The following is a 130,964-nucleotide window of genomic DNA, read 5'->3' on the forward strand; positions in this document are numbered from 1 at the left end:
AACGACATTTTGGGCTGTAAAAGTAGGGGCATTGCCAGCAGATCGAGGGACATGATCATTCCCCTCTATTCGACATTGGTGAGGCCTCATCTGGAGTACTGTGTCCAGTTTTTGGCCCCACACTACAAGAAGGATGTAGAAAAATTGGAAAGAGTCTAGCGGAGGGCAACAAAAATGATTAGTGGGCTGGAGCGCATGACTTATGAGGAGAGGCTGAGGGACCTGGGATAGTTTAGTTTGCAGAAGAGAAGAATGAGGCGGGATTTGATAGCAGCTTTCAACTACCTGAAAGGGGGTTCCAAAGAGGATTGATCTAGACCAATGGCTCCCAAACTGGGGTTCGTGAACCCCTGGGGGTTTGCAAAATATTACAGGGAGTTCTTGGGGAAAAAAATCCCTAATAGCGGACAGAGTTGTCCCTGGGGACCCCGGGCAGCACAGGACCAGCAGCCTGGAGCCCCTGGACTTCCAAGAGCTAAGCAGGTCAAATCAAACATGTCTATCACACTGAGGAGATTTAAACTTCAAGACTCCTTATAAGAAATGGAAAGGGAGGTGGATATTTTTTGCTGTTTTTAAAATGAAATAGGCAGCTAGTATTGTTTTTAAAATTATTATGAAGAACAAGTATAAGCTTTGTTTTGTAATGTGCGTTGTTTGCCTGGACTGCTTAAGACCTGAATGCTTGTGTAGGAGGAACTCTTTGAGTTGGTTTCTTAAATACTTTCATGCTGTTTCACATCTGATACTCCTTGATGAAACACAGGAGCCTTGTCTCATAACAGGCTTATTCAAAGTGCTACAAGCTACAAAAGTGAGGTCTTGGGAAAAATGCTGTAATGATAAATAAATAGTGTGTAATAACCATGTCATAAAAACCAATTTTATATTTCCAAGATCACTGCTTTTATAATTTATATGCAGGTAAAGGAGCAAAACCCTGGAAATATTCACTTTGAGGAGGGGGTTCACGAGACTTGACATTTTAGTGAAAGGGGTTCACAGGTTGTTAAAGTTTAGGAACCACTGATCTAGACTGTTCTCAGTGCTACCAGATGACAGAACAAGGAGTAATGGTCTCAAGTTGCAGTGGGGGAGATTTAAGTTGAATACTAGGAAAAACTTTTTCTCTAGGAGGGTGGTGAAGCACTGGAATGGGTTACCTAGGGAAGTGGTGGAATCTCCTTCTTTAGAGGTTTTTAAGGTCAGGCTTGACAAAGCCCTGTCTGGGATGATTTAGTTGGGAATTGGTCCTGCTTTGAGCTGGGGTTTGGACTAGATGACCTGCTGAGGTCCCTTCCAACCCTGATATTCTATGATTCTATGATCCGTCCCACATGAACAGAATGACAGTGTTAAGTAGTAACTGTTTTTCTTGTATTATAATATTGTAATGTTCTTTTCTATGTATATGTAAGGGTTTTTATTGCATTGTATCAAGTATAATACTGTATTATAACATCAGGTTAACATTGTAGCAGCCATAGGGCCTTTGTTTATTTTACTAGGCTGCTCTCATGTATGATCTTTAAATGTATAGTGTAATGCTGTAATGCTTTTTCTTGCTTAATGAAGTACACCGTAACTGTTCATTTCTTTTTCAGTAAATAATTATTTTCTCTTTGAAGAATTGTTGCTTGTGCATCCATCCTTGAGTGAAAGGCTGTATCCGTATCCTTTCATGAGTTAGCAAGATTAGCTTGATCTGGGGAGCCCTCTGCGGGTTGGAGACAAGCCCCCTGGTAACATCCTGGCAATTCCTATAAGGCAGACCACTACCTCATTACCCCTTTGAATAAAGCAAATTGCATAGTCTTAGGCAAGCCATTATTGGAATGCCGGTGTTATGTGTTCTTCGGTATCAGGGCCAGGTTCTTGGACTGGCAAACCAGTATCTCTATCACCTGGGGAGTAAGTAACCAATAATCCTCCCACAGCCCACCAGGTATGTAACAGAAGGCTAGACAGAATGATCTACTTTGAAAACAAAACTAGGGTTTATTGAGGGAATGTTAACAATATAAGGGAGGGGGTGGGAAAGCAGATAAATTGTAAAACAACTTTGTGATTGCCCCAAAATGGGCCTGAAGCCCAGTCCCCAAACAACCCTTGGCAAATACAAAATAAAACCCTAAAAGTGTACTAGTAGGTTTCCTCTGGACCCTTGCGAGATGAACGGATTAACTGGATATGAACACAGCTGCTGATGGTAGGTAACTGTCTGTCCTTTTGCTGCTAGGGTGCATTGGATCCTGGACCTGCAACTGCCTTCCAGTGGCTGCTGGGGACAACAGGAACACAGGACCTTCACGGATGGAACCAGGAACCGATGATATAGGCAAGTCACTGGAACCAGGAACTGGTAAGTAGACTCAGGTGTTAGATGTCTCAATTGATGATATGGATCAGGTGGCTGGTGAAGGGATCCTCCGACGCCCGCACAAAGTGCCTCTCTGATGGACAGCCTGACTGGCAGGGTGCACAATCCTTTTGTAGCCTCTGTGGTGTGAAAGTTCCAATTCCAACTGGTTTGCACCAGTCTCCTCAGAGGCAGTCTCTGCTTCCCGCCAAAGGAAAAAAAAGGGTGCGAAAGTCTGTGAAGGAGGGTAGCAAAGATGGAGTCTATGTTGTTGTTCACGCTTTCAGGACAGACACCGTCTTGGAAAATGAAGTCCATTAACCACAACATATTACAACCAACTATATTATTGCAAACACAACACTACAAAACACAGTAAATTCAATGTAAGCCAAGACACAAACATGAATAGGCATACATATAGGGAAAACTTCCCTACACTGGAGGTCCAAATTTTGAGGTAACACTGGGAGAAAGATTTTGGGTGAGACAGAAGACTGTCTCGTTAGTAAAGTCTAGGTTCTCGAAGGTGTATTGTGATTTTGTTTTAGATATAACCAGTGTTTCCAATACTTCTGCCTACTTGCTATTATTTGAATCTTTGATTTTAGTGACAAGTATCAGAGGGGTAGCCGTGTTAGTCTGGATCTGTAAAAGCAGCAAAGAGTCTTGTGGCACCTTATAGACTAACAGACATTTTGGAGCATGAGCTTTTGTGGGTGAATACCCACTTCGTCGGATGCATGTCATGCATGTCATGCATCCGACGAAGTGGGTATTCACCCACGAAAGCTCATGCTCCAAAACGTCTGTTAGTCTATAAGATGCCACAAGACTCTTTGCTGCTTTGATTTTAGTGAATAAACTTAGGCCTGGTCTACACTAAGAAGGGGGGTCAAACTAGGGGACGCAAATTCAGCTATGTGAATAGCGTAGCTGATTTCGAAGTACCCTAGTTCGACCTACTCACCCATCCAGACGCGGCAGGGTCGAACTCCACGGCTCCCCCGTCGACTCCGCCACCGCCGTTTGCAGTGGTGGAGTACCGGAGTCGACCGCAGCGCTTCCGGAGTTCGAACTATCGCGTCTAGATCAGACGCGATAGTTTGAACTCTGAGAAGTCGAACTCACCACGTCGACCCAGAAGGTAAGTGTAAACCTACCCTTAGATTTGTTTATAGTGAAAACAGGGCTAAGTGCTATGTGTTAAGCACAGCAGTGGTCTGAAATGAAACTGGTAAGCTGGAGTACTTCTCCTTTGGGAGCAACAGATCTGTGCATACAGTGGACACTTCAGAGGGACACTCGGTGGGCTCAGGAGTTGGACTGTGCCTATCACTGACCTGCGGAGGTGCGGCAGAGGCTATATAGGCTGGGGGGAAGTGCTTGTGTTGCCTGTGCCTGGTGGAATCAGAAAGGGAACCCAGGCAGGCATGGACAATGCCCCCTTATGGTAAGGGCAGATGTTAGTGAGGGGTCTCAGAACCCTGGGTACTGCCAGAAGTGTCATGTCCACCCTGTCCAGCTACTGGGCACAATCACAGCCCATGAGGGGCAAGACACACCCAAGAGAGAACAAAAGGGGAGGATGGCGATAAAACCATGCCCCTCCTCACCCACAAGCATTTGCAGGAGGGCTATGCTGCCTTGTCTAATTGGGTGTTGCTGTGGGTCCCGTGTGCTTGGGAGCTGCAGGAGGAGACCTACCCCCATGAATCAGTTTCACAAGTTAGTTGTATTTGGAAAGGAATTGTGAAATATTTGCCCCTTTAAATTCTGTTTCATATGGGCTAGACTGTCCTCTGCTCACAGTGCTTGGTAAGAGATGGCGCGGAGCTGCAGTAGCTCTCTGGAAGCACCCAGATGAATTCTGTCTGAGAGCTCCTGCCCGCACAGCCTATGTCTGCCTGCTATGACATTGCTCTGTGGGTTACAGCATGCCCTGCACAGCAGGCCAGCCCTGCTTACTGGGGCAGAGCTATGGCCCAGCCTCCTCCTGATCCCATGGGATGCCATGCTGCCTGAAGAAAGGAAGAAGAGAGGTAACCGTACACTCCCTAGAACACAGCACTGTGCATTTTCTGGCTCTTGGGGAAGAGGAGCATTTCCATATGCCATCTTTCACCACTGTCCATCCATGTAAGGCCAAGCAATCTGCCTTTCTATTTTTCAACCTGTATTTTATATACACTGTTGAGGAAATTCAACCTGTTGAAATCAAGGCACTCACTTATACCAACGCTGAGTTTGTCTTCAGGACACTCTGAAAAATGATAATGCAGATAAAATCCTTCCTCGCCACACACTTCCGTAGCTCTGATGTATTTTTATGCCTGCTCTATTGTAAAAAGCTGAATACCTAATTGTGACTAATATGCTTTCAATTGTTCTCCTGTATCAGAGATGGTCTGTTAACCAAAGTACGTGAAATGAAAAAGCATGCATTAAGAAATGTTCTTTTATGCAGTTTAGAATGTAAGTGAAAGGACAATAACTGTCAGAAATATTTGAAAGCCCTTTTTGATCAGGAATGTTTTACGTTGTTAGTTCCTGGCTCCCAGATGAAATGAGATTTACATGACCATAGTACAGAATGCAGTGTTTGCAAATTACTCTTCTCCTTCCAGAAGAAGACAACTAACAGACATAGGCCTGAACCAAAATCCTGGACGAGAAAACTGAAAATTGGGTGAGATCTGGGTCCAAATCCAGCTCCTGACCTTAACTGCTGGTCTCTCCCACCTGTATAATGGGCTGAGCCAAAATGCCTGATTTAAACACCTGTGGTGAAGTGCTGGCCCAATGAGAATTTTGCCATTGACCTTAACAGAGCCAAGATTTCACTCCATGACTTTGGAAAATTCATCATCAAAATTCAAGCTCTGTGTTTTGGACCTGTCTCTAATAATTAATAAATCGTGGTAATTCTAGCGATCAGGTTTCGGTGACTCTTAATCTCGAGAGTCTGTGCCTACAGCGCTATTTGAAATGACTATCCTAGCATAAGAATACTAACAAATCAGGACAAACTACCTAACCAAGACATAAAGGTCTAGCTCCCGGCACAGCCCAAATCAATTTCCATGGAAACAAAAAGCTTTGGTGTAGGATTGTTCCTCTTATTGCTGTTAGATGTGCCTCAAAGCTTCAAGACCATAAGCAACATGCATTTAACTCCCTGACATGTTTAGGGAAAAACAAATTACTTTTCTTCACACCAGATGGGGATTATGGACGTGAGAGTTGTGCACAATGCAACAACATCTATAAATCTAGTATTTTATTATCCTATTTTAGGCTATACAATTAAAAGATTAATCAGTTATAATACCACTCATGATACATACCTGCTGAAGTATCCCTTTGGGAAGATCAATGTGGTTAGCATAGCCTGAGACATACATAATAGAACATTACAGTACTATCAGGAGCTATAAGCTAGGTTGCCTGGCAGCAATTGTGTTGGAGCCTAACAAGATATCAAGATATTGAAATTATGTTAGGACACAGGGAGTCATCTATGACCTATGCATTACAGTGTCTGCAACCCACAGGTCTTAATGAGAAGATCTTCATCCTCATTTTTGTAAGGTTGGTTATTTGCAGTCCAATGGATAATATTTTTAAAGAACTGCACTTCCAATAGATTTTTCTGACACATCCTCTTCTCTCTATACTTAGTGATTTTTGACACTTTTTCCTTCATGGAAAAGAAAATTAATTTTCATTCCACTTCTCCCTTTGTTTGTTTATATTTAAATAACATTTGTTCTTATCTCAAATTATGTTTCTGAGCTACACAAAGATTTTATTAACATAAAAAACTTGTTTTAGCCACGTGTTTTGTTTTCAGTTTTGTTACGATTGTGCTACATGAACTAGATGCACTAGAATGAATGCGATGAACTAGATGCACTGGCTACAGTTAGGCAGAAGGGAGTGTGGTCAGCTGTCACATTACCTTCCCGTGTAACACTGCTAATGCACTGCTACACTGACCTTCAAAGCCCTACTCATGCTCCTTCTGAGCAGAAAATAAGAATTGTGCTACAGTGGTGAGTTGTGTCATGTTCAGAAATATCCCCAAAGTGAAATAACCAAAGCTTCCACATCAGGTGACAAATTAATGGAACCACCTAATACTAATTTTTCTAATTTATTTACTTAATCTTCTTTTTTAGTAATTCATCTATATTTATGTATGTAGATGAAATACTTGTTTCTCTTAACTGTAGCAAGGATCCCCATATCATGAAAGATAATAGTTGAGGGGAAGCATTGTTGTGGGGAATGATGCTGCTAGTGCACTGGAGAGACAATGTGGCAGAGGTAATATCTTTTATTGGACCAACTTCTGTTGCTGAGAGAGACAAGCTTTCAAGCCACACAGAGCTCATCTTCAGGTGTGCTAGTTAATGCATTGTGTAAAGTAGTGTTCTGAGCTGCAGGCTTGTACCAGCATATACTATCTGCTGAGAAGTATTCAGACTTTTGTGAAGTGATTTGGTTGATTTCTAACCTGGATACAAGTGAAAGAAAAGGCTATAAAGAGTTAACTGCTCAAACACTGCTATTCGTACAGTCACTGTTACTACAGACGCAAATTCCACTGTGTTTCTATGGGAAGCAAAATCTAGATGATATATGTGCCACTTTAAAATGATTTTTCAGAGATGGATGCTTCTGGCATTGTCATTTCTCAGTCTGAGAACACTACCAGCTTGCAGGAACTTTACAGATGTCTACCCCTCTTTGACAAACAGCCACTAAGGCAGGCACTGCTGACCAGGAGACATATTAAAAGTGCTGTCAACGTCTGGTATAGAATGGATTTTCTTTATCCATGATCTCATTGTATTAATTAGTAGTTGGCTTTAAAAGGCCGGAAGTAGATCCTTTAAAAAAATCACTGTAGTACTTTTATTTAAGGTTGCCAGACATGAAGGGATATATAATTATTTCTGATGTGACCCTCTATCCAGAATAAAATGGAAGGATTTTTATCTGGTTGTGCTTCACACTTGCCACCTAGTAGTATATCGGTCCTCTTCAATGAGCATAGAACTGTCATCTGCCCATTTTGATTAGTTTAGCTCCTTGAGATGCCGAGGGCAATGGATAAAAGTTTGGGGCACAGTTGCCAACTTTCACGTGGTAAATAAGCACCCTGACTTTCACAATAAGCCAAAAATCAAACTAATCCCATTTCAAAACAAGGCCAAAACAAGCCAATCCCTACGAACCCCAACACTCTATGTGACTAGATCCCCCTGGCGTGCAGTCTGGGACTGTGGTGGGCCCTCTGTGGACCTTTGACTCTCTCCCCCCCCCTTGCCCCTGCTTGCTTCTTGACCCTGCTTCCCCACCCCTTGCCACTGCTTGACCCCCACTTGCTTCTGCTTGCTAGGAGCTGATCAAAAAAAGAAGCAACAAGCTACAAAAAGCAACAAGCTACAAGCCAAAAACTAGCCAACAAGCAACACAAGCCAATTAAGCCAAAAACAAGCCCAATTTCTGTGTTTTTTCCACAGGTTTGGCATGTCTCATTTTGGGGTTGTGAGTTTAAATTAGTTCTCTTACTATTCTGCACTTCCCAAACAGGTAAGTGCAGAGTCTGAATTCAGCCAAATCTCCACACCCAATCCACCAGGCAGAGCATCGCAGCTAAGGCCTGATCCAAACTCCTTCCATTGACCCCACTGGGCTTTGGATTAGGCTGTGTGGATGGAAGAGGAACTAATCTGCACTAAGTATAGGACTGGAACGGATTACTTCTCTCCCACTGAAGCAAAGGGGGGAACCATTAATTATTAGTCATATTTATTATGGTGGTTCCTAGGGACCAACCAAGATCAGGGCCCCATTGTGGTAGACACTGTACAAACACAAGAGTAGATGGTCCCTGCCCTGAAGAACTTATAAACTAAATAGACAAGACAGACACAAACAAAAAAGATACAATATTCGAGCGGAACCTTCTGAGTCACCTGCTGATTCTTGCTCTGCTCCTGGGGCAGCACAGCTATGCAGTGACCCAATAACAGGGCTGCAGCAAAGCCACAATTGATCCCTTATTTAGAAACCTACCTTTGGCCTCCAAATTCTGAAACTCTCCTGATCGATTTAATTAAAACATTCCTGTTCTCAGATCTGTAATGTTTCACTTGGTGATTTGCACATTCTTGTCTTTATTGATTTCACATTGATTTACACATCATTCATTCCCTTCCAGTGGTCTGTATTTCAGATGAATAGGATACTAAACTGGACTGACACTATAACAAATTTCTAATATATATTCTAAGAACATTTGGCCAGATTTACTGATTTAAATGGAATTGCATAGCTGCAACACAACACAATTTGGTATATTATAGAAATATTTATGGCCCATTGTGTAAACCAACTGAATGAAACTGTTTGGTATGTTAGTTAAATAGACTAATATTCTACTTATTTTGCAGGTACATACTATACAGAAAAAAAATGCTTTTTCCCCCCCAGTATTTATGCGACAGACCAGAATCAGTTCAGTGGCCTTTACAAGCTCTAGGACAAATGAATATACATCTTTGAAAGCTGCCAGCATACTGAACAAATTCAGATAAATAATTGACTATTCAGAAATATTTTTGCTTTAAGTACATTTAAATACAAAATTTGTCTGCATTCAAAATGTTAATTAAGACTACAGTACAAATCTACAAGGAATTTTAAATCTTGCATCAGAGTCCAGCAAGCATAGAATGAATCTTTTCAAACTTTGGATACATCCATTCAAAACTGAGGCACTGAGTCTATCCAGTATGTGAAAGTCAGTCTTCTGCTACAGAATGCTTCATGACCAAAGGGAGCCTGGACTGGTAGTCTGCAAGTGATTGCTTCTGATTGCTTAATGCTTCAAGCCTACAACTCTGCATTATTGTTGTTTTAATATAATCAAATGTTTTTTACTTTTGTTTATATAATACTGAAAAATGGAATGAGTTGTGACATGTATTCCTTCCTTAAGAAAATACTGAACCAAAATATATACAGACATTCTGATGTCCAATATTATATTTACATATATTAGTATTATGGCCACTGTAGTTTTGCTTTGTATTTGTACTATCCGAAATTAATCTATGAATCTACTCCCTTATGCAACCAAAATTTGAATGTGTAACTTAAACTAAGAATAATGTGTGCATTAATAAAACAGTTTGTTTAAAACAGAAATTACTTTAAACGGGGACTAACTAGTTTTTCTCATGGGGGTAAAAGCCATGATATTACCTGGTAAATACCATGCCTCCCTGCACACGTGGGCATTAACAGCTGTCTTAGATGGGCCCAAGAGTGTGTTTACTGGCTGGAAATGAATACCCAACTCTGCTCTTTGACAGAAGGTCAGGACACCTGCCAGGCATGTGTAACTGTCAGCAGAAAGAGACTATTACCTCATGAGCGGCCCACCCAACCCTGGGAAAAGGTGGGAGTGGATTTATTTACCTTCAAGGAAAAGCAGTACTTGATTACAGTGGACAGCTACTAAACTGTTTGGGAGGTCAATGCCCTGCCTAATATAAGAAGCAAGTCAATGATTGTCACACTGAGGGTCCACTTTTCAAGATATGCCATTCCAGACACTGTGTTTACTGACAATGGACCCCCGTTTGCCTGGGAAGAATTCAAGAAATTTGAACTCAAATGGGAGTTTGTCCACCACATCTCCTCCCCAGCCTACCCACAGAGAAATGGCGAGGTGAAATCAGCTAAGAGGCTGTTACACATGGCTGTTTCTTCTGGTTCAGACCCCTTGGTAGCATTTTTGGCACACAGGAATACTCCACCCCAGTGGTGCCAAACCAGTCCAGCTCAGGCGCTGATGGGACGGACCAAAACCCTGTGACAATGAGGGGAGACCTGTTGCACCCAGAAAGATGGAGACATTACTGAGAGGAGAAGGCCAACAAACATGTCAGCCAAATACCCACTGGCCCTGGAGGGAGGCATTCCTGTAAAGATCCAGCCATTAGAGACACACCAGAAGGAGTGGATTAAAGGAGTCATGAGAGGTGCAGTGGCACCCAGGTTATATGAGTTGGCTACACAAGAGGGATGAGTGATCCAAAGTAACAGGAGGCACTTAAAGGCCAGCAGACACAACACCAGAGACTATAGAGATATAGAGCTCTTCACGGAATGGAGAGATAGAGGACTGTCTGGAGGCCAGTCCAACAGGGAGGGAGGAGACTCCACAAAAAGGTAGTTTGCTAGACTCTGAGACAGGTGACAGAGACACGTCACTCCTGATGTGGCACCTTTTGAGAAGACCAAACTGTCCCAAAGACTAGGTAACCAGCTGAGTGTATGGTAAAGGCAAGACTCCAGTTCAGCTATGTGCTAGCATATCCAAAGGGCATCTGGACATCAATTATTTGTTTTAAAATGTTTATATTAAAACATTTGTAAAATAGGGAAGATGTATCATGATCAGTGGACCTGGGGTCCATGTTCTGGAGAAGGACACCAGGAAAACAGGGAATGTAGGGAGTTTGGTTGGAAGCAACTGAGCCACATGGACAGAGCAATACACTGGGTTTAATAAAGTTCCATTTCTTCATCTTAACCTGCATTCATCCTTACTCTTTGCAAATGAAATAAAAGGTGAACTGTATGTCAAGTTCAGCCTGGCTTCATTGGGAACTATCACCAAAGGTAAATTGCATGCTCCCTGTATCCCTGATTGGCTGAACCTAATCCATATGATCAGAAAGGTCAATTTAGCAGAATCACTCTGCTCCAGCAAAGTTGGAAAAATAATCCCCTAGTCTGTCTGCAGCAGACACTTTGCAAAATTGGAGAGGATACCGGCGACCCTTTCCCCACTTGCACTCTCTCGGTTGCGGGACACAACCAGGATCCTTCATAGTGCTCATCCTGAGCAGAAGCAGAACTGAATTGAAGGGCAGCACCAGCAGTGGTGACAGACACCCAAAAGAAGGCAAGTGATAATGGTCTTATCCAGCCTCTGCACTTGGTGTCAATCCAAACTAGTGTTATGGGAACATGCCGTGCACCCTGTTAGAGAGACATAATCTGGGTTTATGTCTGGCTTTGGCAGGTGCCCTAATACATTAATTTACTACCCACTTAGCTACCAGCTATGACTCAGATAATTCATGCCTCACTCTCTTCTCTTCTTGCATGTTAGAAGGGCTTCTGTGTTTCCATAGCATTGGGTGGAAAAATAAATTGAAAAATCCTCCAAGATTTAAAAAAAAAATCATACATAAATGCAGATTTTAAAGACTGAGCCAAACTGTCAAAATAAGATCTTATAAGAAAAACACAGAGTCTATCATTAAACACCGCAAGAAAACTAGCTGTAAAAGGCACAAACAGAATTCATTTTTGCTTTGCAATTCCTGTACTCAGGCAGTGCCAGGGGCTAAGTGAGGTTGAGTAGTGGCAGCGCAAGAAGAGATATCATGTTAATGTCCATTTCCTGTTGCAGCACAATAGAACTGTATGAACTGGGAGAGGGTTGTGTTGCAGCTGCTGACAGAGAGCCCAGAGTAGCTGGTAAGGAGAGTGGGAGTGATGCTGTTACTGGCCCCTCACATGCTTCTCCTAGGCAGCTGGTAGCAGTAGTAGCCTGTGCTGTGGTAGGAGGTGGTGCATGGCCATAGCCCACTAGCAGTACATTGTTTAATTTAGCAAAGACAGAAAAGCATTGCACGTGGGAGCTGTTGTAGCTGACACCAGTGACATCGCCTACACAGTTTGTATCATACGTTGACAGAAAGCTAGCGGGGGAATTGATGCAAAAATGTCAGGGCATTTCGTCTCTACTGGCACTCAGTGAAAGCAAACAGCCTTAGCTATATTCATGATGCCCATGAATAGTCAGTAATTATAATTAAATTAAAGACCTGTAATTGATCCATCCAATGCACATTCACTGCCTCCGCATTCCTTCCCTAACTGTTAGCCCCACTCATCATGTCTCAGCTAAAATTAGATTGTTAGATCTTCAAAGCAGGGACCTTCTGTCACATGCTTCTGTGAGACTCAGTATTAATTCCATGGAAGTCAATGGTAATTACCCCTGGTATTACCCCTGGTAACGAGTGGAGTACGAGACTTCCTATTGTCTTTGTCCTATTATGCTGATTTTCTGTTGTCTTACAATTATCTTTCCCTATGTCCCGGAAAAGGGCAGAAATCCAGGAGTAGGAAGTGGGACGAGTACATGACTCAGCCACTTGGGGAAACTCTACTGAATGCTCCACTAAGTACCATCAGATCCATCCCAGTTTTGCTACTCTGTTACATGGTTGCAAGAATATTGGTCATTGTTATTTTTGTTTATGGAAGAAGATATGCTTCTGCATGTGGATGTTGGTTCCATTTCCTCAGCAACAGCTGCCAAAGCTACTCATCTTGCTCTGCTAAGTTCTGCTAAAGCTTTTCCAAACATGTCTGACAAGCGGGTCCATGCTTTTGGAGTGGAAAACAACTGAGAGATTATTTGATCAGCTTTGGAGAAGATATTAGCAGCTCCTGGCAGGATGACTCTCTGTGACTATGTGGTTTGGGTCTTTGTACAGTACACAATCTGTTGAACAAGCTGATTGATTGACTAGCTTCTTTCCGGGTTCACAAGAGAGCCAATAAGTGCATACAGAGAATGACAAGAGGTTTGTTCATCTTCTTTGTCTCACACACTGGCTGATATTAATTGTGGGGGTGTATCTGAGAAGCAACAATACAGTCAGGATACTCACAGTGGGACATAAGCTCTGCAGCCATTTTAGTTGTTCCTGGCACAAATCTTAAGGTATTGCAGGTGCAGAATGGTTCCCTTCCCTGCCACCAGAAACAACAAGAGGTATTCATGTGAATTCTACTCTGCACCTGCTGGAGTGGCTGCATGAGCAGCACACAGCAATCCCAACTTTTCACATATGTTCTAAAGTGAACACCAGCCTGCACTTGACAGCTGGAGAGTTTGCCAACTCGCTGTAATTTGAGGATGCCACCAATCTCCTGGGCTCCAGCTGAGTGCTTCAGCAATAGCAGTGGGGAGCAGGAAGATTTTCTGCCTCACTGATGTCAAATGCAAGAGGATTGAGGAACAGCAAGACATCCACCTCTGAAGACACTTTCAGGATCAGCAAGACAGCAGGCATATCAGGCAGCCTTCAAAAGACTGATGATAGGGGAGCAGGCAGCTGGTGGACTCCTGAAAATCCTGGGAAGAAGCAGCTTCTTGACTAACCTAAAGGACATGCAGAAAAATAGAGAGAAAATGTGCTCTAACATACCTTTATTCTGCTTGTAATGTTCTATTCAATTATAAACAAACAGAATTCTATAGCCCCTCCCAGCATTGTATATATTATTACTTGGTCACACTTTTTATTAAGGTTCTATTTATAAATGATTAATAGATATTATACGTGTGAACTGTATGTGTTAAAGATGGTGACAGCTACCTTAACAGGGCATGCCTGACTTGCAGCACCCCATTCTAGCCAAGCATAGCATTGTAGGCATTGCTTGTCTCAGTTTCTTCTCTCCCAAGGGTTCAAGTGGCTCAGCCCTCTGGTTGCGTCAGTCTCTTTTCAGGGTAGCAGAAGGCCAAACAAACAAAAAGTTCTTTCACTTCTCTTGGGCTCCTCAGTTCACACTCTGAACTCAATTCCCAGCCCCTTCTGGAGTACCTTTAAGTTTTTCTTCTCTGGTATAGAGCACTGACCCTCAGGCTGGTTCCCTGCAGTCTTGTCACAGCCTCAATCCTTCAGGGCTACCTCTCATTCTTCTGTGTTCTGGGATAGAGTGCTGACTCCCAGGCTGAGAGAGGAACTACAGGAAGCAAGCTGGTCTTCTGTGGAAGGCCCTTAACTATAGCCTAGAAGGATACCAGGAAAGCAGCCTGGGAGTCAGAACTCCATGAGCGCAAGGTCAAACTGCACAATCCTGGGTCTCATTTACCTTTACTCTCACTGGACACCGGTTGCTGGGATCACCAGTGATTAGCATGAGTGCACACTCACTATGCGTGGTACCCATCTCCTGCCTGACCCAATCCCCAAGGTCACAGAACCAAATGTCAGCCCCAACATCTTACAGATAAACTCCATCCTTCTTAAAGAGCACAGGCCCCCTGTATCAGTATCGCTATGTGCGATCACCTCTCCCCACCCCACCCCATATCTCAAAATTATGGTTTACATGCTTTCTTGTTCTGTTCATGCAGTGTAATTCAATGGCCCTGCACCAAACCCATCTTGTGAGCATCTCTGACCAAATCAATTGAGGGCAAGGCCACAGCTGTGTAACTAGATCACATCCCTCTGTATCCCTAGTCTCTACATTTAAACTAGTGCAGCCCCTACAGTCCCCAAGATAATTTTAGCTCAGGTGAATAATCAGGCCCTCAGGAGTGCTGGGACTGGCTCATGTCCAGTCTGCCAGACTATTAAAGGCAAATAGCTTCAACCTTGATGCTCAGCTGCTATCCACCTGTTGCCTGGCTGACATCTGGCTGCAATTGCTTAATCAACTTATCATCAATGAGCAGCATTAACAAGCACTGAGACCAGCTCATGATCTATCTGCCATGCCACCACAGGCAAATGGATTCAACCTTGAAGCTAAGCTGCAAACCACCTGTTGCCTGGCCAATGCCTGGCCACAATTAATTGTTAAATCAACCCAACATCAACAAGCTCCACCAGTGAGCTCTGGGACCAGCTCACAAGACCTCTGCTATGCCAAGAGCTGATCTCATAACATGCCTCTCCAGTGAACTCTTAAATGAATACAGCTTCGGCCTTGAAGCTCAGCCACGATTCATCTGCTGACCAAGGGGCATGGATCAGCGTTCATGTCATGCTCCCTGTCAGTACCTGACCCAGGTTGGGGAAGCTAATGATTCAACCAGAGGACCAAATTCGGTGATGAATCTTGGTTACGTGCCATCTGAGGCATGTTACGCATATGCTAAGAAGAAGACCTGGCCACCATTCTGTGGGCCAGATGTATTATAGAGTGCCCACAAATCCAAACATTGACTATGGCTTTGGAAATCCCCTGGAATCAGAAACAGACAGGTTTAGTTATACTTATTGCCAGTCACAGGAATCTTTCCCCCAGGGAAGACATAAGTCCTGTAATAATTTGATTTCTAGCTCTGAACCCTGTGAGATTCAAAACTCTCCGATGTTGCTGATGTCTCTGCCCAAATCCCACAAAAATGTGTACCAAAGTTCGCCAGGTTGAAACTGCAGAAGGCTAAAGCTTTTTTCAATACCACTGCAAACTGGTATTTTGTCAGGAAGCTGCCATCCCCATGTATAAACAAGCGAGTGCAGCTCCTGGTTCTGTTTGACTAGGAGAGCTTTAACTGCCCTTTCAGGGCACAGGTATTCATCTCTTTTACAGTATTTTAAGTGCAGAGATATTGCACCAAACAAATGGCTATGGGAGTGGATGCTCCACATGCCCCCTGCCACACCTATCAATCGCAGCAACCCCATGTATCTCTTGCCCCTCTTCCTCATGTGTAGAAAGATATGGGAGGGTATTTTTCTCTCAACTGTACAAAGTAAACAAACTGAAAAGGATCCTCTTTTTTCTATGTCTCTTTCAGTTATAGCAAGTTAATTGTTACTTGTAATAATTACAAGTAGAAGATGTCCAGAGAGAGAATGTTTTTTAATATTGCCAATGTCCCTTTAAAATTATATATATATATATATATATATATATATATACACACACACACACACACACACACACATTCTCTCATGCCTCAGCAGAAAGGGGCGAATTGTAAGGTAGCAGTTAAGGCCAAATACACAATCCATTTTGGTCTGGGCAAAGTAATAGCATATTTTGCTTTCAGTGTTTGTGATTTAAAATAAGACCATTACCATTGCTTTATAATTGATTTTTGTGGTTATTTAATCTTCACTTAAAAGAGCAAAGCAATATCACTCTCTCCCAAGCATGTGAGTCAGTCCCTCATAATGCACTCTGATTCTTAGTGTATGAGACACTTTGTTATGCTACAGTTCTTCTATTGAGATCTCAGTGGAAGTGCCTGACACAGCCCATTTCATTATGTTACAGTTTAATGGGTTGATTGTTCTATTTAAATAGTTAGTGTCAATATACTCATTTCAGACTAGTGGTTTCAACTGAGTCGAACCATTGACATAGCAAAACATTGTATACAGTGTACCTGTGTCAGCCCCAGGATATTAGAGAAACAAGGTGGGTGAGGTAATATCTTTTATTGGACCAACTTCTGTTTTGAGCTTTTGAGTTTACACAGAGCTATTCTTCGGGTCAAGAAGCAGCTCTGTGCAAGCTCCAAAGCTTGTCTCTTTCATAAACTGAAGTTGTTCCAATAAAAGATATTGCCTCACCCACCTTGTCTCTCTCATAGCAAAACATTATCAATCTTCCCGGTGCTTTATCTTGCAGTCTTTCCAAATATTTTTCTCCAAGTTGCAAGGGTCAAATTCAGACCTGAAGAGTAAATTGTGTGCAACTTCTGAATTAGGTTCTAAGAACAAATCTGTGAGAGAAGTTCATTTACAAGGTGAATATATTCAAAATCAGCCTGGGCTTGAATTTTATGAATTCATCTTTTAGGCTCTATCTATGCTACCAATAACTCAGTACTTGAACTGGGGCAAGTCACTTTACTTCTCATAGCTTCAGTTTACCCAGGTTTAACATAGAGATATAATTATTCACCTACTTCACAGAGCATCGAGGTTTAATTCATATTCAAAAGGTGCTTTCAGAGACTCAAATGAAAAGTGCTACGAAAGAGCCAAATACCATCATATTATTATTAACCTTTGAATTTTAATGATGTCTCTATACATATATTCAGGAATTTGGCTCACATCTATGCACATTTAATTAAACTTAACCCTACTTTACTAATCATTTCAATTTGCATTTTGTCAGTTTTTCTAGCCCGAGTTTGCTGAAACTCTCTACCCCATAATATTCAAGCAGTAACTGTTTGGGATGGTTTGAAAAGGCAGTTCAAGATTTTTTTGCCATTAACGTTTTGCTATTAACGTTCTGATGTCATTGTTTGATTTATTTGTGTTAGTGGATTAAAGCAAGGCAACTGAAAACATAAGCTAATAGTGAAAAATAAAATAGTTACAAACTTTGAGAATAAGGGTACATAAAAAAAGAATTGGATCTAGGAAGGAATAGGGGCTGTTTCTTCTCAAGTGCTTGTCCCTATTTGTATTCCACACATGGGCATGCATGCACACCCTGAGCCCAAGTCTGGAAATTCTTCAACGCAGTGTCTGTTGGCCCACACATGCGCAGTAGATCTCCTTGTGCTCCTGACCTAGGATATAAGTGGCAGTGAAGGTCAACACCTCTCCACTTCCTTCTTTCTTACGGCTGCATGGCCTGAGTCTGAGTTTTGCCCTCTGTCACTTAGTTGTATAACCTGCAAAGAAAGAAAATATTTGTAAATGGTTATATATTTTAGCTTAGTAGTTAAAGTTATAGTTAGCACAGAGAATTTCTTTCCCTCAGTTGAGGAACCCCTCCCCAGCTCCAGGACTATGCCCAGAGTCCCAGGATTCAATGATTTCATCTCCTGCCCTCGCTCCTTCTCCATCAGTGGCAAACATCAACAGTGCCTGTACTATCTGGGTGAGGCACATAGATTGTGCACTTTGCAGAAATGTCACTCCTTCCCACCCAGAACTCAAGCAGCCTGGGAGCTGTGCCTATGAAAGCATCTGATGGACAAGGCTATGAGGCCCCTCTCCAGTCCAGGCCAAGGAGACCTCCCTATACATCAGCCTCAGCTGACCAGCAATGCCCCTCCAAGCACATGTCTTGGAGCACAGCCTTCAACATCTAAGCCTAAGGACTCTTTTTCTATGGTCCTCATGAGAATAGAGGGCATTTTCAGGGGTGCAAGGATAGATCTCCTTCAAGAACTGTCCATAAGAAACATGCTTCCTCTCTGAGCCTATCCAGGTCAGGTGAGACATCACATATGGAATCTAAGGAGCCAGCTCTACTGAAGATCCCCAGACTAGAGGGCAAGGTACATGAAAAGAAAGATCTGCCAGTTCCGTCGGTCAGCTTGGTACTGAAACATAAGGACAGACATTCATTGGTTCCATCTACCTGTGCTGGTCTGGATCCATTGTCGGTACCGCCTCATTCAGCTAAAGAATGTCCAGCTGCCACAGATGTGCCAGGTCCTCCACATTTGACTGTTGGAACCCCTTGGACACCAGGGCATATAGAAATATACATAACACCAGAGGATATGTTTCTTCCTTATCCACAGTCTCTACTTCTTTCCAATGCTGCCTTCCTGAGGGATGTCCTTCCTCTGAAACAAGAGTCTATATCAATGTCCAGGAGCCATCCCATCTCCAGCCATTTGGCAGGAGTGTCCCAGTACCAACAGCCCCACTGCTACCACTGGAACAGTTTTCAGACTTGGATGAATTAGAGGAAATAGCTGCACCAGTATCTCCACGGAGACACTCTACCCCCAACAGACAGTCGAGGGGTTATGATTGCCATTTCTCTGTGTATGACCCCCCAGGGACCACTGGTACCGATTCTCTTGGGGACCCCAGCAACCGATTGATCCATCTTTCTGGCTTTATTAGGGTCTGTGAGATACTTGTGGCAAGAGTCCACACCCTTCTCAGGAGTTGTATCACTTCTCCTTCTCTCGATAACTGGTTCTGTTGGTGTATAAGGAGGAATAGCCAGAACCGGAGCCACAGGTACTGACAGATCCCTCTTCATCGTCCCCAGATGACGTGGTCAATCTTTCTTTGCCTGTTCCCCAGATCACCACCAGCAATACCAGGAGCTGGACCTTTGGCAACTCAACATTTTTATTCAAAAGCTGAAATTCTGGATGATTATGTTGGCATCAATAATCTCCTCCCTTCAGGAAGGGATGTGGTTTTGCAGCTCTTGACATGAAGGACATGTATTTCCATGTGGACATTCACCCATCATACAGGAAGTTCCTGTGTTTTACAGTTGGCCAAGAATATTTCCAATTTCAGGTCCTCCCCTTTGGGCTCACGACAGCACCCAGAGTATTTATGAAGGTTTTCTCTGTGGTAGCAGACAATAAACTTTATAGGGGCGAGGACAGACTTGGTTTCTGCCAGAGCATTCCTCTCTGCATATGGGTTTCATACAATGAGCAACCTGATTTCATGCATTACCCACAGACCATAAGCTACTTTCCACAGGTGTCTGTCACTGTAAGACCACATGGCTGCATGCACCTACGTTATGCCGTTTCCTATACACCACTTGCTGTGTCTGCAAGTTTGGCTCCAGTCAATCTGTCAGATGAACAAGGACCACATCAACTCCACAGTGTCAGTTCCCACCAGAGTTAACTCCTTCCTTGCTTGGTGGTCAAATCCAGAAAGGGTCATGGTGGGGGTTCCCTTCAGCCCTCCCATGCCCATGCCTCCCTCCTGTGGTGGGGTGGTCACCTGGACAATGACACTGCTCAGGATACCTGGACCCCATGAGAAGCCAGGCTACATATAAACATACTGGAACTAAGGGCCAACTGACTTGCTTGCAATGCCTTCCTTCCACTTATATGCTTACTCCATACACAGATAATGTCAGTCAATATCACCACGGTGGTCTATATAAACAAACAGGGAGGAGCAAGATCTCGCCCCCTCTGCCTCAAGCCCACAGACTTTGGAACTAGTGCATCAGGAATGGCATCACGACACAGGACGCACACTTCCCTGGTATTCCCAACTCCTTTGCAAACAAACTAAGCAGAAACTTCTTGGCAGACCATGAGTGGGAAATTACAGATACAGTCCTAAGTGAGATATTTACACAATAAGATTCTCCACTATGGGACCTCTTTGTGTTCCAAACAAACAGAAAGCTACCTCTATATTGTCCCAGGAGCCATGGGTCAGGACTCCCAGGGTGACGCTCTCCTGCTGTCATAAGAACATAAGAAAGGCCGTACCGGGTCAGACCAAAGGTCCATCTAGCCCAGTATCTGTCTACCGACAGTGGCCAATGCCAGGTGCCCCTGAGGGAGTGAACCTAACAGGCAATGATCAAGTGATCTCTCTCCTGCCATCCATCTCCATCCTCTGACGAACAGAGGATGGGGACACCATTCTTACCCATCCTGGCTAATAGCCATTTATGGACTTAGCCACCATGAATTTATCCAGTCCCCTTTTAAACATTGTTATAGTCCTAGCCTTCACAACCTCCTCAGGTAAGGAGTTCCACAAGTTGACTGTGCGCTGCGTGAAGAAGAACTTCCTTTTATTTGTTTTAAACCTGCTGCCTATTAATTTCATTTGGTGACCCCTAGTTCTTGTATTATGGGAATAAGTAAATAACTTCTCCTTATCCACTTTCTCAACATCACTCATGATTTTATATACCTCTATCATGTCCCCCCTTAGTCTCCTCTTTTCCAAACTGAAGAGTCCTAGCCTCTTTAATCTTTCCTCATATGGGACCCTCTCAACCCCTAATCATTTTAGTTGCTCTTTTCTGAACCTTTTCTAGTGCTAGAATATCTTTTTTGAGGCGAGGAGACCACATCTGTACACAGTATTCGAGATGTGGGCGTACCATGGATTTATATAAGGGCAATAATATATTCTCAGTCTTATTCTCTATCCCCTTTTTAATGATTCCTAACATCCTGTTTGCTTTTTTGACCGCCTCTGCACACTGTGTGGACATCTTCAGAGAACTATCCACGATAACGCCAAGATCTTTTTCCTGACTCGTTGTAGCTAAATTAGCCCCCATCATGTTGTATGTATAGTTGGGGTTATTTTTTCCAATGTGCATTACTTTACATTTATCCACATTAAATTTCATTTGCCATTTTGTTGCCCAATCACTTAGTTTTGTGAGATCTTTTTGAAGTTCTTCACAATCTGCTTTGGTCCTAACTATCTTGAGTAGTTTGGTGTCATCTGCAAACTTTGCCACCTCACTGTTTACCCCTTTCTCCAGATCATTTATGAATAAATTGAATAGGATTGGTCCTAGGACTGACCCTTGGGGAACACCACTAGTTACCCCTCTCCATTCTGAGAATTTACCATTAATTCCTACCCTTTGTTCCCTGTCCTTTAACCAGTTCTCAATCCATGAAAGGACCTTTCCTTTTATCCCATGACAGCTTAATTTACGTAAGAGCCTTTGGTGAGGGACCTTGTCAAAGGCTTTCTGGAAATCTAAGTACACTATGTCCACCAGATCCCCCTTGTCCACATGTTTGTTGACCCCTTCAAAGAACTCTAATAGATTAGTAAGACACGATTTCCCTTTACAGAAACCATGTTGACTATTGCTCAAGAGTTTATGTTTTTCTATGTGTCTGACAATTTTTTTCTTTACTATTGTTTCAACTAATTTGCCCGGTACCGACGTTAGACTTACCGGTCTGTAATTGCCAGGATCACCCCTAGAGCCCTTTTTAAATATTGGCGTTACATTAGCTAACTTCCAGTCATTGGGTGACTTGGATGAACGGCCTAAGATATGCCTTTCCTCCCATTCCCCTACTTCCGTAAGTCATGGGGAAGATACATTGAAACAGTGCCAACATCCTTCTCCTAGCACACTACTGGCCAAGACAGTTTTGCTTCATGGAACTTCTAATGATGTCTGCCCACCTACCAATCAGGATCCTCCCATTCCCAAATCTGCTAATCCAAGAAGGGGACAGGGGGTGGGAAATAAGGCATCCCAACCTGAGCTCACTCCACCTCACAGCCTGATGGATGTCGGAAGTAGAACACTCATGCTTGGCCCCACTTTGTAACAGACTTAACCAAAGTAGAAAGGACTCAAATAGAACCTGCTATCTGGCCAAATGGAGATTTTTTCAGACTGGCACAACTCCACCAACATTCTACAGAGTATCCCAATTGTTCTAGACTATCTCCTCTCCCTGAAGACATCAGGTCTTGCTATTAGTTTACTGCAAGTACAGCTAGCAACGCTAAGTGCCTTCCTCCCCCAGTGGAAGGATGTTCCATCTTTACTCACCATACCACCACATGGTTTATGAAAGATCAGATCAGGATCTTCCCACTTGTGCTTAAACCTACACCTCAATGGAACCTTAACCTCATCTTGTTGACACTCACAGGCCCACCTTTTGAACCCATGTCAACATGTGCCATGATGCACCAGTCCATGAAGGTGGTGTTCTTAGTGGCTATCACAGGAGGGTCAGTGAGCTTAGATCCGACATGGTGGATCCTCCTTATATAATGTTTCATAAAGAAAACATCCCAACTACACTTCAAATTTCTTCCCAAAATTGTATCTGAATTCCATATTAATCAAACAATGCCTGTATTTTTTTTCCCAAACCCCATGCTTCCTCTAAAGACAAAGACTTCATTCCCTCAAAGTTTAGCATGCCCAAGCATTCTACTCACAAAGAACCAAACCTATTAGAAAATCACCGAGACTGTTTATTGCCATAACAGAGAGATCGTGTGGGCTAGCTATATCTTCCCAGAGGATTTCTAAGTGGGTTTTGGGATGCATCTTAGAGTGCGATAAGATAGCAAAAGTTCCTCACCCCTGGGGGTGTCACAGCTCACTCCATGTGAGCACAAACTGCTTCCTCAGCATCCTTATCTGAGGTTCTGCTGCAGGACACCTGCAGGGCAGCCACTTGGAGTTTTAGCCACATGTTCATGACACAGTACACTCTAGTTCATGCCTTGGCTGTGGACACAGCAGGGGCATCAGCAGCATATTTGTTACTGGCTTCCTTCCAGTTTGAACACTGCTTGCTAATCACCCATGTGTGGAATAAACATAGGGACCAGCACTTGAAGAAGAAGTGGAGGTTACATACAGTAACTGGATGTTCTTTGAGATGTGTGGTACCTATCTGTATTCCACTACCTGCCCTCCATCCCCTCTGCTTTGGAACCTGTTGGATTTGTGGTAAAATGAGGAACTGGAGAGGTGTCAAACCACACTGCTTCTTATACCCTCAGTCAGGAGAACAAGGAGAGCTACTGTGCATGTGCAGGCCAACAGACACTGCTTTGAAGAATTTCAGGACTCTGACACATGATGTGCATGCATACTCATATGTGAAATACAGATAGAGACCACACATCTTGAAGAATCTTCAGTTACAGTAAGTAAACTCCTTTTAAAATTGTTAATGCAGATGTAGAGATAAAATGAAGATGGGATTTCATTAGACCTTGCCTACTATTTGTACAGAAAGTGCGTTAGTGGCTCTGGTTACTGCAAATTAGGCCCTGCAAAGTCAAGAAAATCAAACAAATTTAGAAGACTGAGGGGTGGTGGCTAAACCTGTTTGATTTTAGCATTATGACACAGTAGGCAGGCACAAACAAACTATATGTAGGACCAAATCCTTTTGTTCTTATTCATATAACAGGATACTAACTAGATTAATATACTAACTGAATACTAACTAGAGAAAGATCAAAAGAAGAGCCTAAGAAAAGAAGCCTATAGAATGTATAATAAGAAAAATTAAAATTTCAAATTATACACACAGGTCCTTCCCAGGTCATTACAGAAGCTTTTTGTTTAGATTGTTGAAGACACAGTGAGACACACAACATAGATAAGAAAAAACTTAATTAACACCCAAATACTCAAACAAATATAAAAAAATCACAAAATCAAAAAAAAACAAAAAAAAAGTTAATTTTAATTTGCTCTTCACATATTATCATTATTCATCAAAAAAAAAACAAAGATAGAGCATACAGTGTGCAGGACTCACTGCACCCAAAAATTTTGCCAAAAATATTCAGATCTTATTATCTTTTTCTTTTATCTATTTCTACATTTCATATTTGACCAATAAAATAACCACCTGCCTCCTTGGTTTTTGCCCATGGTTGTGTGTGGTTCTGACACAGGAGACAGAGGACCCCCACCTTGAGCCGTGTCTCTGTCTTCCAGACACATTTTAAGAATGTATTTCCAGGACACATCTATAACTCATTCTCTACAACCTGTACATACATCACACCATGACTTTCAGGACCAGCATGTCACCAGTTTACACATACCTTACATGACACCTTTGGGATATATATTATGACAACAATGTTTTGGGGCAATGAGTCCTGATGTGAGCTACAGTATGGGGGGCTCTCTGCCAGTGGGCATGGGGGGTTTCTGGGGTCACAGTGTTATGCAGGTTGACCACAGTCCTATTTGTAATTGTTAACACAGGCTATTTGTGTCAATTAATTTCCTAATAAATCCTATGCATCAATGCGGTTATCTGTATAGTTACAGAACCTGCAAAAATACCTAAAATACTCTATTTCAAGCTTACTTATGCAATTATGCAGTTACCTATTTTTATTGCACTTAACTTGTTTGTCACATAGCATGAGAGTGCACCATTGATGACCTTATGTCAAACCCGTAGGCCTACTTCGGCTAACTAATTATCAAGCCTACCTCATTAGGACTCGCACTAATTACTTTATGCTATAGCAAAGCCCATTATTATTCATCATTTGAGTTCTTTTACTTACATTTCAGCTCATATTATTCTAAAAAGCATTTTAATATAATCTGTCAGTATTATACCTCTTAGCAGCATTATATTTATCTTGTCAGCAATATACCCCATGACATAATAGCAAGCTAATTAAATCCTTTTTTCTGAAGTCAAGACAGGATCATAGGTCAACAGATGACAATGTATTATTATTTACTACTATTTAAATGCCAGAAGTGTGCTCTGAACAGGACAAGACACAAATAACAATAGATGGCCCAAATTCTGCTCAGTGTTCTCCTGGTCGTCACAGGTCCCAGTCGAGTGCCCTCTCTTGGACACTCACTAGATTTCTGTGAGGAGATCCTGTGGTGGGATCACCAGGTGTTTTAAGCCTCCAGTGGCTGAACAGAGCCCAGCCACTGCGCCAAGCTTGGGGTCCCCAGGCACACTCTCAGTTACAGACCCTCTAGTGTGAGAGCAGAACCTGCTGGCCAGCTACCTACTCCTGGGCTCAGTGTTGACCCTACTGACTCCCCTGTTACTTAAACACAGAACTGCATCCCAGGTGTGAGCCTCGGGGTTACAGTGTAATTCTCTCATGATGCAAATAGTGATTGTAAAGCCTGTTACGCACATGGAGACACTTTGCACAGAGTTCTAACATCATTGCTTTTTTACTTAACAGATAAAGCACAAGTCAGTAGAGATTGCTTAGAAAACAATCAATACTCTAAACACAATGCCCCTCATTAGCCCACCCTTCCATTGGGTGGTGGTGGGGGACCATCTATGTTCAGGAAGATAGGTAGGATCCTCTGCCTCATCAGGCCCCTACTTGTTGGGTTGTTTCTTCCTCCTCTTCAGTGGGAGAAAAATGGGACTGTGAGTAAAGCAGCTCATGTCTTTTATAACTTTTATAAAGTGATAAACTTTTATAACTTTTGTCAGGTGATGTCCTGCTCAGCCCCTTCAGGGGATCTTAGACCTCTGCCAGGTGACTTTGTTGCCAAGGTGACCTCTTCCCTGACAAAACAGAGAAGACAAAAGGCTACACCTTCAAAATGGAGCGTGCAGTTTGGTAAAGACACATACAGAGAATTCATAATCTCACACTGAATCCATATTCCCCGATTATACCTCACGGGTGTAAATCTAGAGTAACATCATGGAAGTCAGTAGTTATTTGAGATTTATACCCATGTAACTAAACAGAATTGAATCTTACTCTTTGTCCCTAGGAACTTACTATCTAAAAGACATACCACTAGTAGCGAACAGTAGATGTGTTATAAAAGAATAAGAAGAAAGGAAAAATTTAAAGTGAAATTATACAGTAGGGTTTATGTTGCTATTTACCAGTTTTAGAGCATTTTCAGTGGTTAATAACCAGTTGCCAATCAAATGCAGATTCGATTTTTCACCCTTTGCTGTCACAAATGATGCAGTGATGGTCCAAATGGACTACAAAGAATAGTAGTTGTTTTTTTTTAAAAATGTTTTCCATAATTTCAATTCTGATCCTTTTTTTAAGGGTATGAGTTGCAGTACATTGATATTACCTACTAATTTCATGGTCCATGGTTGAACATAAGGCTATAATTCAATTGCGGTTTTTTTCTGATACTATAACAGCAAGAGCAGTGCTGATTTACATTCTTAGTATTCACTGAGGACTACATAGTGTTATTTATAACACAGGCAAAGGGATTTTGCAGGCACCTAGTCATTAGGTTATTTAAAGTCTGTCACGCTGGAGGAGAAGTCTTAATCCATGAGATGTAGGAAAAAAGGGATTACTGAGCATGAGATCTCAAAAGGCAGAGATTGGTGAGAACAAAATGTGCACAATGTGCTCATTTACCGAGGAACAGTCATTTTTACACAAATGAATAACGAGTGTATATATATTGTATTTCTTAAAAAATAAAAAAGCTCATTCATCAGAATGTGTGTGAGTGTATTCAAATAATTGTTTTGTAATTTATTTATAACAGAATATAATTTCCTTTTGAGAATACTAAGTGTAATCGAGTGGGCTGGGGCTCGACCCTCCTGGGGCAGGAGGGGAGCCACACCAACTCCTTACGCGTCCGCTGTCACCGTGGGCTGTGCAGCAGAAAACAGTACAATAAGCTCAGGCGCTTTGGAGCAGGGGCTGAGCAGCAAACAGTACAATAAGCTCAGGCCCTTAGGTGCAGGGGCTGAGCAGCAAACAGTACAATAAGAAGCTCAGGCCCTTTGGTGCAGGGGCTGAGCAGCAAAACAGTACAGTAAGAAGCTCAGGCCCTTTGGTGCAGGGGCTGAGCAGCAAAACAGTACAGTAAGCTCAGGCCCTATGGTGCAGGGGCTGAGCAGTAACCAGTCCAACAAGCTCAGGCCCTTTGGTGCAGGGGCTGAGCAGCAAAACTACCAGTAGGTGAAGAGGCCCAGGTCCTTACACCTGAGCTTTGGGTGAGGGGGAAAACTGCCACCTGTGCGTGGGGTGGCAGGGGGGACACAGGCCCACCCACTCCACTGTGTCCCAGCCCGGGGCCCTAGCAGCGGCTATCACCGCCGCTGGTCAGTGGGGTCCTGACCACAACACACTGACATCGGGACCTCTGCGTCTGCAGCCTGACAGGGGTCGGCTACCCCTGGGCTACTTCCACTTTCCCCCTCAGGGCCTACCTCGTCCGTGGCACCAGCTCCAGGCCAGTCAATCTGCATAGGCTCCTCAAGGCCCAGGCTTGGTGGCAGGTCTAGCAGCTCCTCGGGGAAGTCCGGCCAGGCGCGCTCAGGTGGCTCCTCCGGGTAACAGCAGGTGCGGGGGGAGCTCCGGCGGCTCCTCTTCATAGTGGGCACGGGGGAGTTCCAGCGACTCCTCCCAGTACCTGTCACGGGGAAGCTCCGGCGGCTCCTCGTCGTAGTGGGCGCGGGGAAGCTCCGGCCAGTCAGGACAGCTGCCTCGGGTCCTGGAGGGTTCCCAATCAGGAGTTCCCGCCGGTACGTCTGCTCCCGGCGGTGGCTGGGCTCCGACTGAGCTCTGGCGGCTAGCTTTTCTACTTCCTGTCCCGCCCCTTGGCTTCTGGGGGGGGGTGGGGACAGGTGGTGGTGGCTCCACCCACTTGGGTGCCTGCAAGGGCGCTCCCTCTGCCGGGCAGGAGGGGAGCCACACCTACTCTCTACACTAAGGAATAAAGATTACAAAAAATGAGTATTTCTTCTATTTTGTTTGTGTTGATTCTGGTGGATACCTAAATATTGATTGCAATTGAAATTCAGGAAAATAAGAAAACAGTTTCAAAATTACTGTAGGAAAAGGTAGGGAGAGATATGAAACCAATAACTCTCCTGAAATCAGTATCTGAGAGGAGGCATTTGCAACTTACAACTGTTGCAGTAGTTTTACAACCTCTCTCAATGTCATAGGGCTTGATTCTGCAAAATGCTGAGAGTTCTGGTCCTGATCTCACAAAGCACTTAAGCATGTAATCTCACTGAAGTAAATGGGGCTACTCACATGCTTCTAGTTAAGCTTTTATTTATGTGCTGGATCTGAGCTGGAGTATTCAGCACCTTGCAGGATCAAGCGATTAGTGAATGTCAGCCAACCAGGACAAGGGCAGTCTAGCCTAGTGATCGGAACAGGCATCAGCCGTAGTGGTCAGAGCAGGCTTCAGGAACCAAAGATTGAGGTCAGAGTCAAGTATTTGGAAGCCAGAGTCAAGGGTCAAACCAGAGGGAAGGAACTGGAGCAAGCAGAGCAGCAGGTAAGGAGAGGTTCAAGGCAGGGACAGGGCAGAGGCCAGGCCAGGCCAGTAACAAAGTAAAACATTGCTGGTGCAGTGGTGGGCATGAGAATTGCGCAGCCAGTGAGCTGCTGCTGATGATTTAAGATCTGACCTGCTTCCCTCACCCCACAGCCAGCCAATCACGTGGTGCGGCCATTCAAGCAGCCTGCTGCAGGCCAGCTGTACCGATGAGGCTGCCAGGACACTAGCTCTGTTGCAGGCCCTGATTCCTGACAGTGAGTGGGCCAAACTATGCACTCCTCAAAATCAAGGGAGGTCTTGCTCAGTCACAGACTTTAGCTCACCCTGAGTTGAATATTTAGACAATTGTTACCCCATAGTCTGCTTAAAAGCAAAATTTCCTTTAGTCAAACTACAGATGCAGACATATTAAATCCATAGAAAAGGTCCTAGGTCCCAATCCAGCCTCTTTACACAAATACAGCAGAATCGGTGTGGTTCTTCTGCATGTGGTGGGACAGTTAGAATTTGGGGAGCTCAAAGGTGGCATTTACACCATCACTACTCCAAGAAGCAAGCTGTGCAGGTTTTCAGGGCTTTGTGGGGGAGCACAGGTCAGAAAAGGAGCTGGTGGAGGGCTCACTGATCCATCACCACACAGGTTACTTGCTATTGTCTTCTGCAGAGCAGGGGTTCAGAAACGACAAGTACCACTCACCATGAATCAGCTTTATCCGTTTGAGAGATAAGATTCTTATCATCTTAGTCCCTGCAGAAACCTAATGAGAGGAGCCTGGCTAGTTTGACATGATGAGGGAGAACATAAATGACTGAAAATAGGTGGTTAGATGGAAGATGCCACTTCTACCATATAGCACCATTATTGTGGTGCTAGTGGAGGGTAATGTAATTAATGCCACTCAACATGTGTTTGTAGAAATTAGACCTTATTGAACTAACTTGGTAACTTTTTTTTATATGATTATGAGTTTGCTTGATAAAGGTAATAGTGTTGATGTAATATACTTAAATGTCTGTACGTCATTTGACTTAGTACCACACAACATTTTGATTAAGAAACTAGAACAATATAAAATTAACATGGCACATATTAAATGGATTAAATGGGCTAACTGACAGGTATCAAAATGTAACTGTAAATGATCGTCAAGCATATTTGTCTCTAGGGTGGGGGTCACACTGCAATTGGTCCTATGCTATTCAACATTTTTATCACTTGCCTTGTAAAATCTTGACTGAAAGTTTTCAGATGACGAAGATTGAGAGAGTGGTAAATAATGAAGAGGACAAGTCACTGATACAGAGTGATCTGGATCACTTGGTAAGCTAGGTTCAAGCAAACGTGTTTTACTACAGTCAAATGCAAAGCTGTACATTTAGGAAAAAAGAATGTAGTCCATATATACATGACAGGGGAAAGCGGTGACTCTGAAAAAGACTTAGGGTTCATGGTGGATAATCAGCCAAACATGCACTCCTAGTATGACAGTGTGGCCAAAAAGGCTAATGCATCCCTGGATGTTGGGCAATATTTTTGGCCCTGGTATGAATGGTACTGAAATACTGTGTCCACAGTTCAAGAAGGATGTTGAGAAATTGGAGAAAATTCAGAGCTGAGCCATGAGAATGATTAAAGGATAGGAAAACAAGCCTTATAGCTCAATTTATTTAGCTTATCAAAGAGAATGTTAAGGACCAGCTTGATTATAGGAAGTACTGACATAGGGAACAGAAATTTGATAGTAGAGGGCTCTTCAATCTAGTAGACAAAGTTGAAGTTAGCTAAAATTTGACGAGAAATATGATGCAAAATTTTAGCAGGGAGAGTAATTAACCACTGGAACATTTTATCAAGGGTTGTAGTGAATTTTTTATATCTGCAAACTTTTAAATCAAGGTTGGATATTTTTCTAAAAGATATGCTACAGTTCAAACAGGAATTCATCCAGGGAAGTTCTATTACAATATAATCAACCGCTCTCCTTGCTTTTGTCCTGGGCTACATTAAAACTGTTGCCTGCTAACCCACTTCACCTAATAACAAGAAGTAAAAATATTGCCTAACTCTGGTGGACTGAGGGCACTATGTTTGACAAACAGCCAAAATCTGTAGTATCTATTAAAAAGCTGTTTAGGATAGTCCACTGCTATCACTACTACCATATCTCCTCTTGCGGTCCACCATTCCAACCACAATTGTCCAGAACTGTGATGGGGTTAGGTTGTCCTTTAAAGGTAATAAGGCCTTAGGGTCAGCAATCTCTGTCCCATAGTTGTGGTTCTTTAAGAGCTGAGGAAGTCTGATTTAGGCAAAGATCTGAGAAATAGGAGATATGGGTAAAGAGGAAGCAGTCCTGGGGGCAAGTAGTACTTTATGGAGAGAAATTCATTACAGTTCCTTTAAGGACCTGGGATCAGGAGCCTTACAGAGCAGGGCAGGTCAAGACTCCCTTCTCACCCAACCAATCGGGGATGAGCTGGGGAAGGGGACTAGCATATATGCTGCCTTCTCCCTCATAATGGGCAGATACCAGCATGAGAAGGCTGCCTGTGCAACTCTATCAGCTTGAGGACTACTAGGGGAAAAGTGGCCAGCTGAAGGAGAAGCTGGTTAAGGCCTTGCTGCTGTCCTATATTACAGCCCCAGATCAAGGAGGAGAGCTGAGAGATGCCTATCTTAAAGGGAGAGACACAGGGGGCTGTCTGGAATACAGCCCCAGCTCCTGGAGGAGGCGGAGGATGAATTGCTCTTGTAAGGAGGGAAACTCAGAAGGACTGTTTGAAATATAGCCCTGCGTCTGTTACCTCTTGCCTGAAAGGAGCCTTTCCAAGGCATGTCACCTTATGGTAAGTTGCCTTACCTTTAAGACCTTGAGAACATGAACTTTTAGTACAGATACATAACTCAAATATTATCCATACCTTCATTTCACAATGATTATGATGACCAGTGAGCAACTGACTCTCAGTAGAGACCTCACATGCAACCTTTTGGTGAACTAATATGCATATATCTGACCCAGGGAATCCCCGTGCACCCTCAGTGCCCTCTGCCAGGAACTAAGTCCCTTTGCCAAGCACTTCAAAGACCCCTGACTTAATCTGGCACTACAGGAAGGAGCAATTATAACACTAGTTATTGTGTGTTAGCTATTTCACGGGAAACTAAATGTAGGATGATATTTGACAATCTTTTTTCCTGATTTTACTCTGATTTTTTTATCACTATCATCAAATATGGAGTAAAAAACTATGTACTGAAGTGAGCTGAAAGATCTGAAATCACATACATCTGCCAAGAAAAATGTAAATAAAATTCCCTCCACCTAATGGTTATTCTTTGGGTCCTTATTCGGTAAAGCATCTAAGCACATGCTTAAGTCCATCCCTGTTAGTACTTTAACACATGTTTAAGTCCCAATGCTTTAATGAGATATAATAATGTGTTTAAAGTGAAATATATGCTTAAGTGCTTTGCTGAATAGGGATGTTTCAGTGAATTGGGGTTTCAGTTAATGCTGATAGTATAGAGAGCCAAATTGTGGCTCTGAATACATGGGGATGGCTATCACCCAGGAGTCAGATTCTGATCCCCTTGAATAGTTCCTTTCTTGCTCCACAGAAGTCATTTGACTATTTATGATTTTAGATTTCAAAATCTGCACCATAGACTTCAAGTTGAGTAGCACACATAGGTAATAATTGGAGCTATACCAATCTCCTAGAACTGGAAGGGACCTTGAAAGGTCATCAAGTCCAGCTCCCTCCCTTCACTAGCAGGACCAAGTACTGATTTTGCCCCAGATCCCTAAGTGGCCCCCTCAAGGATTGAGCTCACAGCTCGGGGTTTAGCAGGCCAATGCTCAAACCACTGAGCTATCCCTCCTCCTTACACATGTATGCAAGAGTAGAATTTGGCCTTTAATGATTCCGATGACAAAAACCAAAACGTGTTTAACTTGCTTTTTAACATAAAGAGCTATTAGATGCACTTTAGAGGCTGTTTTAGATCTACTCCTAAATGCAGTTCAGTTATTTCTTTGCTTTTATAAAAATATTAAAATTACATTTTGTTAATAATTTAACAAACCCTGACTGCCACAAAATGTCTGCTAACTAAAGAAATGCAATTTTATTCTAATGAAATTTACCATAGCCTGACTTCAAACTGAACTTAACCACATTTTTTTTAAAAATCAGCTTGCCATTAAATAAAGGATATATTTATTAAATGTGGGTGTTAGATAATCAGAATTGCAGAATGGTTGCAAGCTGTGCTTTTTCATCCTAGATATTTACACCAACTCATTTTAGCTTCACGGCAACTGGGAAAGGAGTTCAATCAATAAAAATTAGTTTGGTGTAAAACTTGCACTTTTCAGACACACTTTTGATTTGAGATTTTTATATTTGCTATACTGCAGGCAACATTCAAACATAAACAGCCCAAATACCCACCTGAGTAAACTGTAAATGTCTTTCTGTCATGCCATAATAATGATTACTTTCAAGGGTTGGCAGTTGACAGTCCAACACAGTGTAGGCGGGATGAGTGAAAGCTGCTTCTCCCGCCTTCAGGCTGCAATGTACAGTAGGTTAGCATGATAAACAAGAGCAGAGAGGACAGATATAGAACATTAAATTATTGTCATTGGCTACAGAAGCCTTAAGTTTTTCTTAGGTGTGCTTTTATTTTTCAGTCGAGTTTCAACAGGAGCAAACCTTAGATTCATACACACGTAGGGCTGGAAGGGACCTTGAGAGACCGACCAGTCCATCCCCTCACCCTGAGGCAGGATTAAGTATCTGTAAATCATCCCAGACAAATGTTTGTCCACACGGTTCTTTAAAATCTCCAGTGACAGGGAATCCACATCCTCCCTAGGTAACCTGTTCCAGAGCTTAACTACCCTTATGGTTAGAAATCTATTCTAAATCTGCCTTGCTCAATCATTGCCTTCTAATTAACCCCAATGAGGCTGAAGTTTTAGCTACTCACTTCTTTTTTTCTTTTATTTTTCAAACTGATATTTCAGTGAACACATAAAACACAAAGAATAATATATTGTAAAATCAAACAATATTCAGTTAGATTGGCATTCACCCTCCTGAAGACAGCCTGCACAAAGACCTATCCAGAGACACTACTTAAATCCCAATTAATCCATAGGGGCCCAATCATAAGCTCCATTGAGCTATGACAGTTTGCACCAGTTGACAATCAGCTCCTAAGAGATGTGCTAATTGGGTACATAAAAGCTTAAGAATTTCACCCCAAATACAGTACTTGGCTAGATTTAAGCATTTAGGCCTGATCCTGCAACAATGGCTTATGCAGTGCCTAAACTATAGGCATATGAGCAATCCCACTGAAATCACAACAAAACCTTCTCAACTCAGATCTGGGAAGGTAACAAGCCAAATCCGTTCACCCACTGTATTATTTGTGGTATTTCTGTCTACCCAAATTACCCTGTTAATTATTTGGGATTTCCAAAATTACTGATTATTTTATAATTATATGGAATGACCCCAGTCTTACTTCCACTGAAGTCACATAGGTCCAGATCCTGAAAGGTATTTAGATGCCTAACTTCCATTGAAATCTATGGGAATTAGGCACCCAATTACTTTTGAGAACTTAGGCCTTAGAGTTTTCCCATTCACTTCAATATGGACAGGACTGAGCCCTTGCCTCCATAACACTTTCAGTTTGGGCCTGATCCTCTTCTCGCTGTTCTGGTTTTACATGTTTCTGTGCTGGCTTAAGTTGAATTATTCTTGATTTACACCAGTTTAAAGTGGGTCTACAGGCTCTGTGGATATGATAATCACTACATGGAGTTTCCTCCAATTCCATCGGAGACTCTTTCCAATCTAGCTTCTGCCCTTTGCACTCCACTGAAACCACTCTCTCCAAGGTGTCCAATGACCTTGTTCTAGCTAAAGCTCAGAACCAATACTACATTCTCATCCTCCTTGACCTCTCAACCATGCTTTTCTTCAAATCTTGTCTTCTCCCTTGGCTTCTGTGACTGTGTCCTCTCCTGGTTCTCCTCTCACCTCTGTAATCGCTCCTTCAGTGTGCCCTTTGAAGAGTCCTCCTTGTCTCCCCTCCAACTTCTGTGGGGTTCTTTCATTCTGTCAACGTTCTTGGCTCACTGTTCAGTTTCCTTCTCATACGCAGCATCCCTCAATCTTCCAGCAATGTCTGTTCTACCAGGTGGGTGTAGTCTGGTGGCAATGATTGAATCGCATCAATGAAATGTTTGTTTTGAACAAGACAAAAGACAGATTTTTTTTTTTTTAGTTGCAGCACTGCTGGTGGTACCGGCAGATGACTCTGAAGTTGTAGACATTGCACAGAGATTACTGTTATCAAAGCTGGTGTAGCACATCAACAAATTCTGGTTCCAAGTGCTGAGCTAGTGACTACCACCAATTCAGTGGTATAACTGTCTTTAAAACATCATCAGCAAATATGTACTGCTTGAACAGTTCATCTCCAACCCTTTTACTTATGATGGTTAGCATGACTGATGGGTGATTATTAGATGTCCATGTCATAGCAGCATCTTCTTCTTCAGCAGTTAGGCATCTACCCTGGTACTTTGGGTTGATAATATTGGGAAGAATGTGAGGTGGTGTAAGTGCATGATCCATCCGCTTCTTTACTGCCTGCAATTTAAGTTTGTTGTCTCTTGAAGTGCTTTCCCAATTTCATCAGTAATACAGCACCAATCTTTCTTTAGTTTGTCTGAGGCTATGGATATATCATCTATTTCTCTTTAGTCCAATGTTGAGTATTTTGGCTGTGATGGTTCCATTGATTTTGTCATGGTTTACTTCACAATTTGTAATGAGAATAGGCCAGTTCTTAATAAATAGTTCAAAACACTCACTGATTGATTTCTATTATGCATCCTGGGGGAGAATTAGGCCATGTCTACACTTGTAAGTTTACAGCGGCACAGCTGTACTGATACACCTGTGCTGCTGTAAGATCACTTATGTACTTGCATTATACGGAGGGAAGAGAGCTCTCTCATCGACTTAATAAAACCAGCTCAATGAGTGGCGGTAGCTATGTTGGAGGGAGACACTCTCCTGCCTACATAGCTCTGGGCACACGGGTACTTATGCCAGTAAAACTTATGTCACTCAGGGGTGTGTTTTTTCACACCCCTGAGTGACAAAAGTTTTGCCAGATTCAGTGCTAGTGTAGACATGGTCTTAGTTTGGATCCTTCTGTTCTCTTCAGTGAAGCTGACAAAAAGTGGTTGTTACATAAGTATTTTGAAATGTCAACAACATTTTCCTTTATTCCTTGAGCTGTACTTAAGTCTTTGATTAAAAGATGCATCAAATGAGCACTGCATCCATATGTTACAATTTTCAGGTTCCCTTTATTATCTTTTTCTAGATTTCTTTATTCTCATCTTTGGTACTTTTGCAGCATGGTCTGCAACAAAGCTGTGTGCTTGACACTTGAATTTTTACTCAGTTTCTTATAGCTTTTACTGCTACTTCGTTTAAGTATTCTGATGTATGAGCATTTTCTGATGTATCCAAATGTTTCTGTAAGATAAACAACTCCATTTTCTGTTTTCACACAAGGATGTGTTACTAGATCATTGTGTGCGTTGTTCCACCCATCAAAACTCACATTAACAAATTTCCTGTCAATGTTCTTTGCTCGCTGTTCAGTTTCCTTCTCATATGCAGCATCACGCAATCTTCCAGCAATGTCTGTTCTACCAGGTGGGTGTAGTCTGGTGGCAAAGATTGAATCGCATCAATGAAATGTTTGTTTTGAACAAGACAAAAGACAGATTTTTTTTTTAGTTGCAGCACTGCTGGTGGTACCAGCAGATGACTCTGAAGTTGTAGACATTGCACATAATGAATGTTCGTAACCCCTGATGTCTAAACTGAACCCAGAAACAAAATGGTAAAAAAGTGGCTCTCACTCACTATTATTCAGTGCACTGCTTTAAAAAAAAAGTAGATTGTAAATGAAAGAGTCGTCTAACTGCAGCTGTTTGTACCACTGTTTAAATGATATAATTTATTCTAAACCCAATTTTATAGGGAGAGTTAATAAATCATAAAGGTTTAAATAGATTTCGGTGATCCTTATCTCTAGCAACATATTAAAGAGCTTGAAAAAACATTTTTAAATGTTAATTCATAAATGCCTAATAAAACTTTGCTTTTAAACAGGAAAACTTCACCTAGGCTCTTTGACTATATTGAGTAATAAAAAAATCATTTCAGAAGTCCAGCAGTAATAGTGAAAACATAGTTGATTAATTCTCCCACAAGGATATCAGTTATATTTTGAACACAAACATTTTGAAATTCATAAGTAATCCACCCAAAACAGAAATTTATGACAATAATCTAAATAATCACCTACTAGCATAAAATGGCAAGGTAAGCAGTGCATAAGACTGATGCAAAAATAAGTTTACTAACCATGTGATCAAGATTGTTCACCAACATTCACCTCATTGTGGTCAAAGTTATTGCCTTCTGAGGAGCGTTTTTCATAATGTTGCTTCATTCTGGCCTTGCATCTCTTTGTTGCTCTGGTTACCTTTGGCACAAGTTCTTTTCTTTTTTCACCCAGGGTTACAGGAATTTCTTTTACAAATATTCCAAATAGGGTTTTTTTTAATAACCTGCAGCAATGGCAGCTTTTTTCCCTCCTCCAGATCCCAGGTATTGAAATCAACATAAGAGGCTGCACTCTGAGGAATGTTGTCCCTTCTTCCCACAATGTCCTGCTTTCACACCAGTGTTGCTCCTTTCCAGTTGGGTACTCTGCTCCTTCTTCCTTGTTACTTTACTCCCCCAGGAAAACATCAATCCAAGACTTCTGCTGTATAACCCACATGCCATTTGCACTGCGGTATTTTATTTAATTAGAAACAGAGAAGGAGGCAGTTGAGAAATTAATGGATTTCTCTTTGTTTTTATCTCTGTCTACATACACATGCAAGGAGACAGAGAAAGGCCATTTATCTGAGGTGCCCAGAACCATCTGGAAGCAAGGGCTGGTAGTTACCAGGCAGATCGGTGTTTTACCATGAGCTGGAGAGCAAATTTCCGTGGTGAAGTCATAAATATTCAAATTTTGAGAAGTAAGCCAATCAGAGCCCAGGTAAGGAGAAGCTATAAGAAAGGAGTATGAGAGCATCCTGGTGGGCTCAGTGGATGATCCTGAGGAGAAACATGATGGTGTCTCCTAGAGTCAGGTGCTGGGTCCCAACACCTGTAATGACTTAGCCATGCTCTTGCACCAGTAGCGCAACACTGGGACACCACAGGTTCAAGCCCTTACATGACCTATTGTGCCATATTTATAAAGCTTGACTTCAAAAGTTAGTTAGTTCTCCCCTGATTGTTTCTTTATATAGCAAAGCAGCCTGTAACCCAAAGTGTTTGACAGAGGCTCAGTCATGGAATCAACATATTTATTTTTATTTAAATGTTGTAAGAGATTTTATAAGAAATTCTGGTTTCATTTTAAACAGGTTTATTTTTAAAATGAGACACATGACAATTTAAATAAAATCAAAACAATGTGATTTAAATTTAAAAAAAAGACAAATTTTAACAATCTTGATTTTTTTAAAATCATTGATTTTTATCTACCCTGGATACATAGGCCTAGCACATACTGAACATCAAAGCCATTCTAAGTAATAAAAGGGTAGATAACTTATAAGATGATATAGCAGACTTAAATTTCCATCTCAGTTCAGAACCCTATAATTATCTATCAGCAGCTGAAAGACCCAGAATAGAAAACCATTCAAAAGTAGAAGCCAAAGAACCATGCAAGGTTTTATAAGTAACCCACTTCTAATAATATCATGGCAATGAAGCAAGCCAGTACAACTTCTCAGTATCACTTAACCCTTTGTTTGCCTGTTTGTAGAACTAATGGGTAATTGCATCTTTCCTCCAGCATTTTTTTCTGGGAATGAACCATCAGCCACAGTGGGGTTATCCAAAAATGTCATCAAGGCTAAAATCACTTCCCTCTTAAAATGAAAAATGTTACTACATCAGCCCACAAAGCAGCTAGTCTTGGGCATATACAGGTATAACTCGGTTAGTATTTGGAAACAAATATTTATCTGACCCAAGAAATTCTTTCAAATTCAAATTCTGAATGTGTTAATATATAAGAACACTGGTATTTGAAAGTTGCTAGTTAGGAGAACTGCCACTCAGATGCATAATTTACTACTAGAAAGAAGTTCAGTGTAGAGGAGACTGTTGCTAAACAGAGCAGGGCATTTATCCTATTTCACAGAAATATTAAAATAAATGTTTTGTCTTCCACATGTGTGCACACTTTATCGTATTTATATGGAAGTGTAGCATTATCATCCTATCACCCAAGTACCAGAGTGTCTTACAGTAAAATAAGTTACAAATCAAAGATCCAATCTGGAACCACTGAAGCCATCAGGAGTTTTGCTGTATACTTCAAGGACTGCAGGATTGAGCACTAAGAAAATAGAGGACTATACTTCTTGTAAAGTTAGACCTAATAAGCAACCCCTGAAAATAGTGAATGCAGAGTCAGTTTCTAGGTTTCTTAAAGGGAAAACTGCATTGATCATTCTAATGTGAAAAAGCTCAGTCCAGCAGCCCTTACTCATAAGGGTAGTTCCATTTGTGGCTCATCAAAATCATCATGTGTAAGGCTGCAGATCTGGGCCTTGTGGCGGGGGGGGGCTCCCTCCTGTGATGGGGTGGGCTCGGGTGGGCTCCCTCCCCCTGGATTTCACTTTGCAAGCGGTCTTCACACTATTATGTAAGTTCACCACAAAGCACTTCCTTTACAATGTCTCATAAAGCTTCATGTCTGTCATGGAACCACAGGTCCAGTGCGTCTCTCACAGCTTTGTAATGGTCCCTGGGAAGACCCTTTCAGTGTGTCAGCCCTCCTCGAAGGTTGCACTCTATTACTGGGGTAAGCCACTTGGTTTCACTACCTCCTGGGCCCACACCTCTGAGCCTTCAGCACACCTGCCTCACTCCTTGAGCGCCACTCAGTGAGTCCACTCAAGCTGGACCCACGGAGGAGATTTGCACACACAAAGGGAGCAATGCAAACCCAACCTCTTTAGACTGGAGTGATTCTCAGACAGCAATGTAAAACAGAACAATTTGCTAAATGTCTGGAACTCAGTGCAGGGAATCCTTGGGTTAGCATAGAGAGCAGAAAAGTTGCAGCCAAGTCCAATTGGATCTAACTAGAGCCCAGGGCCCTCTCGCAGCTCACAGTCCACAAGTGCCCCTGCATCCAGCAGACCACACTCCACGAACCAAACTCCCCTCCTCCATCCTTTGTTCCTCTTCCCGGGAAAACATCCTCACTTGACCATCCACCTTTTTCCTTTGTTCTCCAGCTGGTCTGAACTGTCTAGCTTCCTGCATGGGGGGAAAAGGGATAGCAGGAGGTCGTCAGTCCATGGTCATTAGTTACTACACAACCACATGTCTGGAGCATTGTCTTCTGGGTTCTCCATGGGCATGGAACCCTGGCAGTCAGGCAACAGTCACACCTGGATTACTGGGACTCTGTCAATAGTGAACACCTTTTCCTCACCACCTGGTTAAACATGCAGCATACAGGGGAAATTAGGCACATATGATTCTCATCCAAGGACCATGGAAATTCCCACTCTGTCACAATGTCCCATCACCATAATGCTTTTCCTAATTTTAGATGTACCCCCTTGTCACAAAGTGAAGGGTAGAGGAGAGAGCAGTCTCACTTCTATGAGATCCTGGGCTTCTTTGCCTAGCCTTCCCCTCTCCTTTCCTGTCTCCCTTTTAACCATTCCCAGTGGATGAGCAGGATACCCTTGTTAACTGGTTAATCACCCAGTCCTAATCAATTATCTCCCTTGTTTGGCCCCTGCAGGGAGGCTTACAGAGTACACAGGGCTGTGCATCAGCTTGAGGCTACTCCCACTCTGCTGCAGGCCATCGGATTGCTACATGAACATTTCTTTCCTGAAAAGAATACAGCACATACTGGAAACTGAATGTTTGTCCCCGTGTAGTATCTGAGTGCCTCACAAACTTTAGTGAATGTGTCTTCTCAACACCACTGTGAGATAAGGAAGTGCTATTATCCCATGTTACAGATGCAAACAAATGACCCCTAATTCTGGTGACTGAATTTTTGGGTGCCCAACTTCAGAGACCTACATCCATGTGAGTCGTGAGGGCTCAGCACATCTGAAAGCCAGGTACCTCAAGCCAGGAATACAAGAAATGAAGCACACACAATTAGTGAACATCACTGAAAATGTTGGTCTAAGTGGCTTGCCCAGTATCATATAGGAAATCTGTCACAGAGCCAAGAGTAGAGGCCAGATTCCATGAGTCCCAGGCTAGTACCTTAAGCACAAGACCATCCTTCTTAGAACCTCACTTTCCCAGTGAATAGGGAAGAGGTCCTTCTTTGGGAGGAGGCTGTGAAAGCACCAGTGGATTCATTCCTGGGATTCCCCCGGTTTCATCCAGTCACATGCTCTCCTTCCCCTCCCTGAGAAGACTGGTAACATGGGCATCATCTTCAACTCAGACCTTTCCCAAGCTCCTTACATCCAGTTTATGTCTAGAACTTACTGATACTTTCTGCCTAACATCTGTAAGGGTACATCCAGACTACCCGCCGGATCGGCGGGTAGCGATCAATTTATCGGGGATCGATATATCGTGTCACATCCCCCCCCACCCCAGTGTAGACCAGGCCTAAATTACGGCTTTTCTGATGCACCTACACAGTTAGGTGGCAATTTTGCAACAGAAAGACTTCAAAAACAGTCTCCAACGAGAAACTGCTGAGCTTGAATTGATTTGCAGATTAGATACCATTAACTCTGGCTTGAATAGAGATTGGGAATGGCTGAGTCATTACGCTACTTGAATCTATTTCCTTATGATAACTATCCTTACACCTCTTGTCAACTGTCTGTAATTGACCATCTTGATTATCACTACAAAAGTTTTTTTTTCCTGCTGTTAACAGGTCATCTTAATTAATTACCTCTTAGAGCTGGTATGGCATCTTCTCTGTATATATATATATATATATATATATATATATATATATATATATATACACACACACACACACACACTCTTCTTATATGTTCCATTCTGTGCATCCGATGAAGTAGGCTGTAGCCCATGAAAGCTTATGCTCAAATAAATTTGTTAGTCTCTAAGGTGCCACAAGTATTCCTGTTCTTTCTACACAGTTAAAACTCTTGTCCAAGCTCTCATCATCTCATGTCTTGATTACGGCAACATCCTTCTTTCAGGCCTTGACTAATACAGTTATGTCCCATTCAGATCCATTCACAATGCTGATGCAAAGATGGTTTTCCTATCCCATTGCGTCAACCATGTCACCCCACAATCTGAATCCCTCTACTGGTTTCCTGTTCTCTATTGCATCAAATATAAGCTGGTTTTACTCACTTTCAAAGCCCTTCTCAGGCCTGGCCTACACTAAAAAGTGAGGTTGACCCAGCTATGACACTCAGGGGGTGTAAAAAGGCCACACCCCTGAGAGATGTTGCTATGGCAACCTAACCCCTGATGCAGATAGCACTAGGTTGATGGAAGAATTCTTTCATTGGCTTACCTACTGCTTCCCAGGGACGTGGATTAACCACAGCAATGAGTGAACCTCTCCCATAGGTAATGTTTACACTAAAGTACTACAGCGGTGCAGTTGCAGTGCTGCCGGTGTGCCACTCTAGTGTTTCAAATGTAGGTAAGCCTTTAGTCAATCCCCACCCTACCTATCATCTCATTTGCTATAGAGCTGGTGATGCTCTCCTCCAATAAGCCCATGATGCTAGCCTCCATCGTCCATTTGTTAAGTTTTCAAACAAGCCCCTTTCTGCTTTCTGCCCTGCTGCCCCTCACCCTTGGAAGGTGCTCCCCACAAACATCCAGAAAGCTACCTCATGATCCACCTTCAAATCCCGCCTCAATGCTCTTTTGCCATAATACCTACAAAAAAACTTGACAAGGTTGAAGCTGCTGGTGTGGTGTGACCACTGCCTCTCCGGATGACCAAGATTGTGTCACTGTTTCCTGGTACTCCCTGTCTGTCTATATCCATCTGTCTCTTGTCTGATAATTAGATTGTAAGCCCTGTGGGACAGGGACTATCTTCTTATTTTGTGCCTGTATAGCACCTATCACAATGGGGTCTTGGACCCTGAGATGCTACAGTACTCCAAATAATTAATAATCAGTCATATTTATTATTGTACATAACCCTGTCTTATTCATCATCCATCCACTGTATTGAATAAGGCAGGAAGGGTAAAATAGTATGATGGAGGGAAAAACAGCAGTAGAAAGAATCATCATTGTGTCTTTGTCTGGTCTGGAGCTTAGTTCTGTGAGGCTGCTTCATAACAATGCCCAGAAGGACCTAGGATCATGTGCAGTGCAATTGTGATGTTGAGCAAGCCACAGTGTGTTGCAGTGAGTAGGGCATTGACCTGGGACTCAGGAGATGGGTTCTATTCCTGACTCTGCTACAAGCCTGCTGGTTGATACTATGCAAGTCTCTGTGCCTAAGGGCTTGTCTGCCTGAGGTTACTCAGGAAAGTTAAGCCAAATTAATGAAAGGTTGGAACTGAAAGTTGTCATGATTCAGGGGTGAGCTGCACTTGTGATCTCTCTCCCAGTCTCTCCGTGGGCACTCTTTCCAAGTGACAGGCCTCTACCTGCACTTCTTCCAAAGTGGAACTCGACAGTTCACCACACTACAGCCCTCTCCCCCATTTCACCAATCATCTTGTCATGGTTACAGGGTGAGTGGTGCCTTAGATCCCTTTGTAGTCCTTCTTGAGTGCACACCTCAGGTGATGTGTTTCTTTACCTTCACCCCTCTACAAATCTCTAGTAGACTGGATCCTCGGGTGGCAGCTCTCTGCTTCCTTCTGTGATTCCCTCACCAGTCCCAACTATATCTGGCTCCTGAAAGAATCTTCCCTCCAGGAGCGTGTGACCAGCAACTGATTAAAGTGACTCAAACAGCTTCTTCAAAACAAACATATTATTCTTTTGCCTAAAGGTACTTAGCAATCAGAGGCCTATTTGCATCCAATCTTACCTAAACCTTATCCTGGATCTGCTGGCAATGCTTCTACTAATGCAGCCCAATATGCCATTAGCCTCCTTGGCAACAAGGGCACACTGTTGACTCATATACAGCTTCTCATCCACTGTAATCCCCAGATCCTTTTCTGACGAACTGCTGCTTAGCCAGTCGGTCCCCAGCCTTGTGTGGTCCCTATCTGAATTCCACTACCCACTCTCCATCCTCTCTGCTGAGGACCATATCAAAATGCACTGTAAGAAAAATGAACTGGAGAGGTGTTGATCGTCACTCTTTAAAGGACAACAATATGGATAGTGAGCGATCAGCTGTTGTGACCTGCACAGGATGTGCCATGTTTGTCTTTCTCCCACAGGACAGAAGTGACTTCATCTGTACGAAGTGCAAGCTGGTCGCCATATTGGAAGAGAAGGTTAAAGGACAAGAGACCCAAGTATTAATCCTGTGTCGATTAGAGAAAATGAAGACTTTCTGGATAGAAGTCAGTGTTTGGTACTGCAGGCACAGCATGCTGAAGAATCAGAGAGGGCAGTGCATAACGGGGAAGGAAATTGGCTGCATGTGACCTCCAGAAGAAGAAAGAGGGGAACCCATGTACCCCCAATGCAGATAGAGGTAAGAAACTGTTTTCAGGCTCTCTGCACAGCGAAGAATGGTTTGGAAGAGTCATCTGAGGGAAGGGTTCAGAAGGAGACCCCATCGACTGGAAGGTATAGGATGCATTGTCCTAGGGATGGGGGTTCCATGACCACCACTCCCAAGAGGAGGAGATGGGTGGTGGTAGTTGGGGACTCCCTCCTAAGGGGGACAGAGTCATCCATCTGCTATCCAGAGAGTGTGCTGCTTGCGTGGAGCTAGAATTCAGGATGTGACGGAGTGTGTGACAGAACAAGGAGCAATGGTTTCAAGTTGCAGTGGGGGTTGTCTTGTTTGGATATTAGGAAAAACTATTTCACTAGGGGGGTGGTGAAGCACTGGAATGGATTACCTATGGAGATGTTGGAATCTCCATCCTTAGAGGTTTTTAAGGCCTGGCTTGACAAAGCCCTGGCGGGGATGATTTAGTTGGGGTTGGTCTTGCTCTGAGCAGAGGGTTGGACTAGATGACGTTCTGAGGTCTCTTCCAACCCTAATCTTCTGTGATTCTGTGATCTCAAAGAACATCCAGCTACAGATAAATAACCTCAATTTCTTCTTTGTTTGATGGTCCCAATATATATTCCCCATGTGGGAGCTTAGCTTAAAGCAGGGGTCAAACAGAAGGTGTGCGCGTAAATGCAGATGTTATGGTGGTCTGTAAGACTGCTGTCCACAGAGCTGTATCTGTAGAAGAAGACTGGATCACAGTGGACTCTGGAGATAAATGATGGTGTTGTGATCAAAAGGTGAAATGCTTCCATTTGGCTAAATAACATTTTCTGGTTGAATCCTTCCATCTCTGGTTGAGGTTGGATTGAAATGCTATAGAGCATGAACACTCTGCACATAATGTCCATTCAAACACCTTGAGTTGCTGTGGCCCCAGATTAGGATGCTTGAGCGTGCCATTGTGTTGCATTGGCAGATCCAGAAATGGTTGGATGTCAATAGACAGATGGATTGGAATCCTCAGGAGTTCTGAGAACCAGAAGTGCCTTGGCCAGTTGGACACAATGAGGATGCCCCAAGTCTTTTGCAGGAATTGTGGTATCAGTGGGATGGGAGGGAAGGCATATCTGAGGTGGTCCATCCTGGGGTAACAAAAGGTCATTGTCCTTCAAGTCCCAGCCCAGAGTCACTCTGGAATAGTACAGAAGAAGTTTCCTGTTCTCTTGCAAGGCAAAGTGGTCCCAGGATGGTGTTCCCTATCGGTTGAAGATGTCGTTGAGAACAGAATTGTGAATCTACCATTCATGATATCTTGAAAACATCTGCTGAGACTGCTAGGGAGTTCTGTGTGCCTGGTAGATATACTTCAGAGAGAGTGATATGATATCTGATACACCAGTTCCAGAGGTCAACCATCTTTACAAACAGGAGGCAGGGATCTTGTTCCCCACTGCTTGTTTATGCAGAAGACAGTTGTCTTATTGTCCACCATTACTTGGATATGACAGAATCGGATGAGTGGGAAGAATGCATTGCAGGCCCAATGGACCACCCTTAATTCGAGTAAATTAATTTGCATCCTGGCCTCTTGAGGGGTCCAAGTAGCTTCTGTAGTGTGATTGTTCATATGAGCTCCCTAGCTAAATAGGGAGGTGTCTGTGACTAAAGTCATCTTAGGTGTAGGGGTGAGGAAAGGAAATCCCACCCCAACTTTGTCCAGCAGGTGAGGCCAAAACCTTGGCTGGAATTGTTACTTTGGCATTTATGTTGCTTTTTTCTGGTGAGTAGATGGTCTGTAAGCAGTGGAGATGAAGCCTGGCAAATGATGTAACATGGCCAAGGAGGGGAAAGCAAGTCCTGATTATGGTTTGAGGCTCAAGGGTGACCTCTTTTATTATATAGCTCATGACATGGAATCTCTTGGTTGGAGATTCTGCTGCCACTACTGAAAGGAGCTTTGTGATAACCCTGGATGCCATAGCTAGTCTCAATAGAAGTACTCTGAACTGGAAGTGGTCCTGCCCAATGAGGAATCTCAGGAACCTTCTGTGGGATAGGTGAATATATATATGCAAATAAGTGTCTTTCATGTCAAGGGCTGCAAATCAAATGCCCTTTTCCAGAGACGGAATTATTGATGCCAATGTGACTATGTGGAATTAGAATTTTCGGCTGAATACATTCAGTTGGCATAGATCAAAAATCAGTCTCCATCTTCCTGATTTCTTGGGGTCCAAGAAATATGGGGAGTAGAACCTCTTCCTAAGACACTTTTTGATCTTTGCATTAAAAAGTTAAACTCAAAGGGAAGGTCCTCAATGGTATTCTGGACCTCCCTGAGGAACTCTGAAATTGCAACCACACCTCATGCCTCATGACTACAACTGTGGCAATAGCTCTAGAGTCAGAATCAGCTGTGTCAACTACCGCTTGAAGTGATGTTTTGGCCACCAGCCTGCCTTCATCAATGAGGGCTTGGAATAGAGCCCTGTTTTCCTGGGGAAGTTTGTTTTTAAAATCTGTATACTTGGCATAATTAAGGAAATCATATTTTGTTAACATCTGGTAGTTAGCGACTTTGAATTGGAGACTAGCAGATGAGAATACTTTCCTACCCCAAAGGGTGAGGCTTTTAGAACCCTTGTCTGGTGGGGTAGTCTTGGAGTACTATGCTCTGGGCCATTCTGTACCTGCTTGCACTACTAAGGAGTATCAGATGGGAGAGTAAGAATTCTGCCCCTTTAGCTGATATGAAATACCATTTCTCAGATTTCTTGGGAGTAGTGACCCAAGAGGCAGGGATGTGCTACGCTGATCTGGCAGGTTCCAAGATGTCTTGGATAACTGGAAGGGCCACCCTCGAAGGGCCAGAGGGCCGGAGAATGTCCAATAGATGCTGTTGTGTATCTTGAACCTCTTTGAGAGGTATTTGCAATTTGGTTGCCACCCTCTGCAACAACTCCTGGTACTGTTTGTGGTATTGAGTGGATAGGGGAATGATGGATCCACCTCTTCATTCAGTGAGAAGGATGATATGCCAGTTGGATCCAGTGGATCTGACTTGATTGCTTCATCCTCCACAAATTCTGACAAATCTGGTTGGCATTGGCTGGGAGGGGAGGGTCATGGAGCCCGGGCATCTGCTATATGGCTCCCATGAACCCCAGTAAGACCAGTAGAGTCTGATCAGAGAGGGAGGATCTCAGGGCTTTGGGTACTAGTGATCCCCTGCATAGTTGTATTCGGAAAGAGATGGATGATTCCAGTACCTTATTTGATCTCTGACTGGGCTTGTTTCCCTTGGGGAGGATGCCTCATCTGGAGCATCAAATTCACTTGATGAGATGATAGGCTCCGTTTCTACCAGGGGCACCAACAGTACTGGTGGGGGATATTAGTTGTGGGAGTAATTGGGGGTGATATTCTCCACCTCAAGGTGGTTTCCGGGGGCATAGTGATGACTCTAAGAAGAGCTGGATCTGATAGCAGGGAAAATTGTGGATAGGAAAAAGCAAAGATATCCTCCAGTGAGGTACCCTCCTCTGGGAGACTCCTGAGGGTACCAGCATATCTGAGTCATCTGAAAATCTTGTGTTCAGGGAATACTGCAGGGTGAATGTCAGAGCTGTCAAATGGGATCCCAGCATTGAACTCCCAGGCGGAACTGTTGGGTACTGCTCCTTAGGTTTGTAGGGTGGAGCTAGAACTGTTGGATCCTTCTTCTTTTTCACCTCTCCTTCTTGGACAGAAGGCTTATGCAGGCCTAATTCTTTAGGACCCACATGCAAGGGTTCACCTGACTTTGACCAAGATGAGGAGAGATGTTTTCCTTTAGAGGCAGATCTAGACTGAGATCTGTCCTTATGCCTATGTTCACATCCCCTATTCTCATGAAAGGGTTTCTTAAATGTAAGAGTTTTTGCCTAGACGCTGAAGCTCATGCTCAGAGGGGCACTGCTCACTGTCTGAGGCCATTGTACAGAGGGATGTGCCCAGCCTGAATCTGAATGGAGTTACATAGTCTGTTCCATGAGGTGCTTCCACAGATGGAGCTCTCATCCTTCATGAGTTCAGGGATGATGGAGTGGCAGGTGTTGCACTTGGTGGCAATATGAGCCTCCCTGAGGCAATAAAGGCAGCACTGTTGGTCATGACTGACGGGGAAGGAACAAGGGCAGGAGACACAGTTCTTGAACCCCGGAAATCTTGGCATAGCCCCTCTTCAGAGGGAGAAGCTCCCCAGAGTGGAGAGAAATAAACTATGTTAACTATAAAACCACTAAAATACTAAACTATGAAACGATTTACAAATTGTATTAATAGGTTCACAGAAGAGGAAGATCGAAGCAGACACGGAATTTTGGCCCAGGCCAAGTGGCAATAAGAAGGAACTGGAGAGGCACGGTCTGAAACTGCCCTTTTTGCCCTCGGTTCAGAGCATGAGCGGAGGTCTATTGTGCATGTGTGAATCGATGGACAATGTTTACTAAACATGTCCAAACTCAGGTGCCTGGGGTGCATGCGTCCTCTTGTGTGAAATACACATAGGGACTACGAGTTGAAGAGCAGCCTATACATTCCCACACTTCCATAACCCTATATAGCCATGTATGGACCATCTTAATAGCCAGGTCCCATATTTATCAAATTATTACAGATTAATGCCACCTTCTCCACAAAAGTGCATTAGTTAAAATACATTAAACCCCTGTGTGGATGCTCTGATTCAGAAGTAAAGTGGCCTTAGTTTGGTTAGGCTTACCCTCATTTGAAGGAGGATTAAGCTAAAATGAACTAAAGCCACATTACTCCTGAGTCAGAGCATCCACACAGTGTTTTAATGTGCTTTAACTTCACACCTGTAGTTAATTTGGCTTCACTTTCCTCATTGTCCTTGTGCAGACATGCCCTCAATTTCCCTATCTATAAAATGGGGATAATGATACATACCTCTTTTGAAAAGGACTTTGAGATCAGTGGATGGAAAACCCTAAGGCTACATCTAGTCTACAGGCTAGGGGTGTGATTCCCAACTTGTGTACATATACTTGCCTAGCTCAAAGAGAGCTAGCGCGAGTATAAATAGCACCATAGCTGTGGTAGCATGGGGAGCAGCAGCACAGCTGAGGAAGGCTGAGGAAGGCCACAGGGTTCAGGTGGGTTTGTACCCGGCCCACCTCAGTTGTGCCACCTCTGCCCATGCTACCACAGCTGCACTACTATTTAAACTCGCACTAGCTCCCACAAAGCTAGTGCAAGTATGTGTATGCGAGCTGGGAATCACAACCCCAGCTAATAGTGTAGACATAGCCTGAAAGAGCTACATATTCATTTTGCAATATCTGTTGTGCATGTGCAAATTGAGATTTGATTTGGCCAAATTGAGATGGAGTTGCCAGATGTCAAGCTTGACGCCAAATGAAAATGCTTGAGCTGTTCAAAGAACAGATGGAGGAGAGAGGGGGACAACACTACTTATTATTCACCAACTTGATTTTCTTAAATGGCTGAAAACTGTTTTTGCTGAAACTTTTAAAAAAGGGAGCCAGAGATTAGCTAGGGCAAATTTCAGCCTATACAGGTAAAGTTTGTCAAAGCTGTAAGCAACTGAAAATGGAAAATGTTAGGCATTGTTAATATAGAGGTGATGACCACTCCACTGCCCTTTCAGTAACATTTCATGTTCACTATAATATAGTAGCATGAAAATGTGTAGAAGTATTTCTCACCATCATTGAAATAAGCAGGTACCTTCATCTTTCTTCAGAGAATCAGCATATTCCTTCCAGCTAGAGCTGCTAGTCATAACGAAGTCATTATGCCCCAAGTAGCCACTTCATTAAATGATATTGAAAATAACTTCAGAGGGAGCTGAGTAAATCACTCTCCAGGATGGAAACAAACCGTAACACTAGCCAGTGCATAAGAAATAGAGAAGAAAGCACTTACAACCTGCAGTTCTTTATCACAGCACTCTCCAAGATACTACATAGACATTCCACCAGAGTGAAAGCTGATGTCTGTTTTATACAGGGAGAGCTGGGCCTCCCTCACAGGGTGTACCAACTTAATGCACTGGCAGATGCTGCTTAGGAGCAGAGAAAGAAATTCAAGGTCAAAAAGCAATTTGAAATGATACAGCTCTAGAGAATTATCTGATAACAAAAGGCTGGAAGCCTGAATTACTTTGAGCTAGAAAAAAACAGAAACCCCTTTTTATATAATACATAGAAGATTCTAAAACTGTGAAACTTTACACTTATTAAATGTTCTGTATTTATGTCAGCACTGAACAGTTATAAAAAAGTTTAGAAAGATGCAATATAAAATTGATATTTACTTTGTTATTACTCTTCAGTATGTCATAACAGGAAAGTAATGTCAGGAGAGTACATAATAAGAAAGTGATATCAAAGCACAAAATAAAAAAAATCTTATTATTCACTTTGGGGAATGTAAATAGCTCTCACCATGAAACTGTCAAGCCCCTGAATATGAGTGAAAAAGCTTTGATGGCTCAAATGAAGCAAAATATACCAAAGACAGAATATGCCAATTAATAAACCACCAGAGCTTTGTGTTCATGTCATCAGAAGTCCTTAATGGCGTAACAGCCCTATCCTGTACAAGATGGTGCACTATACATTATTCTGCCGCTGCACATGGGCCAAAGTGACATGTATGAGAAGACAATGGAAGGATGTGGCATCAGGAGGGTCAGTATTATAAAGGAATGATAATTACAAAAGGAACCAAATCACAGAAGGGCTATTATCTGTTTAAATGGGCAGGTGAAAAAGATACAATTAGAGCTAACTTCTCTGTTCCTTCTCTCCCTTCCTTTGTATTTGGAATACCACACTTGAGAGCTCATGAGGGCCAAAATCAGCATTGATTGTGACTTCCTTGACAATTTAAAATGATTAACGTTAAAAAATAAGACTGTCCAAATTAAGCAACAATGAATGTCTTCTGGCAAAAAGGCACAAGCAGTGGCAGGCATAGTGCCTGCCACAATAAAAGTACAACCATCTGCCAACATAAGATATAGTGGAGGGATCCTTAAATACTATGTGGTATGACAGTGCACATCCCTCTCAATAGAGGTTGAAGGAACAGGTCTAGACTCTATCCAGAGCAAAGTAATGGGATGCCAGTTTGGTTATATTGTGATGGAGGTAGTTTAAAAGTATGGCAGAGGCAGAAGTTGGTGAGTTGGATGGAGATAGAAAGTGATGAAAGAGCTGAACCACTGTACATTTCTGTCATTGCCTTAGGTAAAAATGTGGGGTAGAGTCTCTTCCCCAGAGTTTAGAAGGACCTAAAGAGCTGATAGCTGATCACCAAACCCACTACACTGGATATAATGGAATATTTCCATATTTAATATGGAAAACAAAACAATGCACTATAAAATGGATGCATCTGACAACACATTTTTCTTGTGCAGTGGCTTCAATATCTTTTGAATTGTCAAGAAACATAGGGACCTATTGCTTTTACCTCTGCCCTGAGATTTCTGGGCAGAAAACTGTCAGATCATAGGAATCCTAGGACTATCCTTGTCGCTTATGAGCCCTTTGCGGTAAGAAAAAAGATTCTATCTTGTGCAAGTAGGACTCCTCCTTTGAGGCTTGTTAATTCTAAAATTGGGATCTCTTCAGATTACTCTTCATATCTCATGAAGAGCCATCAAAGCTTCACTAGAAAAAAACAACAGATGTGGGACTTAAATTTGTTGTTATTCCCAGGGACATTTTGTTTGACCTTTGGTAATCAGACAACCCAGAGAAAGCCGAGACTCAAATGCAACATAGGAAGTCAAAGGTCTCAGAAGATGCCCCAGAATCCTTACTTCAAGATTCAGTTTGGCAATAGACTAATACCTATGGACTTTTCTTTTCAAAGCTCACTTTTATGTGTAATCCCAACAACAAACTCTTTGCTTCACATTGCCTTGCTTGTACCCTCTCAGGTTTTTTCTATGTAGGATTCCTATTATTTTAATAATGGAAATTACTACATTTTGAGCCTAATTATTTCTTTATAAACATGCATATTTTGAGAGACAGATCCTCTAGCTTAATCATCTAGTATGAGCCAGATAGACTGATATTGATGCTGCCAGAGCAAAGTTTAACTTAATTATCTTATCATTAGAACATCATTTTATACTGATTCATAATTTTAGTTTTCCTTGTTTGGCCTGTTTTATGAAGGTGAAGGCCATTGGCAAATCCGTGCATTGCAGGAGGTGTGGGAGTATTTTCACAGACTTCAATGGGCATCAAGTCCTAAATTGTAAAGTATTTTTCTTTAAAATTAGCTATTGGGTGTTTAGACTCTTTAAACAGTTCTTAGAACAATAGGCCAGATCCTCCGCTGATGAAAATCAGCATAGTTCCACTGATGATGCAGCTATGGATATTCACATCAGATGAAGATATGGCCCAATATTCAATTTCAGTAATGTATGATAATCCCTTACTAAATGGATATGTATATCTTAATTACAAATAGCTCTTTGCTTGCTGCTTTCTTCTCCCTCATTTACATACATATATTCATTTATTTTTTATATAATAGGTTTTATGAAGGAATGTAATGAACAATATTTTTAATGAAGGGCCAGATTCTGCTACCTATACTCGTATCAGCATTACAATTTTAATTAATGAGATTCCTTTTAGAGTAAATCACTGCTTAACCTGAGTAAGGGTGGTAGAATTGGACACTAAATTTTGTTAATAGCCATCTTTTTGTAAACTTGTGAAAGAAGTTCAGCAATATGTCATTTCTCATGATATGTATCCATTTGTAATCCTGTCATGAAATTGTTTTCTATATATTAGACACCAGCATATCTGCTATGGTTACACTTCAAAAACACTCAGTAAAACAAAGGCTTATTAAAAAAAAAGACCAAGAGGGCTGAAATAGAATAGGATAGAGACAGTGACTGAATCTTAGTAAGGATCACTACATTTAGAGGCAGAGGAATGTCTATTAGGTAAGAGTGAAACCGAGCAATCAAGATGCTGATACTCCAGCAAACTTTGCTGAGTAACTGAGAAGGATGGCAAGCTGTAAATATCAGGTGTATGACAGGGGTAAAGGAGGATGAGGGGTGACAGGGAAAGAAGTTTATATAAATGAAAAATACTTTTTCTAAAAAACTGTTTAAGAACGAGATAGCCAAGATTGAAACAGTAGCTGATGATGTAAACAGAGCATAGGTGGGAAGGATTTTGAGAAAAGAGTGATGCTGGCATTCTTGATGGTACCGGAGAAGCTACCCATGAGCAATGGTTAGGAGGCAAGAGATGAGAAGGTATCAAACATCACCATAACTTCTTCTATCATCTTTAAGGTTCACATTTCTTTAAATGCAAAAAGAATTAGGTTCATTCAAGGTTGTACTAAACTATCCAGATAGTTTGCAAAGTTCAAATTCATTAAAATAGCAACGCCTGAGACTCTCTGAATGTAATTCAAACTGTTCCAAGCCTAGCGCAAAGCCATTTTAATACATTTAAGCAAATTGTACTTCAAAACTGTTATTAGCGCTGCCTAGCAACAGAACTAATTGCCTACCATAAACTCACTGCAAAACCTTAATAAATCAGGCTTTCATTTAACTACAAAAGAAATTCCTTTTCAACTAAAAACACCGAAAGCTTACGTCCATCAATAACACAACATAAAAGGCCTTTCTAGAATAGCTTGCTTTAGGTAACTCATTCATATTTGACTGCATATCATGGAGAAGGAATTACATTTATATCCAGCAAATAAGATGGTGCATGAGGCAAATCCAAATCTATTTGTTTACATTTAAAATCCATCTCAAGTATCAGAATTTAGCTGATATAATTTGATTGGTTTAATTCCCTTTGAAAGTATGTGGATTCAGGCTTAGGTTGCAACTCTACAGCTCAAGTTTTAGTCAATATCAAGAGTCATACACAGTGCAGCAGGGGCAACTTACATATGTCACTTCAAGCTGATGAAGCAGCCCTTAACATTGCCATTTCAAGATTCAATCAGGTGTCCATTTTGTTTAGATAACAGGGGAAATCACAGTCAGTTCAATCTAGTTTACTTTGGGCACTGGGTAGACAAGTGCTTAGAGATAAAACAAAAAAATTCAACTCCCAGCATTTTACTGCAGTGATAAAGAATATTCATTTTGAAAGGATTTATTTATTGTAATATTTATCTGTCGACACTAAAATATTTAACTGTCTAAAGCTCAATTATTGGGCTGGATTTTAATATTCTCTGCAGCATTCTTACTTTTTATAATACTTTTTCATCATGGAAAGAGTTTTATAGGTATTTTTCCACATATTGCCCCTTTCTATTGCCCTCTAGAGATGTCTCCTGCATCCCACTTTTCTGGGACTGCCCCTTCCACAGTAAGTTTAAAGCCTCCTCCAGTCTTGGATCCACATCCTCAAGGAGAAACAAGTTTCTCAGTACCTGGTATCCTGCCATCACATCACTAGTTTTCTGATTCTGTTTCTTTAACCAAGGGAGACTGAACGGGACTTGTTTCAGATCATATTGTTCAGCTCTGTGTGAGAGAATGGTGATGTGTGGAATGAATGGAAGGTTGCTGAGTGGTGCAAGATATTCTTACCCCAGAGACTGACTCAGCAGCACAGCCAGATTAGATAGTCCAGGTTTAAGGATAGAATCCAATTTTCCTTCACAGCAATGCAGGGCACACTGGCTCTGCACCATCCACAAATGACAGCATATTAAAAAAAAAGGAATAACGCTGTAGGTTTTTTACAATATTTTATAGGCAATACATAGAGGTACATACAGGTCTCTGACACAAGAAACCTCAAATCTGAGAGATCAAATTGCCAGAAAAATTATGTATGTTTTAACTTCACACTCACATGTAAATTAAAGTATTTGAGTGACTGTTTGCAGAATCAGGGTCTGTATGATGAACAGGACAAATAAGGACATTATAAATCCCAAGGAGGGGTGTGATGAAGGATGTGGATTACAGATATTTGATCCTGTAAATTTAAGCATCCCTATATGTAGGTGATTCAAAAAAAATGAATTATATATTATATATTTAAAATATATGCATGCATTTGTTGCAATAGGGCTTTTTATTGTGTATTGCAAAGCTTATATTAAAAACATTCTGAGTTAAGGCAAAGGTGGTTATTTATCGTGAAAAGAAATGTGGCAGGGTGGAGTTTCATCAGATATTTTCCCTCACATTTCACATTTTGACCTGTTTGATTATTCATTTAGCATTCCCAAGCCTTTTTATGGTATATGTAATCCCGTATGGGAACAGCTATCTACGGGTTTTGAATTTATTATCTCAAGCCGCACAAAAGGACTATAAGATAACCTCTTCCCCTACCATTCTGTCATGACTGATAGTGGCTTTAAACATTCTATTAAAGAAAAATAGTAGAGCTCTGCTGAATGAGACACAAGCTTTTTCTAAAGAGTATGTTGGTTTCCAACATACCAGAGGAGGGAGAGGGAGGGGAGAAGAGGAGAGCTAGGGGATGGGATGAAATAGGATGGAAGGAAGAGTCACTGTACTTTGGAAAATCAGCTAACAAAGTATAAAATGTAAAAAGCAAAAATTCTAAAATGTGAAGTTATTTTAAGCCATGTAGTGCCTTGGAAGGCATTCCGACATGACTCTTGCTGACAGTGACTGAGACTGGACTAGCTATGAGCTTCCCTGCAGCTACAGTTGTCCTATATCATCTGCTTCAAGGTCAGCAGTGAGTGTCAAAAAGTACACACGTCTCCTTCAAAAAATACACTCTTTTTTTTCTGACGTACTAGACACATTTTTTTATTCATCTCTCAGCAAGTGAGAGGGACGCTTATGCCAGGTGAAAATTGTTCAACAGCAGTGTAGGTCAAGAGCTGAACAGATTTGTTTTTAAAAAAATCTCAGCACCACCTTTGTAATCCACGGAGATAAAAACAACGAGAATCAGAGTGCTGTGAAAATTCATCCTACTACATTATTAATTTGCCCTCCTCCCCACCATTAACATATATACTAGTAACACCATCTTCAAATGGACTCCATGCACTTGCCTCTAAGATAAACCTCTGGTTTCTGGGCAACAATCCTTGGGCTTTAAGCAGGAAATATGCATCTGTTTTATAGGAGCTCTCCAGTAGGACAATTCTGATACCAGGCTGAATATTTGGTATTTCCACCTGAAGGACCAGCTCTGGCACCCCAAATTACCTTCATATTTTAAGTCCTTTCCCACTCACATAAAAGGAGATCAATCTTATAATTGAAGGAATCAACAAAACGAGCAGGAAAACACAGAAAGAGGCATCCCAATTTGAATGGTTTTATATAAACTAACAAGAAACTGAAAATAATAGAAAATTGCAACAAAAAAGGGGTGGCTAAACCGCTCTATTGTAAGTAAATGAATAATAAAATCCACAATCCACACTCCCTAGTGAATGGATACACCTAAACAGTAATTCCCAATTCCTCTGAAGGGTTAGTGAAGAATACCGAGTAGCTTGTGGCTACAAACGCTTCCGTCTTAAGAGCACAACTGTCAGCCATCTTGGAGATGGTGGGAACCAGGTGCTGAGGACTGTGGGACCTCAAGTCTTTTTTGAGGAAGGCAGGCTTGGGCAGCTCTGTCCTGAGAAGCGAGTCTCTTCCTTTGATCTCTAGAGCTCCTCTGGAAGTCCGCACAGGGAGTAAGTAGGGCCTGGGTCTCCGTGCCAGCAGCAGGATCAGGAGCTTGCAGTAAAATGTGAGCTCTGCCTAAGCCATTAATTCCCCTGAGTACTCTCCGGCTGAGTTTTCCTATGTCTCCTACCTTTCCCCAGCACTTTAATCCCCCTGCCTTGGGGGAAAATCCCTAGTTTCTGATTAATTCAGAATGTCCCTGGTGACCTCTCCCAGACACTCTTGGCTGATTTCTGAAGAGGGCGACTCATTGATATAGCAAATTAGAGCAACAAACTACTCCAAATTATATGATTTTGGATGAAATGATTGGTCTGGAGCCACTGCTACAAGTAGGACTGTATTTCATAGAATCATAGAAGATCCCATCCTCTTTGGAACCCCCCTTCAGGTAGTTGAAGGCTGCTACCAAATCCCCCCTCACTCGTCTCTTCTGCAGACTAAACAAGCCCAGTTCCCTGAGCCTCTCCTCGTAAGTCATGTGCCCCAGCCCCCTAATCATTTCCATTGCCCTCTGCTGGACTCTCTCCAATTTGTCCACATCCTTTCTGTAGTGGAGGGGGGTGCAAAACTGGACACAATACTCCAGATGTGGCCTCACCAGTGCTGAATAAAGAGGAATAATCACTTCCCTCAATTTGCTGCCAATGCTCCTACTAATGCAGCCTAATATGCCATTAGACTTCCGACATCTACCTCTCCCCCCAGCTTAGTGTCATCTGAAAACTTCCTGAGGGTGCAATCCATCCTGTCATTCAGATCTTTAATGAAGATGTTGAACAAAACCGGCCCTAGGGCACTTTGCTTGGTACCGGCTGCCAACTAGATATCAAGTCGTTGATCACTACTCTTGAGCCAGACGATCTAGCCAGCTTTATATCCACTTTATAGTCCATTCATCCAATCCTTACTTCTTTAACTTTCTAGCAAGAATACTATGGGAGATCATATCAAAAGCTTTACTAAAGTCAGGTTATATCACAGAGCCATTTATCTCATCATAGAAGGCAATCAGGTTGATCAGGCATGACTTGTCCTTGGTGAATCCATGTTGACTGTTCCTGATCACCTTCCTCTCCTCCAAGCGCTTCAAAGTGGATTTCTTTACAACCTGCTCCATGATTTTTCCGGGGATTGAGGTAAGGCTGACCCATCTGTAGTTCCCTGGATTCTCCTTCCCCCTTTTAAAGATGGGCACTATATTTGCCTTTTTCCCATCATCCTTTTCAAAGATAATGCTGAATGGCTCTTCAATCACATCAGCCAACTCTCTCAGCACCCTCGGATGCATTGCATCCAGCCCCATGTACTTGTGCACATCCAGCTTTTCTAAATAGTCCTTAACCTGTTCTTTCACCACCGAGGGCTACTCAATTCCTCCCCGTACTGTGCTGCCCAGTGCAGCAGTCTGGAAGCTGACCTTGTCTGTGAAGACCAAGGCAAAAAAAGCATTGAGTACTTCAGTTTTTCCACATCATCTGTCACTAGGTTGCCTCCCCCATTCAGTAAAGATCCCACACTTTCCCTGACCACCTTGTTACTAACATACCTGTCAAAACCCTTCTTGTTACCCTTCACATCCCTTGCTAGCTGCAGCTCCAGTTTTGCTTTGGCCTTCCTGATTACACCCCTGCATGCTCAAGCAATATTTTTATACTCCTCCCTAGTCATCTGTCCAAGTTTCCACTTCCTTTTTGTGCTTAAGCTCACTGAAAATTTCTCTGTTCTCTAGTCACCTGCCATATTTGCTTTTCTTTCTGTACATCGGGATGGTTTGTTCCTGTGCCCTGAATAAGGCTTCTTTAAAATACAGCCAGTCCTTCTGGACTCCTTTCTCTCATTTTCCTGAGGGAGTCAAAGTCTGCTTTTCTGAAGTCCAAGGTCCATATTCTGCTGCTCTCATTTCTTCCTTTTGTCAGGATCCTGAACTCGACCATCTCATGGTCACGGCTGCTAGGTTGCCACCCACTTATACATCCCCTACCAATTCTTCCCTGTTTGTGAGCAGCAGGTCAAGAGGAGCATGGCCTCTAGTTGGTTCCTCCAGCACTTTCACCAGGAAGTTGTCCCCAACACTCTCCAAAAACTTTCTGGATTGTCTGTGCACAGCTGTATTGCTCTCCCAGCAGATGTCAGGGTGATTGAAGTCCCCCATGAGAACCAGGGCCTGTGAACTGGAAACTTCCGTTAGTTGTCCGAAAAAAGCCTCGTCTACCTCATCCTCCTGGTCTGGTGGTCTATAGCGGATGGCCATCACGACATCACCCTTGTTGCTCTCACCTCTGAACTTAACCCCAAGACTCTCAATAGGCTTTTCTCCAGTTTCATACTGGAGCTCTGAGCAATCCTATTGCTCCCTTACACACAGTGCAACTCCTGCACCTTTTCTCCCCCACCTGTCCTTCCTGAACAGTTTATACCCATCCATGACAGTGCTCCAGTCATGTGAGTTACCCCACCAAGTATCTGTTCTTCCAATCACATCATAGTTCCTTGACTGTGCCAGGACTTCCAATTCTTCCTGCTTGTTTCCCAGGCTTCTTGCATTCATGTATGGAAGATAACTTACCAATAGCCCTACTTTCTCAGTATGAATACATAGGCCTCCCCTGTTGTACCCTCCTCCTTGTGTTTCGTCCAGGTATCCCACCTCCCCACTTACCTCAGGGCTTAGGTCTCCATCCCATAGCGAGCCTAGTTTAAAGCCCTACTCACTAGGTTAGCAAGCCGGCCTGTGAGGATGCTTTTCTCTCTCTTTGTTAGGTCGATCCCATTTCTTCAGAGCAATGCTTCTTCCTGAACAACATCCCATGGTCGGAGAATCCAAAGCCCTCTCTCCAACACCGCCTGCACAACCATGCATTCCACAATTCGATGGTCCTTACCTGGGCCTTTTCCTTCAACAGGGAGGATGGACAAGAACATGACTTGCTCCTCAAACTCCTTTATCCTTCTTCTCAGAGCCGCATAGTCCGCAGTGACCCATTCAAGGTCATTCTTGGCAGTATCATTGGTGCCCACATGGAAAAGTAGGAAGGGGTATCAGTCTGAGGGCTTGATGAGTCTCGGCAGACACTCCATCATATCCTGAATTCTAGGTCCAAGCAAGCAGCACACTTCTCGAGTTTCCCAGTCTGGACGGCTTATGTTTATATGGGCCTCCCATCAAAGCCAACTTCCCTGGGTCTCAAAGAAAGGCTACCAGGGTTCTCAAATGCAAGACAAACCTCACAGGGGTTCCAGTACCTTCCTATGTACCCCACCCTAATTCATTTAACCTAAACCAAGTTAATTTGACATAGTGACATTTAGGCATGGGAGAACATTTTGTTATGAAATAAAAGGTTTTCTAGAGTATTTCACTATGCTCCCACATTATTGTTCCTGTAATCAGAATCTCAGGTCACAAAAACATATACTGAGATTGAAGAAAGGTAATGAGATTTTGCTTAAGGAATATTGTACTTGTATTTTGTTTCCAGATTAGGGAAATGGAATATAAAACACAATGCTTTAAAAACAAAATCTCACCTCCCTTCAAATTACATTTGAGTCAGTGAAAATCCTTCTGACAGTTTATGAAAGCAGTGAAAAGTCTTCACAAAGTTAGAGAAAACTAAGCGTACCTTCCCAAAAATCAGTTATTTCCATTTTCCCCTCAGGTATGTTGTAAAATCTGTCCACTAAAGATCATATCACAGGCTTGAGAAGTTTCTCTAATCCAAATTTCTGCCAATTTTCACTCAGAAACTTGGAATAAGCTCTTAGTACTTCCCTCTTGTTTATAGTAATCGATTCACTTTAGGACTCTTAATTATTTTTAATTCTCCTTGTTTTGGATACTGTATCTTCTAACTAGGCACCACACACGGTGGCTATTTTAAATATTTTCTAATAGAGCCTAAATTCCATCTTATCTTTTTAATCTGATTTTCTTGAATCCTACTTTGGCAGTGTGCATGGCCATGCTGATGACAAAAGAATCGGAGTAAATCTTTCTAGAGCCAGTCTCAAAATGAAAAGACTTTTCTAAGGACTGTTCAAGGCTGTTGCTGTACGTTGTTAGCAAAGATGTTACAGACTTTTGCACAAAAAGTCTCATTAGAACTCAGACTTCAGTGAACTCTTGGCTCGATTGGGATCGATTTCTGTTTCATTGTGTTGTGCTTAATTGAGGAAAGAAAAGAAGTCTCAGGCTATGTCTACACAACAGACCTTATAGCAGCACAGCAGTCTTGCTGCAGCTGCGCCTCTGTAAGGTCTCCCATGTAGCCACTCTACACTAGGGTGACCAGATGTCCTGATTTTACAGGGACAGTCCCGATTTAGTACCTAGTACCTTTAGCTCCTAGTACCCCCCACCCACTTTCTCGATTTTTCACACTTGCTATCTGGTCACACTACTCTACACCGACAGAAGAGACCTCTCCCATCAGCATAATTAAACCACCCTTAATGAGTGACGATAGCTATGAGCATCTCCTGCCACCATAGCATTGTCCACACTGGCGCTTCTGTCAGTGAAACATATGTCTGTCAGGGGAGTGTTTTTTTCACACCCCGACCAACAAAATTTTTACCAACAAAAGCGGTAGTGTAGACATAGCCTCTGATTAAACTAACAGAAGGTCTTTAATTTACATATTGTAATATCTGCTCAATTAAGAGGCCCCATTAGGTGACTTCTTTTTCTGATTAAGATGTATATCTGATAAAAGGGCTCAGTCCAACTCCCACTGAAATTAATGGGAGCCTATCCATCCACTTCAAAGGGAGTTAGTTCAGGCTAGCACAGAGGATGCCTTTTCATATGTGAAATGGTGCTCAGATGGATTTACTTTTTACATAGCAAACCTATAAGCTCAGTTTTGGGGTATGAAGACAGGTTGAGGAGTTTTGGGGATAGACATCCCGTAGTAGGGTTGAGGGGTGGGATTTATTTGTGAAGATTTTGGCATAAGAATATGATGGCGTGTCCACCCCACACAAGACTTGAAGGGGTTAAGGTGTCCAGGTGGGCCAATTAACTGCTCAGGCTGCACTCGGAGGAGGAACCAGGGAGCATGGATTGATTAAATGACGCTCAGTTGGACAGAAACAAAAGAAGCTGGAGGTAGATAGGTAACCTACAGTTACTCCCTAAAAGGAAGGAGTTTGGGCTGGCAAACCCAGAGAAGGGGGACAACCAGAAAGGTAGGAAAGGCAGCAAGATATGGGGTAGGGCAGACTTTGACTCCTGATGAGAGGGCCTCTGAGCTGGACCCCAGAGTAGAGGGTGGACCCAGATTCCCCTACCAGCCACTGGGGATGTGGCTCAGGGAAGATGGTAGACAGAAGTTCATGTTGGAAGACTGTTATAACCCTGAAGGGGAGGACCATAGTGACCTAGCCGAAAGGCCAAGTCACAAACAAGAAGCTGCAGCTCCTAGAGCGAGAGGGGTTGCAGGGTGAGAGAAGAAGATGGGTGGAGAGACTGCCAGAGGAGGGCACAGCACCTGGAAAGAGCTGTGACCAGGAGGAGGTACCAGTAGTGATGAGTGGACCCCATGACAAGGAGCAATTTATTTTAGTGGATATTATGAAGTTGTAAATTGCAGCGATCATAAACACACCCATAATAATCTAGATGGGCACTTACTTTTCCAGGATTGTAAATTGAAATAAATAAACAACAAAGACTTCAATGTTAGCAGAGGCCTGCTACCAACAAAGGCCCAGCGTGCTATTTCCAAAACTTCTAGCAAAATGCAATTGAACTACAGACGTATAATGGAACCAAGTTTCTGAAAAGTCTGGTGATCCTGCTGGCCTGAAGAGAGTTAATTTTAAGGAACATTTGAAATGTCCTGGAAGGGGACATTAAACCATGTTTGCTGTAGATTTCATTTAGCAGAGAGAAAACACCAACAGCTTCTTAGTATCATGAAGATCGTAGATGAGTACCACTTCCAGGGGTCCTAACTCATCAGAATAGCCATCTCAAGGAAGCAGCATTGTGGCATTCTCAATGTCTCATTGGGCTTAATTCAGTTCCATAGGAAAGGTCTCAATCAAGTGGGATTTCCCAGTCTACTGCATCCTCGATAAGGCTTTGGGTAAAATTTTCAAAAGAATGAAAGTGAGTCTAAGTCCTATTTACATTTTTAAAGTATTTAGGCACCTAAAGATTCAGGTTCCAATGGAAGATGAGCACTTAGGTGCTTCTGTAAATCCCACTAGGTGCTTACCTGGATTTTTAGGACCTATATACTTTTAAAAATCTGGCCCTTAGGCACTTCTGTAAATGTTACCATTTGTCCATGGTCAGGAATAGTCCCTGTACAGAAACTGGTAATAAGCAATTGGTGTAGTTGTACCAGTGCTGACTCCTATGTGTAGAAAAGGACATGCAGTACGTGGAGTATGATATACCTATAGTAGCAAATTATATGAGTAAGAGTGAAGGGTAGAGCTCCTCGTTTCCAATAGTTCTTGGTCTCCTCTCTCTTTAATTCAGTTATCAGCTACATTGTCTTATATTTCTCTCTCAAGGGGAGAATAGATTATGCAAAATACTGCATACAGAGACAGGCATAAATATAAACTGCCAATTAACCAGGAGGCCATTCCAGCACACATACCCAACCAGTGCACACTCCTCTTTCTAGACATAGTTGCTAAATGCTGCTTCTCTTTGCATATATCCTGTCTCCAACTGATCTGACTTAATTCTAACCATAGCTAGTTTTTTGTGCATCAGGTTAATGTAACCCACCATTGTGAATGCCCATGCTCTTGAATGAAGAACTAACTTGAACACTGAATATGTTAAAGAATGCCAAGAAAACCAAGCAAATTAGTGAATAGATGTGAGGGGAAACCTTGGTATCTCAGAGTCTTGCTCCACCTGGCTAAGCTCTTTTAACTATTTACCCACTGGTTGGACCACTGAAATCTTTCATTTGTCTGAGAATTGTAGTATAAAGTGATTATAATTGGTAAAACGTAGTGCGTTTTTTCACTTCTGCACTTCCACAGCCTGCAATACTTAAGCGTCATAGTTTTACCCACCCAATATTTGAGAAGGAATTTTTGCAATTTTCCCACTCTTAGACCCAGATCTGGGTACAACACTCACTCCATGATAACCGCTTATTACCATGCAGGTCTGACTGGACATGGGGAACTCTTCAGGAGCTTGTGACAAATCTTATAGTGATGGACAGACTTAAAACAAGTAGATTTGTTTAATAAATGGAACAGAGCATTAGAGAAAATGATTTCAAAACAATAAACAGCCTTGACTCATCTAATCTTATACTTCACTACCAGCTAAGATAGACAGACTTCCCTCTTGAGTTATGGGAACAGAACAGATCTACCAGATGTTCTTTTATCAAGCCTAGGAGCTTGTAGAACCCAGCCTGATCTAAGCTTGCCTTCTAGAGAGTATGTTCCCTAAACCATTTCCTCCCCTCACCCCGGTCAAGGATTCTCCAAGCCTTACCCTCCCTGTGTGAACCTAAGCTCAGTATCCTATCTCTCAATGGCTTTTGTTACAGGGCCTACGTGTGAAGCCTTCCTTTGCCTGAGGGTATGTCTTCACTGCGCAGTTAACCAGGGTGTCTAGCACCTAGATCTGATTGTCCATGTTAGCCTTAGCCCAGATTTGAGTGTTCCCACTGCATAGCCACATTACTGTCCTCACTGTTTCTTCAATTACCCACATACGTTTGTGGGGCATAGCCCATGATGCTGAGATGTTCTGAGTTTCTTTCCCAGTTAATTGTATTAATAGTGGGACTGTGGGAGGAATTGTAGGAAGGGCATTGGAGGACTAAGAACTTGAGTGATTTTTTTTTCTGCATCCTCATTGCAAAGTAGGTGGGTTCCTGCCCAAATGAAAGCAGCACCCAGGTTCCAACCCCCAGCCAGGTAAGCTAGCCCAGACTTAAAGCACCTCCAAATCTGGGTCCGAAGTTTTTGTGTATAGATGGTAGGGGGGTTGGGGTTAAAACCCCCATAAGACCACAAGTTAACTCTGTAGTGAAGACATACACTGAGCCTGTCTACAGCAGAGGTCAGCAACCTTTCAGAAGTGGTGTGCCGAGTCTTAATTTATTCACTCTGATTTAAGGTTTCATGTGCCAGTAATACATTTTAACATTTTTAGAAGGTCTCTTTCTATAAGTCTATAATATATAACTAAACTATTGTTGTATGTAAAGTAAATAAGGGTTTTAAAATGCAGGTCTGACTGGACATGGGGAACTCTCTTTCAGGAGCTTGTGGACAAATCTTATAGTATGGACAGACTTAAAACAAGTAGAGATTTGTTTAATAAATGGAACAGAGCATTAGGAGAAAATGATTTCAAAACAATAAACAGCCTTGACTCTTCAGGAGCTTGTGACAAATCTTATAGTGATGGACAGACTTAAAACAAGTAGATTTGTTTAATAAATGGAACAGAGCATTAGAGAAAATGATTTCAAAACAATAAACAGCCTTGACTCATCTAATCTTATACTTCACTACCAGCTAAGATAGACAGACTTCCCTCTTGAGTTATGGGAACAGAACAGATCTACCAGATGTTCTTTTAGCAAGCCTAGGAGCTTGTAGAACCCAGCCTGATCTAAGCTTGCCTTCTAGAGAGTATGTTCCCTAAACCATTTCCTCCCCTCACCCCGGTCAAGGATTCTCCAAGCCTTACCCTCCCTGTGTGAACCTGAGCTCAGTATCCTATCTCTCAATGGCTTTTGTTACAGGGCCTACGTGTGAAGCCTTCCTTTGCCTGAGGGTATGTCTTCACTGCGCAGTTAACCAGGGTGTCTAGCACCTAGATCTGATTGTCCATGTTAGCCTTAGCCCAGATTTGAGTGTTCCCACTGCATAGCCACATTACTGTCCTCACTGTTTCTTCAATTACCCACATACGTTTGTGGGGCATAGCCCATGATGCTGAGATGTTCTGAGTTTCTTTCCCAGTTAATTGTATTAATAGTGGGACTGTGGGAGGAATTGTAGGAAGGGCATTGGAGGACTAAGAACTTGAGTGATTTTTTTTTCTGCATCCTCATTGCAAAGTAGGTGGGTTCCTGCCCAAATGAAAGCAGCACCCAGGTTCCAACCCCCAGCCAGGTAAGCTAGCCCAGACTTAAAGCACCTCCAAATCTGGGTCCGAAGTTTTTGTGTATAGATGGTAGGGGGGTTGGGGTTAAAACCCCCATAAGACCACAGGTTAACTCTGTAGTGAAGACATACACTGAGCCTGTCTACAGCAGAGGTCAGCAACCTTTCAGAAGTGGTGTGCCGAGTCTTAATTTATTCACTCTGATTTAAGGTTTCATGTGGCAGTAATACATTTTAACATTTTTAGAAGGTCTCTTTCTATAAGTCTATAATATATAACTAAACTATTGTTGTATGTAAAGTAAATAAGGGTTTTAAAATGTTTAAGAAGCTTCATTTAAAATTAAATTAAACTGCAGAGCCCCCTGGACTGGTGGCCAGGACCTGGGCAGTGTGAGTGCCTCTGAAAATCAGCTCATGTGCCGTCTTCGGCACCCGTGCCATAGGTTGCCTACCCCTGATCTAGAGTATTCCCCTGTGATGGCTGCTCCACCGTTTGGCGGTTAGACCTATTCAGCTGTACTAGCTTGTAATCCCACTTCTTGCCTCTGGGGGGGGGGAAGAGTGCTGAAAGTGGCTACTCCCCTGACATTCCAACACACTGCCCGAAGAATCCTATACACATTTTGGGATGTAGATCAATATTCAAGATCAATCACCCCCACATTCATTACCTTATTGCTGCTAAACCCTTCTGCTGAGAGAATGCCTTTAATCATCAAAGTACAACAACTAACTTGGTAGTGCTGTGAATGGGGGCCCACCCAAGTTCTAACTAGTGAGGATGCAATTTTGGCCTCCTGATCCTAACATCCTACTCACTCTGGCTGTGTAAACATTGGCACCATTGTGCTTGCAAATGGACCATACCAGTCAGTGCTTCACTCTGTCCCTGGGCTCAGGCAGAGGCAACCGAGCACACCAATCAGAAAAAGCACTCCTTAACCAATCAGATAGAATGGAGAATACTGAGCAAGCACTTCCATAGTGGGTGGGGGAATGAAGGGGTGAAGAGAGAAAATACCACAGGTAATGTTCTAGGGAAGGGAGGAGAGAAGAAGCCTCTCATTAGGAATGGGAAGTGAGGAAATGCCTGAGGGTTGGAAGGCAGGGAATGAGTTTCTACTTCATTTTTCCCCTCTCATCCCAGGCAGTTAGTGTCAGATCCTCTCTCACTTCTAAGTCCAGTAGATTCAAATTTTAAAACCAAAAATGCCCTAAGGGACAAAAGTGCCATGATCTATCTGACATTGAGGCCCCACCGACACATACCCCATGCATCACTGATCTTGATTTTTGCCAGCAATGTATTTACTGTTCTTTCCCCCACCTATTTGAACAAGATGTAACTGTTTTATTTGCCATCTGTGAGCTCCATATGGTCACAGCTAATAAAAGCAAGAAGTAGGCTCAAAAGGTGACACCACTAAGTAACCATAGTTTCATTGAGTACCCAGGCTACTGCTCACAGACTATCCTCCTTGTCACTAAACATCAAGATAGATTGTGTCTTGTAATATCTGAAGTCCACAGTGTATGTGATTTCTGGAAACATTTGGGCTCTCAAATTACTACTCCAATTAAATTTGTTAAAATGACGTCCAGAGTCTAAATTCCTCCTGGATCTTTTTTGCTTAGATGTGGACCATTCATAACACCATTTCTTTATCACTACTCAGTGTTTCATAAACACAGCGTCCCCACAGTTCAGTATCAACTGGCCCTGTCAGCAGCAAAAGGAAACTGACATTTCATTACTTTTTTTAACCCTACATAGTTTGATTCCTTTATGCATAAGACATTGCACAGATCTCTGGTTCCTGAGCTCATTTATGAATTTTCCATCTAAGAATGACAAGTATTGAATGAATGGAAATTGCCCTGGTGTGTTCTCAGGCACCACACATTCTGACATATTTCTGAATGCTTTGTGTGTAGTGAACAAGAAAGAAGCTGCAGTCCTTCCCACTGTATTACCCTCTCACTTGTCTTTCTCAGGGCTTGTCTACATGGGCAATTTGACTGGAATAGTTATTACAGAATAGCTCCCTGTGTGGACACTCTGTTTCAGAACAAAAGTCTCTTTATTCCAGAATAATTAGTCCACTTCTAAAATGGAGTAATAGTTCTAGAATAAATTATTTTTATCTCGGAATAATGTCCACATGGGGAGCTATGCCAGAATAGTTATGGCAGAACAACTCATTCTGCAATGGCTAGTCCAGTCAATTTCCCCGTCCATTGATAACCTTCCCATCTAGTTGAGGATAAAAATATTTTTAGGCCTATATCTGCAGCAAGGAGGCCTTTAAACACTGTGCATTCTGCCTTTCTTAAAGGACGTCCTAGGCTGCTACCAGAATCACATCTGTCAAGGTGTCCCTGTGGAGCTCTCTGAGGAAGTTGCTTTCTCTGAAAGTTCTTGAAAGAAGATGATAAGCTGTGCTGTTGGTATAGTTTTAATTTTCCAGGACCAAATTGTGCCCTCACTTACTGCCATGGAATCCCATTGGATCCCTCACAGCCATTGGTGGAACCCTTTGGAACCAATGGCGTTCTTAGTTCCATCAGTGTAGCTGAAGGCTGAAATGAATGCCAGTGTTACATTGTTGTGGTGCTTCTATTATATACATGACTTGCTGTTTTTATTATAAGTTAAATCGCCTAGCATCTATGACAGGGTGTGGTTATAAAATATTTTAAATCAAAATAAATAAATGTATTGCTTTTTTAGTGTTGTCTAAAATATGTAATTCAAATGAGAGGTGAATATGCAATAGCTAATTGTGGCCCTGGTATTCTTTATAATGAAGTTTGAGTAATTAATTGGCTGGTGACTGCATACTTATTATTTAGTATGAGATTTGTATTCTAATTACACAAAACATCAATCACTGTTTCCTCAGGATAGCTGTTATGGCTTTCAACTGTTTCCCTATGACTGTTTGCACATTTTGTAGAAGATTTTTTCCGTTTTGGATTAAAGTTTTCATTATCAGTGTAGATTGTTTATACAAGAGAGGCCAGACTCTGCTGTGACCTACATGATACAACACAAACGACTACTAAAAGTATTTCCCCCCTTATAATAAAACTCTGCATGTATAAAAAGCATGCTGCAAATGTGTCATTGTTAATGACATTGGGAACTTTTTGTCCATTTGTTCATCTATAAGGATTTTATACAACACCCATCATTGTGGAATATAGAACACAAAGGCCTCAGTTTCTTCTTCTCTGGCCCTATCCAGAAGTAGGTAGGTTTACTTTAGGATATATTTCTTATTTGTAGGGCCCTACCAATTTCACGGTCATAGGATATTAAAAATTGTAAATTTCATTATTTCAGCTATTTAAATCTGAAATTTCATGGTGTTGTAATAGTAGGGGTCCTAAGCCAAAAAGGAGTTGTGGGGGGGTTGCAAGGTTATTGTAGGGGGGGGGGTTTGGTACTGCTACCCTTACTTCTGCACTGCTGCTGGTGGCGGCACTGCCTTCAGAGCTGGGCAGAAGGAAAGCGGTGGCTGCTGAAGGCAGAACCACCGACAGCAGAGAAGTAAGGATGTCATAGTTTGGCATTGCCACCTTTACTTCTGCGCTGCTGCCTGCAGAGCTAGGCACTCAATCAGCAGCCACCACTCTCCGGTCACCCAGCTATAAAGGCAGCGCAGAAGTAAGGGTACCAATACCATGACTCCCTAAAATAACCTTGCAACCTCCCTGCAACTCTCTTTTGGGTCAGGACACCCAATTTGAGAAACACTGGTCTCCCTCATATAATCTGTATAGTATAGGGTAAAAGCACACAAGACCAGATTTCACAGAGGGAAACCAGATTTCACGGTCCATGATACATTTTTCATGGCTGTGAATTTGGTGGGGCCCTACTTATTTGGGCTTGTATTCTTGTTTTCTCTTGTTCCTCAGGAGGTTATGGTCATGGAACAAGAGGTAGTATTTGAGACAGCTTGGCTTTAGCCCATTTAAAGCCTTGAAGACCAAAACTAAGACTGTATCCAAGGAGCAGCCAGTGCTGCTGAAGTGCTCCTATTGACCTGTGTTTGTCATCAGAGAAACTACTCCACCTGTATTTCCTTTAGCTTGCCTGGACTGTGCATAGTGTGCTACAATAAGGTCTGAAAGTCACTAATAAATGGATAACCAGAGCCAGGTCTGCGTGTGACAGGATGGCTCTTCATCTTCTGGCCAGCCACAGGTAGGAGAAGGCTTTTCCTGCTGATTTTGCCATATGAGAGTCTAGTCTCACAGAGATGTCCAGGAGCACAGCAACTCAAAGCTGTTTTGGTGATGGTGGAGCAGATGCCCACTATAAAAGCAATGGGATGGCGTTGAAAACTTCCTCAAATGTCTATCCAGTAGCATAACTTCTGTCTTTCCATACTGAGCTCTATACAGTTGCTCTTCATGCAGGAAGTGATCTCATCCAAGCATGACAATAGCTGGGGAATGGCAGAGTTTGCATTTGAAGTAAATGAAATATATAGCAGAGTATCCTCTGAGTAATGCTGGCATTTAAGTACATAGCATATGTGTACTAGCCAGCCTCCCCAGGGACATTCAGGAGACACTGCTGCCAGCACTCTGAGCCCTGTATGACCATGCTGGGATGGAAAGAGAATTGCATGTCCTTTTCCACCTCAGAGCATGTCAGTGAAGTACAAGCCCAAGTTTACCCCTTGGTAAAATAAACCCCAAAGTCTCTATATCAGCTGGAGCAAGTAAAAAAGTTCCATGGTGGTTTATCAAATGCAAAGGAGGATATTCTTATCTCAATGGATAGATATTATAAGTCATGGCAGTTACAAAAGCTACAGTAGAAATATGGCACCATGGTTACTATCTGTATAGGAATGATTCTTATGGGGGATCTGGAGATTATGCTAACAATAACCAACCATCTATTTCAGGACACACAGCACACAGGCCTAATCAGTCTAACACCACATACCAAAAAAAAACATGGCAACAAGTAATTTATTTATGGATACATATGGAGCTAAGATATAGGAAACTCCTTATTCATTCTTTTCCTTCATTTTCCCTCATAGACAATGGCTCGATGACTAGTTGGCAGCCGGTACCAATCGGATTGCCTCAGGGATCGGTCCTGGGGCTGGTTTTGTTCATCATCTTTATTAATGATCTGGATGGGATGAATTGCACCCTCAGCAAGTTCGCAGATGACACTAAGCTGTGGGGAGAGGTAGATATGCTGGAAGGTAGGGATAGGGTCCAGAGTGACCTAGACAAATTGGAGGATTGGGCCAAAACAAATCTGATGAGGTTCAACAAGGACAAGCGCAGAGTCCTGCACTTAGGAAGGAAGAATCCCATGCACCGCTACAGACTGGGGATTGACCGGCTAAGCAGCAGTTCTGCAGAAAAGGACTTGGGGATTACAGTGGATGAGAAGCTGGACATGAGTCAGCAGCTCAGGGCTCTAGACAGCAGCGCGCCCAGCCGCGCAGGCGCGGCGCTCCGAGCGCTGGGCGACTCGGTTGAGCTCCGCCGCCGCTCCCGCGGCAGGGTCCACCGGAGGAGCAACGGACCTGCGGCACGCGCGCGCATGCGCGGGCGCCGGCTTCGCGCGGCTCCCCGCTGGTTCCGCCCGCAGGCATGCATGCGCAGGGCAGGTCCGCTGGTCCCCGTGGACTGTGCTGCCGCTGGGGCGGCGGGAGCTCAGTCAACCGGAGCCGCGAGGGGGACCGCGGGACCGGGGAAGGGCGGCGCAGCGCTCTGCGCTGCTTGGGGGCAGCCAACTTTCTAGAGCCGCCCCTGGTCAGCAGTGTGCCCTTGTTGCCAGAAAGGCCAACGGCATATTGGGCTGTATTAGTAGGAACACTGCCAGCAGATTGAGGGGAGTGATTATTCCCCTCTATTCGGCACTGGTGAGGCCACACCTGGAGTATTGTGTCCAGTTTTGGTTCCCACACTACAAAAGGGATGTGGACAAATTGGAGAGAGTCCAGCAGAGGGCAACGAAAATGATTAGGGGGCTGTGGCACATGACTTATGAGTAGAGGTTGAGGGAACTGGGCTTATTTAATCTGCAGAAGAGAAGAGTGAGGGGGAATTTGATAGCACCCTTCAACTACCTGAAGGGGGGTTCCAAAGAGGATGGAGCTCGGCTGTTCTCAGTGGAGGCAGATGACAGAACAAGGAGCAATGGTCTCAAGTTGCAGTGGGGGAGGTCTAGGGTGGATATTAGGAAATACTATTTCACAAGGAGGGTGGTGAAGCACTGTAATGGGTTACCTAGGGAGATGGTGGAATCTCCATCCTTAGAGGTTTTTAGGCCCGGTTTGACAAAGCCCTGGCTGGGATGATGTAGTTGGTGTTGGTCCTGCTTTGAGCAGGAGATTGGACTAGATGACCTTCCAACCCTAACATTCTATGATTCTATGATTTTTTTTCTAAAGAAGCAAAGTCTAGTTTTCATGAAAATAAATCCAGATCTGAATTAGATAATGCATTTTGTCTAAACTATGTCATTTTAAAATCTTTCCTTCCTCTCTTTATTATTATTATTAATAATGTTTCATTGTTTTTCTCCTACACTCATTAAAGAATAAGGAAGCTCCCAGGACACTAATTTACAAGTCAATATTTCCCTGTATGTGACCTGACGTTGGTGAAGTACATTTGTATTATCTTCTCTATTTTAAAGGTAGTCTGTAATGGTAGTGAGTTTTACTTAAAACTCTCAATTTGTTGTCATTCAGATGAATCACTACATTGTTAACACATGGAGCCCCAATCCTGCTGTCATGTGTGCTTTTTCATAGAATCATTCATGAATTAATTCCATTGCCTTCAAGCTGATCCTATAAAGGTGCTGAGTGTGCTCAATTCCTGTTGATGTAAAAGTGGATTTAGGGCAGGAAAAGTAAAAAGAGCCTAATGAGATGAGAGGCAGAAGAGGTTGGGGAGGAAGGAGCCAGAAGGAACATTAGAAGAGAGGAGAGATCAAAACACAATGAAGGAAAGAGGATGGATTAAAAAGAAGGAAAGGAGGAACAAGAGACAGTAAGAGGAATACATGCAATTGGCAGGAAATAAATTGGGCAAAGCGAAAGGGATAGTAAGAGAGCAAAATACTATGGTAAAACTAAACAAATTAATGTGTGTGATATTCCAATAATCTGATTACTGCCTTGGGGTATAGTACTAATATGTAAACAGACTGGAAGGATCTATTACCCTGAAACATTAAGAACTGTTTCTACCTCCATTCATGTTTAATCAAATGAACCAAAGTGTTTTGAAGTACCTGAAGTACCTGATTGCTTATATACAAAGAAATGAAGTAGCTGTTATGTGCGAGGCTCACTTCACACACTGCTATAAGAATTTTCATTATTACCACTTCATCTGGGGAAGAAATGTCCCATAAGGTTGGTCAGGGCACTAAAACTAACTCTCTTTTGCTTGTTGAATAGTGATTGTGGATTTTATTCTCCGCTGTCTTGCACCTTGTGTTTGCATTTACCACTGTGCAAAGTGAGTGTAAAATGCTACTATTCTGATTTGGTAATAATTTATATTCACTTTCACCAGGGCAGTCTGCAAAATATCTTTGATGCCTGTATACAAATGCAAAGAGTATGAGGAACAAGTAGGATGAACTGGAAGTCATGGTATATGAAGAAAATTATGACCTACTTCACAGAGACTTGGTGGGACAACTCCCATGACTGGAGTACCAGCATTGAGGGCGATAGTTTGTTCCGAAAGGATAAGTATGAGGAAAAAAGGTGTTGCACTGTACATCAAGAATGTATACACTTGCTCTGAGGTCCAAGAGGAAGTGTGACAGACCTATTGAGAGTCTCTGGGTGAGGCTAAAAAGGGAAAAGAACAGTAGAATTGTTATTTGGAGGTCTATTACAGACCACCAAATCAGGAAGGTGAAGTGGATGAGTCATTCTACAAGTGGGTAACAAGATTAGCTAACATACATGAGATAGTATTAATGGGGGATTTTAACTTCCCCGAAATCTGTTGGAAGACTATTACAGCAAAACATAATATGCCCTGCAAATTCGTAGTATGTGTAGGGGATAACTTTCTGATTCAGCAAGTTGAGGAAACAATTAGGGGATCATCTATTTTGGATCTGGTTTTGACCAACAGGGATGAATTAATTGCAAACATGAAGGTGATCAGGAACTTTGGAGGAAGTGATCATGATCTGATAGAATTCAAGATCCTATGGAAAGGAGGACATGAAAACAGTAAAACAAGGACTCTGGACTCCAGAAAGGCAGATTTCAACCAACTCATGGAAATAGTAGGCAAGGTCCCATGGAAAGACCAATTAGAAAAGGAGTTGAAGGGGGCTAGCAGTTCCTAAATGATGTAATACTAGAGGCTCAACATCAAGCTAGTCTGATGCAGAGGAAAGATAAGAAGAGCCACAGAAGGCTAATATGGCTGCACAAGGAGCTTTGGATACATACAGAAAATAGAAGGAGGGGCATGTCACTAAGGAAGTATACATGGGAACAGCACAAGTGTGTAGGGACAAAATCAGGAAATCCATGGCAAAGAATGAGTTACAGCTGGCAAGGAATGTTAGAGATCACGAAAAAGGGTTCTTCAAATATGTCAGACAAAAAAAAAAGAAAGATTAAGGATGGTGTGGGTCCTCTGCTCTGTGAGCTGGTAATGGAAGATGACAGGAAGACAGAGCCGCTCAATGCCTACTTTGCTTCTGTCTTTTCACAAAAAATAACATGTGACTGGACGACTAGCGAAGTTACCACAGACAATAAAGGAGAAGGGCTGCAAATCAGGATAAATAAAGAACATGTCAGATCTTCTGACCAATTTGAATAAATCCAAGTCAGTGGGGAGTGATGCTATGCACCCAAGGGTACTGAAGGAATTAGCGGAAGAAATCTCAGAGCCACTGGCAATAATATTTGCAAATTCATGGATGACAAGGGAGTTCCCAGAAGACTGGAAAAGGGCTAAGTTAAAGCCCATCTTTAAAAAGGGTGGGGGAAGGAGGAGCTGGGGAACTATAGACCAGTCAGCCTGACCTCAATACTTGGGAAGCTACTAGAGCAATGTATAAAACATTCAATTTGTGAATACCAGGAGGATGAAGGCCTAATCACTAGCAGCCAGCATTGATTTACCAAGAACAAATCATGCCAAACCAGCTTCATTTCCTTCTTTGACAGGGTAACTGGTTTGGTGGATAGGGGGAATGCAGTGGATATAATATACCTGGACTTTAGCAAGGCTTTTGACACAGTACCACATGACATTCTGATAAGTAAGCTGGAGAAATGCAGATTTGCTGGAACTACAATTAATTGGATACATAATTGGTTAAACAACTGTAAACAGAGTAATTATTAATGGAATGTGTCAGATTGGAGGAAGGTCCTGAGTGGGGTTCCACAGGGAGCTGTTTTGGCTGTGGTGTTTATTAATTTCTTTATTAATTACCAATATGTATGAATAGAGAGCATAGTGATCACGTTTACAGATGACATAAAGTGGGGGGGTTGCCAATACTTCAGAGGAGTGAGCTAAAATTCAGAGAGATTGACAACTGGGCTATAGACTACAAAATGAAATTCAACAAAGACAAGTGTCAGGTGCTACACTTAGGGAAGAAAAACCAAATGTGTAAGTACAGAATGGGGGGTAACCGGCTTAGCAGCAGCACTGCTGAGAAGGATCTGGGAGTTGTGGTGAATCACAACCACAACATGAGTCAGCAATGCGATGCTGTTGCAAAAAAAAAAAAAAATGCAATTTTAGATTGTATTAACAGAGACATTGAGGGGGACATGACAGTGGTCTTCAAATATTTGAAAGGCTGCCATAAAAAAAGATGAGGAAAAGTTGGCAAAAGGCAGGACAAGAGGCAACAGGTTCAAATTACAGCATAGCAGATTTAGATTGAATCTCAGGATAAACTTCCTAACTGTAAGAACAGTAGGACAATGGACCAAACTGCCTAAGGAAGTCATGGAAGCTTCTTCACTGGAGGTTTTCCAAAAAAGGCTGGATAGCCATCGTCTTGGATGGTTTAGACCCAACAAATCCTGCATCTTAGCAGAGGATTAGACTAGATGACACTTGCAGACCCTTCTAATCCTATGGTTCTATGATACTAGGTGTACATAGCAAAATAAGGTGCAGGTCACTGGAGAATGTATCTTTCTCATCCATCTCAGTAAGCAGCAACAGATTACTTCAAGTAATTTGACATATTATTGATTATTTTCCCAGAGAAGTAAGAGATTTCCCATTACTCCTGCATCACATATGTGAATTCTTTCATGATGCTGTGGCCAGACTGGATACCAACAACCATTGTTGCTAAGAATAGGAATGACAGCATTACACGCGAGAGTAACTACAGTTAATCCTTGGTACTTTAGAGCCTGAAAAGTAACTAAATTACTCAGCATTATTCTTTAAAAAAAAACAGCAACACTGCTATGGCCATTTCAGAAGGAATCTAGCCCCGCCAACTAGCTCCATTGCACCAGTCATGCCAGCCCTGATGCTCTCTTTGCCGCCTCCTTTTACAAATGTCCATAGGCTGGATAAGCATTTTGCAGTCTATTCTGAATAAGGAGCAGCACATAACTATGCTGTCCAGGAGCAGAGTAGGGACTGAATAGTGTCTCTGAAAGTCACAGTAGTAAATAAGGGGACAGGAGTCTTTATACCCCCTTAGAGCCCTGTTTGGGAGCATAGACAGAATTCCCAACAGGCCTTAGATGCTTTATTCCATGCTTCCCCTTAAACTTGTAACATGCTATCCTAACTTGCTCATCAAGCCAACTTCCTCACCTGATTAAAATTCACTTCTGCCAAATAAGAAACAAAATTATTTTTTTTAAAATTAACATGTTAAAATACATAAAACACTTAATCCCAGCTATCAAGATGCAGACATGCCTTCCTGAGAGGCCACATGATCTTATTATCACCTTTGTCCCATCTGTATCTCTTTTGCTTGCTGTGCAGGTTAAATGTAGACTGTGTACTCTTTAGGGCAAAAGCCATGTATTGACTGGCTTTCTGAGGCCTGCAACACACTCCTTGTCTCCAAATGTAATAAGTATAATCAACTACAATGAGGGTCTGCAGCTGCACCTGCCCATTCATCAGGCAATGTGAGCACAGCTGGGCCATAGCAGAACCACCTGATCAGATAAGGCTTGCGCTTAAGCCCAGCAGCTGCTCAATGCACACTTCTGTGGATTCTCTGTCTCTCTGTGCTTGCTTTGCTATAAGCCCTACTCTTGCTCCTGCACTGCTCCATCTTATGCCTTGCCCTGCACCCAGCCCAGACCCTGATCTGCACCAGCTTTGTTAAGTCCTGTCCTAACCTTGCTTCTGCCTTGGAACCAGCCCGGCTTCTATCTTCAGATAACCCGGTTCTGACCCTTGGCTCTAATTCCTGGCTTTTACTCTGTCTCAATCCTTGGCTCTGGCATGTGGACACTGACTACGATTCTGATCCTTGGCTCTGGTTTTGACTCTGCTTTGACCTTGGGCTTTGGCATTTGGACTCTGAGCACTTGGCTTGACTGCCTACAAACCAGTCTTCTGACAGTAGCCTGATGAGCCTGGGTCTTTAATTCCAAGCCCATGCTCTAATCAAGCAGAGTTTTTATCCTAAATCACTCTAAATCAGGCACAGCAGGGACTTGAATCTGGCTCTCATATATCCCACCAGGCAGAAGGGATAGTCTTTTACTCTCAAGAGACCTTCATCAAATTGATCTCTTCATGAAATGTTTTGGCTTCAATTAAAAGAAAAGTTGAAAATGTTCTGGCCAGTTCTAATAATCACATTCACTATATGCTTTTGTATTAACAATTAATTTTGAAGATATTATCTACTTCCTGATATTCCATGACCAGAAAGAGAGGCTACCTTAATGCATTAAAGGTTTGTAGTGAGTTAGTATTTGAAGTGTTGGTGTAGCTGTGTTGCTTCCAGGATATTAAAAGAAAAATTTAGCTCTGTGAAACCTGAATACTTGTTCCCTCCACCAACAGAAATTGGCCCAATAAAAGATATTACCTCACCCACCTTGTCTCTGTTGTGAATTAGACACTTAGGTCTATTGATAGCTAATGGAGATTCTTCTTTAACGCAGGTGATGGAGCTGTTCTTATGGATTCTGGACTCCTTAGTTCAAATCTCTAAAGAGAGAGAGATTTTCCACAGCTATATATCCTGTTTATAATGAGTCAATAAAATAGAAGTAGGTAGTGCTGGTGTCAGTTTTCTCTGAATCATTTGTTCTTGAGTTTTAAATTCAATCCATGTTACTGTAATCAGTTGGTTCCATTTCATTCACCATATTATGAGCGCAGAGAAAATACTGATAGGTCTGTGGTTGAGATTGAGTCAGTTAGATGCAAAAAGCAAGGTGCTTGTCATAGTGGGATTATAGCTTTATAAACTTTTTCAGATGACACTGATGTAGAAATTATCATGCTTTTGAAATTAAAAAGATAAGGTGTTTTGGATCCAAAAAGGCAACAATATCCTTTTTCTTCTAAATGAAGGGAAACATGTAATGCAACGAATCGGTCAGGAAACCAGAATGTATTTACATGATTTAAAATATATGTTGGACTAGAATTATGTTATACCAGGGGCTGGACTTTTTTATTAACATTGGACAGAGTTGTGTGGGGCGGGTAGATGAAATACATGCACCCATGAGGAAAATGGACAGGTTTTGACCTGCCCTGGGCCTATTGGTGGTTGCTTTGTCAATAGTTTCCTTTCAGGTAACAAGCATCATGTACTATTTCCCAATTTTGTTGAGTTAGGACATGATCCAAAGCCTATTGAATTCAATGGAAGGACTACCACCTGCTTCAAATGGTTTTGGATCAGGCCCTTAGGGTGGGATTCACAAAAGTATTTAGGTACATAACTCCCACTGAAAACAATGGGAGCTAGGCAACCAGCTTAGGAATGCCAGGCATCTGGTTTCTGACCGGAACGCCAGGTAAAAAAGGGACCCTGGCAGCTTCGGTCAGCACTGCTGACTGGGCCTTTAAAAGTCCGGTTGGCGGCACAGCAGGGCTAAGGCAAGCTTCCTGCTCTGGCTCTGCGCGGCTCCCAGAAGCGGCTTGCATGTCCCTGTGGACCCTAGGCACAGGGGTGGCCAGGGAAGCTCCGCGTGCTGTCCTCACCTTGAGCGCTAGCTCCACAGCTCCCATTAGCCAGGAATTACGGCCAATGGGAGCTGTGGGGGCGGTGCCTGGAGGCGCAGGCAGCACGCACCATGCAGAGCTGCCTGGCCATGCCTCCGCCTAGGGGGCAGACATGCCAGCCACTTCCGGGAGCAGCACAGAGCCAGGGCAGACAGGCATCCTGCCTTAGCCCTGCTGCACTGCTGACCAGGAGCTACCTAAGGTAAGCACTGCCTGGCCAGAGCCCGCTCCCTGAACCCCCTTCCCCAGGTCAGAATCCCCTCCTGAACCTTAACTCCCTCCCAGACCCCACACCCGGCACACCCACCCATACTCCAACGCCCTACCCCAGGTCGGAACCCCCTCCTACACCCAAACTCCCTCCCAGAGCCCACACCCTGCACTCCCTCCTGCACCCCAACTCCCAGCCCTGAGCCCCTCCTGCATCCAAACTCCCTCCCACAGCCCACACCCCCTCCCAGATCCCAACCCCCTGCTCCAGCCCTGAGCCTCCTCCAACACTCCAAACTCCTTGGCCCCAGCCTGGAGCTCTCTCCCACACCCCAACCCCCAGCCCAGTGAAAGTCAGTGAGGGTGGGGGAGAGCTAGCGACAGAGGGAAGGGGGGCTGGAGTGAGTTGGATAGAGCCACAGAGAAGTGGCGGGGCAGGGGCAGGGGCAGGGGCAGGGCCTCAGGGAAGGGGGCAAAACAATGGTGTTTGGTTTTGTGCAATTAGAAAGTTGGCAACCCTAACCCAGCCCAATGCCCAATCTGAAATACCCCAAATCAAGCCTTAGGCAGCAAAAATTGTTCCTTCAAGACATGGGACTCAAAGCAATTAATACAGGGGAGGGATAGGTCAGTGGTTTGAGCATTGGCTTACTAAACCATGGGGTTATGAGTTCAATCCCTGAGGGGGCCATTTAGGGATCTGGGGCAAAAATCTGTCTGGGGATTGGTCTTGCTTTGAGCAGGGGGTTGGACTAGATAAGGTCTCTTCACACCCTGATATTCTATGATTCCAAAACTAACATCTCCTGTTCTTCACCAGGTGCTAAACAGTTCACTCTCAATGTGAAAGCAAATCTTGAGGCATTCAGGTACAATAAGGCAAGGCATGTAGACTCAGTAGAAGTGACTATACTAACATAAATAGAGGATATAGAAAATGATCATCCTTTACTCCAGAATAGATGGTGTAGCTGATGGATTAGAGATTTGCTGGAATCAAGGCAGCTTGATACTTTTTACTCATCTTCCTGAGAGTGCTGTGTACTACTCAGCTAGATCTGGGAATCTGGGCCAAGGAGTTTCACTGTTTATTTTAGTCATTTGGTTCATTAGTTTGTATAAAAGTAAAACTGACAAATATATCACTAAATATGTATTAAGAAAAATATAAAGAGAAAGAAAAGACTTAGGATAGTGTGAGGTTGTGCATTACATCTTGCAATACCATAATCACTTAACTGTGCAATTACTGCTTATAGTCACAATACGTTGTCTATCACCCTACAGAAGTTATCAGAAACTACATATTATTCACAGAAAAATAAACTTCATTAAGCTGGAGTTTTAAAAGTAAAATCACTTACAAGAACATTGTATTTATTTTTTTAAAGGTCAGTAAATTCAGAGTTAAGGTTAAATTAAAAGAAAACTAAATATTTGAAAAAGCTGAAAATTGCAGTTAAGAATCCCGGCTATCCTGAACTCTGCCCTGACAACAATCAGAATTGTAGAAGATTAGAGTTGGAAGAGACCTCAGGAGGTCATCGAGTCCAACCCCCTGCTCAAAGCAGGACCAACTCCAACTATGTTTTAAGAAACTCTAAGACAGCCATATCATACATAACAAATAGTTTCACCTGTACAGCATGCAACTTGCCTGGACTCCAGATTCTGACCCAGTGAATGCATTTTCTCAGTATAGAATTATTTTACCCTTTAGTGGATACATTGTATATAGGGGCGGCTCTAGGGATTTTGCCGCCCCAAGCACAGCAGGCAGGCTGCCTCCGGCGGTTTGCCTGCGGAGGGTCCGCTGGTCCCGCGGCTTCGTCGGACCTCTCACAGGCATGCCTGCGGGAGGTCCTCCGAAGCCGCGGGACCAACGGACTCTTCGCAAGCAAGCCGCCGGAGGCAGCCTGCCTGCCGCCCTCGCGGCACCGGCAGAGCGCCCCCCGTGGCTTGCCGCCCACGCTTGGCATGCTGGAACCTGCCAGCATGTATATATGATTGTATATATGGTTAAGTGCCCAGGGGGATTGATATAGATCGATTGTATATATGATTAAGTGCCCAGGGGGATTGATATAGATCGATTCAGAATATCGTATTTTAGAACAAGATTAAGAAGTGCTAATTCACAAAAATTGCAGTAACTCTTTAAAATAATGATATAACGATTAATTATTTATTGTATTAACATTAATCATGATGACTGTGCAGCATTTGGTAATAACATAAATGACACAAACACTTCTACATAAATAGTTTGGTCACTTCCATTCAGTATTACTGAGCCATAATTTTGAAGTGTTGCCAAAGAAGCAACCTAGTGTTATGCAGTAATAAACATATTAAAGAAATTAAAGTTCATTTTTAAGAAACTTTTCTTTTTTGACAACAGAAGTAGTACTAGTTCACTCAGAATACTAAATAGCAGTCTTGCAATTCTTAGCATATTTGTATAATTAAATAAAAAAATTTGGATTATAGAGATATTACACCTGAGTCCAAATACTGTAATAGAATAAAGTGTCAAGAATCAGTTTCTGCAGCAGAACCAGTCACCGGGTAACCTAATGAGCACAGCTGGCCTGTAGTAGGCTGCTTGATTGACTACATCGCCTGATTGTTTGGAAGAGTCAGCAGACCGACTCTTAAGCCCAGCAGCAGCAGCTGTTCAAAGCATTCATCCACAGCTGTGATCATTTCTGTGTCTGTTGTTCCCAGCCCTGTTCCTGCCTTGGACCCAGCCTTGCTTACCTTGCTCCAGGTAACCTGGCCCTGATCCTTGGCTCCAGTTCCTGACATCTTGGCTCTGGCATCTGGCTCTGACCCTTTGGCTCAGATTCTTGACTTCTGACTTTGGCTCTAACCCTGAGCTCCAATTCCTGGCTACCAACTCTGGCTCTAATGACTGGGTCTGACTCCTGTTCTAACTACTGGGCATGCCTGCCCACTGCCCAATTACTGACAGAAACCTAGCTGCAGGAAAAGTAGGTATATATATAACTACAATACTCATAATGAGTACTGAATATTGACTTCAAGAATGAAATACTGGCCCAGCCTACTACTGGTCCTCAGTTTTGGCCTGATTCATCCCCTCTTGAAGTCAATGAAAGGATTCTTATTGATCTCAGTGGGAGTTGAATCAGACTCTTTATCTGCCAATAAAGCACACATCAATTAAAATAGAGCTATTGGCACACTCCACTAGGATATCATCATCCAGTGATCTCAGTCCCAGTCTGTCCAATAAATCCCACTATATAGCAGTGACAGTAAATAGCAACTCCAAAAGTTTGTCAATGAGTGTCAAAGGTTAATAGAGAGCTCAGCACTAAAAGCATGAAGGACCATTCTTATTCACACAACATTTGGTTAGATCTTTTAACAGTAAAACATTAGGAGTAATAATACAACGTAAATTGTCCCTTAACATTTTAACATACAAGAAATATTGAGTGTTTCCACTCACTTTTTCCCAACAAGGAAAATAGGTCACTCCAAGTGTCCAAACTGAGTTCTCAGAAGCTTATGACAACCGGCATCAGCAATGTGGAATATTTCCAGGGAAGGAAATTGAGATGATGATGGTGTACAGTTCCTGCTCAAATAGAGACTGTAGCTGTCATCCTGGAAGAACTAAAATCTAGCCAAGATCCTTGTCCAAAGCAATTGAAAGCTGACATTCATGTTTCACAAAATGAATTAAAAGATGACATGGAATGTGGCCAGAAGGAGATCAGCACAGCATTAGCAGTATGTGAGCCTCTAACTACCGTAGCTTGGTATTCTTTAGTTGGGATTTAATGGCTTGCTGTACTGAGTCCTTAACTGCCTCGACCGGATGGTAGAGATACATGCGACAGGAAGCACATATCACTGCCAGAATCTTTGTACAGCTTATGTGAATGGATTTATGGGATTTACTCCTTTCATTTACTAGACAGCAGATTTTTCACTATTTTGATTTGAACAGGGTTAATATTGAAAAGTGTAAGCCTTGCCCTGAGACAGGAAATGCACTGGGGAAAGAGGGATATTTGAAGAGACCGTGTACCTTTAAAAAGCAATTTTGAGTCTAAAAGGAGATTTTTCTGGGAGAATGTAAACAACAAGGGGTCATCATTTACACACAATACTGTAAAAGGGAATCATGTTTTCATTGTTAAAAGGTATCTCAACATTTTTTGTTGTAAGTTTGCATTAGGTTATGCAACAGAGTGGGCGGAGACATCTAGAACATGACAGGCCAAATTATCCTGCCAGTTACATTGTGTAACTCCACTGAAGTCCTTGCCAGTATGTGTGGAGGGCTTATGTGTGGTTGTATCTATGTTATCTTTTGCAAACCAGCAGTGGAATTACTTTGGATTAATGGCTATTAGCCAGGATGGGTAAGGAATGGTGTCCCTAGCCTCTGTTTGTCAGAGGGTGGAGATGGATGGCAGGAGAGAGATCACTTGGTCATTACCTGTTAGGTTCACGCCCTCTGGGACACCTGGCATTGGCCACTGTCAGTAGACAGGATACTGGGCTGGATGGACCTTTGGTCTGACCCAATATGGCCATTCTTATGTTATGTTCTTATAACTAAGAGGAAAACTTAGTCACTTGTGTCTCATTGCAGCCACTGTAAAATCCCATTGAAGTCAATGGGAGCTGCTGGTGATCAACACCTTTTCAAATGAGATCACTTCTATTTAGAGGCCTAAATGTGGATTTCAGAGCCTAATTTTAGGCACCTTGGTTTGACCATTTTAGTCAATGCAAACAAGGGGATCAGTTCTGTTAAGTATGCATATGGTGAAAAATTTGACTGGCCTTAACATGAAAGAAAGAAAGAGGGATGTTAAGTGAAGAGACATCAGGAAAGAACATCACTAGTTGGCCATTTTGAATCATTTGTTGTAAATAATTAACACAATGAACTGAGCTCTTTCTTCTGTTTTTAATTTATACACACAGCGGTTGTCATTGTTATTAATTTGTCACTGTGTAATTGCTGTGTGAGAAAAAATTATAGCCTGTAAAAATTATAGTTTGTAAACAGATCCCTATACGTTTTCACACCATATAATTGGCCATCAGTGGTAAATTCCATGGTGTTGTTTCTGTTCCATGATTAAATTATTTAAGGCTTATTTAAGTTAAGATTTTATGTATTTATTTAATATACACTTATTTAATAAAACAGAATCCTTTTCTTGTCTGTAAATTATCCACAAGCATTGTAAAATTAATCTATTTTGAGGATAATAAAAAGAGCTTTTCAAAATGGCTACAGGAGCTCTTCCAATGCAAACAATCTCATAAATATTTGGCACAGTAGAACCCCTATTGTGCTAACTAATTGGGGATTGAGACATTCATACAATAAAAAGGTGCATAACATTAAACATCTCAATTACAGTTTGTATGGTGCATAATTTAATTTGCTCAACGATAATGTATATAATGCATTGTAAAAAATATAGAGCGTGCCTGATTTTTCTTTGTGCCAGAGAACTGCACTTCTTCTTTGCCACCAAATATGCCTTTTCAAACCTGTTCAGCTGCTTGAAAGTTGGTTGAAGGACTGAAGATGCATTCAGCAGCAGAAAGCTAAATTCAGCAGCAGAAAAATGGTTCAAATAGTCAGCCATTTGTAAGACTGATATTTATAACATTAGCATTCTACTAGTGCTAGTCATGGTGTTTTTGCTTTGTGGAAAAAAAGGTCACCTATGGGGATGTTTACCAGTAAAGCAATATAAAGGGTTGTAAATTACAAAGAAGTACAGTAGAACCTCAGAGCTATGGACACCAGAGTTATGAACAGACAGTCAACCACGCACCTCATTTGGAACTGGAAATACACAATCAGGCAGCAGCAGACAAAAAATAATAATAATAAAGCAAACTGTACAGTACTGTGTTCAATATAAACTACAAAAACAATTTTCAAAAAAAAGATTTGATAAGGTAAGAACACAGTTTCTGTGCTTGTTTAATTTAAATTAAGATGGTTAAAAGCAGCATTTTTCTTTTGTATAGTGTGACAGGGTCAGGCCAGAGAGCTACGGGAGAGTGATCGAAGGCAGATACATTAGCCCCAGGTTAAGTAGGTCCCCTTTCCCTGGGTAAGGTAACAGGAAAGGTTCCAGAACAATCAAGAACTTTCTGGAAATAATTAGAACACCTGCAGCCAATCAAGAAGCTGCTAGACTCAATTAAGGCAGGCTAATCAGGGCACCTGGGTTTAAAAAGGAGCTCACAGTTTGTGGTGCGCATGTGAGGAACTGGGAGCAAGAGGTGCAAGGAGCTGAGAGTGAGCTGCTGGAGGACTGAGGAGTACAAGTGTTAACAGACATCAGGAGGAAGGTCCTGTGGTGAGGATACAGAAGGTGTTGGGAGAAGGCCATGGGGAAGTAGCCCAGGGAATTGTAGCTGTTGTGTAGCTGTTCCAGAAGGCACTCTAGATAGCTGCAGACCACAGGGCCCTGGGCTGGAACCCGGGGTAGAGGGTGGTCCTGGGTTCCCCCCAAAACCTCCCAACTCCTGATCCAACACAGGAAGATCTCAGGCTAGCAAAAATCCGCCAATGAGCGCAGGACCCAACAAGGTAGAGGATGAACATTGTCACAACCATAAAGTTGTATTAAGCTGTATTAAGTCAATGTTCAGCTATAAACTTTTGAAAGAACAACCATAATGTTTTGTTCAGAGTAACAAACATTTCAGAGTTATGGACAATCTCCATTCCAGAGGTGTTTGTACCTCTGGGAATCTACTGTAACTCTGGGGTTTTTATTTTCAATAATATTTACTAATGCATTTTTGCTGTATTTGCCCAACCCTGATCACAAGTGCATAATGACAGCCCCTCACCCAGTCTAAGAAACGGACTGAAAACGCTTGGATTAACCTGGAGTAGCTTAACAGTTCTTGATTAAATTTGGGGTAAACAGTATTAAAGAGATTCTGGTTGTAGAATGGGAAAAAGAAAATAGGGAACACACAGAAAATGTAGACAATGGCTCAACAACAACAACAACAAAAAACCCTCACAAATAGTCATTAGGCCAGACCTGCTCTAAAAATATTGAGGGATAGAATGCAGATTCTAAAACAGTGCAGCCAAATTCTCAAATGGAAACTGTCATGGAAACTAGTACCAATCAAAAACCCTGGAAGATTGGTTTAACATTTTGAGCAGTTGAAAACTAAGCACAATGGATGCTTATATTGGATTTTGGATTTAATTTGCACCCAATAACTGTAGGCTGAATCTTGAAGTTCTTACTTAGTAAATTCTCATTGAAGTGAACAAGAGTTTGCCTGAACAAGAACAGATTTAATACAGAGGGCTTCATTTTCCCATGTGTAAGAATAATCCACATAAGTGAGAGAACTAATTTTCAACGCATGGAGTTTTCTTTTCAGTCTTCCCTCGGGGAAGAAGACTGGGAGGGCAAGGGCATGGCTTCCCACCACAGAAGAAGCTGGGGAGGAGGAGCGGGTTTCAATCCCCTTAACTAAGAATTCTCCAAGATCAGCAGAATGTCAGAGCAACCACATGGATGCTCCATGCATCTTCTCTATCATTAAGCCCAGCTGCTCAAGCCAACCTCCTGAAAGCACAGTTCCTGCCAGAGACACACTTGCTGGGGTTCTTCCTACCCCAGTTGTCGATAAGACTCCCTTAAAAGGGGATTCCACGGCATGATGAGTGGGGGAGGGAAACAGCACAGTCTAATATAGCCCTCACCTGTAAAGGTTGCATGGTAGTAAGAATCCTGAGACCAGCCAGTTCCTCAGTCCTTCAACTATGCTGAGCCAACCTTCAGAGGACTTTTGCAAGGTTAGAAGAAGAGGGTGAGCATGTCACAGAGGCAGAATTCCCCTTCTGTTGGCCCAATCTCCCTATCACCTCTTGATGTGGGAGGTGACATGGGACGCACAGTAGGCACCTAATGTAAGTGGGAACCTAAAGATTTGGCCCTATGTGAAAAATGTCAGTAAAAGGCAGTGTTTTGAAAGATAAGATCTGGGTGGAATTTTCACTGCAAACATTCTTGCAGATCTACAGGAGGGAAGTGTTCCAATTAGGTAGCACAATGTTTCTAGCAGGCAACAGAGTTGAAGAAAAAGAACAACTGTGGCAAAATAAAATGTGAGCTTGTGAACATAGTAGACTCAGGTGAAGGAAATCATTAAGGGAGAAGGGGGATGAAGGTGAACTCCTGGCATTTTTAGTGGATTTGTTCCAGTGTGGTGTTGCATTGAAATGAATAGCAGCAAGGTTTGGAACAATTTCTGATAACGAATCAGGATTTGTCCTTTCAAGCCCACAAATCTATAGACTATGCTTAGCTTATATGTCATGTTGATTTCCTGTACCATGCTAGTTAACAGTTTGGATTCTATAAGGGCCTTAAAAATAAGTTGATTTTGATATCAAAGCCTTGATTATTTTATTCAGCAGTGGAGATTGAAGACACAAGTATGGAATCCTTCACAACTTCGTGGGAATAAAAGCATCCTTCATTCAGTTCATTACAACAATTGATTCAAGAACAGACCACATAAACTAAAAGAAAGGAAAGAAAGATACAGAAGAAAATAGGAACTACAGGAATAATTTGGTGAACTCAAGTCTCTGTATTCTCCTCCCATTTCCTCTTGGCCATTAAGGCTCTCACAGGTGTGGACAGGACTGGCAAATCCAGTGAACTCTTTAGGATTCATGGCATTCATCACTTCCTCAGGAACAATGCCAAGAATTTATAAACAACTGTAAAGTGTACAATTCATAAAAAGTTCCAACCCTGTTCATTGAAGCATACTCTCTTCCTTTAATTCAAATAAAATATCTGAACTAAATGTTATTTAAATCCACAGCTGAAAGGAAATGTAAGAAGAAGGCCATTTTTCCTTCTTTATGACTTATAAAGAAGACCTGCAATGTTGTTTTTTTTTAAAGTGGGTCTTTTTTTTTTCTTCTCTTAAAATACTCGGACAGATTGTAGGCTCCACTACAGCTCCTTTATAGGAGCTGTGGGGAATGAGTGTGCACAGCATTGCCTTAAGAGGCCCTTGGCTCATCCTCTGAACACCTTAACTATGCAGGAAAGTTAGCTCTATATCGATGTACATATAGCATGCCCTTCCTCAGATGCACATATGGGACCACGTCCAAATCTCATTGACATCAGTGGGAGTCTTCCCATTCACTTCAATGGACATTGTATTAGGTCCATTCTGAGCATATGGGCACTATAATTGTAACAGATTTACTGTGCATGCTCACTGTGCAATTTTCAAATGTTCATGAGTCAGTGAAATCAAAACTAATCTTCACCTGAACAGCAAAACACGCTTCTCAATTCCCATACCAATACATCTGTTGGTCTATAAGGTGCCACAGGACTCTTTGTTGCCCCATACCATATTTCACCTTTCTACCCCTAGATACTAGAGCTGTTAAGAACATTATTATTAATCAAGAGAAAAATATATTTTCACTCTCCTAGATTTCAAAAATAACAGGTTTAGTTTAGCATTAACTTTCCAAAATACTTTACCATTGAACAGAAACCAGGCCTGAAAAGTCTAGTAGATGACAGTTTCTGAAATTAGACAGCTTGAATGGGAATTGTTACATGGCAGTAATTAGAGTTTTCAGCTGCCCTCAGTAACATCACACTGAATTGACAGTTCTTGAGATTGTGTAATGAGATTGTGATAATTGTCAGTTCTTGAGATTGACAATTGACAGTTCTTGAGATTGTTCTTGAGATTGTGTAATGTCACACAATCTCAAGAATTCTTCCAGACATCCTAGATAGGGGACAATACAAATATTGCACACAGCAGGAAAACAACAAATTGATTGGGCAGAAGCTGGAGTATACTAATAAAAGCGTACCTAAGATCAACAGAAGCGCAAAGCCTCTGAATCACCTGCAGAACAATACTTCTATCATAGCAGGAAACTGCCTATGCTTTAAACAGAGAATACCACTGGAGCCAGTAATGTTCCTCAGTCTCAACCTCTGACAGTTGAATAAAGTTGCAAGGGTACTAATGTAATGTCATACAATCTCAAGAATCTGTTTAAATTCATTTTGATTAAATGTGAAAAGAAGATATGAAATATTCAAAGTATTCTGTTTTTAAAGCTATCAGGTTTCAGATGATTGCATATAAAAATATTTTCCTATGTGACCAGGGCCGGATTAACAGAGGGGCCCTAACCACTCCCAGAAGCGGCCGGCTGCTGGCACATCTCTGTGGCCCCTGGGTGGGGAGGCAGCTCCATGCGCTGCCCCCAGCACTTTCCCCACATCTCCCGTTGGCTAGGAACCGACCAACAGGAGCTGTGGGGGTGGAGACATGCTGTCCCCCTCCATAGCTTGAACACCCCTCTTCCAGAACTGCAGTACGAGGGTGCTCTGGATTTACAGTTAACCTCTTCAGAAACACATGATAGGTCTAATATACTCACAGACTTTGCACAGGATTTTAAAACATCATGGCTCTTTACTTAATAGCATAAGAAATACACAGATCTATAAAAAATAATGAACCCCTGTCTCTGTTTCCTCACCACTCTGGAATATTCTTTGAGCCGGGTCAGGGTTGTCTGCGGATGTCCAGGATCTTTCTACCACAGCTTATGGCTTGACTTCTGAGCCATTTGAGCCTCCCTCTTCCTAAATTAGCTTGTTTTCTTTGATCTTGTTTCATCGTGCTGCAAAAGCATGCCACCTATTCCCCTCTCCTGCCCCAAACTTTCTGTCTCTCTTTAAAAAGCCTTCCCCAATGAGTCCTTTTTTAAACCTCTGTTTTGTCATCTCTATCTCTTTAACTTGTTTCGAAATTTTCCGCTCTCTAAATGACTGGTCCCTGTTGAGTAGTTGGAGAAAACTGGTTCTCCAAACTTCAGCCAACCTCCTTAGCATACCCATTGTGTGGTGACAGTGCAGTAGTTAAGGTTAACTACTCTCCTTTGTCCTTTGTCTCCTGGGTATGTGTGATAGGCCCTGCCAAGGCCATGATGGATTCCATATTTACATAGAGGCATTCATTGACACAGCAATTTTCATGGGAAAAGATCAAACTATCAACCACAATTCATAAGTTGTACAGACAGATCCCCAAATGATCACACAAGAATGAAGGTCATTCTAAAGGAAAATATCTGTTTGCTCTTGATGTATGGAAGAATATTAGAGGAAACATTATTCAAATGGGAGTTAGGTGCCTTGGGGATTTTCAGTTTGTACCTGGGCATTCCCATGTTGCTGGGCACTAGGAAACTTGAGAGATTCAAGTAAGAGCATAATGCTGTAATTGTGAAATACAAGCACCAAAGAGAATTTTCAGAAACACCCAGAAATTCTCCAAGTACTCCAGAATTAGTCCCCTTTGAGGAGAATAAAGGGAAGAGATTCAGCCTGCAGCAAGATATAACATGATTGTAATGGCTTTATGTAGTGCAAAGTTGATGTTCACGGCTGTGATGGCTAGATATATAGATTGTTTTTTTAAAGCTGATCTCATGATTTTGGTGGGGCTTGACTAATGATTTTTTAATACCTGCGGTTGGCAATACTGAACTTCTAGCGCAATGGGACACCAGTGTTGGTTGGCTGGGTCCTAACATAAATAAACGGCCTGCTTTTACACTTCCCATCTAGGCCTAATTAGCTTATTAAATAAATAATTTATATATGCTAATGTGCACCGACTGGGCATTTCTGCCCTGCCCCAGGCCCACAGAGAATTTGCTCAGCACAAGGTGCTTTAAGCCCTGTGCACCCTTTGGGTGCCCTAAAAAATGTGTGAGCTTATGCTAAGCGCATTTATTGGCCAGCAATGTGCTCAGCACTAGCTAGTCACAGAAGGTAAGTGACAGAGCATTTACTGGCTACGTATTATGGAAATAGCGATATTCATTGTTACAACACCATCCTTTATTTTTCCCAGTGCTTCTCCTTTTAAGTTAGTGCTCTGGCAGTAACCAAAATTGTTTTCGCTGTCTGTGTGGATGGAATTTGAAAATGACAGGTCACGCTGCTGCCAGCAGCGCGCGCCGCCCGCCGCTTCCGCCCCCTCCCCTGCGGCCGGGTCCCCTCCCCCGCGGCGGCGGTTGAGCTCCAGCTCGTGCGGCAGGCGGAGTCGGGGCCTGGGAGGGGGGGGACCCGGGCGACACGGCGGGCGGCGCGGCCGTGGTGGTCTCGTGACTCGCCGCTGCCGCGGTCATGCCTGGAGGTCCAGCCGAGCCAGCCGCAGCAGCGCCCCCTCCGCCCAGTCGGCCGCCGCGGCAGGGCAGTCCCCCCCCGGCCCCGCCGACCCTGCCACAGCATGCATGCGGAGCTCTCTCCGGGCAGCGGGGGGGACCCGCCCGTCCGCCCACCCCAGCCCCCTCCCCCCTCAAAGCGGCAGGGCGCCCCATTTTTTTGCGCCTAGGCACCAGCTTGGTTTGCTGGTGCCTAGAGCCGCCCCTGATGACAGGATATGCATATTGGCTGTGCTGGTTGCAGTTCAAAGAAACTAAAGGGGCAGAGGAGGGCGAGTGACAGGAGATTACAGTGGCACAGTTCACTGCCTGTTCTAGATGGGGTCTGAAAAGTGGTTTGTCATTCCACTTTGTTTAAATACCTCTGGACATTATTAAAGGTGTATGATACTGGGAAAAGGCGGGTGCTCAGACTCATCCACACTGTGAATCCACCTTGATGGCTTATTTGCATAATGCCACAGTTAAAGCAGACTCTGGAGTGGACACTCTGCAATTTCTGGACATAGATTCATTGATTTTAAGGCCAGAAGGGACTATTAGATCTTGTAGTCTGACCTATGTCTGTAAAACACTAGAATTGCACTCAATTACCCCTATATGGAAACCCACAACTTGTGTTTGGTCAAAGCAAATCTCCAAGAAAGGTATCTAGTCTTATTTGAAGAGATGGAGAATCTACCACTTCCCTTGGGAATTTGTTCCCATGGTTAATCCCCCTCAATGTCACATATTTCTGGCAAATTTCTAATTTGAATTTCTCTAGCTTCAGCTCCCAGCCAGTGGTTTTTGTTATGCCTTTCTCTCTAGATGAAAAACCCAGTCACTTCTCAATCTTCTTTTTGATAAACTAAGCAGATTGAACTCTTCAAATCTCACTGTAAGGCATTCTCTCCAGTCCTCAACATAAGGAGAGTTTGACGTCTGTATTTGTGTGTGCGGGGAGGGGGGGGCGGGGCGCGGCAGAGGGCTTAATAAGTATAGCTCTGATTTTTGAATTTACTGATTATTATTAGTGGTACTTAAATTACAATGTACTTAAAACCACAAATACAGTTTATTATTTAATCATCCTTCATTTTTTGTTTTAATTTAATTATTTGATGTTTACTAGCTACCACTAAACAGAATCAAGCACTTTCATGTAATTATGAATCATGTCTCCTTAGTTTTAGAGATACATAAACATTGTCTTAATGTAGAAATACTGTATTTACCTTAATGTAGATGCAATCGTTTTTCCCTTCAGTTAGCATAAACATCCACAAAGTTATAAGGAATCAGCTTTGCAGTTAAATCAGCTTCTATGTGAAGAAGAGCCAGTGAAGAAAGTATCTTTCTTCTCTCATCATTGAACACAACCCATTTCTAATTCATCTCATTGCAGAAAAGCTTTGTTCCAATGTGGCCATCCCAACTGGCGATCTGAGAGCTAACTGAATGAGTTTGTAATAGTTTGGGTATGTAATTTGAGATATTTCTTCTTTGAAAGGTAACAGGAGATTCAGTACTGTCAAAAATATCCATTTCTCCAGCTGCAAGGTGAGAATTTATGTTGAGTGGGAATGCATATTTCTGCAAGAGTGGCTGATTGCCATTTTTGTCACACCTTAACACTGAATCAGAAGCTTCAGCAATTGCCATTAATTCTTTTGAGAATCATCTCTCTAACTCTGCAATTATGGATTCCAAAACAGGAAGGGATAACTTCTGATGCCACCTGTTTTTTTCAGGTGCACTTACAGTCATGGGCATTTCACATGCACTTGTTGCCTCTTCTACATACTTATTTTGACCCAAATTTATTGGGACAATGAAGTCCATAAGAGATGCCAAGGCTTTTTAAACTCTTCTTCTTTTTGTTGGTTGAAGTGTGTCTTCATCTGCACTGCAATGTTGTTGTCTTGGAAGAATTCTGGGATTCCTTTCCATGTTTCATTCCAGTCTTCTTCACTGGTACATTTTCGTTTTTCCTATGATAGACAAAGCATTTGCAAGTGGGGTACTGATGCCTTCAAGTGCTTTGTGAGAGGCATGAACAACTTTCATAATATGCTGAAAGATAATCAAGCAGGCACTGAATTAAACTCCACACATGTGATGATAAAGGTCACTTGCTTCTAGAGAAACCACTTTTCGCCTTGTTCTCGGAGTTCTTTAAGATGCTGTATGATGGCAGTGTATTGCGTTTTTCTGGAAATACACTTTTCCATTTACATGCCCAATGCATGTCACTGGGCTGTGCAGTCTCTTGATGCTTAAGACCTGAAGCTGTCTGCATGTTGGGGAAAACTGTGATGATTGCTTCAGCCCACAAAGACTGAGTACAATTTCCCAATTATAATAAGAAAGCCCAAAGCACTTTGACTTACTTTACTTTACAGGATTCCATGAAGACAACATTGAATTTGTGTGCCACACAATGAACAATCTTTGTGCTCTTACACACTAACGTCATCTAATTCAACTGGAAATAGCTAGACGTCTATGCAGTTGCATATTGTTGCATCACTCTCTGCATCATCTGCAAATCTTGTGATACCTGCTGTGAGAGGCGGAAACAGAAAAGTCAGTTGGATTCCAGATGGCTTTGCCCTTCATATAAGAAATCGTGGGTGCATAGAAAAAGTAATCTTTTATCAATGTATACAGTTTGGGGGGAGGGGAGAGAATGCCCCTGTATGCCTCCTCCCCCCCCAGTCTCTGCACATGGTCTTCAAATAATTTTGTGGAACAATCAGGAGAGTTGTGTTGGAGTGTGCTCCAGCATTAGGCTGTCTCCATGGCTGTGACTAGGGCCCTCAGAACCTGCCACGTTCTCAGAGCAGAACCCTTTCCAACTTTAATAAGAACCAAAAAGAAGAAAGGTTTGTGTGCTGTCCCAGCTTCTAGAGAGAATTACTGAAGTGTCTGCAGTGACCTTGAATGGTATGGAAGGCAGAAGAGAGCTGGGACATTCAGAAACAATGAGACCAACCAACTCTGTCTGGATGGGATCCAACACTAAAGCTTTCAAAATCCCAGTAGCTAGGCAGGTAGCTGAGGCCTGAGCATCCAAACAGGTTAAGCACTCCAAAAAGAGGCCCAATTTTCAAAGAAAACCGGTGGCTAAGATCTGCTTTGAAGATTTCCCCTTGTTTTCTGAGTATCCTAAACTGGCCAGCCAAATCCCTGGGGAGTACTCAAAAGTAGTCTTTTGAAAATTCCTGCATAAGTGATTTTTCCAAGATATCACACAGTCTGGTCAGATTTCTGATGCCCAGTCCTTGCTGGGCCTTAACCCACGAGACTGTCCTAAAGGTTTAGCTCTGTCCTTATTTTCTCTAAATCCATTTGCCCATCCATAATTGTTTGTATTGTCTCTGAAAGTCTAACTGTCTATAACAGAACTTCAGTTCTAAGTAAATAACATCTCAGCAGGTATGCTACTTATAACTGCAGCCACTTGAAAACACTATCAGTAGGAGAACAAAGTTAGATTATCCTATGCTTTCAAGAACAGAACAAAAAGTCAATGAAAACAAAAATCTCTCTGAAAAATAAATGCTAGTGCAATTATAGAACAGGAACATCTTGTGTTCCGTTTCCAGCTATAAACAAGTATAATGATACTTCAAAAAAGGAGAAGGTTTTTGTTTTTAAAAGACTGAATACAATACATTTAAATAAGTTTTAATTGAAGCTGCTAAAAGAGGTACAGAAGTCTCAATGGCGATGGAAGTGATATGTGTAAATGGAGAAGAAAATATTACCTAGCACACCTAGCATGATAACAGATCTTAAATCAATTAGACAACAAGGTGATATGTGCCTTATAAATACTGTACACAGACAGGGGCCACAGCCAAAACATAGGTACCTAAAGTAAGGTAATCAAATCTTTATGTAGGCACCTAAGTAAACGTGACCTGATTTTCAGAAGCAATGCAAGCATAAGTCAGTCCAAGCTGCAGATGCTCAGCACCCCTGTCAGATGCTACTTTTCTCAGACTACTTTTACATTAATTTAGGAACTAACTTTAGTCACTTAGGTTTGAACATGTTGGCCCATTTTCTTTGGGTTCTCAATGGGAGATAGCCAAAAATATGTAATGGCCATGCAATGAATCACTGCATCTCATTCATCCCTATCAAACCAGGGGAAGACAGAAAGAGGCTACAATAGCAGCCGGAAACAACAAAAAGAAAGGAAGGATGATAATGGGGTTTGGGAAAATTACATTTCCTCGAGGAATCAAATGCATTCTATACAGCACTTCATGTATTGAAGTCTTTACTTAAGAGAGCCCATCTCAAGGTTCCCCTGGCTTAGGCTTTATTTCTCTCATTCTTTTTACTGAAATTGTCATGTTTTCTGTGTGATTTTTATATCAAAGGTGATTCCTTTTATTTTCAAATCATCACTAACAAATGTGTGGATTATAATGTATCTGCAAAGTGCAAAGTATTTTGTTCTTTATCTGGAAATCCACTAGAGCTGGGCTAATCACTGGGGGAAATTATACCCAAACATGTTTGCCAATTTTGAATTGCACTTTGACCTGATCAATAGTGATTTTGTGGATGTGGGTGTGGATGTTTGTGCACCGCATTTTGCTTTCCTGAATGTTTTGGAGGAATTTCATTTGTAAGAATGCACATATTTATGCACATACAGATGCTGGAAGTCCTCTCCTGAACATCCTATATATACACTGGCTCTATTTGTTTGGGAGTGAGGATGGTAAGAGGCAAATCACACTGAGGATGAGGGAGATCAAGGAAGTAGAAGTGGGAAGCCCAGAGAAGTAGAAAAGTTCTTTGCATAGAAACATTACACTAGTTCTAGTTCCAGAACATGAAAGAAGTTATCTGTAATGCAAACAAATACCAAAACAGGAGGAATAAACATCTCTGCACACTGCACAAGTCATGGATACCAAGGCTGGAAGGGACTATTGCAATTATCTATTCCAGTGGTTTCAACCTTTTTTCATTTGTGGACTCCTAAAAAATTTCGAATGGAGGCGCAGACCACTTTGAAAATCTTAGATATAATCTGTGGACCCCCATGGGGTCCATGAACCACAGGTTGAAAACCACTATTCTATAGTAACAACAACCTTTTTTGGACCCCTGCGACATAGTCTGTGGACCCCCAGGGGTCCACAGACCACAGGTTGAAAACCACTGATTTAGTCTGACCTCCTGTGTAACACAGGCCATAGAACTTCCCCAAAATAATTGTTAGACCATATCTTTTAGAAAATCATCCAAACTTGATTTACAAATTGTCAGTAATGGAGAACCCACCACAACCCTTGGTAAATTGTTCCACTGGTTAATTTCCCACACTATTAAAATTTTATGCCCCATTTCCTGTCTGAATTTGTCTAGGTTCAACTTCCAATCATTAATTGTGTTATACCTTTCTCTGATAGATTGAAGAGCCCATTATTAAATATTTGTTCCCCATGTAGGTACTTACGGACTGTATTCAACTCACCCTTTAACCTTCTCTTTGTTAAGCTAAATAGATTGAGCTCTTTGAGTCTATCACTCTAAGGCATGTTTTCTAATCCTTTACTGATTCTCATGGCTCTTCTCTGAACCCTCTCCAATTGTTCAACATCTTTTTTGAACTGTAGTTACCAGAACTGGATACAGTATTCGAGCAGTGGTGGTACCAGTGCCAAATATAAAGGTTAAAATAACCTCTCTACACCTACTCAAGATTCCCCTGTTTGTGCATCTCATCACTGCATTAGTCCTGTGGCCACAGCATCACATTGGGAGCTCATGTTCAGCTGATTATCCGCCATAATACCTAAATCTTTATCCACATACTGTATATAATCCTACATCCACATAGATTATTTACAGGGTGACACGGAATGGCTGTTGACAAGGATAAAAGTCCTCAGCCTTACCACCATCAATGGGAGAAATAGGCAGCCAGTAAGCACCTGTACCATGCACAGAGGAATGGACCACAGCAACATTTGGATCAATTAGTTGTTAGAGTGTGTTATAAATGCTGCTAAACAGCCAATAAATGGTCATGGCTGCCCTGGGGGTAGCGCTGGCTACACTCTTTTATAGGGTGTATCATCAGGTGCCTTTCATCCTCCCTCCCACATACCCAGAAGGCATTATACAAACAGTGCCATTCAGATGCCTCCTTCCACTCCTAAGCTTGGTAGGCCTCAGAGGTGCCAGGATTTGTCCCTTTGTATGTAAAGAAAAATGTAATAAACATATACATTTAAGCTGTTTTGCATCATCCTGACACCAGATGTTCATATTAAGTTTTCACAAAGATCAGCAGGAAACCAGTAAGTAATTTGATTTTAAAATGCCTAGATTAGTCAATGTAACAAGCCAGAGATTTTAATGAAAAAAAACCTGACTCCTTCTCCAGTGACAATAATTAAAATGATTTCAACTATATTATTGCTACATGCTCTCAGTTAAATGAGCTCAGTTCTGTTTCTAACACAGTAGCACACATCATAAATCCGCTATTCATTTTCTACAGCCAAACAAAGTGGGCAAATGTTGTTCCAGTAATGCTCAAAATCATACGAATCCAGAGAACACTATCTTGTCTTGTGTATTTTTTTCATGCATTTTGAAGGGTGAGTCATCTCTCTCTGGTTAAAGCAGCAGCTTACACATGAATGGTGCATGTGAAGAGATATGCTCTTGAGTCTAAACGTGTGCAGCTGGCAAGTGCTCCCTTAACCTGGAAATTAACTGATATATTTTCAGTCATGTACTTGATACACACACTGTGGCCCATATTCTGCCAAGCTTACTCTTGTTAAGAAGTACCTTAGCGTGCTAGTAGTTCCTTTGAAATCAAGGAGAATCCTGGCATAGTAAGGTGCTACTCAATATGAAAAAGGGACACAGAACTTGGCCCTATATAATTACTTTAAAATAAAAGGCTGCAATTGCATTAAATACTGTGTTAGCATTCAGAACCATTTTCATAACATGGAGAAAAGAAACAGGGAAAAGGATGGAGAGTATATAGATTAGCAAAATAACTAAAAACAAGAAGAGGTCATTGGAGACCTGGGTTGGGGAAGTTTTGCAGGAGTGCTTTTCTTTGTATAAAAACAACAAGGAGTCCGGTGGTACCTTAAAGACTAACAGATTTATTTGGGCATAAGCTTTCATGGGTAAAAAAAAAACCTCACTTCTTCAGATGCTCCTTAAGGTGCCACCAGACTCTTTATTTTTTTTGTGGATCCAGACTAACACGGCTACCCCCTGATACTTGACACCATGCAAGGCACTTGTCTTTATATAGTGCTCTGAAACAGTACATCAGTGTTAAGTGTTATTAGCATTATCACGTATTATTATGTACAGTGGCTATATGAAAGGGAGAATATATTTGGAATGTGTATTGTAAAGCCAGAACTAAAGCTTTGCCCACACAATGCACATTCTGTACCCACTGCTGGCAACATATACAGTATGTGCTAGTGCAGGAAGGGTGATAGCATTTTCTACACTACCTGAGACAAACAGTATATTGCCGAGGAGGAGGGGCAGGGAGAGCATTCAATGGGTTTCTCAGAATGGCAAAGGTTATTGAATAAATGCTGTTCTTCCATTAGTCGTGTGTTATTCTGGACCATTGATGAATCGGTAATATCACACCTTTTCAACTGATGCTTACTATTTTCACAAAACTGATACAGTTTTCCCTACTACCAGTACCAAAATTCCTTGTAACCTACCACTTTACTTCATGCCAGTAAAACTTTACTATGGCTTTGTTTGGTGGTTGTTTGTTTATCTTCTTCTACATAGTGTTGTTCTAGGGATTCCCCGCTCTGCTGGCTCACCAGCACCAGAAACTGGATTGCGGTATTGGAAATCACTGTTCTGCTCTCTTCGTTTTATGAAATGTTGTTTACAATATTTGATGTGACATTTTGTTTGTCTCTATATATCTCTACGTAGACCTAAATTATGGCATTTAGAATGGAAGAATTTTAAACCCAAGTATTGACAAAAAGCAGTGCCTCAAGTTGGGCTGGATGAGCAGAAACGAGGTTAATGCACTACTGCAAACATAGCTTTGGGATTTTAAGATCATGGTACGTACCTATTATAAAGATGGTTGAGCTGGAAGGGGCTGTCAACCTCTCTAGTTATCTCCCAGTGACTAGTACAGTGTATCCTGAAAAATGCAAAATTCTCAGTAGTGCACAGCCCCATATTACCTTCCCCTGCTCTGCCAAAGGTATGCTGGCCATTGTCTCAGGGGCACATCCAGTGACCATGGTACATTGTACCAGAGAGTGTGCTAAAGGTGCTCTGTACATACCTATAAACTACTGCCATCTTCTGCTAGATAAGCTGCCTCAGGCAAACTGTGTAATTCCAGTGTTCTCTTACTCATGAAGGCAGAGGGGACAACGTGTCTCTGTTTTGTGGAGCAGAAGACAGGACAGTATCTGTGAGCAACATTATTGCTCTTTGTGTCAGGGCACTCCACCGTGCTGTACATACAATGTACATTTGCTAAGTGTATCTTTCTTCCCCTCAAACAAAAGGGTGTGTCCTTTGCACTAATATACTGCATTTTCCCACCTTAGAGTGAGTTTGTTGTATCATCTGTTTGTGGGTACCACTCTCAGGTAAGATGGGCTGTCTTTGAAAATCCACTATCCTGCACATGCAAATGAAGAAAACGGCAAAGAACAACCAAAATCTTTTCTTCCACAGAGCACTCATCTTGCTGCCTTTGAAAATGCCTCACTAAGTGTGTTCCTTCTAGTAGGTGTTTTGTACCAAAAATAGAATGCCTTATCCAGTCAGTCTCCATGGTAACTTTGTTTCTTATTAAATGGTAGGAGGAAAAAAGCATAATTAACTCACATGACCTCCTATTTTGCTGAAAAGTTCATCTGTATCTTTGATGGACAAGTCTGTCTTGCACATTGGACAATGCATGCACTTATGACTAATTTTCTTTTTTAAAACTGCAGATTTTTCATATTAAAGTCAGGTGATCCCATGCAAACAGGGAAAAGGTGTATCAAGGAAGAGAGTGCTGCCTATCTTACAACCTGCCCTTTTTATACACCCTCTTGAAACTTCTCTGAACATTCAGTTATAAAATTACTTTACCTTGAGTCGACTGGAAAACCCGTTATATTCATCACTGTCCTTATAAGGCCATGTCTACATGTACAGCGCCGCAGTTGTGCAGCTGTATCAATGCAGCTGCACTGCTGCAGTGTGTCTGGTGAAGACACTATGCCAATGGGAGAGAGCTCTCTGTGAACAGCAGAAGCTATGTCGGTGGGAGAGGCTCCCTGTTGACGTAGCATGGTGCATATTGTGACATTACACTCCATATTAATTATGAAAATATGCTTATGATATGGATGACATAACTGGGATGTACTTTATGCAAGATGGCTCATGTAAGATATCATTGTAAAGGTTATGATTTACTGAATGTAATTATCCAATTTGTATGCCAGTATCATTTCTGTATCTGAAGTTAGAAATATTGACCATGTATCTGTATTTCAAATGTGTTATTTTGGGTGTCACCCACAACTAGCCCTTCAGGTACAACAATGAAAAGCCAGAGAGGACTGATGGCCCATTAGCAAAGACAATGGACTGTGAAAGGGCTTAGTCTTCCTGTGAAGTATCAGAGGGGTAGCCGTGTTAGTCTGGTTCTGTAAAAGCAGCAAAGAATCCTGTGGCACCTTATAGACTAACAGACGTTTTGCAGCATGAGCTTTCGTGGGTGAATACCCACTTCTTCGGATGCAAGTCTTCCTGTGGACATTCCAGACAGCCTGCAAATAATGGCTGCCGTAGCCCTGCAGAGACATGGGTCTGGGTCATCTGGTACTGGACCCTCTCTTCCCTTGGAATGCCAGTGTTTTTCCACTGGAAGGCAAAGGGTTCCTGCCATATCCAAAAGCTATATAAGGAAGAGGAGTGACACCATCGTGGTTCTCCTCTGCCTCCCCATCCAAAGAGACACTGAAAAACAGAACTGAACTGGGGGGAGAAGATCTGAACCCAAGTTAGAAGGGTGTCTAGCTTGTGAGTAATACCTGAAGTCTCAAGCTGCTGTCCAGTGCAGCTGCCTTTCAAGACTTTCTGTAATCTGCCTTTGACAGTATTTAGGGTGAGAAATTACTATTTGTAGCCAATTTCTCTAGTGAATCGAGCTTAGTTTGCGTGTTTTGGTTTAGTTACTTAGCAAACAGAACAAAGCAGATTACTATCTCTTTAACCACTTAAAATCTGCCTTTTATAGTCAATAAAATTTGTTTTGTTTATTATTAAACCCATTTTATGTAATTTCTACCTGGGGGGAGTGGGGGCACGGCAGGGGCAAGAAGTCGTGCATATCTTCCTCCACATTGAGGGAGAGGGCGAATTTATGAGCTTACATTGTATAGATTATTCTACAGTGCAAGACAATATTATTTTGGGTTTATCTCCCAAAAAGTGAGTAATGGGTGAGTCCTCTCACACAGAGCTGACTTCAGTCTGTGTCTTCAGCTAGGTGTGGCCCTACCTGTGTGTGTGTGCTGCAAGAGGCCGGAAAGCCTAATTCAGCAAAACAGGGAGAGGGAATCCAGGCTAGTGGAGTAGGAGAGGACCAGTGAAACCCCATTACATCAAGTGGCATCCCAGATGGGTGGTCCAACTCATCACACACATATGCACTTATGTCAGTGTAACTTATGTTGCTCACGGAGGTGGTTTCTTCACCCGCCTAAAGGACATAAGTTATGCCAACATAGGCTGTAGTGTAGACATAGCCTAAACTCCAAGTGCTAGGCTTCCAACAACAGTATGTGAATGTGTGTATTAACTGTGATTGGTAGACAATTAGTTTAACCACTGAACCTAACAGATGAACCAAGACAAATACTTCTACCGAAGCCTTTCAAAAGCAAACAAAATATGAAACCTTCAGCAGTAAACAGTAACAGTAGCAAGGATATTTTTAGAGGCAAAAGAGGATTCTGTGAGCCTCAGTTCTTATTTACGCTAAGGGCCCGATAGCAGGGCAGATGCCCTCGCACCAGCTAGGCAACTGTTAAGGAACTCCTGTAGTCACAATCAGCCCCAATCTGCTGCACCTGTGAGTTCTTCCCTTTTAAAAAGGAAGAAACTCAGTGCCATAGAAGTGGCATGCAGAAGCAAGGAGAGCCAGGACACAGAGCATCCAGACTGGCAGCCTGATGGCACTAACCGACCTGTGGTTTGCGTAAGCTATCAGCCCAAGCTCTCCGAGGAAGAAGATAAACCAGGCTGGTTTTCTTTTTACAAATTCCTCCATGATTAAGCCCTGATATCTACTCTCTCTATGAAGCAGGAACTGATGCTGCCTGCAGGGCCTGAAAGACTGCTTTCTTCTCCCTAGCACAAAGAATGGGGTCAGGGAAGTATTTCCTTTTTGTATGGACTGCTTTATATCCCTCGAAATAGGGTGGACTTACTAAAAGGCACAGCTGGAGGGCTGTACTTTAGAACCAGACCACAGGGTTGCAGCTGCCCAGAGAATGACACAGGAGGTAAGCGATGTGCCTGCTCCGACCCTAAAGGGACAACCTCAAGATGTTAACCTTCGACAGGCCCTTTATAACTCTGAAATGTAACAGAGTCTTAATGTAGGCACAAGTGACCTTTACATCTGTCTTAAAACCCCTTCACTCTGCCAAAGCTGTGTTAAGAGGCCTTAGTGTATTTGGGAATCTGTGTGTTTAATATTATAATCTGTTTCACTTTTAAAATAACATAACAAAACAAGTCAGACAAAAGATGAAACCACAAACACAGAATAATACTGATATCAACTAAAATATTCCTTAGACTTTTCAAATGATTTATTTGAATAGAGTTGAGCGAACAATTTGCAATGAAATATTTATTCAGTGAATTGAATCCTGTTTTGTGTTCCTTAGTTTGACTGAATTTTACGAATTTGGGTTCAGATCCTGCAAACACTTCAGCATAAGCATTAAGTATTTGCAGGGTTGGGTCTCATTCACTATTTGCATTTGTTTGCATTTTAGTGGGGGAAATAAAACAGATACAGTTTCCATCTAAACCAGATTTTGTTTTGTAATTTGTTTTGGCAACAGGCTCAAAATGTAGCTTTATATGAACTTTCATCTGCACAGGACTCTGCTTCACAAAAAGAGAGCAAAAATAGATGAAAGGGCAATCAAAATTAAAGTCTGTTTAGAAGTCAATGAAAAGTCAATTAATTATTTTTCTCATTATTCACAAATCTCCAGAATACTGTTTCCTTTTAAATAATAGGGTTTAAAGATCTAAAGAATTACAGTAAAATTATCCTTAAAAACCATCCCCACAAATAACTGATAACATACATACAGTAAATGGATTTTGAAGGATACTCAGCTTATGTTCACAGAATAAAGTACAGATTGAAATGTAGGTTGCTTGTGGATCCCAATGTGTTATGGAAAAATACTCCATAAACAATAAGAATGCTTTTATATCATGCATGGAGGCAAGCACATCTGGTAGAGCTTTATTGTAGTCTCCAAAAACAGCAGATATAGGATGTCCAGATGTTCTGATTTTATAGGGACAGTCCTGATATTTGGGGCTTTGTCTTATATAGGCACCTATTTTAACCCACCACCCTCAGTCTTCTGATGGTGAGAGAAACAAGCTTTTGAGCCACACAGAGCTCTTCTTCAGGAGATGTGTCCCTTCTTACCTGTTCCCCTGAGAACAAGAGGAAATGTTTAATATTCAATATATTGTGCAGACAAAGGAAATCACAAACTTTAATTCTTTCTTGGGGCATAACAATAAAAGGCTCCTTTAATTCTCTAGACTGTATTATTTCTGTAGATTGACAAGTGACCAAGTACTTGATGTGGTCCAACAGCCTGCTCATGGGCATACCTTACAGCAAACTAAACACGGGAGATATTCTTATCTTTGAGGAAGATGGTGATCGGCCAGAAGGATACAATGAAGCTCTTCTCTAGTCCGCTAGGGAGTTAGGATGCCTCCAGAAGGACAAGGGTGGATGATAGTAGCAGTGGAGAATTCTAAAGAAGGTGTTTATTGTATATATTTTTTGTAAAGCCTGCATCCCTTCCAGTGGTAGGAAGAAGGTCCTGACATAATGCTGCTTTATTATTTTACTCTTGGCTATTTATAAGAAATTGTATATTGAAATGGATGTAAACTTACTTTGGACTAACTGCCCTCTTTGAGAACCATTGTATCACCTGGAAATATGGAAGTAACATATCTTAAACAATACAATGAAGAAAGGTAATTGTTGGTGAACTCAGTGTCTGCACAAAGAAACAGAAAGATTGAAATGACATACACATACAGGAGATGGATGCTATGAAAGCTTACAGTCTTCATCAATCTACCCTGCAAAGGTATCTGCAAAGGATACAGAAAAGAACACATCTCCTTGAAAACACACACAGTTTAGGCACAAGAACTGCTATGAAATAGCTAAGAACATACTAAGTATCATCAGGATGCAAAACACCACTTACTTTGCATCATATTTTGTTTGCATCTTGAGCCAGAGTAGTAGCTTGGATTGCTCATCTGCACACTACCCAGAATGCTTGTCCAGCTGACAACTATTTCATAGCTATGCTAGTGCTTGAGGTCTGGGAGCAAAGTGAAAGGTGGGATGTACTTCTGGATGCAAGTTCTTTTCTTTAGAATTTAGGTCATCAAAGTACCTCATATATACAACTCCACAAGGAAATGTATTAAATTTGGGATGTGTGTAGGAAAAAACCTATTTGAATAGTTATACTTACCCATTTTATAAAGAGATCAAGTGATGAAAAGTGCTATTAGAGCTTGAAAGTTTTGTCACCGCCACGGGGCGTACGATCGGCCCGAGGTTATCTAGAGTCACCAAAAGCTTAGAGGCATTAGAGCTTGAGGCATTACTAATACAAAGCTGCTCCCATTTAAATCAAGAGCAGAGCTCCCACCTACAAGAATGGAATCTTTTGTGTTTTATTGTCAGAAGTGGCCTGAATAATAAATGTTCTTGCAATTAATTCTTTTAAAAATACAATTCTGTGCAAACTAAGAGGCAACAGATACCTTTGCAGGGTAAATTGATGAAGACAGTTATTGTACATCTAATCTTTTAGGGGATCTGAACACTTATCTCCATATATCTAGAAACCAGGTCTGGAACCCTGTCAACAAATTACCTTCAAGTCAGTTTCTAAGATACTGACAAAAAGAGTGAACAGCACAGTCAGATTACATGCAACGGCCACATATCCCATCTGACAGATTGCACAATAGAGATTACAAATTATCGTGGCTCCAGACTGCATTTCAAAGAACTTTTAACACATAAGGACTGAGTTCTGGAAATAAAATAGGATCAGAGCCTGAGAATAGGATTTTCTTTTATACTTGCTGCCTCTGCCTGTCCTGCACCTATTCTATGGATAATGACAAGCATTGTCAGCCCAGCACATTTAATGGACACTAAATTAAATAAAACAAAGCACTGAAGTAGGGAAAATTTGTTAATTTGTTACATGGTTAACTATATCACATTTTGATGAGCACATGGGGTAAGATCTCACAGTTTCCTCTGCATTGTAGGGAACATTTTGGAGTGCTTCAGTAATTTAACAAAGAACTCACTATAAAAATCTATGAACGTTTTGTTGTTTCTATATTGTTCCTTGAGCTTCGTGTTAAAGATCATTGTCCTGACCAGAATATCACTAATACAAGCAATTAGTAAGTTTCTCTGTATCAACATGCGGTGTTTTGTGCTGTGTCAAAGCATAGCTGCTCTTTATAAATGAAACCAATAGAAGTCTGATGCACTAGCACAGTTTAAACAATGTCTCTGCTTTAAGGAGAAAAACTTCTCAAAAGCACCAGGCTTTTATATAAGAAATTGATAGAAATACTAGAAACTCTTCTGATCTCCCCACAGTCACTTGACTTTAAGACTTTACTCTATGTGGAACAATACAACTACAAGGGGATTCATATATAGATGGAGTGATTGTGGCAACAACATAAGAATACCTCAGTTTCATCATCACCAAGTGCGAGTACAACAAGGCTAGTAAATCTGCCTTTGTTAGATTTGTGCCCTGGTTCTGATGCTTCACTTTATCCATTTTGGGCTAGGCTTTGGCTCGAAGCCACAGACCACAATGGAAGGAGGTGAGGAGGCCCAGACTGCGATAGCAGGAATTCTGGACAGCTCAGCAGAAATTTCTCCAGGGGCTCTAGAGGAGCAAATATTAGAGGCTATGAGATATGCTTCAGCCTCCCACTTCAAACCAGCCCTGACTGATGAAGAGGAGGTGCAGCTCATCGCTTTGAGGTGGCTGGTGCCCCTGGCAGCACTTAAGTGGGAGCAGTCCTGCTGCTAGGTTCTTGCACAAAGGTACCTCCCTCCTTCTTCATGCATCTGTGCAGAGCTGGACACAATTTGACCCAAGTGTAGGGAAGCACTTTCAAAAGAGACCATTATGGTCAGGAAACAAATCACATGCATCAAAGCTGTTAGAACTCTTCATTGAACATTCTGGAAGCTTCAGCATCAGCTACAAATACAATATATAAAATATTGGTTTTGGGTTGGTTTGGTTTTCTCTGTATGCCACGCTCATAAATTCTATAATGAGATTTAATATGCATCAGTCAGGGTTGGCTTGCCACATATGGCTGGGTAATGCTCATGCTGCCCTGGAAATACTTAGCTCAATTAGTTAGCATTGCTCCATTGAGTATAGAAACAGGAATTCCTTCAGCCCATTGCAGCTGGAGAGTGGTATACACAATAGGGACCAAGACACTTAGTGAGGATTTATTCTTTGTTTTCCTTTTCCTTTTCATTGCTGAAATACCAAATGATCAGGAGAAGATCTGTATCTTAAAGTTGCACACTATTTACAAGCTGCAGCTGCTTGCAGTTCTGTTTTTATAAGGAGACAATTGCTTTTCTTTAACCTCTATCTTCTGTTGCAATGGCAGTGGACGCCCTTCTTCCTTGAATTTACTAGAGGAAGCAGAAGATAAAAGTCAGTCCTCCATGTTGGTGTCCTGTAGATCTTTATAGGATTGATAGTTTTCTTTTCTTTTTGGCAGTAAACAAGTTCAGTGTAGGGCTGTGTCAAGGCAAGCTGCTCAAATTAACAGTGTGATTCCTAAAGTGGGGGAACAGCAGACTGTAGTATGCAGGTTTTGTGCACAGTAGTTCACACAATTTTAAATTCTGTACATCACTCTAATTTTAAAAACTATTAAAAACCCAAGTTTTTTTAAAGGGATGGAGGTTCAGCATTTGTGTGTTAATGACTATTCTCAGCAATATGATGTTATGGGCAATCTACGGTACTCTGCAATATGGCATGCTTAGACTGAGACATATTTCAGAACTAGTTTGTGCTAGCTGAGATTCTTTGATGGAAAGGGCAATTTTACTACTAGCTAACACTCCTTTGACAATCCCAGCGATTTGCAGAATGTAAACTGGTGCAGTGAGCCATTTGCTCCACAGTATATTCCCAAGGTTATATTCCTGAGGTTGCAATTGCAGTTTATACAAAAGAAACAAAAAGGGTTTGGGCTTTTTAGGGGGGTGTTGTTTGTTTTTACCGTAATAGAGACCAAACAGAAAAAGGATCCTTTCAGGCTACAACCCAGCCTTCTAACATGTAGATGTAGATCTCTGCCAGCTCGAAGAGTTTTCTGACTGCCGATGAGGGAGTTGATTCTCTAGAGGTGCCTGGCTGGTCTTTCAGTCACCAGCTTTGTTTGCATTTCTGCCCTGTACTTCTGTGGGAGCCCTGGATAGGCAGTTAATGTTGTGTCTTATGGTATTTGGCCAGGACTGCTGCACTCTGTCACCCTCATGTATGGAATACAAGGCCAAAGTCATTCGAAAAATTTGGGTTTGCACATGGCCAAAATATGCCTTAATCCTCCTAATACACAATATACAGCCATGTCTAGATCCACAAAAGGACATAGGCATTGCAAAACCTAATTTTTGGGTGCCTAGAAAACCATTGAAACACCCCTGGCATCTGCAAAGTCTGAATTAGTGACTAGACTCCTATGCAATGAATGGAGAGAGATCAGTGCCTAAGAATGGGATCCACAAAAGCTTGCACCCTAAGTGTGGAGCTCCCTAAGCTAGTCAGTGGTAGATGCTAAGAAGAGGTATGTCCCCTCAGGGAGTTCAGTGCCCAAGTCTGAGCTGATGGGAAGCATCTATCTCTGCTAGCAGAGCCAGGAACCCCTCTCCAGGAGTTAGGCAATTTAGGCACCTAAGTAATTTCTTGCAAGAATGAGTAAGGCACCTACCTCACTCCACACAAAATGTCTGGCAGAGAAGTAGGAGACCATATAACTTTTAGCCCAGTAGTTAGAGCACTCACCTGGAATGTGGGGACTCAAGTACAATTCCCCCCTCTATCTGAGTGGAAGAAAGTATTTGAATAGGGTCTCCCAACTGTCAGGAGAGTGCTCTAACCACTGAGCTTTGGGATATTTTTATATGGGGCTCCCTCAATCTCTCCTATTGACGCTCTTCCAGGATATATAAATACTTAAAGAGTCATTGGGCCAGAAAGAAAGAGTATAAGAATGATTCTGTAGTCCGTGGTTAGGACACCCACCTGCAAAGTGCGAGTCCCAAAGTGTAGTCCATTGGCTCCCATGACTGAGTGTGAAATTGAACCTGGGTTTCCCACCTCCCAGATGAGTGCTTTAACTACTGGGCTAAAAGTTATAAGATGGTGTCAAGGCTAATTCCCCACTCTGGCACTTTGAGTGCAGAAGGTGGAGGCCCGCAAGGACTCTAAAAATTAATACTGGCCACTCCAGGCTTGTATTATTCCCAAGGTTACAACTTTTCTCTGACCTTGGATTGGTAGATGCTGCCACCACCCAAGTGCAGAACCCCTTTGAGAGCCCAGGAAGGTGCACTTGGGAATTCCTTCCTGTGGGGTACCCTCAAGCGCTTTCACCCCCCCCCCCTCTGGGGACAAGCTCAGAAAGGAAGAGAAAAAAAAAGGAAATTCAGCTGTTGCCACCAGCTAATTAAACAACATTTGAACAAACCTCTTAAGACACAAAAATTCAATTCTGTTCTTTAAAAAAGGTAAATTTTATTTTAAAAAAGAAAGAAAATACATCTGGGAACTCAAGCTATTGCTAGATTTTTAAAAGAGCAGCTACAAGGATTAAGCAACAATAATAGCTTTCTTGAGGTCCAGGTTAAAGGTTACAAGCAAAACAAAAACACCTTGTGTTAGCACAGGAGAATCCACAAGCCATAAAGAAATAAAAGGGATAAACCTAATTATGTCTTTCTAGACATTTTCTGATCTACTTACAAATCTGGGTTTTAAATGAGTAGTTTCTAGGTATGATACTGATGATTTTTTTCATACCTGTCCCATGCTTCTTACAGCATAGCTGCTGCCCTGTCTGCCCCTCCCTGGGAGAACAACAACAGACAGACAAAAGGGGAGTTTTTTCTCAATTTAAAAAAAGTTCTAGCCTTCCTATTGGCTCTTTTGGCCAGGTGCCCATTCACTTTCTTTGTATTGCAGTGAGACTTTTTAACCCTTTACAGGTAGAGAAATTAGAGAACAGCTACTAAGAGGGATTTTATAGCTACTGGTTGGCTATAAAAGGGAGCTCCCCCCACACCCCTACATTTATCACAGATTGGCACTACCACCTCCTCAATTTGATTAGGGCATGATGCGGTAGGTGAGCTCAGAGCTTCTCCACCTATCTTCTGGTTTGTGGATCACACTGGGGCTTAAGCGGCAGACAGGCAGCTAGACACCCCAGTGTGAGGGAGCAGTGCATATGTCTAGAAGCTGAAACGTAGGTGCCTAGGGGAGTTTTACCCTGAAAATTTAGCCACTTACCGGGTTAGGTGGCAGCCAAGTAGGGATTTTGTGGATTGCAGTGGTGCCTAAAACTGGGACTGAAGCATCTAAATCTGGAATTTAAGCAGCTAAGTACCTTTGTGGATCTGGGCCTCAGCCATGTAGCAATGAGGGAGGTTCACAACATTGACTTTTCATATTGGTTTCTTTCCTGCTTATTCTAGATTGTAAATATTGGATCCATCCTGCCTAGCTATCTATTTCTAAACATGGACTGGATTTAGATTTTCCATTCACATTAGTGGTACTTTGTTTTAATGCATATCCTTAAAGAACTGAGTGTAAAAATTGCATACGTCCAAGCTACTTTGAACTGGGCACATTTTGAAAAGCATTTGTAAACACAGGCCAGTGTAGTCAGAGCTTCCGAAGCTACTTCCAGCTAATGCAAAAACCATCTCAAAAGTGAGCCAATGAATTCCAAGTTGAAACAAGTCATTATCACTTCTTTACAGTGATCCTATTCTACAGCTGACTTCAGTTCTGTTATTCTACCATTCCTCTTTCAGTTGGAGCAAATGCAACATACTAAGGGTTTTCATATTTTTATTGTTTCCCTCCCCAAACTGAAATGTATCTGAATGTTTTAAGATCAAATTCTATTCAGCTTTGATGACACTTAAAGTTGAACTTTTTATTCAAAATTTCTGTCCTTAGAATGCCAGAGGAATTTAAAATATTTCTCTTGCCTATTTGTGAAAAGTCTGTAAGTACAAGCCAACAGGAGAAATGTAGTAAGTAAAATACATTTCATACAGTATGAGAGCTTAGAAAAGTAACTATGATGTGATAAGCACTGCAAAACTAAAGAGAAGCATTAAGAATCTTCACTGGATTAGGTACAAAAACCCATAGTGATCTTTTGATATGATGTCCCTTAGTTGTCCTCTGGTGACTCTATCAAAAATACCCTAAGTATTTCACTAATGTAAATTATGCTTGTGCAAGGATAGCTCAGTGGTTTGAGCATTAGCTTCCTAAACCCAGGGTTGTGAGTTTAGTCCTTAAGGGGGCCATTTAGGGAACTGGAGTAAAAATCTGCCTGAGGATTGCTCCTGTTTAAATTACCTTTTTTAAAAGGTGCTCTAGTAGTGCAGGTGCTCCAGTGGTGCAATTGGTTAGCGCACAGTACTTATAGGGCAGTTCTGAGCAGAGCTATGCTGAGGTTGTGAGTTCAAGCCTTACCTGGAGCACTGGCTTTCATTAACCAAGTGGCATCACCTGCCTCATTAGGGGGAGGGATAGCTCAGTGGTTTGAACATTAGCCTATTAAACCCAAGGTTGCAAGTTCAATCCTTGAGGGGGGCCAATTAGGGATCTGTCTAAGGATTGGTCCTCCTTTGAGCAGCAGGTTGGACTAGATGACCTCCTGAGGTCCCTTCCAACCCTGATATTCTATGGTAGTTCTCTTATGATAACTGGACTAAACTGTAGGGAGTAGCATATATTTTGGTAATTGCAATTTAAATAAAAGGGTTTTTTCCTTGATTTTCCTGAAGCAAAATTATTACTTGTGCAATAAGTTCAGTTGTAAAAGAAAGTACAGTATATAATACTGAGTGTATATACACACATTCAGTATCATATACTTTCTTTAAAAACTGAAATACACATTTCTTCATCATGTAATATGTGAAAAGACAGGAAATTTGACTGATCAAAACACATAGTTTTGCTTCAGGAAAATGAAGAGAAAATAGAGAATTAAATATAATTTTTATATTAATTTCTATGTGCTTGTACATGTATACAGAGAGAAAGATACATACATTTCCTTCCATGCAGCATTTATAAAGTACTGTATAATCTCTTTGATTCAACCTACAAAATGACAATTTTCAGTTTTATAGTAACCCATTTGCAATGTGTTTTCATTGCATTACTTTCGCTCTCATATGAAAACTATTCCCAAGCAGGAAGTAGTGCTACCATTTTTAATCCTTGTCAATTTTTTTGTAAACTTCAACCTAAAATTTTCTTTTAAATGCTTTCCATGGTGGTGTAGTGTTTAAGCCTTTGGTATTCTCACACTTTTGATTCAAATGTAAAGGAACATGCTTCAGGATATTTTTTTTTGAAAATTAACATTTTCTTAGACTTTTAAATTTGCTCTAATGACTTGACTGGTTTTTGCATCCCTTGCTAATTGTAGAATAGGATAAACACAAACTGGCTTGAGCTATAATAAAAGTAACAAGAGATCCTACGATGTTGTACATAAATAATTAGTGTTTGAAAAAAGAGCCTCTTGGAGCTAGAATGGTGACTCAGCAGGCTGAGAATCCCAAGTACACACAGAGTATTACATTTTGGTATCTGTGTGCTGTGATTTAGCTTATAAATCATAATTTGGGGAGTTTTTATATATTGATGAGCTGTATAGGACATATATCCAAATAATGCTGATCTCTCTAAGGAACAACTCAGAAAAAAAGACCAGTTCCAGCCAAATCTAGCCTGATATATTGCACTAAACTGATGGCCAACATATGTGTGAAGTGTTGTTTATCAAAAATAGTTGACATTTAGCCAGTCAGGTAGCTCAAGAATTACTTTCTGCTGGCAAAGGCTAAAAACCCCAGTCTCATTCTCTCTCTCTCCCTCTCTGACCAGAAGGATATTACTGCTACACATCAGTCCTAGAAGTTCTAAGGTGCTTCAAGAATGTCACCAAGAAATGGGTGGCTGCACCTCTGTAGCGTGAACAGCTCTATAACTCTTATGGTTTTGTGTTCTGTGTAGTATACCTTTACATTACTAATATTAGGCATGATTCTTCACTGCCTTTCACCTTGGATAGTCACATACACTTGTGCAAGCCATTACCTAATCAGAATGGTGTTTTGCACCCACTTTGCACAGATGTAAGAGACTACACCAGGGGCAGGCAGTGGAGTATCAGGCCTAATGTGTTCAGCAGCAGATCATCAGATCCTTTATGCAGCAAGTTACAGACATGGAGTCTGAACCTGGTCCATATACTGTGTTCTTAGGTGGAGACTTTATTTTTATTCTTTTGATCGCCCTAATTTAACATGAATCATTGAACCTGAAAACATAGATGTCAGGCTCACCATTCCTAGAGTTTGTTAAACTTCATTGTTTGTGGTCTCCAGAGTACATTTCTCCATGATTTTTATGGAAGTGACCATCAGTGACTTTTTTTTTTTATGTGGTGGTGGTGGTGGTGGAGAGGGCCTCATTTGAGGATGGAAGTGCCTACATCTCCACCTGGTCCCCTCCCTATTACCCCCTCTACCATCCCATTATGTGCCTAAAGGAGAACTAAGCTATATTTGAAAATTTGTCCACAATTGTGGTGCTGAGCACTTGAAAATCTGTTCCCATATCTGCACAGAATTCAGGAAATGTAAGCTGCATGTCTAACCCCAATTTTATATACTGTCCGTAAAACCAAGCGAGCACTATTACAGTTATCTTTGCAGTAAGCCCAAAATGACTGGTTCTGACCCTCACACAAGAACTTTAACCCATAGTATGAATGGGCAGTGGGCCATACATAATGCAGGGCCACTCAGAGGGGGCGGAGAAGTGGGGCAATTTGCCCCAGGCCATGCAGGGGCCCCCACAAGAATATAGTATTCTATAGTATTGCAATTTTTTTTATGGAAGGGGCCCCCGAAATTGCTTTGCCCCAGACCCCTGAATCCTCTGGGCGGCCCTGACATAGTGCATACATGACAGACAAGGAACATGATTCTAGCAGTGTAAGTGAAGTAATTGCACAGCAATCTTCAACCTCCTGCCCAGGCTCAACTGCTGAGGTCCAACCTCACCTCCCTGCTGCCCGACATTCCAAAACATAGAGCACTCTGCATGGAGAACTTCGAGGTGGGCACTTTTACAATAGCAACCTTTCACAATCTTATCCTATTTACTCCACACAATTCAAAGATGAGCAAAACAGAACTTGTACCCTGGGGAAATACAATTCCACTACCTCTGAGGCCTTGTATGTCTGAGCACTTTCTAAATCAATGACTCTCTTGTTTGCCAGATGTGTGTTGCTGTTAAGCTAACATACCATGCAAACCTGAACTGATCGTACGTAGTTGGGGAAACCTGCAGTATTTCTACAAAGTTTTATCACTGTATTGTTATGTTACACCAGCAGGCGTTTCACATCTGCAGTGGGTTTACATAGGTCTGATAGCACTGCCGTGTGGTTCATTGTAAGACTTGTACACTGACAGTAGTTTTACAAAGTTGTGCTGTTATGTCATGGCAGCAAGCGATATGATGTTTTGATGTGTTACTGGCACTCCCAATAAGCAGTTGTCTCAATGTTTTCAGAGACACCAGTCAAAAGAGAATAAGTAACTGCTAACAGCTAAGCAAAAATTAAACTAAGTTGTTTTAAGTACATTAAACTTGATGGTCTCAAAATGTTCAAAGATCCAGAATTAGGAAACAAGAATCGCTTATAATAATGGCTCATTCACCTGATAAAAGGGAAAGAAGGCCAGAACAAATCCCCAGTGTATGTCCACACAAAGTCACCAGCAGGTGAGAGCACAGGGCATCTCTTATGCATGACTGTTAGCAGTTCTATTCCTAATCGGGAGTTATGCATCTCTGCTTGGTCTCTGCCTTCAGGCAGCTGGAAGTGACTTGTCCTCAAAGTCCATCCAGGCTTGAAAAACCTTCTCTTTGTTTTCACAAGTGTTAAGAGCGCATCAGGCACCCATGATCAAAATGACATTGTTCACTGAGCAGTTGTTACAAGGGAGCAGGCATCTTCATGGGGGTTTCTATCTACAAAAGACATACGTGGCTACCACCAAGCATCTGCTATGAGTGTAGTGGAACCATCTTCTACCTGACATCAAGCAATAACTTCATAACCCAAAACAATAGTGGGTGTGCTGGATCCACCCTCTGAACAGAGACTCTAAGTCAATATTGTTCTGTTGGGAGAAGAGTTCCTACATGCTTAGTCTCAGAGGGTGAGAGTTCCTGAAAACCTTCTTGCCAGGCACTTTACCTGTGCACCCAATAGGTGTCCATGAATATCCATGGTGGTCCATCAAGGCCTACTTTCTATTAATGACTACTTATTAAGGGGGGCAAGGGAATATGGGGGATACAGGACAGACAATGGGTACCAATGATTCACCAGCATGTTTCAGGAGTCCTAGCTGCCAAAATCCCTCAATTTTTGAGACGGCCACTTTTAACATGTACCCATGAAACACAATGTTTGTGGTGTCACAAACCTTAACTACCACCACTGCAACGTGTACTGGCCAACACTGCACTAGTTCTTAATGGACCTATACCAGTCAAGGGTGGCCAATACACATAGTGCCATTGCCACATATTTTAGCACAGATATTGGGGCTCTCTTCCTACTTTGGTGCTGCAGCCCAATACTAACTCCTCACAGAGTTTCAAGAAAGCAGCCGTCCTAATCTAAACATTCTGTAGGCACTGCTCATCATCCCAGCTCTGCAAAACAATGTAGCTCCACTGCATTGTGTGTGTGGGTGGGGGGAGGGCTTGGCCCAGAACTGCTGCTTGACCATGCACATTGTGTCCAGCAGGAGACCATGCAGCCACTTGCTCCTCTTACATTCGTGGGCCTTATCTGCTTGCTCACCTTCTTGCACTCAGGTTCTCTATTAGCAAAGCTAGAACACACACACACTACAGATCTGCCACTTCAGATGACTTGTTGATCTGTGGCACAGTTTCATGACACCCAGAAAACGGTAAACCTGACATGACAATCAGCAGTCCATGGTAGAGGAGATCAAAATTTTCTAAAAGTTGGTGGGTGACAGAAGCAACTTGCAACTGGTACCCATTTAGCTTCCCAGCGATTTGTAGACACTAGAGGAATTATGGGACTTTCCAGAGTAGGGGCTGTGGGAGGTTTGAGAGTTTGATCTTTCCTCCTGTAAGCCCTCTTGAGGTCTATGAGGTCTTAAGAAGGCAGTCATCCATAGTACACTGCAGTTTGGAGTGGTGCCAGAAACTCTAGGATGTGCGCCTGGAAAGCATTATTATTAAATACATTGAGCTGAGTGCTTGTATCAGTGAAAAGTGTAATGGTGACTGTGCTGAATATATATGAATGCTGTGTGTGGATGCACACTGAGACATGAAATGTACACTCAAGGTAACTACATGAAGTTAAGTATAATCAAGGTAACTCTAGCATAGAAAAATCCTAGGAGCCAGATATCCCTGCAGCTTTGTATCCAGAAAAGCTACCTGTCTTGCACTGCAGTCCTCAATCTCTCTCTCTCTCTTCTGGGGTAAGAAATCTGCAGAGAACTATTTAGAAGACAATCAAATGAGGTTATGAATCTGAAATCCATACTGCACATTTTGAAGACAAAATTGGGAGGGCTACTTTCCAAAATGTGTTGTTTACTGATATTACTGTTACCTGTGGTGGTTGTCAGAGTTGTTTTTTAACATGTTTGCACCCTATGTTCAGGCATGATAAGCAGGGGCGGCTCTAGGAATTTGGCCGCCCCAAGCACAGCGGCATGCCGCAGGGGGCGCGCTGCCGGTCGCCGGTCCCGCGGCTCCGGGGGACCTCTTGCAGACGTGCCTGTGGAGGGTCCGCTGGTCCCGCGGCTCCGGTGGAGCATCCGCAGGCATGCCTGCGGGAGGTCCACCTGAACCGCGGGACCAGTGGACCCTCTGCAGTCATGCCTGTGGGAGGTCCGCTGATCCCGCGGCTCCGGTGGACCTCCCGCAGGCATGACTGCGGAAGGTCTGCCGGAGCCGCCTGCCACCCTCCCGGCAAAATGCCACCCCAAGTGCGCGCTTGGCGCGCTGGGGTCTGGAGCCGGCCCTGATGATAAGTGTTGGAAACAAAAATGCTCCTCCCATCTCCAACAAATGGGGACAAACAGATTTGAACAGTTATTTTGAATGTACTGGCCCTAATTTACAAGACTTTAAATCAGTTACTCTTCGAGAGCATGAAATCCTATCTCACTATATACAAACCACCATGTTACTATGCTCCATAGGAATAATGACCCTAGAAAACCCTGGTTTAGACTTCTGAGGTACTAGGAGCAGAGTTTTCTCAATGGCAGAACTCAGGCTGTTGAACACTGTGCCAGAAGAAATCAGATGGAGACTTAGCTCGGTTTGGTTCAGATCAAGATTCAAACCCCTCTTTGCCAAAGCCTTCCCCTGCAATGACCTCTTCTATTGGTTAGCACCTGAGTGTGACTGGGGGCGGGGCGGGAGAAGAGAGAGCAAATGAGGAAGAAAAGAGAAGAAAATGGGGATTTAGGGTCAAAAATCATGAAACCATGTGTTGACCATATCAAACAAGATTATGCTGAATCTTACTTGTATTTTGCTTAGACAACAAAGTGATAAGTCTTTTGAGAAACATCTCAGTTATACAGACTTGTGTCCTCTGGGCTCAGCTGTTGTAATAGTAATGCACAGTAGTGGGGAATGCATCCATCAATTCTAAAGAAGCTGTAGCTACTGCTGCACCTGGTAGCCACATGCTTGCTGACAGAAGCATAGCACTTGAGCACTCAGATCTCTGCACTGGGTGACATATGATCAAGTCCAAAGACTTAGTCTTGATCTTCAAGGTTTTTAAATAGGTTTGGGACCAACCTATCTCAAAGATTCTCTCTCCCTCTGGAACCATGATTTACCAAGGAAGATGCTGTCTGAAGGGAGAATGAAACTGCCACAGACAGGATAAAATTGGTGCAAGCGGGAGACAGAGCCTTTTTTCAGTTGACCCACAAGTGTGGCACCTCCTGCCAGATGAACTGAAGATGGCAATAAAGCCACCATCAGGTTAAAACACAAGACAGTTTTTTGACAGACTTCACATCTCACACACACACTCACACCTCCAATTAAAACAAAACTTAGAAGGGGGGAAGAAAGAACAAGGAATAGCAAGAAAAGAATACTAAAAAAAGATAAATTTTGCATGAATCTAATCTGCACCTAGACAGGGAAGGAGAAGCAGATCTTTGTGTAAACCACTTATTTAGATTATATAAACTGTCAAACCTAGATTCCAGTACAGTTCATTTTGTTCTTTTTATTTATAAAGATTCTGCTATTCTGCTGCAAGCAATATGTTACCTGGTTTTCTCAGATCTGAAGTATCTTTACCTCTATGTATATTTCTGTAAAATGAAAGGCACAATATTTTGTGATTTACATTTTTTTATCATTTTGAAAGACAGCAGTTAAAAAAGCCAATGCATTTACGACCAGTTAAAAAAAGTCATATGCCTTTACTACAACTTCATCTTAAAATATTATGGATATACAACTGTTATCAAACCACACATGGTATTATTTACCATAAGTTTCTTCCTTATATCACTGGGTAGAGACCTGTAAATTTGGAATCAAACATTATGAATTCTATCCTTGGCTGCTAACTGTGGTGTCTCCATGTACAGCAGTCATAAATTGTTACCCTGCAGTCAGAAGAGCTGTTACTGCCAAGATCGTCATTGACGCTGCCTGATTTGCTATCTGCAAGTATAAGAACTCATAGCTGCAGCCAACAGTGGCCTCAGGAACCTGTTTGTGTGTATGTATATAAACATGTGTGTGTAGTATAAAATATACTTGTGATCTGTTTTTCCTCAGAGGTCCTCCAGGCTCCACAACACAGCAGTGTCACAACAATTTCCTCCCCATTCTTATATGCTCTCTCCACCACACATTTATTCTAGTAATCCCTAGTCTGGTTTCCTTTCTGGTAGTTCCAAAGTTTTGATCAAGAATATAGAAGAGACCTTCCCCGGCCATTATGTATTACTCTGAAGATAATCACAAAAAGAAATTCTCAGTATGTGTCAAATTCAGCCTTAGAAGTTGGTGATTCAGAAGCATAAAAACTAGTCAAACGATCACAAACATTTAATTAGTAGTTGCTGTTTGGCCCTTTGGATGACTCTGGGATAAACTGGAGAGGTTCACTTTAGCCCAGTCATAAAATCTATTTTCAAGTGCTCGTTCTTCCAAATGGAGAAAAGGGTTTAAAAGTCTACATAAGAGCAGTCTGATACGTTGAACAGATCAATAGCTAAGCGATTCAATTCAAATCTTTCCCTGTCTTGTCACTTAATAATTAAAAGGTACTTGGACCCTTCATTAAGAGTGTTTCAAGAATTGTGAAATAACTGGTGGTAATTTTGGTTGGACGTATTCCTGGAGATTTCATCACATGACATAATTGTTAATTAAATATTAATCTTTGATTCCTAGAGACTCCAGACCAATCCTGGAGGGTTGGCAACCATACCCTACTAAGATTAAGCAATTAAATTATTTTGTTAATACAAAAATACTTCGCATTTGTGGTATGCAGAACTTTCTGTTTTCAAAGTTCTATACAAATATTTCATCTTCACAATACTCTTGTGTGTTGTACGTAGCTATATGACTTATGATCTTATTTTCAGTGTACTGCACCTTTATTAAAGCCTTATCCTCATACACATCCTGTGCTTGTGGGAAATGTATTTGAAAATATCATTTTTTCCTAGCAATATGAGAACTGATTATTTTTTCTTGCCACCAACGTCAACAGCACTTTCATAAAAATACTGCTCAGTTGTTAGAAAACATCATCCAAATTCTTCCACTATTTAATTAAACTGGACGCCTTCCATAATTCCATAAGGGCCACTACTTTACTTTCCCTCCCCCACAATTTTTATCAGGTTCTTTCTTCACTGCTTCTTCACTTTTTGTAAACTTTTTTGTTTTAGATCTGAACCTCAACAGCAGAATTCTGTTCTGTTGTCTATACACAAAGACCAAATCAATACTTCAAATAACTCAGTTTAGATTAAGGTAAAACAAAGCAAGACAGAACAAGAGTAAAATTTCTATTAGAGAGTATGCTGTGTATTTTCGCTGTAACATGCTGCACAACTCCAACAAAATGCATCCGATGAAGTGGGTTTTAGCCCACGAAAGCTTATGTTAAATACATTTGTTGTCTCTAAGGTGCCACAAGTACTCCTCATTCTTCTTCCAACAACATAGTAGATGCCTTTACAACTCAGAGCACACTGAAAACAAGAGCATAATACAGGACACTGTGAAGAAGCTAAGTAGTATTCTCACTGAACAAATTAGGAAACGATCATATCACAGAGAGGAAATGTAACAGCTTTAAGATTATTTTATTGTTTAACACAGTACAACAAAGGAAGACATCCTTTCTGAACTTAGTTACTAGTGTCTCACAGTTTAGTACCAGGGTGATTTACTGTGGTCCTAGAGAGAAATCCTGGCCCCACTGAAGTCAATGGCAAAATTCCCACATTGCATAATGGGTCCAGGACTCCACCCTTAAACTCAATCTATGTTCTCTGTATTCAGCAAAGCAACTAAGGGTATGATGTGCTTCACCTTGGAAATAATTTCATTAGGGGAGTGGAAATTCAATGAGTTTCCTTATAATTCTTCCATTCTGGAGGATTTTGATATTTTGAAATTTGGTATTGTTCCAATTCAGGGGAATTTTTTAAAAAAATTCTCTAAATGAAATGGAACCTGGAAACCTGGGCTGCCAAGTAGCCACAAGCATGGAGGCCTGGGCTCCACAGAAGCCAATCAAGTGGGCTGAGAAGGAGCTGAATGAATGAGGTGGCAGGAAACCAGGCATGAAAACCTGCCTGTCAGGCAGAGTGCTGATGTACCTCTGCCTGTATTTTGTCAGAACTTCATCAAAATCTGTCTCTGAAAAACTTTGATTTTGGGCAATTTCCAACAAACATTTTGCAGAATTTTTCCAACTAGCTCTACAGATTAGCCTCCCTTACCCAGCTGGAAAGATCCAAATGTTCCAAACCCCAAATCCTCCCAGATCTGTCAAGGGCTATCAATGGAGACACCTCATACTCGTTACGTTGCCAATCCCACCTGGCTCCTTTCATCTCTGCACAGGAGTCATGTTATCAAGTCAATAGATTCTCTCACTAGTTTGGAAAAAGGGAGCAGGAGAATGCACCAGTGACCTGCCAACCTCACCACCCTATCTCTGCCTCAGTCTCTCCAATTCATGATGCCATAATGCACACATAGAAAGGAGTCCACAGTACCAGGGTGAAAAGTGGAGCATGCTGTGAAGGTGGTACTTGTGCACTTCCACACACACCTAAGCTGGAATCCAAACAAGCAAGCTCACCCATGTGGGAACTTGCAAGGAGGCATGGTGGGCTAAGGCAGAGAGGCTCTGACTTACTAAAGGCCATTGATAGTAAGAGTACTCAAGATACAAGAGTAGTGTGTTATTCTTTCAGAATGACTCTTTTGTATAAGTAAAATAAGTAGACACTGTCCCAGTTCCAGGGTAAGCTGTACCTCTGCCCTCTCCATGATCTGCTCAAGCACTTTAGGTCTCAGACTGCTAGCCATCATCACTACTCTGTGAGGTGGGAGGACCCACATCCTGCTCCCACCAGACCAGGGATTTAGGCTTACAGTCCCCCTGTAAGTGACAGTGCTTATCCCAGTAGGTTTGACTTTAATCCATGGCCTGCCATTCTGCTCTCTCCCAGGGGCTCTAACAGGGCTTAGCAATGAACAGCCAGCTTTCACAAAGCACTGTATGTGTACATTGATAAAGATAAAAGCATTAGAGAAAACATATTATAAAACAACACTCTACGTGTGTTATCTTACCAGGTGTCACCCATCTTCCCCCTGGAAACCCAAGTAGGTTTCCAGAAGATCAAACCCTTCTAGCAGGGTTTTGCCTGGTCAGTTACGATCACATGTCAATTTGAAGACCAAATGAGTGTTGTTCTGGCTGATCTTTTATACCAAAGATGCTGTATACCTGCTTGAAAACCCCTGCCTCGGTTAGCTCACTACTGCACGAGTACTTTGGGATTTGGTCAGTGTCTTTTTAGGGGATCCAGGGTTCCTTTTCTCTTCCTGCACAACCTTGTTTGCACCTGGTCCAGGTCTACTCCCTGCCCTCTCTAAAATAGCCAGTCAAAAATCCTCTCTTTTATAAATTGCCATTCTCCCCCATCAAGTGATTCGCCTCAGTACTTCAAGTTCCTTGTCAGGTGATCTATTGCTTGGTTACAAGCTCACCTAGTTTAACTAGTTCCTCAAGTGGCAGCTAGCTCAGTGGTTAGGTTGCTTAATTTGAGTGATTAAACCCTGCAGGTTAACAACTACAGCTAGTCAGAGAAATTCTGGCAAAACAATGTTTTGTTGTAATTTTGTCGATTTTGGTGAAATCTAAGTGCCCTGGAGACTGGTTGATTTTTTGCCTGGTTTCCTGTCAGCCCATCTATCTGGCTCTTCAGCTTTGTGCCTGGTGTATTATTGGGGAGCCCGGAATTCCAGAGTCCTCAGCAGGCTGACAGGCACATTGCTATGGCAAAACAAACCCCAGGGCTTCTAAGGTACATGGCCTTGGGGCAGTCTGCCATTCGAAAGTGCCCCATTCCCTATGGTAGAGATTTTTGATATTTTTAGTTTTTGTTCCAGAATAGAATTAAATCATATTTTCAAATATCAACATTCTCCATGGAATGGAATTACTTTTCTCTGCCCAGCTATGATGGGCCGTATTTGCCCCACACTGGAGATGAAGGGGTTAATCCCACGCTCTTGGCAGCGGAAGACATACACCCCTCACCCCTGCTGGGCATGCTCCAGCTAGAGTTGCAGTATAAAAGAGAGCAATTCAGCTCAGTCTGGGCTGACTAGCAGAGAGGAAGGATGCATGTTGTGAGCTCCAGCCTGGGAGAAGCTGAAGCCCCAGACTGTGGGAACTAGAGGCACCAAGACCCAGGCAGAGGTCCAGATACCTATGGATGCCCAAGGGAGTTTGGAACTACTGGGAGCAGCACAGGCTGAGGAATCTGGAGACCCTGAAGATACTCAGACCACAGCCACAGGAGATATGGTAGGAAGTAGCCTGGGGGGCACTAGCTATTGTCCTGATGGCTGTCAGCATGTTTTGGACAGTTCCCTGCTGACTCAGTGATGATCCACTTGCCACTGCCAGGGACAAGGGCTGGGACTTAGTGAAGCAAGGAGAGCCCAGTTCCCCCTACCCTGGCTGCCACCCATCCCTGGGTGATAGCACACTCCCCCACTGGCCACTAGGCCATGAAGCCCCATACTGGAGGGTGACCCTTATTGACTCTAGCCACCAGGCCATGCAGTCCCACTTTGGGGAACAACCATATTGATGCTGGCCCCAGGGCTGTACTGCCCTGAAGGCAAGAGCCACTGTATTGATGCTGGCCCCAGGGCCATACAGCCCTGAGGGCAAGGGCTGCCATATTGATGCTGGCCCCAGGTCTGTATTGCCCTGAGGGCAAGGGCCGCCATATGATGCTGGCCCCAGGGCTGTACTGCCCTAAAGGAAAGGGCCGCCATATTGATATTGGCCACTGAGGCGAAAAATAGTCAGGCAAGCTTAACCCTGGGCCTGCAATGCCCTTGCCCTGCCCCAAAGAGGGATGGGGTGTATTTGCCACGTGACATGAGCTCTATTAATGACCCTTGATTGCACTGTATAATTAGCCTTCTTCTAGGTGCCAGAATTTTTCCTGACACCTCCACAAAGATTTCAGCACCAAATGGATAGTAATAGGCAAACGTGTAGACACAGTGTATTCTTACTATCAAAATGGTGTTCACAAAACAAAACAGAATTTGTAGTCTAATATAGATCATTTAGACATATGCTAATCTGTCATTGGAAGATAGTAGTTTGTAGTGGTGTTGAAAAATTAATGAACATTTTAAACAGAAAACAAAGTCCTTCCTAGTATAAAAGTGAAGCTCACTGTGGTGTACTGTATATACAAACACAAGCACTTCTTTATTCAGAAGAAAATTCTGTAGTAGAGCAGTCAAATTATTTGTTGTGAATAATTGTCTTTTGATAACTAACAAATAAATATGCAGAGGGCAAAAACCTTTCAATTTCATTAACTGAGCTCAACTCCCACACAAATAATAATTTTCACTTTAATTTTATAGTTCACTTAAATTTTGCTGCATGAAAAAGCATAGTTGTCATTCTTTTTCTCTGATATTTATAAGATTTCCTAGTGTTAAGTTCATGCCATTCTTTATACAATCACACAGCAAAATCTGAAACTGTTGGCTTTAAGAAATGGATTCCAAGCTTTCCTTATATGGTGCAGAGTTGGCACATGCCTTGTCTGGATATCACAAAAATGTAATTATAATGTCATGGGGTTTTATCATTCAGATACAGTCCCTATTAGCTTGCTTGAGTCTACTGCATGGGACTTTGAGACTAGACAAAACATGAAAGCAAAACATTGGCTTACAATGACTTTTGCTGTCTCAGATATCCTCATCAGTCATATATTAGTGTGTCTGTATCAGCTACCCTGATCCTCTACTTCATCACAAATAAAATGGATTTTCCAAATGACTAGTCTGTGATACAAGGCCAGTCTTGAGAATTTACACTAATTCCTCATAATATATTTCTACCTCTTCCCTTATGGATATGTGGGTAATATAAAAGAATAAGGCACAGAAGCTGTGTGTGTAAACATTATGAGAGAGACTATTTTTAAAAAGCACAGCCGGGGGAGGAGAGAGGAATACAATTTTACCTTTCATACCCATTGTGAAATCTCCATATCAAATATGTACAAAATATGGGCATTTGAATGTGACTTAATGAACAAAAAAATGTGGTATTACTAAAGCTGAAGGCCTGGGGGAAATGTTATGGAAAAATCATAGTAATAGTGTTCCACTTGTTATGGAAATTATGGAAAGTCACTGATATATTCTGCAGTAACCAAACTATATGTAGAGAACCAAGCCAATACACTTTTAATCTTTTTCAGAAGCCTTAAGGCCCCTTGGTGGTTAATTGCCCTTCACCTTCCCTTGATTCCCTGCTCACCCTCAGCAGCGAGATATCTTCCATAATGAACACAGCCTGTGGAAAATGTGGGGACAGGAATGATTATCAGCCCCCCCCCCCCCACAGTGCTGACTTTCCCCAGGTGCCCAGTGTACAGTAGGATCCGGGAACACTGATTTCCCCTGTGGTTACTCACCATTTTGGGGGTCTTGTGGCTCATGTGTGTTTGCCTGGGGTCAGCCAGTTAGTGACAGGTATGTGAATAGTGGCTGTGTTTTAGATCACTGAATCAGTGTTCTGTGCATTGCAAACAATACTGCTCCTGTAAAATGTTGCATTTTGGCTTCACAGAGATGACCTGGGGAGCCCAGCCTCCCTCTTTGTTATCACCGGCTGAACAGCTGCGCAGAATTAGAAAGCGGCCACAAAAAACTAAGGAGGACTTTCTGCATGAGATTATGATGCACTCGCAGCCGAAAACCCCTGCAGCCGCTGTCACAAAAATTTCCCATGCCTCCCACAGGCACTGCCAACACACTCTTGTCAACCTCCTGGCTCCAGTCTGTACTCGTGGCATTCCACTCCTTCCCACTCACAGTCCAGCACTGCGGACTTCCACTACCCACTGCACTCAACACCCATCCCTTTGCAGCTTAGCCCTTCTAAAGTACAGTACCCACTGCACTGTACTCCAAAGGATATGATCCCTGGACATACACAAATCTTTAACTGTTCCAGACCCCACCTCCTCCTGGGACCTTCCCTTTCCCCATCCCCCTCAATGCTGATATGTTGGGTTTTTTTGTCTCTCTCCTCTGGTGGTTGTTTTTAAATAAAAGAATTGTGTTGGTTTGAAAGCAATCTTTATTCTATTAATTTAAAGCAAATGGAGTCCTGCAAAGCAACAGACAATTATCTTACACCTTCATAGTACGTCAGCTGCACCAATCACAATAACCTCCTAGCATTACAAGCACTACACTTCCGAGCACATCAACAAATATTAGTGGATTCAGCTTCAAATTGCTGCCTCAAGCCATCCCTGATCCTTATGGCCCCACGCTGTGCCCCTCTAATAGCCCTGGTCTCTGGCTGTTCAAATTCAGCCTCCAGACGCTGAGCCTCCAGTCCAGCCCTGAATGAAGCTTTCATCCTTCCCTTCACAAATATTATGGAGCATATAGAACACGGCTATAAGCATAGGAATAATGTCATTGGCCAGGTCCTGTTTCCCATATAGGCAGCGCCAACAGGCCTTTAATGACTAAAAGCACACTCAACAGTCATTCTGCACTTGCTCAGCCTGTTGTTGAACTACTCCTTGCTGTTGTCAAGGTGCCCCGTGTATGGATTTATAAGCCACGGCATTAAGGGGTAGACAGGGTTTCCCAGTAACACAATGGTCATTTTGACTTCCCCGGTGGTGATCTTCTGGTCCAGGAAGAAAGTCCCTGCTTGCAGCTTCCTGAACAGGCCCGTGTTCCAAAAGATGCATGCATCATGCACCTTTCCGGACCAGCCTGCATTAATGTCCGTGAAATGCCCTCTGTGATCCACAAGAGCCTGGAGAACCATAGAGAAATACTCCTTCCAATTAATGTGCTAGGTGGCCTGGTGCCAGAATTGGAATATGTATGCCATTTATTGCCCCTCAGCAGTTAGGGAAGCCCATTTGTGCAAAGCCATCCACAATGTTACGCATCAAAGAGTCTTGTGGCACCTTATAGACTAACAGACGTTTTGGAGCATGAGCTTTCATGGGATGCATCCGACAAAGTGGGTATTCACCCACGAAAGCTCATGCTCCAAAACGTCTGTTAGTCTATAAGGTGCCACAAGACTCTGCTGCTTTTACAGATCCAGACTAACACAGCTACCCCTCTGATACTTGAATGTTACGCATGTTGCCCAGAGTCACAGTCTTTCGGAGTAGGATGCGATTAATGGCCCTGAATACTTCCATCAACATGAGTTGAATGATCAACTTTCCCACTCTGAACTGGTTAGTGACCGATCCATAGCAGTCTGGAGTAGGCAGCTTCCACAGTGCAATCACAATGCACTTCTCCAACCACAGGGCAGTGCTCATTCTTGTGTCCCTGCGCCGCAGGGCTGGGGCGAGCTCATCACACAGTCCTATGAATGTGGCTTTCCTCATCCGAAAGTTCTGCAGCCACTGCTCATCATCCCAGACGTGCATGATGATGTAATCCCACCACTCAGTGCTTGCTTCCTGAGCCCAAAAGTGGCGTTCTACTGTGGTCAGCACCTCCATGAATGCCACAAGCAATCTTGTGCCATAGCTAGTACGTGTGGTGAGATTAATGTTGCACTCCTCTTGCCTTTGTAGTTTAAGGAATAATTCCACTGCTACTTTGTGACGTGTTAGTCAGAGTGAGCAGCATACTGGTCAACAGTTTGGGATTCCTGGAGACCAAAGAGGCAGAGCGCGCAGTACACAAACCGTTGAAAGACGGCACCAAATGTGGACAGAAGCACAGGGATTGCTAGGATGTGAAACAATGCATCACAGGGCATTGGGACAGGACCCAGGATGCCCCGTGACCCCCTCTGCCTTCTCATAACTCTTAGCGGCAGAAGAGGAAGAGATGCTCTGTGGGATAGCTGCCCAGAGTGCACCCCTCCAAATACCACTGCAAGTGTGAACACGCTATTGCGCAGGCAGCTGACAATGTGAACACACAACAGCGGTTTCCCTTGAGCGCTCTCTGAACATCACTGTAACTGCCAGCGCTGTAACTCTGCCAGTGTAGGCATACCCTTAGTGTGGTAGTACAGGAATAAATGAAGGCAGAATGTTGCCCTAAATAAAGGGTAACTTTATCAAAGTCAATGGACTTAAACTGGTGCATGTGAGATCAGAACTGTGTTCTGTTTCTTGCTGATCCCAGCTCCCTCTGAAATAAACAGACATCCTTGTCATATTCATTGCAATGGTACTTGTCATTTGAGATCCAAACCCTTTATGGTGTTGAGTGATCACTCAGTGCTTAAAGTGCTTGCAAGAGATCTGCTTTATTCTGTATCTTGTTCCAACAGACCATGCATAACAATAGCTTTACAGCCATCTGCCCAAACCCTCTGGGAAGCTCAGCCCCTTAAAAGCACAGACTGCAATACCACATCTTCCTAAGTAAAAACTTAACACCTAAACAACCCAACATTAATATAACACAAAATTACAAATATTTGTAACTAACCTAACAACAAAGGGTATGGCTACACTAGGCAGCTTTTAGCAACACAGCTGTGCCGCTATGGCCGTGTTGCTAAAAGCAGCGCAGTGTAGCTGCTGTTTGTTGGCAGGAGAGAGAGTTCTCCTGCCGACAAAAAACTTCCCCCCACCATGAGCGACAGCGGCTTTGTCAGCAGGAGAGCACATCTGCTGACAAAGCGCTGTTCACACCGGCACTTTTCATCAATAAAACTTTTGTCATTTGGAGTGGAGTGTTTTTTTAACGCCTGAATGACAAAAGTTTTGCCGATGAAGTGCCAGTGTAGACAAAGCCTAAACTTACCAATAATGTTCAGGTTTCAGAGTGGTAGCCTTGTTAGTCTGTATCAGCAAAAAGAACAAGGAGTACTTGTGGCACCTTAGAGACTAACAAATTTATTTAAGCATAAGCTTTCATGGGCTAAAACCCACTTCATCGGATGCATTATCCCGGGCAGCAAGCGGTCAGCAGCCTGGGGGCCCTGGACTTCCAAGAGCTAAGCAGATCAAAGCAAGCATATCTATTACACTGAGGAGATTTAAACTTCAAGACTCCTTATAAGAAATGGAAAGGGAGGTAGATATTTTTTGCTGTTTTTAAAATTAAATAGGCAGCTAGTATTGTTTTTAAAATTATTATGAAGAACAAGTTTAAGCTTTGTTGTAATGTGCGTTGTTTGCCTGGACTGCTCAAGCCCTGAATGCTTGTGTAGGAGAAACTACTTGAGTTGGCTTCTTAAATACCTTCATGCTGTTTCATATCTGACACTCCTTGATGAAACATAGGAGACTTGTTTTATAACAGGCTTATTCAACATGATACAAGCTACAAAAGTGAGATCTTGGAAGAATGTTGCCATTTTCATAACGTAATACCTGGAAATATTCATTTTTAGGAGGGGGTTTGCGAGACTTGACATTTTGTTGAAAGGGGTTCACAGGTTGTTAAAGTTTGGGAACTACTGTTCTAGTGTGACATATATAACGAAAACGAAAACAAAAACCCTGATGAAGTTCTGAGATTAGTTAGACTGAACAGTTGCTGGGGAACTGAACCCATGCTATATGGTGATTGGAGGTCAGGGTCCTGTACACTAGCATCTCTCTGTATCTGTGTTCTCACTGGTACATCTTATATGGTAAATTAACTACCATATTTTATATAACAAATTCCCATGGAGTTTTACAGCTTCGTCTGAGTAGCCTATTATGAAAATGCAATAAATAAAATAATTGATAAATAAAATCCACCATTAATTCCTCCTGTGTACCCCCCAGAAATGGCTCACATCCCCCCAGAGGTATGCGTACCACAGTTTGGGAACCCCTGTTCTAGAGAGTTTCTCTGCAACCACCAAATATCTCCCAGGTTTTATGCAATCTGCATTTTTTTCCACTTACAAACATATGATTTGATGTCCGTATGCTAAGAGAGGCATTTGCCAGACCCCTTTTGGCAATGGTAATAAGCCATTTATGATCAGCTTCAGCTAACGCAGGCTTCCCATAAATAAACACACAAAACTTTTTACACCCATGGACTAAGGCCAAAGCTGCCTCCTCTACTTGACTGTATTAACACTTAGTGTTTGTTAGCCCCTGTGAGGCAGAAGCCACTGGTCTCCAATTTTGACCATGATGTTCTATGCAGGCTTGGCCAGTAACCTCCTTGGAGACATCTGTGGACAACTTAGTTTTGTACTTACTGTCGTAGTATCTCAGGACTGAGGCCTCTTTAATTAACTCCTTCCATTTCTCAAACCCCTTATTAACATTTGCATCCCATGCCCATTGGACATATTTCCACAGTGGAGGTCTCAGGTTGCCGCTTTGAGCTGCTATATA

The 130,964-nt window shown here is 42.3% G+C and overlaps 1 long non-coding RNA gene and 1 other non-coding gene across 2 annotated transcripts; one reads left to right on the forward strand and one right to left on the reverse strand.

Annotated features, from left to right (window-relative positions):
* Positions 1 to 16,314: 16,314 nt before the first annotated feature.
* On the reverse strand, positions 16,315 to 77,380 carry LOC120392925. Its single transcript, XR_005591836.1, has 3 exons — positions 77,286 to 77,380; positions 18,542 to 18,752; positions 16,315 to 17,846 (listed from the first exon to the last, which is right to left on the reverse strand). It is a non-coding gene; the product is annotated as an uncharacterized LOC120392925 (long non-coding RNA).
* A 34,722-nt stretch (positions 77,381 to 112,102) lies between these two features.
* On the forward strand, positions 112,103 to 112,196 carry TRNAI-UAU. Its single transcript has 2 exons — positions 112,103 to 112,140; positions 112,161 to 112,196. It is a non-coding gene; the product is annotated as a tRNA-Ile (tRNA).
* The last annotated feature ends 18,768 nt before the right edge of the window (positions 112,197 to 130,964 follow it).

The sequence above is a fragment of the Mauremys reevesii genome, linkage group 1 (assembly GCF_016161935.1).
Source record: "Mauremys reevesii isolate NIE-2019 linkage group 1, ASM1616193v1, whole genome shotgun sequence".
In the NCBI taxonomy this organism is placed as follows: Eukaryota; Metazoa; Chordata; order Testudines; family Geoemydidae; genus Mauremys; species Mauremys reevesii.